Genomic DNA, 141,725 nt, shown 5'->3' with positions numbered 1-141,725 from the left:
TCCATGTTTCTCTCAAATCGGTAAACACATCCTCCATCAAGGATGGTAAAGAAATAAGCAAATAAAGGGCCAAAGCTCTGAATGGAGATTTCCCCAAAGACATGCAAACGGCCGAAAAGGTTGCAAAGAGGTGCTGAGCATCATGGGCTGTCGGGGAAATAATGCAAATGAAGACACAGGAAACGCCAGTGTGCACCCACCAGCTGGCCCCGTGACAAGACAGGCTGAAATGGGGGTGGCGGGGGGCGAGGGGGGTCGGAACCCACAGGCACTGATGCTGCTGCGGCTGGAAATGGGGCAGGCGCCGTGGGAGGGAGCCTGGGTGGCCTCGAAGGTTTCTGCCTGGAGCGACTGGGGGGCCGGCCGTTTGCTTGTAGGTGCGTGTTCTGAGCAATGGGACCATAGGGCCACGTATGGGCCTGCGTGTAGGCATATCTGTGACGCAGAAAGCGGACACCACCCACAGGACCCCCACGATGAAGAGGGAGACAAAAGCAGGTGTGTCCACCCAGAAGGGTATTTTCGGTAGTAAAGCGGCCACAGCCCGGCGGGCATGGCGGACTGCACGCTCAGTGAGAGAAGCCAGTCCCAGGTGCCACTGTGAAGTGCCCCAAACAGGCAAACCCAGAGAGACAGAGAGCGGACTCGTGGCTGCCGGGGCCGGGCGGGGCGGGTGGGAGGGACGGGCAGGGCCTGCCAGTGGGCACAGGTCTGCGGCCGGGTCCAAAAAGCTACCCCAGCGGGCCCACGGAACTGGGGCTCCGCAAGCCGGGGATAAGGCATGGGGTTGGGTCCTCCGAATGAGCTGTGAGCCCAGTGCCCGCCTCTCTGCGGGGTGTCCGGTGTGCTTCCTCCTATCCAGATGCGCCCACGGGAAGGTGACGGCAGCCCCTCCAGAGAACGGAGTGCGTGTTCGCGACACAGCACGCACCGCCACCACGTGTGACGCCGGTCAACGGTTCCTGTCCTCTCGCGCCCTATTCATGCCGACTAGAAACTGGTAGCCTGTTTTCACGGCCCACTAGGGCACTTGACGCCTCTGTTTGAAAACTGTCCCATCTTGTCGGCTACCCCCTTTGCCTTAAAATATCCCTTTCCCTTGGCCAGGTGACTCAGATTCTGTGCACCAAAAGGCTGTGGGTTCGAATCCCAGTCAGGGCACCTGCCCTTAGATTGCAGGTTCGATCCCCGGTTGGGGCGCCTGCAGGAGGCAACCAATGCTGTTGGTCTCTCACATCAGCGTTTCTCTCTCTGTCTCTCTCCCTTCCTCTCTCTCTAAAATCAATACACAGACCCTTGGGTGAGGACAGAAAAACCCCATCCCTTCCCTGTGCTCTGGCCCCTGAAATACAGCCTGCCCTCAAGTTCTCGTCAAATTTTTACCTTCTCAGAAAATACTTACACTTGTAGCCGTAGAGCTGAAATAAACCTCTGACCTCTTTCTCTTTTTTCCCGACAAGCTGACCAGTGGGTTCAGAAAGGTTGCGTTCCTGGCACGGCTGGTTATCGTCCTGGGGATCGAACCCAGGCCTCCTGATGCGGGTTTCCCCGTTAGAGCTCTGTCACCTCACGGCCTGAGTGACTGCACTCTCCGGTCACCGGTGTCGAGATTGGTGAGATGTCGAGGAAGACTTCTGTGCAGGTAAGGTCCCGGGTCCCTGGAAGACCCTCGAAGGGCAGGGATGTACGTGTGCTTGGTGACCAAGATGCTCCAGTTGCTGGAAGATCTGTTCTTTCCTGCAGCGCCGTGGAGTTTCTATTGGGGTGAAAACGCATCACATACGAAGCTCCGTCTCAGCCATTTTTCCGTTCACAGTTCAGTACGGGCGCATCGATGCGTAAACATGACCACGAGGCGTCCACAAACTCTCTTCGTTTTGCAACAGAGACTCTGTCCCCCGCAACACTACCTGCCCCTCCCCTCGGTCCCTGGCACCTGCCACTGTCCTTTCTGTCTCCAGCCCAGACTGCATTTTCAGACAGTTTTCTATCTTGAGGCTGCCCAGCCGTGGACGGGAGGGGACAGGCAGAACCTGGGCCAGCTCTGTGGAGATGTGCACAGTGTTCTAATTTTAAACAGCACCCCGAGCTCAGCAGGTGGCCCAAGAGCAAACCAATGGCCTCTGAAGCAGCTTGTGGAATTATGGGAACTGTTACCCCAAGCAAGAGGAGCTGGTGTGGAAGGCAGGCGCGGCCAGGCGACCCACACTCTGACCACCCACGCTGCGTCTGTGCAGACAGCCGGGACACTCACGTGACCGGCAGCGGTCAAGACGGAGCCGCTGGTATGCGGCGGATAATCTCGGGCTCCCGGGAATCCACTCCCCGCAGGCAGACAAGGACAAACAGCGCCTCTGACATCCACCACCGGGGAGCCCCTCGGTAACCCTGGAGGCAGAGCTCCGCACCCCTCAGCTCTCCACGTGCTTTTCTAGGAGCCTGTGACATTTATTTCCTGACCTCAGGGTCACATCTCATAAAGGCAAAATTGCCCCAACCCAGCACCTTCTAAACCATCCGCTTCCTTCACGTAAGTCACCCTTGGGACAACAGTTGTCGTGTGTGGGGCTGCAGGGGGCGCTAGTGCTCGCCTTCGTCCCCTCCCGTTGGCCCCGAATGAGACCAAGTCTTTGCCATCACTCCCTTCATCCCTGCTGTGAATGGAGGCGATGCGGATAATTCACAGGCGTCTCTCCACGAGCCAGAGAGCCGAGGCCGACAGCAGGAGCGACGTGAGAAGAGGCAGCAACAGCATCATCAACGGCCCTTGGATCGAGCGCACAGTCAGGCACCAATGAGTGGCCGGCGGTGTCTCCCCGCCAAGGACCAGGGGAAACATTCAAGGAGAAGGGAGCCGGGCACCTCCTCCATTTGGATGAAACCCCGGATGTGGCAAGGTCACAGAAGCAACCCCACTGCTCTTTAGGGGTGTCTTGGGGTGTGAACTCCCAGAGAATGCACTAAGCGTTCTGTGCCATGTGTACGAGACAGCCTTGCGTTTGGAGTGAGACACGGGTTCAAGTTCGGGCACCGGCTCTCACCAGCTGTGTGCGACCCTCGAGTGAGGTGTAAACTCTCTGGGCCTGTGTTTAGTTTGGCTAAATGGGTGTAGCCACGCCAGCTCTCCTCGCCGGCTTGCGAGGAAGAAAACTTTGCATGCACAGGAGGTGTGAGCAATTTGGGGGGGCACCCTTACATGTGTGGGGAGGGTAAGTCAGCGTGTGCACCACCTTGTCAGGAGGAAGGGGCGTGGTCTAAATCCACGGGCCTCCATGTCAGACTTGACGATGACACCGTAGAAAATACAGGTTTCTGAGCCCAAGCCCCGGCGGTCTCTGAGTCAGCAGAGGCAGGCCGTGGCCCTGGATCTGTAGTTAGAAAGTGCCATCGAAGACTGAGTGCACCGCTGGTCAATGTCAGGGTGAGGTCAGGCTGAGCCGGAACCAAAAGTAAGTCCTTCTCCGTCCAGATTCCAGTCCGAAGAGCCTGCCCGGGGAGAGCCCGAGAGGACGTGAGGGTCCTGGCTGCTGGCTGGCTCCTCTGGATTTAAATACCTGAGATGATGGAGTGGGGCTGAGCCTTGAAGGGCTCATGAACTTCGTCTGCCAGTGAGGCGCACAGATCTTCAGCCCTGGCCGGTGTGGCTCAGTGGGTCAGGCGTCGTCCCACAGAGTGAAAGGTCACCGTTTCAATTCCCGGTGTGGGCTCATGCCTGGGTTTCAGGTTCGGTCCCTCGTCAGGGCGTACAGAAGGCACCCGATCAATGTTTCTCTCTGATACCAACATCTCTCTCCCTCTCTTTCTCTCTCCCCTCTTTCTAAAAATAAATAAATAAAATCTCTGAAAAAATAAAAGCTCTCCAGGGCCCAGGGGGTCAAATGGGAGAAAAGAGGAGGGACTAGACATTAAGATAAACATAATAGTACGGGAGAAACAAATGCAGGACTTTGTAGTCAGATGTAGGGGACGAGTGGGGACTTGCCCCGTCCCTTCCATGGTGTCTGGTCCCTGGTGCTAAGATTCCCAGGGCACTCATCTGGGGACAGGATCACTTAGGCTGTCCCAAGGAAAACGCACTGGGATGCTGGGAGGCAGGTAACGTGCTCTTCATGGCCACCGTTAAGTCATGATTAGTGGAAGAGCAATCGTCAGCCAAGTGCGGGCACGTCAGTCCCGTGTTCACACTGCGGACTCACCACACTGAGCGAAAGGCGCGGGCTCCGTGACCCGTCGCCGGTCATCGGCACTAAACTGCGAGAGACTCTCTGCTCTGCTCGGCGCTCTGGAGGTTCAAATGTGAATCCTACACATTCACACCCATGAAATGTTCGAGGAGACCCATGGTCCCCCCGTCCTGTCCGCAACACCCCAAACTCAGAATTGTCTGGGGTGTTACCGAGGCATTTCTTACCCACTGAGCCGCAGGCTCCCTTGTCTGACTGCCTATTCCGCATCACTGTTGAGATGCTGCCTATTCCGCATCACTGTTTAGATGCTGCCTATTCCGCATCACTGTTGAGATGCTGCCTATTCCGCATCACTGTTTAGATGCTGCCTATTCCGCATCACTGTTGAGATGCTGCCTATTCCGCATCACTGTTGAGATGCTGCCTATTCCGCATCACTGTTGAGATGCTGCCTATTCCGCATCACTGTTGAGATGCTGCCTATTCCGCATCACTGTTGAGATGCTGCCTATTCCGCATCACTGTTGAGATGCTGCCTATTCCGCATCACTGTTGAGATGCTGCCTATTCCGCATCACTGTTTAGATGCTGCCTATTCCGCATCACTGTTTAGATGCTGCCTATTCCGCATCACTGTTTAGATGCTGCCTATTCCGCATCACTGTTTAGATGCTGCCTATTCCGCATCACTGTTGAGATGCTGCCTATTCCGCATCACTGTTTAGATGCTGCCTATTCCGCATCCATGTTGAGATGCCCAGGAGGCGTCACTATATTAACATACCCCTAAACAAAAACTTGTTTTCATTCCTCCCCCAATGGGCTCCACCTTCGGTCTCTCCCCTATTGGTGGCAGGGACTTTGCCTTTTGAATGGTCCAGCCCCCAGATCTCGGAGTCCTTCTGGACCCCCTTCTCACCTCTGACATTAGCAAACTCTAGTGGATTCACCCTCGAAATGCGTCAGAGTCTGTCTTCCTCTGCGGCCGCCACCCTGGTCCCGGTCGGCATCATCCGCACTCGGGTGTCACAGAGGCTTCCTCGCTTCTCTCTCCAGACAGAGGAGCCAGCGTCCTTTCTGTAAAAGGTACATCACACACACTGATCACCTGCTCGCTCTCCTCTGCTGGTTTCCATTTCACTGGGAGTAAAAGCCAGATCCTTAGACTGTCCCTGTCCCTGTGTCTGTCCCCACCCCCCCCGTCCCCGTGTCCTCGTTTACCCCTTTCCTTTACCTCCCCGACTACACCCCTGTCGGCTGCACTGACCTCACCATTCTCCCAGCATGCTCGCTGGCCTCCTGCCTCAGGGCCTTTGCACACCCTGTTCCCGGTGCCTCGAGTCTCGTCCCCAGAGAACGGCGTGACGAGCTTCCTCATCTGCTCAAGTTTTTGTTCAAATCTTGCTGCCATGGTGAGGCCATTTCAACCTGCAGCTCTCCACACATACCCACGATGCCTCCTACTCTATTACTTCCGAGGCTGCTCTCACCTTCCAGCATTCTAGGCAATGCACATGTTTATTAAGTGTGCTGTTCATCATTGTCTGCTCCCTGGTAGAGCGGAAGCGCCACGAAGCCTTTCTGTCCGGCTCGCTCCTTGAGCGATGCTGGGCACCTGGAACAGGGCCTGGTGCAGGGGACAAGCGGCATAAACCACCACAGAATACTCTTCTGGTGAGCAAATACACTGCCTGAGAGCTTCCTTTCACTAGACGGGACAGGCGACTTACCTGATCCTGGCCACAACCCTTCGGGAAGGCAACATTGTTACCCCCGATTCACCAGCAATGCAACATTATCGGCTTTGCAGATGGTGGGCAGGAGTCGAGACCCCAGAAATCTGGGTGGGCTCCCGGAAGCTGCAAAAGGCAAGACAATGGATTCTCCCCTTGGGCCACTCAAAGGGCCATGAGTTAGTCCAGGGGGACCCATGTCAGACATCTGACTGGTGGAACTGTGAGATAACAAGTTGTGTTATTCAAGCCACTCGGGGTGCGTTGTTATAGCAACAATGGAAACGCACTCTGGACACCAACATCCCCATGACGTCTGCCCATCAGCCCTGGATCACCTCTGGGGTCACCGGGAGACCTACTTCTCTCTCCCCCAGAACAGGCTGTCAGCTGCTTGAAGACACACTTCAAGTCCATTGTCATTCACTGGAAATATGGACGGCTCCCCCCCAAGGATCTGGTGAGTGAGCCCACCTCATAGTCAGGCCAGGCTGGTGGCAGCCGGGGTCCAGCAACCACATGGGGCGTTCAGCCAGCATCACAACAAAGGGAGAGAACAGGGTGGGGGGCGGCGAACAGGCCCCAGAGGGTAGATTCTGTGGTCCATCTATCAATCTGGCCTCAAAGGACAGGCTACAAAAGTGAGGGCCAGAGCTCAACCGGACTTTCTCCGGGAACCTAGTAGCCGACCCGTCTGCATCGGAGGGTCTGTGATTTGACTTCAGGCCAGACCGAGGCAGACCTGGAGGAAACTGGCCTGGCTGAACCCATTTGCCCGAAGAGAAGAACGGCGAGGGCTGTGTTTTGCTTTTTAAAGGCTCCGCATGCGGATGGCTTTGAGGGAAGAACCCAGTCGAGAGGGACGGCTTCCCTCTGTCCATCTGTCAGAGCTCACCGAGCTCCTGGCAGCCTTTTGGGGGCCTCCGGGCCTGGGCTGGGTTCACTCGGCCCCATCCCGTTTAAAAATGTTTGATTTGATTGCAAAGCAAAATGCTTTTGAAAAGCTGGGCTATTATCCCTGAAATACAAAAATTAAAAAAATTTGAAAAGCACCTTTGAAGTCAGCTACCCAAATGAAACCTGTGACATCAGGGCGATGGCAGATAAGCGGGGGGCAGAACAAGGCGGCATTGACGGCCGGGCGGGCCGGGCCCCGCCACGCTTCGGGCCCCACTCACGTGGGCCCAAGATGAAAGACGCCCCGGGCAGCTCGCCTGACCCCTGGGTCCCCCTTATCTCCACTTGAGTGCACAGCGTTGCGCCTCGAACAAACCCTCACTGTCTGCCTGGTGCAGGTGAGTGTCAGCAGAAGCAGAGCTCGGGCGGCCTGGCCCAGGCCTGGGAATGCCACGCATAGCTCAGGGGCCAGCCGAGGGCTCGCCCCGATCAAGCCCCGTCTTTATTCCGCCCCTCTCCCAGATGCCAGGGACAGGGCAGCAAGTGCAAATCGAGGACAGCTCAGGGTGCCCGGGGCGTGAGTGGTGACAGACACACAGCTCCCTCTCTCGCCGGTAGGGCGGACCCGGACCACCAGCCCCTGCTGCCTCGCTGCTGCCCCTGTGTGTCCCCTGGAAGCTGCTGAAGCCGAGCGGCTATGTGACGTTCCGTGCACACCCAGCGAAGTTCTGCCTTCCCCGAGGGTGCACCAGCTAGCTGCTGAGAACGTGCACCCCGGCAGGCTGTCGGTCAGGCTCTCGGACGGACCCAGGGTCCTCAGGGTCGCTGGGAGGGGGCCCCGCCTGTCTGTTTCAGGGGATGGCATTTCCGACACGTGCCCAGCACTGCTGCGCCGCCGGGCCGGGGCCCACACCCCGAGGACCAGCGGTTCCCCCCAGCGTTATACAAGACGCCCGTGGGCAGGCATCGTCAGGAGGGGTGGGGTGTGCGGTTCAGGAAGGAAACTGGGAAACTGGCCGAGGAACGCTCTCCTCGGGCAGAAGGCGCAGAAGACAGACTGAGAGACAGAGCCCCACGCGCTGGGGCGAGGACATGTGACAGTGAGGACAGTCACAGGGGTGAGGACGTGGGGTCTGTGGACCACCACAGCGTGAGGTGGGCCTGAATGAGCGTGGGGGGCCAGGCCCCGAAGTGCCCAGCGAACACCCGAAAGACCTGCTCCCCCCAAAGCTCCAAGTCCCAAAGCCCTTCCAAGCCCCTGTGCCCACCTGTGTCACCTGCTTCTCTCTCTGCTTGGGGACAGATGTCCCCCCCACGAGAGGGAGAAGAGTTGACTGGTCTTTGGTCTGGCTCGAGGGCCACTGAAGTCCTGTCGTCTGTGCTGCCCCACCCTACCCCTCAGGACTGACATCACAACCCCATAGCAGGGTCCCAGTAGGTTAGGGGAGATCAGGGCCCACTGTCTCCGGAGGCCACAGTCAAGAGGCACGGGCGTCCCCCAGGAGCTCCGTGGGCACTGTGGCCGCTTCCACAGGCCAAAGGGCTGGCGCTGGAGAAGGTGAGCCCCCCAGGACACTGCACCCTGTAGGCCCGCTCAGCTGGGACACCCCAGCTCGTGAGAGATGGGAGGGCCCGCTTCTTCAGAGCAAGGGCTGCCTCAGCGCCCCGCAAGCAATCTATGGGATGGGGCCACATATGTGAGGAGAAAACTTCCAACAGCCAGAGACCACAGCAGCGGCCCCGCTCAGTCCAGTTCAACTTTCTTTTGTCGCTGAGGATTCCATGGGGTGTCTTCTTTAACCTCCGATGGCCGCCCCACCCCCGCCGCTGCAGCCTGAGTGTGCCCATGGGTGGGCTGCCCTGGGACTCGGAATGAAGGGGACTTGGGGGTTACAGGGCCGCAGGCGATTTTCCCCATCCGTCACTTTGCGCCCATTCGCCAGGGGGACGGACCCCAGCCCCGCACGGCTGCGGCTGTGGCTGGGTTCCAGGTCACCGCTGTGCCCCGGGGAATTTAGGAGCTGCTTTGATTCCGCAGGTGAATGGCTCCACTTGTTTCCCTCGCAGATGTCGGGTTGAAGTCCCTTCCCTGTGATTATGATTTTCTCTGGTCAAAGGAGAGTAACCTGAGAAAGCGGGTCCAGGAATGAAGGCAGGGCGGCCGCCCCGGGATGAATTTTTGAACTCTCCAACGGCATTTCTGACTCCGAGATCCACAAACTGACCTTATTATTAAGTGTAATTACCGGCCCCGGGCACCAGCGACGGGGCCCCTACAGAGGACCCCAGCTTGCTGCCGTAAGGGACCCCGGGGGGGGACCACAGGCCAAGGTGGCTCCAAATCTTCAAAGGAAGCCTTGATTGGACCCTAAAGAGTGGTTAACATCCACCATCGAGCCTTAGAAGCTGCATGAACCCAGGCCTCCTGGAAAAACACGAAGGCATGTTCCATGCAGCCTATATTTTCCGATATCAATTTGGAACCTAATGAAAGCTTCCCCCCACCACCCCCCACAAAAGGCCTGCATCGGCACCTATGTGTTAATTCAGTGATGCTCTCAGGAGGGAGGAGGGTGCTGGTTTCCAGATTTCGGACGAGAGGCACCAGTCAGAGGAACGGCCAGCAAGAGGCCGCTCTTGCTCACAAGGTAGTGGTGAAAAGCACGCACGTTTCTGCATCTCACACCCCCTCTCACTGCAGGACGCCCCGCAGACTGTCCCGTCGAAGTGTTCAGGGAAGACAGGGCGACCTTGCAACAGCAGGGACGAGAAATGTATAAGGAGCCAGGGGAACGTGGCCTGGACCGGAAGTAAGGCCTTCCCTTCAAGACGAGTATTTTCCCGTAAATGTGGTGAGGCTATTAGAGTTGACTTCACAACATATCCGTGCCCCATTCCAGACAATCTTCCGAAAACGGGTGCTCCGGGAAGGTTGGCTACCTCCGTCCTGGAGCTGGCCTGTGTACCCCAGGGGATCGGGACGCCAGCTTGGGGACCATGGCCGGCAGGTTCAGGTTGGTCTGCAGCCACGAAGGGCCCACGGGCTCTGGCTCTGGGGTGGGAGGGGGCAGGAATTAAACTGGGCGGGTTGGCCACAGCCCCAGGCCCCCACTCTGGCTAGTAAATCACCCCGCAGGCTGGTCTCGCCGCTCAGCCCCCAATCTTCCGGTCACCCCGGCTCTCTGTGGCCCCCCCCCCCACACCACCCAGAGCCCTCCCGGTCCCGTGGGTGAAGAAGCGGCACCTCTTGCAGCCTCAGTGAGCTCATCTGCAAAACATCCGCACTCGGACCACCGGCCTCTCAGGTCCCTTTCAGTTCTTACCTTTCATGACCTGTGACCTGTGTCCTTATGACGCAGCCGAACATAAAAACAAGGCAAGGGGATCGATATGTGTGGATTTCTCTTCTTCTGGACGAATGTGTGTGTTCGGTGTTGCCTGGACGGTTTCTAAGCCACCTGCTCTATCGCTCAGGAAAAAATATATAAGGTGCTGTAGAATCGTTAGGGGTTTTTTGTAAACTTAAAAGTAATTAATTATTCATTAAAATTATGCAAAAGTAAAAATTCATCTGCTCAGAAAATAGTTCGGTGGGCTCTCAAAGAGTGAAACGCAGAATTACCACAGGACACAGCGATTCCACTCCTCTCCGTGTGTCCCAAAGAACGGAGAGCAGACGCCTAGAAGAGATCCTCGCACACGAGGATCGTAGAAGCAAAGTTCACAAGCGCCAGGCGTTGGAGCCGCCTGCACGCCTGACGACGGGTGAGTGGACGACCCGCATCTGGGGCAGGCACTCCACGGAACATGACTGTGCCCTGAAAAGGGTGTGGAGTACAGATGCCGACCACAGTGTGGACGAGCCCCGAACACATCCCACTCAGCGGAAGAAGCCGGTCACTCGAGGTCCCATACTGAGGAGTCCACTTCCAGGAAATGTCCAGAAGAGAGCGCCCTAGCGGCAGAAAGCAGACCGGTGGCAGTCAGGGGAGGGGTGGGCGGGGGTGCTGATGAGAACTCACGGCTAAGTAAACACAGGATTTCGGGGCATTGGTATAAATATTTTAGAACTAGCCGGAGGTGGAAGTTATACAACAATGTAACTGCACCGAATGCCACCAAACTGTGCAGTTTAAGGTCATCGAGTCTGTTGTGTGAATTTTCCCCTCAGGAACAAGTAAGTCAGTGGCTCCTCGCCCTGGTCCCGTGAAGTGCCCGCCAGCTGGTGGCTACCGTGCACAGGGAGAGAAGCTTGCCCTCGCTGCCGAACGTTCTACCGCTGATTTACACAACCTGTCGGGTCTGATGCCACTGCGGGGGGGGGGGGGGGCAGGGGAGGAGGACTGGGGAGAGCTGGGTCCCACTCCCTTTGGTCCCTGCCCTTCTCCAGGGACATCCAGACACCATCATTGTCTGTCCTCCGTCACCCTAGAGCAAACAGTGCCTCAGGCCAGCACTTCCAGCCACGTGCCAGCAGAGGGCACTCACGCACCCCAGAAAACCAACACCGGGAAGTCGGCTGAACTACGAGAGGCCCCTGGAAATCAAACACTCCCGGGAGTCTTCCGTGGGAGCCCTCCCCATGCTCCCTTGTGGAACGAGACGTCACTGGGGGAATTTTCCTTCTCGGTACCATTGGATCCCAGCCCGATGTGAGGGTGGTGAGCATGTATGACATCCGTCAGAGAGAGAGGGGCATGCTGGGCAGGACGGGGACTTGCTGCTGTGTGCACACTCAGGTCCGGGCCCTGGCAGTGAGGTGACCGCCGACCGCCCAGCAGTGAGAGGGAGCGCAGCATCCACAACACTTTGCTGGAAGAACAGCACCGGGCGGGGGAGCGGAACCCAAGGGCGGCTCGGAGACGCAGGGTGGCAGCAGAGGCTCCGACACGACCATCCGTAAACTATACATTTTAAAAACAGGCACTTCCCAGGAAAACGCACATAGTACTCACACGCAAAACCGCGTCCTTTAAGAACGTGAGGTATAATTCTCAAGACGGAACCTACTAGTTACCACACAAATAGAGCGCGTAACCCTGATCTTTGACTGCCATCGAGGTTTTCTTGCATCTAGAGAAGAAAAGGATCCTGAGATTTGGGTTGGAATTGTGCTGAATCTATGGATCAGTTTAGGGTGTGGGGGGAAGATTGTCATCTTATCAATTTGATTCTTCCAATCTACAAAGCTGGATTCTCTTTCCATTCATTTAGGTTTCTTTGATTTTTTTCATCAGTGTTATTGGTACACAGCTCCTGTACATACTTGTTAGATTTATAACCATGTCTTTCCTTTCGGGGTGTTTTTGTAAATGGTATCGCTTTTAAATCTCTGATTCCAGTGTTCACTGCTGGTATGCAGAGATACAATGAATGTGTGTATGTTGACCTAAAACACACACACACACACACACACTCACATACAATCTAATGAATGACCTCAGCGCCTGCTGGAGGTCAAAGGCATGACCTTCATGCGGTGGGGGAAGCTCGGTTCTCACAGGGGCAAAGCCCGGGCCGAGGGCTGACCATGGCACTTTCCAGTTCTGCGACTTACACGCACACGGGAATGTGATTCCACCAGGAGAAAGAAAGAAATTCTGCCCATTTGCAACAACATGGGCAGATGCGGAGGGCGTCACTCTAAGTGACACTAGCCAGACAGAAAAGGACAAATCCAGTGGAGCATCCGCGTATGTGGAACCAAAAAGAAAAAAGCCCGACTTTTGGAAACAGCTGGGAAAGCGGTGGGGGGTCCTGGGGAAAGAGAGAGCGTCGGCGAAAGGTGCCGGCTGTCGGCTCGGAGAGGAGCGAGGTCTCAGGAGCGGCCGAGAACACCGTGTGTCCGTCTGACGTTCGCAGGGCGGCAGAACTTACACGTCCGCACAGAAATAAAAGGAAAGTGAGTGAGGGGGCGGGTGTGTCACGGACTAGATGAGGAACCCTTTCACAAAGACAAAAAACCAGGGTTTTCGTGACGACTGACAACACACAGACAACCTCATTGTCCCAAGACAGCTCATGCACGAACGTGTGAAGTGTGTGCATGTCAAACATGTCACACGTGTAAACACACGTGAGCTCCTACCAGCACTTCCACGTGACCCAGCATCACCAGTTCACCGTCGCCCTTCCCTTCCCACATGTGGAACTCCCTCCGGGACCATGAGGGACCCCCAAACGCTCACTCACTCTCCCAGACCTACACGCCCACACCGCCGTTTCCAGATTGCTAACCCGTTCTAGGGAAGACGGGCCTGACGCGCAGAGCCCAGGACTCAGCCCTAGTTCTCCCGACTTCAGATCGAGGCGCGAGCACGCTGTGGTCAGGAGGTGCGTGGATGGGTTTTATGTCCTCCGTCGGCCGATGAGGTTTCTCGTATGAAACACACATCCAAGTGTTTCTGCTTGTGTTTCATTGTATGGCCTCTCTCCGTCCGTAGTGATTTGAGTTGACTGAGTAGTAAAACATCAACATGATTCCAACAGTTAAATGTGCACAAAACATATTTTTAAAACCTCGTTACTCCTGACCCCCAATTGCTTCACTCTATTCCCGCCACCCCTTGTAAATAACCAGTCTTGCTAGTTTGGGGGTCACCCTTCCTATATTTTTTGGCAAAGAGAAGTAGATGCAGGTGCTGATATACTTCTTTACAATAGTCAATGTCGAGATTCTTCGTGGCTTATCGGAAGGCGTCTCTGTACCCACCACTGACTCCGCCCGATCACGCTGCCTCTGCCACCGACCTGCAGTGGCCAGTAGGGGTCAGCAGGGGACACCGAGCCGGCCTCCAACAGCGAAGTGGTTGCTGCAAGTTCACGGCGGTCTGAACCCACATCCATCAGCTGGCTGCTAATCCTTCTTGACAGACATCCCAGAAGAAACTTGAAGTGTTAACTAGTTCCAGACTTTAACGAGGGTGAAAGCCAAGTTTGTGTTTAGGAGGCTGGCCGTAGAACTGCGCTATTTCCACCTTGACTGACCGAGAGAAGTCATCAGGAACGTGGCCGGACTCAGTTGCCCGTGTGTTCCTCCCCGACCCCATGCCCGGAAGAAACGCTTCTGCTTCTAAGGTTTCTTCCCCACAAGTCTGTGCCCAGGGGACCCAAGAGCCTCAAGCCCCAAGCCCTTCTTAAGATGCATTTGATACACCACCCCGTGCAGGTGACAATAGCGGGTCTGTCTGCCCACCTGTCTGTGGGGCCTCTCAGCCCCGCAGGTGAGGAAAACGGACGGTGGCCCTGCCTGGGTGCACCTGGCTCACCTGAGCAGAGTCAAGAATGTGAACAATTCAAGTATTCTGCAGCCCAGCAATCAGCTGTGGGGACTGGGAGATGCTGGGGGCATGTCCCTCCTTTGTTTCGACGGCTTTTCTTGGCAGAAGGACGTGGTGCATGTGGACGGCAGGTGAAGAGCCTCAGGTGGCTGCCCGGGCTCAGGCGAGCAGGCTGCAGCCAAGGAGGCGGCCTCAGCAGCTCTGGACAGCCCAGGGCAGCAAGAGCTACCTGGGCCTCGGGACCCCCAGCTCGGCCAGATGTGCAGGGAGCCACGCTCTCCTGTGCACCCCCAACCCTCCATGTGCCCCCTCAACTCCATCTCACCTGCCTGTTTCAACATGCACAGCCGGGAAGTGTAAAGGGATGCGTCCCCTTGGGGCAAAGAAAAGGCAGAGTCTCCCCGTCTCCGACCCCCACTCAAGGCCCCTCTGGCTGACAGCCGGGCGGTCCGTGACTAGGGCTTGGGAAGAAAGTGTTGAAGGATTGTAACATATATGCTGGCACAACAGCGTCCCACGCCTGGGGCCCTGTCCCAGAATCTGGGGTTTGGAAGGGCCCCAGAGGTCAGCAGGCTTGTCCCCAGTGCCCAGCAATCCCTCGGCCTCACCTCTGACCAGTGGCCACTCGGCCACTCTCTCTGAACACCTCCACTGGTATGGAGCGCCACCGGAGACCAGCAGGCTCCTACTTGTCCCTGAAGACCCTGGTCAAATGTCATCTGCTCTGTGACGCTTCTACCTCATCCCCGCATCTGATCACTCACTCCAGGACGTGTGGCTCCGCCCTCCAGCAGCCTGCACCGCACGGCAGCTTATCTGCTTCCGCTTCCATCGCAGCAACGCATCGTATCTCCCTGTCTCTCCACCCTGTCTCTGAGCTTGTCAGGGGAGCGAGCAGACACACCGTCTGACTTTGTCCCCCCAACTGTTACTTTAACACCGACACCGGCGGTGCTCCAGTAACTGCTGTTGAAGATGCAAAGAGCCCGTTCTCCTAGGAAAGCTCATTCCAGAGGCAAAGAGCTGTAACTGTTATCGGAAATCCCACGTTTGTGTTGAGTGTCTCCTTGCCCGCATTTCCTGCGCCGTGGTCTTTACCCTGCCCCTGGCGAAGGAAGGCAACCCAGGAAACTAGTGTATGACTTCAACAGTCAGAAAAGGGAAGGCCTGCGTTTTTCCTTCTCCGTCAGCGTTGGCCAGGGGCACACTCACCCAAAGTCTTTACGGGAAGGGGGCTAGCGGGGTGCCGGAGAATCTTGGTTATGAATTTGGGGTTTAGGTCTAACAGACCCAAGCACACCTTCCGGTTCCAGCAGGTATCCCTCTGCAGGGGGCCCTCATCCGTGAAATGCAGAACTCAGCAGACGAAGTGAGGGACCTCATGGAGAGCTGCCTGTCCAGGTGTCCGGGGCCTCGGGGGGGCCGGCGAACACTGGGACTTATCCCGGTTAAGCCCCCAACAGGCTAGAGAGGAAGGCGGCCTTCCCACTCCGGTCTCAGAGACGTCAGGCCCTCGTCCCCAAGGGGTCCCAGGTTCTCACCTGGGTCCACCTGACAGGAGGGGGCCCCCGCTCGTGAGCCCGCACACCCACTGAGATCTGTACAGACGCCGCCAGCGTGACCACTGGCTGGCTGGGCCCAGAGAACCCAACCCAAACTAGAACGTTTCTCCCCCGCTTTTGTTTGTAACGGCCCCCAAGGAGGCGTGTGGCGTCACAGAGAGACAGAGCGGTGGGTGTGTTTAGGGCCCTGAAAGGAAGGGAATTGAGGCCCAGGGGTGTTCAGTGTCGTGTTGTTTCAGGGCTGGAACTAGATCCGTCCAGCCTGCTTCTGCCTCCCCCACCTAGTCAAGGCCTCACCACATCCTTCCTCGTGTGACGTGTGACGTGTGACGTGTGATGTGTGCCAGTGTACCCGCCGTACACCATCACCTCCCCTGGGCTCCTGCCCCCCAGGCAGAGCGCGGAGGGTCCGATTGCTTCCAGGGCACGTGCCCAAGCCTGTCGCCGTCTCTGCGGCCTCTCCACATTTCCTTTTTATCTTCAATCTCTGAGCCCGGGAAGGGGCAGGTTCACACCAGGAGCGGTTCTTGGACTCAGAGAGAAAGAGCAGGCACCTGCTCGTGGGCAGTGGCGGTGAGGTAAGAGGGGAAGGCAGAGGCTGCCTCCCCCGGTCATCCCTCCCGTCGGGGTCACGGGCACTGGGCCAGCCGGCCAGGGCGAGGGGGAGAAGAGATGAAATCTTCACTTCCAACGGGCCCAGGGACGGAGCTGCTTGGAAAAATGCGATGCTGGTGGAGATAAGGCGGACAGAGAGGAGTCCATAAAATGAGCAGCTTGCTGTGGAAACGGGGGAATGCTCTGCTGTCTGCCAGTTGCTCTTCACACACTCACACACTCACCCCACACACTCGCACACACTCACACACTCATGCCTCACTCACACTCGTAGACTCACACTCACACACACACTCGCAGACTCACACTCATACACTCACACACTCACACAAACACTCTCACACTCACATGCACACACACTCACATACACATTCGCACACACACTCACACACTCACACTCAGCAGATGCTGCTGTCATAACGGCAGGTCCTGACTCAGTGCTCAAGCGTCGTTCTCGTGCTGAGTTCAGCTGAGCACTCTGGTCTGAAGTACTTCCCTACCCACCCCTTCCCCCCACCCCCGGCTCTTGCTGTCACTTCCCCCCAATGTGAAACCACGTGGCCACGAAGGTGGGGAGGTGGGTTGGACAGAACCAGAGAGAAGGAGATGAAACCTGTTGACAGTGAGCAGAAAATTCCCTGGACGGGAAATCGCGGGACTCACGCTTTATTTCCTCAGCTCCCAAAATCCAGTGACCCTCAGACAATTGCTCCACCTGTCTAGGTCTCACCTGTCCCGGTCTCACCTGCCTCGACCTTAAAAAGAGGGTGACGGTAAAACCGAATGCAGGAGGGTTTCCGTCCAGGGGACGATGTCCTGGGTCCCAGTCCCGTAGAGCATTTTTATATCTATTTTTATTCTTTTTAAGAGCTTTATTGAGGTGTGACTGGCATGCAGTAACATGCACATATTTAAAGAAAACACGTTGATGTGTTGACACACGTGAACATGCATGACACCAACAGCGCCATGAAGCGTGTGGCCACACCTGACGCCCCCGTGGTCTCCTCTTCCCCTCGTGGTCCCTCCCTCCCGTCACTGGACGTTCGTTTGCCTTTTCTAGAACTTTACGTAAAGGAGCCACACAGCAGGCGCTCACTCTCGGCTGCACACGGTTTGTTCATTCAGTGAAGACCATTTCCCCAACCCCACCAGCTCCGGAGTCTTGTCGCCGAGGGGAACGGAGACCGCCGAGAGGGAACACACTGCCTTCAAGGGAGAAAGTTCCAGAAGCAGGAGGCAGGACGTCCTCTGAATGTACAAACTCCACTCTGTGCATCTTTCCAAAGGGGCGAGGGGTCCCCCTAGGTCATCCCCTTTCAGACACCCTGGAAGTACAACAGCCTGGCCAGCTGTGCCGTGAAGAATTAGGGGAACGGGGCCCCCACTTTTCTTCCCGCTGCTTCCAGGACCAGCTGCACCGTGACCGCCTTCCTGCAGCGGGGGACCTCCCGGGAGCCCAGCCTCAGAGGGGCCCACTGCGTTCCGGCCAACGATCTCCTGAGCAGAGAGCCCAGGGGCCAGTGCTGGCCCTTCCAGCTCCTTGCAGGACGGCCACACTTCTTCCAAAGCAACTCAGGGAGGGACGCTTCCCACGGCTGCCTCCCTCTTGGTTCAGGGGCCACCCGAGCCCCGTCTCGTGAGCTGGACTTGTGAGGTGGGCCCCTGGGTGGCGCTGGAAGGAAATAAATGAACGAGCAATAAAACTTGCTCCAGAACGCTGCTGGAGGCTGCCAGCGAGGACCCCCAGTGTCCACCGTGAGCTGTTCCTTTGAGTTCAAACGGGGAAGGTCCATTTTTAAAAACGCAGTTGTGATACGGACGCGCATACGTGAGACCGTTGTCTTAGCGCCCATCCCAACGCCAGGCCCGTGGGCGGCGCACACGCCCTTATACGGGCAAGAAGAGAGCCCACGCGTCGGGGTGGTGGAGGGGGCGATGCGGCCACAGCCCCGGGAATGCCTGGTGCCCCAGAGGCGGGCAGAGGGAAGAAGGACCTGCCCCTGGAGCCTTCAGGACAACTCCCCACCAGCACCTTGGTTTTGCACCCCGCGCTCCAGAACCATGAGGGGACGTGTTCTTGTTTGAAGCCACCAAGTTCATGGCCACTAGTTTTGGTGCCAGAAAACAGATGTCACCCGTTAGAATTAGGGTCCTGTACTGGCTTCTGCTACATTCCTGGACCTCAGAACCCCCGGGCCTGGGACACTGGCTTGTCACAGGGAGAAGGAGCACTGCGCAGGGTTGCTGAAGGGGAGTGTGACCTGGTGGGGCAGACGGTGGTGGGGGGTCACACCTGAATACCACAGGGACAGGAGGGGGTGGGCACCGGGGTGAGTGGGGTGGAGGGGGGCAGAGCCCAGCCCTCAAGGGCCCAGCAGCAGCCCTGCAGCCTACACTTGATGAACCCGGAGTTACAGGTCACTGCAGCCTGCAGCCCAAGGCTCACAGGACCGGGCTCCTTCCCAGTGAGGACTCTGGCTACCCCGGAGGAGCCGCCCATCCAGCTGGGTGTCCAGGGCGCTGGCACGGGCTGAGCAGCCACCTTTCTCAGCAGGGCAAGCCGGGGCAGCCACCTGACTTGTGCTCGAGGGCCAGTCCCCGGCCGCTGGCTTCCGATGAAGAAGTCGCAGGCAGCCCAAGGCTGGTTTGGAAGACAGCTGGCCTGTGACTTGTCACGCAGAGAGGGCCCCAGGGACGGAGGAGAAGTGTCGGGGCTGGGGGGCTGGCCCGCGTCCCTTTCCTGGCTGGTTTGATGGCTGTGATGAAGCAGCTTCCTTGGGAAGCGCCTCAGGGACACGGGGGAAGAAAGCTTCCTTTGGGGTTTCCCAAACCCTCGGCTTTCATGCTTGTTTTCACTCAGTCACTGCCTTTCTCCTGGCCCCCGCACGGAGCCCGCCCCCTACCTGCCCCAGGTAACCGGAGCCCCCAGGCGCACAAAGCCCCACTGTGCCGCAGAGATGCTATCGGGGGCCCGGCCTGCTCCCCGTGGTGAGACAGCGGCCGAGCCAGGGTGGCCGGCCCAGGGCTGAAACAGGACTCCCCTGCTGCCAACGGAGGACAGAGTGGCCTTTGTGAGGGACAAATCATTTCTGGCTCAGCCCTTATTAACATTGAAGTCGCCGGAGCGTTATTTTCTTGCCTGACGTCCAGCACCAAGTCCTGTCCGGGCTCTGGGGGCCACGGCTCGACCCCAGAGGTGACATTGGGCTTCAGTCCTTGGGGCCGGCAGGACACTGTGTGAGTTAGGACACATAACACAGACACGCCTCGGGGCGGAGCCGTGGGCCTCGATGGGCAGCCTGACAGGGCAGGGGAGCCCAGGAGAGGCTTGGTCATTGGCGCAAACTGATTTGCGGAGATACTGAGTCATAATAACAAGTGATCACTGAGCATATACCACGCGCCACACAGGGGCGGCTTCGCAAACCGCGGTTGGCGCGGGGCCTGGAGTGGAGTGGAAGGGGAACCCCGTGCCGGTTCAGGGTTGGGTTTCATTTCCAATGAGCTTTTGGCCACCATTCCCGTTTGAGTCGGAACGGAACCTCCTGTGACAAGGATTCTGGGCGGTCGCTTCCATCCTGTGAGTGACCAAAACCCCGGCCTCCATACCACCCGTGATGGAAGACCCACCGTCTCCTCACACTGGTGCTGCACCTTCCGCTGGTTTACGAGTCCTGCTTGTCACTTTGAGTCACTTAGGACTCTAGTAAATGTCCTCTTGGCTGAAAGTCACTACTTAGGACACTTGGAACGTGTCATTCTTCATCAATGTCCAGTACGGACAGCACCTCCTCAGCCAATCCGGCTTCGCGTGCCCCAGACCTCGGCAGCCCAGAGGGTACACGGGACCCGTGGCCGGAGCACAGGGGCAGGTGGTCTGAGGGTGGGCACAGGAAGTGCTCATGGCTCAGGGAATCCTGAGGACCGCAAAGAGCTGCGCCCTCAGCCCCTTCCTGGCCCGGGCAGCCGCCCGCGGGAGTCCCCGGGGTGGATGTTCGGCAGGTGGCCAGCTCAAGAGCGGAGCAAACTTTTCCTCCCCTGTCGGGGGGCAGAGTGTGACAGGCTCCCTCCCTGAGGCACCTCTTCAGGAATCATGGGCACTGTTTGCCGGAGTCACTGACCCCCGACCTGGAAGGGTTTGCAGAGGTGGTTGGACTCCGGGAAGGGGCCCTTGTGCAGGTAGGGACAGCTGTCCTCCAACACGGGCCTCCCGATGCTCGGCACACCGCCACGTGGAGTGGCAGGTGGCTCTGAGAGGTGTGCCCGTCCCAGGTCAGCCAGCCCTGGGCCGCTCTGAGCGGAAGCTAGGGCCCTGCCCGTGGTGGGAGCCCAGGGACTGACGGGGAGAAAGGACAGATCCTGAGTCAGAAGACAGTAGTGCCCGAGGTCAGCCTTCTTTCACCCCTCACAGGCATCTCTAAGGCCCGGGATGTGGCCCATGAAGCAACGATTCTTCTGGAAAAGCGTGTAACCCGTGCGTGAATAAGGCCCCGCTCTCCTGGGCAGCAGGCAGATGCAGGGCGGGATCTTCCTATTCGGGGGGATGGGGAGGTCTCTTCACTCACCCCTACTTGTCCCCTGCGATCCAAAATTCCACAATTAGACATGCATTCCTTGGGCTTAGTATTTCCTTCCCTGTTGAGATGCCAGCACCCCCGGCAGCCTGGGCTTTGAGCTGCTTCCATCATTGACACTTCACGTTACTAACCTCAGGAGCTTCTCTCCCTGAGTCAGGGCAGCTGGGAGGACTCTGAAGAGGATGTCAAGCCCCAAAGTCACTGTCACCTCCTTCTCAGTTTTTCCAAGTGACCTGTCCCTGCCCCGAGTGGTACCCACATTAAATATTAGCAGTCCTGTCATGCGCTCCATCAGGGATACCTCCTTAGTTTTTTCTTGCCCCGAGTTTTCTGCCTGTCTCGGTCATGGGCGTTCTTTAACGTCATGGGGGTGGGGAATGCGGACGATAAAGGGGACAAAGGCTTCGAAGTCAGAGGTCTGGCTTCTCATCCGGCTTCTCCTGCTCAGCAGCTGTGTGACTTCGGACAAGGCACTAGTCTTAACTGTCCTGCTTTGGAACATGGGGGCGGTGGGTTAGACCGGCCCAGAAGCCATGGGGTTGGGGAAGAGCAAACCCTTTCTCTCGCCCCAGGGCCTCTGTCGGGGCCTGACCTGCACGCCCGGGGAACTGGCGGGCCTCGCTCAGCCACTCCGACTGGAGACCGTGCCCCTCCCCCGGGGCGCAGTCTGACTGTTTTTTGTTTTCCCCGGTGTTAACCTTTCTCTTATGACGGTGTTCTGATTCGGCTGCCATGAGTCTGCAGCAGGGCAGCCTGTCCCTGAAACACAGACGCTCCTACCGATCCATTTGAGTGGAAATCCCCCCATGCTCCCGAAACAAGGGGATCCGCCAGCTGCACCCAAACCTCCAGGTGCGTGCTAAACCGGCAGGCCCCGGGCCGGTCCCCGACCTCTGGGAATGCGGCCTGGACCCCGATGTTTGCCTAACCGAAGCCCGAGAGCCACCGTCCGACCGCTAAGCTCAGCACCTGCTATTGCAATGGAGCAGGAGAGAGTCCTGTCAGCCCCGGTGCCTGGGCACGCAGCGAGACCTTTTTGCCACCCGCCAGTGACACCCGAGGAGGTGGCTGCCTGGATGCTCATGGCTGGTTCTCGTTAGACACAGAGAAAGCCCAAGTTCAATGCTCTGGGCTCAGCGCTCTCTCCTCTGCAACACGTTGTCCTGAGGCAGGTTAGTAGGAAGCTAGGAAAATTCTGCGGTGAGTAGATGGGGAAACTGAGTCAGGTGGCTGAACAGGCAGCCGAGCAATTTACAACCAGCTAATAAATTGCAAGGTCTTATCTTCCCTAACCAAGGACACTTGGGAGCAAACGGTTTACTCATTCCAGACCACACTGGGGCAGACCCTCCTCAGGCCCAGGCCCTCTCCAGTGACATTCCTTAAAGCTGAAAGTGACCAGAGAATGACCCCAACCCAACCTCATACGCTCATTTTGATGAATCGGCATATCAAAGGACACACCTGAATAGGTGATGAATATTCTGATTGAGACCCTGCCTTCAAATCCTGGCCTTCGGAAACAGATAAAAAAACGTCAGGAAAAGGACCCAGTGCGCGTCTCCCTTGAGTACACTAGCGCCTCCCCCAGCCTTCCTTTCCTCAGGCGTGTACCTCTGCTCTCTGTCTCCTAAAGTTCTCTAAGGTTCTCACGAGACTTGCAGCCTGGGGAGCAGTGGGCGGCGGCACGCGTCCTTGGCTCACCCCCGAACCCGTCTCCTTCTGCCTCTGTATCCTGTTCCCCGAGTCCACGCAGCCCAGCCTCGGCTAGCGCCTGTCACTGTGATCTCGCCTCTTCTATCTCAAGCCCTTCCTTTGTTTCACTGTCTGCAGCTTTACTAAACGTGCTCTCAAAGTCACCTGGGCCCCTGTTGTGAAGTCTTCCTGGGCACAGTCAGGAACCACACATCCCAGACCGTGCCAGAGCAGACCCGCCTGGGACCCGGTCCCTTTCTGGAAACAGGCTGACCCTCCAACTGCCCTTGATGCTTCTGAACAAAGAACCCACGAGAGTCCCAGAGTCTGCAGGTAGAAATTACAGTGTGTGTGTGTGTGTGTGTGTGTGTGTGTGAGAGAGAGAGAGACAGAGACAGAGACAGAGACACAGAGAGAGATCTCCCTCTTCCTGCCTGTGTCCACCCCGTTTTCTCTTATTTTCAAATTCACCACAGAAGCTAGATGCCTGATATGTTCTTTTCAAATTCCTGAAAATACGGCTTCAGTTGAGTGTAATCATAATTAAATTCCATTACGGGGCAGGAATGCAGATGAGGACTGACATGGTTCCTTAGCCCCGAGATCTGATCTATATGTCCATTTAAGCATCTCATGTGCTTCCTTATGGTTGGAAACTGCTATATCGAGTTTCATGCTCCTACTTGATAAAAGATTTTTGGACCCAGGTCGTCCTTTAAAAACATTTGCTATTATCTGGCAGAGAAATTAATTTAATGATGCCCCAGGAAGAGTGAAGTAAAAAGAACAGGGGGGCTGAATGTCACAGGACTTAGGGGTCCAGCCCCAAGAATGCGCTGGGGAACCAACCCTGAGTAAGTCACCATCCCCCTGGGCCTCCGTTTCCTCACTGGAAAAATCAGGTAGAAGAAAACGCAGGTGTTTCGTGCACGGCGTTCTGGCGAGCACAGGACAGACACACATTCTTATAATAAAGGCGACGAAGATTCAGAAGCAGAGAATCCTGTCTGACGTGTCCCATCCCAGCCTCCCCACGCCCATGGCACTGGCCATTCAAGAATTCATTAGGCACCTACTCTGTGCCAAGCACTGTTCTGGGAGCTGGGGAGTCAGCAGGGAGCAAGACGTAGAAATGCCTTCCCTTTGGAACTGACACCTTAGTGGCGGAGACACCACAAAGAAGATAAAAAATTAACATAGACAGCTTAGGGGGCGATGGGAAGGATTACGGAATACAGGAACTCGGGGAAGAGGGCTGGGCAGGAAAGAGATGTGTGTGACCGCTACCCTCTGCGAGTGAATCTTATTAACATCTGTGGGCCTGAGGTTCTGCAGACACATAACCTGGGCGAGGCCACCCTGGAGGGTGTGCCAGGCGTGTCTCCTTTTACAGTCACCTGCTCTGCACAGGCACATTGAGGCGAGTGGGGAGGGACAGTGGGGCTTCAGCACCACGACGGGTCATGTGCTCAGGTGGCTCCCCCAACGTCACATAGAGTGTCGTTCTGTCCACCTGCCCCGAGGTGGCCTCGAGGTACGCCAGGTGCCGTCAGGAGACACCAAGGCAGAGACCATCGCCTCGCCTGATGGCGCCAAATGTCTCGCTGGATGAAACAATGGGAAAGACAATTCTGGGTCCTCGTGTGCAGCCAGTCGGTCCCAGTGGACAACAGAGAAGCGTGATGTTGGCCACCCAGTGGCCGTCCTGCCCCTCATGGCTGCTATCCCTCCACCATCGTCTGGGCCTCAAGCTCTCACGACAGTGCCCGTGTTGGTGAAACACTAGTATATTTGTACGAGACAGGTTTATGCACACGCTGCTGCTAGGTGGCCTCTAAACCGTGGGCCGTGTGGCAGTGGCCACAGCAGAGGAGACCACGTGGGCGTGAACCAGCAGGATGGACCAGGTTCTGTGTTTTCCACAGGGTCACAGTCCACCAGCCCACCTGTGCTGTACCCCAGACTCCTCACACGTACTGTACACGGAGACTGACGCGTGCCCGGCAGTGCCAGAGTCCAGAGGTCAGGAAGGATCCTTGGCATGCGGGACAGTGCCGCCACCTGAGAGTCCAGCTGGCTTGTGAACTAGGGCGGCATGTGGGAGGGTGTCGCTGATGGCGGCGGTGGCAGGGAGGGCGGCATGTGTGAGCACCTGGAGCAGGGGCCGTGCTGGGCGCTGCGTCCCCGTCATGGCAGCAGGGAGGGGTCTGTGCGGATCCCAGCCGCCTACCAGATGGGGTGGGGGCGGGGCACTCGCACATGTCCATCAAGTGGGGCCCAGAGGCCCAGGGCACGGGATACGGGAATGAGCAGGTAGGGTCGGCGCCCATCAGAAAGGGAGACGCTAATACGAACCCAGCTTGAGGCCACGCTCAAATCAGCTGGTGCCCAACTGCTTGCGGCTGCAGATACCACTGGCCTGTGAGCCGGCAAGGGAGGCAAGAACCGCCTTGACTTTGCTTTAGTTTCAAACCAAAGTCCACTAGTGGGAACAACACAGATGTATCAACAACACGCTCAGAGCTTCCCACAGAGCCCTACGAGGCAGCATCAGAATGATGGGTGGAAAGAAAATATTCCTGCCTTCTCGCCCGGGCGAGTTGTGTCCCCGGCACGGTGACCGAGTTACGGGCAGGTGGGTCTGACACTGTCTGTTGACACCTCTGCACACCCTCACATCCTCTCGGCCTAATCACTTGGTCGACTTTGCACAGATAGGGTGGACAGGCCCTCGTCCCAGACCCTCCCCCACATCCCCATCTCTGCTGACCCTGAGCCTTGGGACCCCTCAGACACCCACCTGGAGCCCGAACCTGCACAACCAATGGCAGACAGGAGCTCCAGGGTGCACGCTGCCCCTCACTCCCCACGTGGGAGGTCTGCAGATGCCCTTTCCAGCTCCTCGGACTGCCGGGGACGGGCAGCTGCCCCCTGCCCAGGTGCCCAGCTTGGTCCCCCAGCTCCGCTCCCCCTACACCCGACTCCTGCTCTCCTTGCCCCTTCTCCGTGGATAAACCTGTGACTCAGCTCTCCTTCCGGGAACCCAAGGTGAGACATGAACTACCTGGCGTGTAGTGTCCTTGTGTCCAGCCTACCTCTTAGGACGGGACACACGAGGTGGGAGCCTGAGAAACTTTCCTGGTGAAAAGTCAAAAGGAGCAGGTTTTTTCTCGGTTCCTTGACCCCAGCCTGAACTCATAAACTTTGGACAAAATGCAGCACACTCGCCACAGTTTGGAAGAGAGAAAACGTCGAAGGTGGTTGATCCGGTTAACCGGGATTTACATTGTGTCAGTGGGCATGAGAAACGCCGTGTTTGGGGTATGCCGATCGGCAAACGTGTGTTCAGAGCTGCGGCACCAACACCACTGAGAACAGGAAGTTACTTCCACCACCAACCGTGGCTGGAAACCTGACGTCACTCGTCTAAGGAAGTCTACAAATGACCTACGGGTTTCCTACTGAACTTTACGTTAACTTGTTTTCCTCGTGGCTTCTGAGCTCTACATATTTCATATTTAATAACTACTTTTGGGAGGGTCTTTCAGCTTCCCTGCACTATTTAAAGGGCCTTATGTGGGTTCACAGCTCTGAGGTGGGTACTGTTATTATTACCCATTCTACAGATAAGGAAGCTGAGGCCCAGAGACAGCACGTACCTTCCTAAAAGCCACACAGCCCAGTGATGCTGTAGAATGGAGCTGGACTCAGACCCAGCAGGGGTTGACTCCAAAGCTCATGCTCTTAACCCAGCCAGCCCACAGTGCCCCCCACTGACGCCCTATCACATTCAGCTAGAAAAGTGGGAGATTGTGCAAAACGCTGGTGAACTGGGAGTGTGCCAAACACCGAGGAAGAGCCCAGAGCCCTGCTACAGATGGGGCAGTGCGACGCCTAATTATTTAGTTATTTGAATGAAAGTGAGAAACAACCCTGCGTTCTGCTGGGGACCCGGATGCGATGGACCTCCCACTGAGTTCATGGGTATCCGTTTGCCTTCATTTTATTTCCTGTTGATTGAAACGATCAATCAGCTGCCTGGGGCTTTATTGATACCGATCAGTTCATTTTATAATGCGCTAACTAGACTTCCGGTCGAGATGGCAGCACAGGCAGACACGTCTGCCTCTTTGCACAGCCACGACAAAATTACAACTAAAATGTAGAACAACCATTGCTCAGAACCGACAGAAATCGAGTTGGATGGAAGTCTGACAGCTACGGAATTAAAGGAACCACATCCCTCCAGACTGGTAGGAGGGGCACAGATGTGGAACAAGCTGGTGCCACATCCATGTGTGGTGGATAAAAACTCGGGAGGGACATCTTGGGAGCAAGGAGTCTGAGCCTCACACCAGGCCCCCCAGCCCAGGGTTCCAGTGCCAGGAAGATAAGTCCCTCCAACTTCTGACTGCAAAAACCAGCAGGGACTGAGTCATTGGAAGAAACTTCTGGAGCCCCATCAGTTCCTCTTAAAGAACCCACACATGGACTCACCTACTCAGACTCATTCCCTCTGAACTCCAGCACCGGGGTGGCAGCTTGAAGGGCACCAGTGGCATGCAAGGAGGAACTGGGGTGTCTGGCATCAAGGCGAGCAGAGGCCATTGTCCCTTTTCTGGGCCCTCCCCACACAGAGCTGACAGACTGGTGTCATATCTAAGATTCCATCAACCTGGCTAACACTGTTTGGAGATCCCCAAAGACTCCGCCCCACCCAATTTAGGGGCCCACCCAGCGGCTTCTCCATGTGAATGGCTGGTCTTGGCTCACCCTTCACAACGTCCTAAATCCTCTCAAACAAGCAGCAGGGTCTCAGTGAGCCCCAGGCCCGGAACTAGCAGCCTAGATTCACAGCTTGGCCTCACCTGGAAATTTCCAAGCCCAGCACAAGTAGCAGCCACCTCAGATTGCTTCATAGCTCAGGCAGGACGATCCTGAGCAAAATACAGGTGGAGGCTGACCTTGGCCTGCACCACTGAGGAAGCCCCAGGGCCAGCGCCCCCTGTGCACAGCTACAGACCTTATTGGAGCTCCACCACCCTGCCCCTGCACAGCTGATCCTCCAGGGAGGGAGGAGGTTGGTGGTCAGGGGTCACGGCCAGTCCCTGCAGCGCACTGGCCTGGGTAAATCCTTCCCATTGACCTGCCAAAGCAACCAAGGCTCAACTACAAGAGGAGGGTGTCCTCAGCCCACACGAAGGGCACACCTCAAGTACCCGGCTTGGGTGATGGGGAGGCTGTGCCGCTGGACCTACAGGACACCTACTGGATTAGGCCACTCTACCAAGACAGAGTCAAAGTATCTCTATCTGATACACAGAAAAACACAGGGAGGCTGCCAAAACAAGGAGACAAAGAAACACGGCCCAAATGAAAGAACAGACCAAAACTCCAGAAAAAGCTAAGCGAAATGGAGTTAAGCAATCCATCAGATGCAGAGCTCAAAACACTGGTTATAAGGATGCTCGAGGAACTCAGTGAGGATGTCAGCAGCATAAAAATGACCCAGTCAGAATGAAGGATAAACTAATTGAAAAAAAGACAAATTTAGGGGAAACAACAGTAGAGTGGATGAAGCCGAGAACCCAATCAATGACTTGGAATATAAGGAAGTGAAAAACAACCAATCAGAACAACAAGAAAAAAGAATCCAAAAAAATGAGTATAGTATAAGCAGCCTCTGGGGCAACTTCAAGAGGTCCAACATTCACCTCATAGGGGTGCCAGAAGGAAAAGAGAAAGAGCAAGAAATTGGAACACTATTTGAAGGAATAACGGTAGAAAATTTCCCTAATTTGGTGAAGGAAATAGACACGCAAGTCCAGGAAGCACAGAGAGTCCCAAACAACATGGATGCAAAGAGGCCCAAGCCAAGACACATCCTAATTAAAATGCCAAAGGTTAAAGAGATGGGAGGGTGGGCGTGGGAGAGTGAGCGAGAGGTGAGGGGAGTGAGAAGTACAAACGGGTAGTCACAGAATGGCCACGGCGATGCGAAGTGCGGTACAGGAAATGGAGCAGCCAAAGGACTCACACTCACGACCTGTGGACGTGAACAAGGGGGGGCACTGCCTGAGGGAGTGGGGGTGCTGGGTGGAGAGGGGCAAAGGGGGGAAATTCAGGACAACCGTAATAGCATAATCCATAAAATACAATTAAAAAATTAAAATAATAAAAATAAATAACTAAAATATTAAAAAATAAAGTAAAATGCACTAGCTGGTGTAAGTCCATTTGTGAGTGCTCCTAACCGGCCTGTGGGCATTGTCACCAGCTATGGGGCTCGGGTAGGACGCAGAACTTGCCTCAGCCCCTTGTCTCAGCGGCTCCAGGATGATTACTTGGCGGCAGGAGCTGCCACGAATGGAGAAGAGAGCCCGCCAGCTTATGCCTGAATCACATTAATCTAACCACATGCTTCCATTCGGGAATTAGTTATTTTCCGCTTTGAAAACCAATGGCCTCTAGAGAATAGGTTTCCTGAGGCGACGGTGCTCTGCTTCCGCACCGAAACTGCCGCCACCTGAGACCAGGCACCTGTGGGCTGGTCAACGCTCAGACCCCGAGCATGCGGGAAGCCCACCTCTCACCTACGTGTGACGGTAGGAGAAAGGCCCGTCGAGGAAGCGAACAGTAATGGAGGAACCGGAGGCCTCGCGCTCTCTGGGTGGGAATGTGAGTGAGTGAGTCGGTGCGGCCGATACGGAAGACGTTAGGGGTTTCCTTAAAAAATTAAAACCAAAATTACCATGTGACCCAACCATCCCACCTCTGGGTGTTTATCCAAAAACATTGAAATCATGATCTCGGAGAGGGGTCCATGTTCACGGCACCACCATTCCTAACGGCCGAGACGTGGAAACGCCCGAGCATCCATCGACCGATGGAGGGGCAAAGAACAGGTGCTACACGCGTATAACGGAACGTCATTCTGCCTCAAAGGACAAGGAAATTCTAGCCTGCGGGACGGCGTGCAGGAACCCGGAAGACGTCATGCGAAGTGGAATAAGCCAGTTACAGAAGGACCACACCACACTTCCACGAGAAAGCTAAAGTAACCCCACGTGCAGAGCCAGAAGACCGGGCGGTGGGGGCCGGGGGCGCGGAGGGGCAGGTGGGTAGAGGTTTGGCGCCATGCAGCCTCAGTCACACCAGGTGGCCAAGCAGAGGCCTGCCGTGCAGCACAGCGCCCCCAGCTGACCCCCCGGCGCTGCTCACCTAACCTTTCGTTAGGAGGGAAGACCACAAGTTCATTGCTTTTACACTGTGTAGTTAAACACGAGCAGATTTGTGTATTAGTTTAGCTATTAAAGCGGTCAGAAAATAAAACTTTCTGCTCGTCCACAGAACTGAGTGCAAACTGAGACCTGGGAGAAGCTATTCGACACGTACTGTGCATTCACACAGGCTTGTATCTGGGGCGGGGCGGGGCGGGGGTCAGCACTCTTCGAGTCACTTCAAAACGATGCAGCCCACGGACCCAGAGGGGGCCCGGGAGTCTCACAGAAGACAAGGCGTGGCACGCGAAAGGCACGTCCGAGCACATCGGCGATGTCCGAGGACGGCACGTTAAAACCACGACCCTTTTCTCTACTGGCTGGTGGAACAGGAAGGAGCTCTCTGCTCGAGACCGGTGTCTGCTGTGGGACGGGAGAGGCCCGTCGGAAAATAGATTTCTATGAGCGAAGCAGCAGCTCCATGAGCCTACGCCCTCCAGGTTCCGACATCTTTGTTTCTGCAGAGGTAATCAAACACCCTGCCGTGTGCACGCTCACACGCACCCACACACACCCGCACAGACTCACTGACTGTGCCATGTGGCGGCAACCCCAGGAGGGGCCCTCACGTCACGGCTGCACCCCTGGAGCGTGTGGGATGTCCTGGGGCTGTGCGTGGGCGTGGACCTAAAGACGTCTGTGGGTGACACAAGTGTTCCAGAAAACAATGCTGCCCTCTTTTTTGAAAAAAAACTATCCTTCCTAGGCAGGGCGTGTTGTAATGCATTCAACTTAATTCTTTTCCATTATGTTAAGATGCTGGTCCGGCAGTGAGCCACTGTCCACAGTTTGCACACCGCCCTTGCACACGCACACCAAGAAACGTGCAAAAATGTTCACGGCGGCGTGGCTTCACCATAACCCCAAACCAGAAAACAGCTGAGTGCCCACCAAGAGAAAGGCTACAAACATGGGGCCGCAGCCATGGAGAGGAACAAGCTGTGGCCACAGGAGAGGACGGCGGAGGCACAGGGAGACAAACGTCGGGGGAAGTCTCAGGAGAAGGCTGGGGCAGCCGAGCACTGCAGCGTCGGTGCGGAACTGTTTCGGAGCAACTGTGAATCCTGCCCTGTGTGTGACCTGTTTAACGCCAAGCCTACTGGCCTCAACTAATTCACGTCCCCAGGAGGGGACAAAATAGAGAGAGCTCTGCGTACACAGTTGCAGGTGACGAGGAACGAAGGTCCCCAGGTGGAACTCCCGGGGGGTCCCCTGCCCACACGGAGGACTTGGCAGGTCAGTCCCTTGAGAGGGACGGCCTCCGTCTCCTGTGATACCCTCAGCACCTACACACGGGCACTTAGCTCACTAAACAGGGGAGGGGAGGGGAGGGAGGGGACACAGGGCGCACGCTGTGTCCTGGGCGTTAGTATATTTAGGGCCTGAACTCGCTACTGTGCAGCCTGCAGAGATGAGTGTTCCCAGACTGTCCTGGGATCCCAGCTTCACAACCTCAGGCCAGGCCGTGAAGTGTGGGAATCGTTTTCTCGGCCCCATCGAAGGTGAAGGGTCAAGGGCAGCCAGGCTGGGAAAGTGGCCGTCACCTATTAGAGCTTTGTGCAAATGCTCCTGGGTCCCCCTGCGCGTTGGCCCCGAGGTCTCAGACCTCCCTATAAACATGTTTCTGGATCGTTTGTCTCCGGAGGCCTCCGGGGCCGTCACCCCCTGCCCGCCCCGGCCTGCTGGCTGCTGTCTGAACCCCTTGAATGGCAGGCAGTCTTCCTGCCAATCAAAGATAAGGATGCAGAACAGGTGTTGACAAGGAACATCACCGGCCTCACGGGAGCAGGCAGGGCCCGGGCTGCTGAGTGAGTGTGAGGAGGATGGTGATGGGGCGAAGACACCTGCGCCCCTCGGGGGCATGGCCAGGTCACCAACGGGCTGAGGTCAAGAAATGGAGCGGGCCCTGGGGGCCGAGGGCGGGCTGGAATGTGAACGGCCCTCACCTCAGGAGAAAGGCCTTCACCTGGGCTCACGGGGTCGCCCCTCCCCCCTCCCCCAGTCTAAAAGGACCGAGGTCCAGGAACACCTAGCAGCCACCAGGAGTTCCTAGGGGACCCAGAGACACAGACAATCATCCGTGTGGCTCCAGTCTGTCCACCGGTTTCAGAACTGGGCAGCCCTCCCTGTGCCACACCTGCAGGGGAAGCCCACCTGAGAGCGAACAGGCAGCCCCTGGGCAGAGTTGAGGCTGGGACACCAGCCCGGCCACCACCCTCCCCCAGCCAGCCAGCACCTGTCCCAGGTGGTCAGCATGTGGGCGTCAGACCCAAAGAGCCAGGCGTTGGGACACGGCTGAGAGGCTTCAAGGATCAATGGGACCCAGGCTGCCAGGTGGACGGCATCAGCGACAACAGCTGGTGCCACAAGTCCTAGGAAGCACTGGCCACACCGCAGGGCCACAGAGACAGCGGTCAGTGGCTAATCAGTAAAAATAGCCGGACAGAAGGGCCATGCATGCCATCGGGTGCCAGGACCCTGCTCCCGACCTCCCGTGTCCCCAGACCAGCGCCCGCCCGCTCAGAGACACAGCTCAGGTGTCTTCTGCGCACGAACCTCAGCCTCCCGGAGCAGATGGAAGTCTGCCCTTGCTTCTTTCCCAGGCCGCTGGACGCCGACTCCCGATACAGTGCCTGTTGTTCGGCAGCTGCAACGTCTGTGCTTGCTTCTCTCTCGACTGAGAGCTGTGCCTGTCGGGCTCCTCGCCACACCGGTGGGGGGCGTGGCACCAGACACGTGTGTGGTGCTTGGGCCGCCCTGGGTGAGGGGCACACGAGCGGCCCGCCCAGGGACACCCATCTCTCCCGGAGACCCACCAGGTCTCCCTGCTGGCTTCAGGTCGGAATGAAATACCTGCTTCCCCATCTTTATGGGAGCAAAGCCCAGGTGTCGACCTCTTGGACATTTCATTAACTTAGCAAACGTTTTCCCCTTGCCTGTTGCGTGCCAGGCACTGTGCAGGAACTGGAGACTCTATCTGTCTGGGAATGCCCGGTCACCTTTCGGTTCGCCTGGACTCTGCCTCCCACGGTGACGGCACCCGGGGCCCGATCCCCTCCCTCAGTCAGCACATCGCCCTGATCCCGGGTCACACACAGGCCGAGCAGAAAGCGATTACCTAATGAGTTACAGGGGTACGGACAGCTACCTGAGGGCAGGAAATGCAGAAAATATTTCGTGCAGCCTGCTGGTCCACTCTACCCCACCCGATTCAATGACAGTTGTCTGTGATCCCTCCTCCATAGTGCGGCACTCACCTGACCAAGCCCTTGCTCTCTGGTTCTCAGTATTTTCTCTGTGGCAGGTGTCGGGGTAAGCGGAGGTAGAAAGCAGAAAAGAGATGATGCCAGAGAGGTAGAGGACTCACCCTAAGGAGCCCCGGACCAGCACACGCAGCCAAATGCTAGTGAGTTCCAGCTGCAATTCGGCCGTTCGATCCGAAGCGTTGAGGAGAACCACGAATCCCCCGCTGCCCCCTCCTTCCCTGCGGGAGAGTCGTTCTGAGCCCCCGTTCTCCAGAGATCCAATGCTGTTGACGCCCCCGCACGTGGCTGCTGGGTCCTTAAAATGTGACTGGCGGGATGTGTTGAACAAAAAGTCGGCGATATATTGGGTTTATAAAATACATTCTTTTTTAAAAAATATTTTATTTATTTATTTTTAGACAGAGGGGACGGGAGGGAGAAAGAGAGGGAGAGAAACATCAATGTGAGGTTGCCTCTCATGCGCCCCCTACTGGGGACCTGGCCGGCAACCCAGGCATGTGCTCTGACTAGAAATCGAACCAGCGACCCTTTGGTTCTCAGGCGGGCACTCAATCCACTGAGCCACACCAGCCAGGATGATATAAAATATATTCTTAAAATTAATGGGGTGCATTGCTTCTGGCGTGCCCACCGTGGCTGATGGACGATTTAAAATGGCAGAAGTGGTCTGCCTCGGTCCACCTTCTGGGGCCAGGTCTGCAGGGGCCTGGTCCCCATGGCGTCCCCGCTCCGTCCTGGTGGCTCTCTTGGCCAGAACCCCTTCCCGTAACTCCCAGCCACGTCTCTGCCTGCCTTTGCGGAGCGAGGTCATTGTCGGGAGATCACTCAGAGCAGCCTGGCCTCTCCCGATAGCATCGCGGGAACTCCCCGCCTGAAAGGCGGTCTGCCAGCAAATCTCAGGCCGTTGGGTGAGATCTAATGACAAAGAGGGATTGTTGATGGAACGTCCCCGTCCCTGCAGGAAGGTCAAGCCCCAATCCATCCTTTCTCCTCCACTCACCCACCTGCACCCGAGACCTTCATGCTCCCTGCGAATTCATCTCCGAGCCCTGCAGCTGCCTGCCCTGCGGGGGTCCTGGGCAGCCCCTCAGGACCGGCGGGCACCGAGCAGCCTCCACCAGACTCCCTGAGCCGTTTGACTGGCTGGGCTGAATCCCGGGCATAGGCCTGAGGCCCCACAAGGGCGGGGTCAGACCCCATTCCACGCTCTGTGTTTGCGGTTGTCAGAGGGATCCCGCTGGACAGACGCCCTGACAGGGCAGGGTTTACCCAGCATTCCCTGTTTTTAAAGACACCGCCGTGGGCCCAGTTCCTCGGGCCCAAAAGGTCTTTAACACCCCCTCTCTCTCCTTCCCTGTCCCAGCCAGTGACCAAGTCCTGTGACTTCTGCCACCAAACGGCACCCCGAATTAGCCCCCCTTCCCCCAGCCCTATCTACGTACGCCAGGCTGCGACTCTGCAGCCCGAGGGCCCACAGGGAGGGCCACCTGATTGCAGGCAGCCACTCGCCTTGCGCTTGTACAGCTCATTCCAACCGGCAGGCACGCATCCTAACCCCTCTTAGTCCTGAGAGGGGACGGAGACCCGGGGGCGGGGGGACGTGGGGCAGGAAGGGGTGGAAGGATGAAGCGAGCTCATCTGCGTCCACACTGGTTTCCCCGTCTCGGTAAAGAACCAAAGCCATTTCTGTCCATGCCGTGTCCGTTCCTCCACGGGCCAGTGTCGGAGTGCAAAGTGGGAAGTTTAGTCCATCACCCCAGGGGTTTCACCATCTGACTATCAGGGGTGTGGGGGGCAGCGCCCTGACTCGCTGGGGTCTCTCTCTACTCAGGCATGTGTATACGAGTGTATGTAACGTATGTAACGCTGGCTGTATTTTGTGTATCTGGGTGTCTTATGTGGATTGTTACATTGTCAGATGCTGTGTTAAATAAATACACTAAAAGTATTTCACAATGTGCCTTCTCTCCTTACCAACCTTTAGGCTTTGTGAGCGGGGCAGCTGCGTCTCTATCTCACTTGCACTCGTAGCCGCCCCCCCGCAGCCGTCCCTATGCACCCCCCCCACCACGTTCCAGCCACTACGCCGTCGCCCCAGACGGGGTGATCTGCTCACACTCTAAGGCTTTCTTCCTTCTGGCCTGTCCTTCCCACCTGTGTGCTGGCATTCTCACCTCTCGAAGCTCTGCTTCAATGTCACCTCCACCAGGATGCCACCTCCCCCTCCACTTGGCCTCTGCAAACTCCGAGTGCATGCACCTCCATTAAAGCCCGGCCCCCCCACCCGCCCGCCTGCTGACAAGCCTCTTCTCACCAGCTGGACTCGTTCTCTCTGGAAGAAGGCCGATATTTCCAGAATGTAGGGTGGCCGGAAAACACCCACCACTAAAACCTTATTTTATTTCATCATGGGGGAATTCAAGGACGAAGAGTAAGGCCTCGGGGACACACGGTCTCGATCAGGATTAAAAGCAAGATAAGCTTCTCCCCAGATTCTAACAGGGCTCCTGGCTGGATTCGAGGGAGAGGGAGGAAGGGGCCCGAACGGGCTTCCCTGAGATGCTGCCGGAACACTGGAGACACGCGGCAGGTGTCCCGACCAGGGGGGCGATGGGCACACGGGGAGACAGTGTTGACTGTGGCAGTGGGCACCTCGGGGTGATGGCAGGACCCACCCAATGGCCCTTCCTCTGAGGCCCCGCCACTTGGCCGTTTTCTGAGACCCACGGGCCACAGGCTGAAGAGCGAAACCAGCTGGGTGGGGAGAGGACGGAAGCCAGACGGGAGGCCACCGCTGAGAAAACAGAGGGACGTTTCTGACAAAGCCGGTCTCCAACTGAAACGCAGGCTCACTCCTCTGGCCCGGAGACTGGCCCAGAGTTAGTTCTTCAGAGGCTTCTCTGGACTGTTGAGCAGATGAATGAACAAACCATTCACCTAGATTCGTCACACGAACTGCTGACGGTGGGCCTGTGGGTATTTAACGCTGGCGTTTTAGGGGAACAAAAAGAAACGTTACCGCCTTCGCTTCCCAAGTTTGCAGCTGATGGGCGAGCATTACACAGGAACCAGCCATATGGAATTGTGTGGGGGTTTTTCCCTTAAATCAGCTTTACCAGTAAATCTAATTAAGGGATGAAGCTGAGATCTGCAGCCACAGCCAGGGTGCCTAACGCAAGCCCCGTGGATGGCACTGTCCCCCAACTGCCCCTCGGTCCCCAGAACCTTCCTCACAGCTGGACCAAGACCCCCTGAGGCCGGGGCCAGGCCCAGCAGGCCTGGCTCCTCCCCCCAACCATCCAGCCAGCCAGCCCTCCTCCTCCAGAAGGGAGCTGGGGTGCGTAGGGAGGCTGGGCGTGTTTCTCCAGTGGAAACCCCCTCACGGAAACCTGAGGCCAGGGGAGTGGCCGCTCTCTCTGGCCTCTGTTGATAGCCTGTTCTGGCCAGGATGTGGGATTGGTGATAAATCAGCTCCACTCGGCCCTCCCCCGCAAGGCCCTAATCCACTCCTAATCCCACGACAGGGGTCCTCCCCTGCCTGAGGCAACGGGGTGGGCCTGAGGCTTTAAAGGGACCGTTTCTGTCCCGGCTCATACTTCAGAACAGGAGCGGCCTCCTGTGAGCGCCCTTCCCACCTCCCGGTTCTGTTTTCTCCCCGCAAAGTGGCAGACGGCTGGAGGAAGCCTTCTTCCCATCATAGGAGACGAGAAGAACATTTGGTTCTAACTCCCATCTCGCCTGGGTCCCTGACACACCGGTGACCATTGTCAGATTTTGTCCAAATGACAGCTTGGACCCAGAATGAAGAGACAATTCCTGGCCAGCCAGGGGCATGAGACTTCTGGTCCAGCCTCCTCCTAATGTGTGTGCGTCTATGCGTGTCTACAGAGTTTGTGCACATGTATGTCAAGGATGTGTGTACACGTGTGTACATTGATGAACAACAGGATATTTAAAGTTGTCCCAGCGGCTCGGCGCAGGGTATGTAGGAAACAGCGTACAGACCGCGGAACATCGTCCCTCGGGGCGCTGGTGCCTGACCCCACAGGGGTCGGGGGTGCCCAAGCACAGATGGGGACGTTTAGAGAAGTCTGTTGAGGGGAGGTGGACAAACAAGCCACCCTGGCCCCTTTCTCTGCGGGAGGAGAGGACCCAGCTCTAGTGTCTGTGGTCTCAGACCACCCGTGGATTCCAAAGTGACCAGGTGACCCTCCTACCTGCTGTTGGTCTCGCCTCTATCCACTCCCACTACCGAGCAGCACACTGCTTGGGTTTTCCACCCTGCATCTTCGTAGCAGGAGGGAAAAGGGGGGCTTAGATTTCTCTCCAACCGGGTTTGGCTTGGTGTATCCGGATTTGATTGGACTGGGCATCAAAGAAACAACACAACGGTAACTGTAAAGAACACGTTTATTTCTCTCTCAGACATTGTGTTCGCACACAGATAGTTCAGGGCTAGCCCGACAGCTCGGCTCTCAGAAATCCGCAGGGACCCGGGCTCCTTCTACCTGGTTTCACCGTGTGCAGCCTCCACTCACAAGCTCACCTCACGACCTCAGATAGTTGCTCCAGCTCCAGCCATCATATCTACATTCCAGCCAGGAAGGAAAAGGGGGGGATCCAGGAAAGGAGGAAGGGGCAGGGACCTCCAACATGCCGTAGACACTTTGGCTCTCTCACTGGTCGGGACTTGGTCCAATGAGCACACTTAGCTGCCCTGGACTTTGAGGAATGTAGGCTTTATTTCAAGTAACCTTGTGCTGGCCCAAACCAGAGGGTGTTGTTATAAAAGGAGAATAGATTAAGGAGACCGGCCAGCAGCAAATCACTGGTGACCCACTCCTGTCACCAACAGCGTTGGGCAATGCTCCACTCCCACCAGAAGGCTCTCTACGCACTTGCCCGTGCCTGGTGCCCTCTCCTCTGCACTTTGCCCAGCCTGGTCCTTTGCTTGGGAGTGGCCTCCCTGCTCTCTGCCCACCTCTGACGTCTCAGCTCATGCCCCTCCATCTTGGCGAAGCCCATCCTGCCCTCCTCCCGGTGGCCGCGCTCTCTGCCGATGCCTGAGTGTCTACGCCAGCACGCAGGTCCAGTTCACGGGCATGTGTTCACTTCCATCCAGACCGTAAGCTCCTCGCAGGCAGGGAAGGTGGAGTGACTTCTCCGTGCCCCTCACAGCAGTACCTGGGCGTGCGTGAGCTCCTAGACGTCTATGCACTGGCCACTTCGAAGTCGGGGGTAGGGGGGACAGGCAGGAGGCCGAGCGCCAGCACAAATGAAGGAGGAGCTCACCTCTGCGACTTGGCACCTGCTTTCTCGGAGCGACAGGTTTCTCGTCTACAATATGAAGGACGACACACCTGCCCCGTCGGATCCAGAGGGTTGTTGCAGGGACCTCACACACTGACACACAGACACTCACTCACACACTCACTCCCACTGTCCAGTCTCGGCCCCGCGACCCTGATGACAAAACACCTGTGTCCCCTGGTCCCCGCCCACTGTGGGGCAGCGTCTCTATTCAGTCCACCCACACGGTTCCTGCGACCTTCGCCATGGGGACTTTCCGAGGAGGCCTGCGGGCCCCACAGCGGCTGCCCCACGTCCATTGACCAGGCGGGTGGGCTTTCTCGGTGGCTCCCAGAAATTACTAACTAGAACACAAATGCCACCTGACATCGCCTCTGGCCTGGCAGAGCGCGAGGGGGACAAGCCACTGGAGCCAAGGCTACTGTGACTGGTGATGTCCCCAGGAGGGAGGCCCGGCCTGCCCCGTCCCTCTCAGAGGACCTCCCCATTAGACCCTTCTGGGTTCTCAGGCTCCAGACACATTAGCTGCCTATCTGGGCACCACGTGGGGGTGGGGGCACCTGTCCCTAGGGCACAGTGGCGGCTGGGTTGTCTTTGCTCAGCGGGGAGGAAGGAGCCAGGAGGAGGACCCCCGGCCCCACCTGCACCCTGTGCCTCCGTCCCCAGAAATAGACCCTCGGGACAGGGGTCTGGGCCCTCTTTATGAAAAGTACACACAGCACGGACCTCAGGCTTCCGGGCCACACACACGCCGAGGCCCGTCTCCGTCTCTTTATTTTTCATTTTTACAACCGTTTGAAACTGTGGAAACCGTTCTTAGAGGGCAGGGTACGCACAGGCTGTGGCTCGCCGCCCTGGTCTGGAACACCACGGCCCCTCCTCCACCCCTCAGCCACAGCCTCTGCTCCCGAAAGGACTTGGCATCCCCCCCAGTGGCCCAGGCTTCGCTGCCGGGGCCTCGAGGGCAGCAGCCCTCCAGCTGTGCGGCCAGCTCTGCCAAGTGACCGGTCCGGTTGTGTTCAAACACACCTCAGATGCCCGGCTCAGCCCTGCTCCCGAGTCCTGGGGGCAAACGAGGCCTCGGCGCCCCCTAGTGAGGTAGTGTGTACTCTGGGCCTCACCCCCCCACCTGCCAACGGTGACACTCAGGAGCGGACCTGGCGTGCCTGGCGCCGCCAGCAACCACGTGTCGGAGTTTAAAAGAAAGCCGAAGCGTCTGTAGGCTTGATGCTTTCTGGGAGCATAATCGAGGATTGTTCTGGCCCTCAGGCTCCGTGCTTCGACCCCGACGAGGGTGAAAGCCCACGAGAGCACCCTGCCGGCCCCCCGCCCTCGGTGACACCCCAGGTGGAGCAGTCCCCTCCACCCTGCCGACAAGTCTCTTCCAACTCAAAATAAAGTTTATAAAAGTAAATCATCTCATTTTATAACTTAAGTGCATCCAGCATTTCCTTAAATATAGCTCACACTGAAAATAAAGTTACTTTGCTGTACAGCGGCTGTCATAATTAGGAATAGACTTTGATGATAAAGTAAGAAAGGTTACACTCACACACACATCTACCTGCCTGTCTGTCTGTCTGTCTGTCTGTGGGCCATCCGCACGAAGAGACGTACGCACCGCTGGACCAGAGCTTCCCCCGAGTGGCGGGAAGGTGTTCGGGGTCTCTAGGTATCTAGTCTGCGTGACAGTGCCCACGTTACACGCCCCCGTCCTCCGTGATAAGCAACCTGCACACCTAACACTAAGACTCTCATTAGAGACATCACACTATGTGATCGGTTACGTAGCCAGTCTTTGGAAATGCCGACCTACCCCAGAGCATCACACAACAGCACCCCAACAAGACGCACCCCCCCGCCCCGCCCACCTCTTCCCGGCTTCCCCGTCCCCAAGCCAGCCGACCCCTCCTGTCCTCGGCATTCCAGTCGGGGTCTAGCCACCGCGCTCTCGGGGAGGGCTCAAGAGGTGAAGTACGAATTCTGCATGGAGTACAGGTGGTCAATGGGGTTCCCCACTCGGGACTGCAGGGGCCCGGCTTCTGAGGTTGCTAGGAAACAGTCACCCAGGTTACTGAGGGAGGTGTCGTCACTATCCAGGTCGTGGAAAAGGGGCTCGGCACCTGAAACGGAGATGAAACATGGGCGTGAGGGTCTGCAAGCAGGGACACACCTCAGTGCCGGGGGCCTTGGTGGCATCCAGCAAAGGTGGCCTGAGCGTGTCCCCAAGGTGAGGACTTCTGGTGGGGGTGGGGGCACACGGAACAGGCGGCAGGCACAAAGTCCCTGGCCAGAGAGGGCTCTGGTCTCCGCAGGGGCTTGTGTCTGAAGGGCCAACAACTGAGAACATGGCAGAGTAGGTGGCGGACCGTTGAGACTGTGGGTAGGGGTTGGGGCCACTGGGCAGACGGGGTCCGCAAAGGAGGCGGGCAAGGAAGCAAGTGCGGGCTCTGTGAGCAGGTGCCGGCACCGTCCTGTGACCTCAGGTGTGCTCAGGTGCACCATGTACCTCGGCTTCCCCAAACCCATCCTGCAGCCAGGAGGGAGGGGAGGCACCCACCCTTGACTCCCCAGCACCCCTGACAGAGGACCCGCTGGGGAACACAGGTGTGTGCCCTTCACCTCCACTTCAGGGACAGGGGACAGGTGGAAACTGCAGGTTATTCAGCTTGTTGTGTGGCTTTAAATAATTCCTTTCACTAAAGGATTCCTCATGGGGACCTTCATGTCACAAGACCCCTGGGACTCTGAACATTTAAAATCTTGCAAAAAAAAAAAACCAAAAGTCATCTGTCCTGTTTACCCACAGCTGTGAGACATGTCCCCAAGGGCAGCAAGCGTCCACACAGGAACGCGCGATCGGGGCATCTGCGAGGCCCTGCCAGGGGGGCAGTTCTCCCCCGGGCCTCGCTGCCAGCCCCGCAGGGGGAGACAGGGCTCGCCGGGCAACAAAGGGGGTTTGTCAATAAAGCAGCTGTCTGACCCTGACCCAGTCCGTGGGCCGAGGCCTTTGTCTCGGGTACCCGTGTTGCGCAGCCTTGCCGAATGGGTAAGGCGTTACTCAGAGCTCTCGGAGTTCTTCGGGGCGGATCTCACGGAGCAGGCAAAGGCACGTTCCGTATAACATGGGGCGCCCTGCACTTGGCCCTGAGGTTGAACTTCGGCTGCCCGCTGAAGATGTTACCCACCCTGCCAGGGTGCCAGGCCCCTGCCTGCTGGCAGATGGAGGGGCTCAGCTCCCCATGCTGTCGGGGGCTGGGTGTGGGGAGGGGGCCTTTTCACTTCACCAGTCAGTGTGGCTTCAGGAAGCCTGTGACAGCCCCTCGCTAATGTCCCTAACAGTCCTATTAGAGCACCCTTTTCTGGGCCTTTGTACCTGCCCTCCCATAAAAGCTCGCTGGGCCGGGCCGTCTGCCTAGCCGGTGCTGACCGCGCACCTGTCTGAAAGGAAAGACGGGGATTCAGCCCCAGCAGGCAGGCCGGCAGCGGGAGCACAGCCTCCCTCCCGCTTCAAACTAATGCAGATGTGGCTTCGGAAAGGAGAGTGAGAGCGGACACACCCCCAGTGGACCCGTGGGGCGGAGGCAGGTGGCACTGCAGCATTGCGTGGGCACTCCCGGAGCCCCTGGGAACTGGCCGGGGCATTTGGGGGAGAAGGAGAGACCCACGCCAGTGAGTTGGGAGAGGTCTCGGCGGGCCAGCGGGGCGGCAGGACCACCTGGGAGACGGGGGAGGGCAGGTGAACTTGGGATGTACCATTAAAACAAAGGTGAGCATCACCGAGGGTCACCCTGGAGGGTGGTGACTGTTTTTGCTGCATGGCCGCTGCCAGGCCGTTTCACTCGCTGGGTCTCGTCCCCTCATTGACAGACCAACGGGGATGCGGCGACAGCATGGGCACCGGCCCAGGCCCCGCCGTGGTGTCTTACCGTAGGGGTGCATGTGGTCCCCAGGCATCTGGGGCGGGGTGAGGCCCTGCCGGAAGGGGTCCGCACCGTAGACTCCCTGCTCGATGGCCAGCAGCTGCTGCGGGGTGGGCAGGGCCGTGTAGGGGTTCATGATGGCCTCCAGCCCCGTGCCGCCACCGCCGCCGCCGTTCGCCTGAGCTGCGGGACAGAGGAGGAGGCAGGTCACTCTCCACGCGTGGCCCAGCGCCCCAGGCGGCCCGCGTGCAGGTGACGACCGGAGAACCCGTTTCTGTTTCGGGAGCGAACGGCCCTTCCAGGGAATCTGCTGGGTGGATGGCTGAGTTCTTCGAACTTCCTTGAGGACTCCCACACCTGTCCTGCCCTCCCTCCCCTCCCGTTACACCTCCTCGGGTAACAACGATGGTGGGGTGAGTTCACGTGGCCCCGTGGAACTGCCCATCAGAGAGCGGCGTCTCAGGCCCAGCTCGGAGCCCTCCCCGCCTGGGACCCGGGTCCGCCTGGCAGAGCCTGTCGCAACCCCTCCGCTCGCCTCAGGGGCGGGCGGGCGATGGAAGCGACGGGCCAGCAGGAGAGAGAGCAGCAGACAGGTCGTTTACTCTTGTTATTTTCACCATTTTACAATATTTCGGCAAGGGCTCAGTCACAGCGGCGTCTTCTAGGGAGCTGATTTGCCCAGAGGACGGGGCAGGATGAGGCACTGCTGGAGGTCCTGACACTGTCCCCTGACACTGCAGGGCCTGGGCCACCCCGCCCCCGAAGGCAGCTCCAGCCCTGCCTGCAGCGGGTGTCTGCGGCGCGTCACAGCTCCTGGGGCTTCGTTCCCGGCAGCAGGTCCCCATCCCGCCCGAGTGGCGTGCTCAGAGGTGGGCAGCAGAGGCGCCTCACTTACCGGAGCTCAGCCTCTGGCTGCTCTGCTGGTCCTGCTGCTGCTGCTGCCGCCGCGCCAGCTTCTTCATCTGTGAGGAGGGGAGCACAGGTTAGACGGGGGGGGCCCCGCCACGGGCTCAGGCCACACGTGCAGGCAGAGGGGTCACATCCCCAGCAGTGGCTCCCGAGGGACCCACGCCCGGAGTTCCGTGTGTCATGCCTCTGCCACCACCATGGAAGGATAGCCGGCTGGGCGGCAACGGTGTCCCGCGGGAGCGGGGATCTCCTCTCCGCAGACAAAGGCAGTTTCACACGAGGCACGAGTCTGGGGAGGGACCTGCAGCCCGTCACAGGGATTCCTGGTGACGGGTGTGATTTGGGGTGAGCCCAGAGGCTGTGCCCACGCTCCCCCTGCCCACTGGCTCCTGTGTCTGAGCATCACCCGGAGAGTCAGGCCTCTGGGTTTGGAGCTTGTCTCCCAAAGGCCACGGGAGCACCTCCTACTTCCTGGAAGGGGCCTTGTAACCCAGGGGGTTTCAAACTGGGTTCCGCGGAATGCTAGGGCGCCGCAAGATGTCGCTACGCACTCTGAGGGCATGGGAACCAGCAGGTTCAAGAAATTCTGTACTGCGAGGTTTCTCAGGGCACCGAGTGTGCTCCGTGCTCCACGGGCCGCAGTTCCCCGCAGAGCTCCTGACCCACGAAACCCTCTCCCGGAAGGGATCACGGAAGACACACCAACAGCCGTGTTCTGAGGACTTCAGTCAGGGACACGCTCCTGGAAACGAGCGTGACCAAATTGGGAGCTGGTCTATTGTCACCCGCCAAAGGTCCGGCCCTGAGCAGTAGGCCACCGGACACATGTGTGGTGAGGTGTAAGGTGAAGCCCGTGGCAGGGGACGGCAGGTGACAAGGTGGAGGATTGGCCCTCCCCTGGGGGGTGGGGAGATGTGGCCCCAGGGGAGGTGTGCACGGGGCCTCGGTGCTGTCACAGGACTGTCACGCGTGTTTGGAATTTTAAAAGAACTTTGGGATCTGGGTTAACCTGACGTGACTTGAAGAACTTGCTTTTACCAGAAGGCCCAGAAAAGACACTTATTCGTCACGTGGCTGGCCAGGTTCACAGTCACGGCCACTGGGAAAATAAAAGCCGTTTCACCAAAGCCACACGGCGCTGTGACGGAAGGGACTGCTGGTAACAGAATTTCTGAACCAGGAGAACTCTCTGCCGTGACAACTCCGGTGAGAGTGCCTGTCAGCACGCACGACGTTCTCCCGCTCGCGTTTCAGGGACCCGGCCACCCAGACGGGGACGGGAGTGAGTGGCGGATCCTACCTTCGCTCGCTGGTTCTGGAACCACACCTGGACCACGCGGACGCTCAGCCCCGTCTCCGCAGCCAGCGTCTCCCTCACCTTGAGAAACACGGACCGTTAGACCCGGTGGTGTCTCGGGGTCTGGGCAGAGTCCCCTGTCCCCAGAGCATGGGATGCCCCAGGCCGCTTCTCGGGTCCCACGCGCAGGAAAACCCCAACACGAGAACATCACAGCAGTCAGGAGGGGAGAGGGCCCTCCGCCAGGCAAACAGACAGGGGGTAGCTGTCACGTAGACGCCAACTCCAGGAGGTGGGCTGGCGTCCCTCGCTCTGGCAATCAGGCCTTCGGATGGCTCCCAGACATCGGCAAACCCGCTGTGCGCTAGCCAAACACCAGGCATGTGCGTGATCCCCTCCGGAGAAGTCGGGGTGAAGGTCAGGGGGCAAAACCACAGGGGTCCCCTCTACTCCCTTCTCTCGGTTGCTTCATCGACCTCAGTCGGGGACCCCCAATGAAGAGATGTGTTCAAACACTCACCCTCCTGCGGACACATGGCGAGCAGTCGAGAAATGGCGGATACTTAAATAGACGCAGCTACCTGGGGCCGAGACGGCTAATCGTCCTCCCGTACCTCTCCTCCCCTTCCCCTGTCAGCCGTCGAATCCCCAGGCTTCAGCGGGGCACATGGTCACCCAGGCAGACCCCCTTCCCAGCCCCCTGCAGGAGGCTCAGTCGTGGAATTAAATTTGGGCCAAACCACAGGGATGAAAATGATTCAGAGTCCTGGGTTTGCCCCTAAAGAGGCGGCTGCCTGCCTATTCTTCCTCTTTCTCCGCCTCGGTGGCTGCGAGCGGTAGTGACAACGAAGCCAGCCCCGGCCCACGCGACGGACAACAGAGGGGCCCCAGCGGTCCAGGCCTGTCAGCTCTGGGCCAGGACACACAACAGAAATAAGCCCACAGCATCAAACCGCCGTATTTATTTTCCCGTGTAAATTCACAGGAGCCGGGTCTGCAGCAGCCCCGAGTGGGGAACAACCCGCACCCCCAGTGACGGGCGGACGAACGAACCAGACGCAGCCCTCGCCGATGGCGGGAGGCCGCTCACCAGCCAAACGAAGGAAATAAATGCCACGTGGGCGAGTCCCCAGGTCACCGCCCCAAGAGGGACAAATGGGACCAAACTCGAGGGCACACCACAAGCCGCCGCTGCGTGACTGTCACAGTCCACCCGAGGGGCGCCGGCTGTCGTCCCCACGGCTCTCCAGAGATGGCAACGTGAGCATGCGGCCCTCGGGGTGGGGACGCTGCGCGAAGCTCGGGGAGGTTGTTCTGGACCCCTGGCCATGGCCTCAGGCCCCTGGAGTGTCCGCCAGGCTCAAGGCCCTCCGTGCACAATGAGCAGCCTCCCAGCACCCTGACCCCAGGGGGCCGTGGACACCCCAGGAGCCGAGTGACCCTGCAGAAGGGCCCGGGCCCCCCTGCCCCCACCCCCACCCCGCACCTTTCTGCACGGCTTGGACGACACCTCGAACGAGGCCTTGAACGCCCTCCTCTGCTGGGTGGTCAGGATGGTCCTGGGGCGCTTGGGGCGCTTGTGGTCCTTGCCGTCCTCCGCGCCGCCCTTCGCTGCCCCGTGGGCAGCCTTGCAGAGGCTTTCGTCGTCGTCGCTTTTGCCTGAAACAAGCAGAGAGCACGGTGCCACGCCCTTCAGCCAGTGCCGGGCACTGAGCGACCATGTAACAGGCGTGCAGCCGCCTTGTGTATCCACGAGGACACAGCTGCTCGTCTGGGAACGTGGGGCGTCCAGTCTGAGCATGAAGGGACCTAACCTCTGCGTCCCTGAGGGCGTGACGCCTTCAGTGTGACGGAGGCGAGCCGAGGCCTCCACGCAGCTCTGCCCTCGTTATACGTACGGCCCAGGTAAGTCACGTCCCATGCCGAGCCCACATGCTGAGCCTCAGTTTCCTCATCTGCACCCTGGTGACAGTAACAGCCACCCAGCGGCCAGCACAGGAGTAAGTGCCACGTGCAAAGCTCAGGGCTTCGTGCCATGAGCAGAGAGTAGAGCCACATGTCGCGGTGCACAGGAGGCCCCTGATGGCGGCTGTGGGGTGGATGTTTCTCCTTCTGCCCCCCTTCCCACCCCAAACACAAGTGAAAACCCCAACAGAGTAAAGAAGACCCTCGTGACAAGGGGGGGCTGTTCTCCCGGGGTCATTCGGTGCGCGGACTGCTGCCATACCTCGGTAGGAGAGCGTTTTAGGACCTTTCTGGAAGGACCTTTTCAGAATGGCAAGGAAAAAAATAAGCATGGAAAACCGCAGGGACGTAAGGGGACCCACAAGAGGAGAGACCGTAGACGCCACCGACTCACAGACGCACCCTTTCTGCGCCCCGCACCCCACTGCCCAGGGAGCCCTGAGCACCGTCCTCGTTGAGGACAATGTTCTCTCCACTGGCGGGCTCCTCGGGTCAAATGGCCACGCCTGTCATACCAGGGATGCCTTCGGTGACAGGTCTGTGACAAAGGGCCTGACACCCCACCGAATGACCCTGCTGGGCAGGGGCTACACGGGGCTGCATGTGGGACAGGCAGGGGGTCATCCAAAGTGTACAGTGGGTTTCATGTGCAACTGTCTGCGTCCCAAAACCTCACGCCTTGTCCCAGCTCCGTCCCCGGCATCTCCAGAGCCGGCCGGTCCTCCCAGTCCCACCTCCCATGGCCTGACGTGGGCGCACATGGGCCACTAGCAAGGGTCGAAGTCTAAAGGAACGCCAGACTCCAGGCCGGGGCTCGTCGGCGAGAACAGCACCCGGACGGAAAGCAACGTGGTGTGGCGTCTGCAGCCACGGGCTTTGGAGTCCCACAAACTCAGCTTTACTTCCGGAACGGCCCGTGATCACCTGTGATTGCGAGCGAATTCTCAGGACCCCGCATTCTCACTGGGGGCAGTATCGGCGTTGCTGGCATTGGATGACATGTGTAATGGGTCTGGCACCGTGGGAATGTGGGAGGTGCTTCGTATGTAAATCGCCACCACCCTCATCATCACCATCATCACTTCCACGTAAAAGAAGTAATAACGAAGTTCCTCCTGCCCCGAGACACGTCTTCTGTTCCTCACGGTGGCCTGTGTCTGAGTTCAGACTTTTCCCTCCCTGCCCCGCCCCCCCCGCCGAAGGTGACCCTGGGCAACGCTGGGGGCTGCTTCGCGGGATGGGAGTGTGTGTGTGGGGGGCTTGCTTGTGAGAAGGAAGAGAAAGAGAGGCAAGGGGGGGGTCAGAGATGCTTCCAGAAGGGAGATGCCATGGAGAGTCTGCTCAGAGCCCAGGGGCAGGATGGTCGAGCCCCTGCCCTCAGCTTGCCTGGGAGAGGTACTCACTCCCCAAGATGGAACTCGGGTGGGGGGACCCCTGTCCTAGGCTGGCCATTGCTGTGCCTTCTTGAGGGTGCAGAGAGGCCACAGGTGGCTAGCTGCTCAGGCATTGTCTCACCTGCCCTACGAAGACAAAGGTGATGACAAAGGTGATGACATTTGTTCTCAGGGTGGGGAGGGACAGGAGGAGGGGCACTACCCTAGACCCCTGCTGACCCCTGCTGACCCCTGGTCCCTTCTCCCGGGCAGCGCCACTCATCGTGGGCATGGAGGGCCAATGGCTGGAGGACTTGGCGTTGGCTCCCACAGCCGGTAAGACATTGAACACAAGATGCCTCCGGCCCCACAGCCCCCACTGGAATGCAGGGGTCCTGGCCGATCTGAGCGAGCGAGAGGCTAGCTGTGGCACGACCCAGCTGCTGAGGGGAAGGCAGGCCACCGGTTGCTACCGCCTGGCATCCGTCCACTGTGCCGGACACGTCACAGACGTAGCGGTGCCCTCTGACTGCCCCGAGGAATGTCCGGGCTGCATGGGATGTCCCCCAGGCTCTGGCCTCCTCCCTGTCTGACTCCGATGCTCACTTTTCCAGGAAAATGGCCCGTCTCTAAAACATGCACAAATCCCTCTGCCCACTACGAGGAAAGTCCACAAAGAGCTGGAGATTCCCCGGGAACCAGCAGGCACACAGGCGAGACGAGCAAGGGGAGCCTCCAAAGGGCAGGGGTGGGCAGGGAGGGAGGGGCGGCCCCTCTCAGGTGGGAGGCAGCCCAGCCCAGCGATCCCCCGTAATTTCAGCGGGCACCCTCAGCGGAGACGAAAGCCCCCCTTATGTCTCCCACTACACACGTCAGCGTCCCCGGAGGCCATTTGGATGTAGACGCAGCCTCCCTCTGACTCCTCAGGGGGACGTGCAGGGATACCATCTGGAAGGAAATGAATTTGCTCGGCGCAAACTTGGAAACACGGCTCCCAGGGCTTTTCTTTCCCCCTTTGGTGCAAAAAAAAAAAAACCCCAAAAAACCAAAACCCTGGATTGGCTCGGGGCTGTTGCTCCCCCTGCCCGGGCCTCCCACCCACTCATGACATAAACAACCACACATGAAAGGCCCAGACATGGTTTATGGCCGACAGGGGCCGAGCTACCTGTGGGGCCCCGCAGATTCATGTCAGGTGGCTGGAAGAATCCCAGCGGCCCATAAACAGGGCCAGAGAGATCTGAGCTTGGCCCGGGAGGCGCGGGCGAGGGAGAGGCAGGAGCAGGCCTCCCACGCTTCCCCGTGAGGAGCCCGGAAACGTCCTTCGGGCCGGGGGAGTAGAGGAAGGGGCCAGGGCTCCTGCGGGGGCCGGGAGGGGATCGCTCGGAGTCGGGGCGTGCAGGCAGCTGTTCCGGCCCCTGCCCTGCACCGTGGCGCGGAGTCCGCTCTCCCAGACACGGCGGGCAGCCCCACTCCGAGCGGGATCCTGGGACACGCACAACAAGCCAAATCCGAGGTTGGGGGCTCGGCGCTCTGTCTCACCAAAGCCCATCCCAGCCGCCCAGCAGGTCACCGGGCGTGGGGGCTGATGCCCACGGTCACACGCTGTCTCCGGTTTACATTACTAAGGTCCGAGTGTGCTTGCTCCCATCGCTGACCCCAGTGGATCAAACACCGAGTCTCCCTGGAAGAGTCCAATTTCGCTGCACACACTACGCATTCAGGAGGATACACTTACTTGAGAAAATAAAATTGTTTCTAGGCAGGGATGGGAGCCCGAGAGTTAATTACTTCGCCACATTGAAAAAGACCCAGACGACACTCCTGCAGGTGACTCGGAGTGGGGGGCGGGGGAGTTGGCGGACATGCTGAGTGCTCTCACTGCGGAAGAGAACCCTCCCTGGGCAAGTTCAGTGCGGACTCCGCCGGCACAGAGACGTGGCCTGGGCAGATGACCGGGGCTGACCGGACTGCCCATGCCCTGAGCAGAGACACCCCACAGGGCCCCTGCCAGTGTGCACGGGCCAGCCAGGCCGACACCCAGCCGGGTCGGCACCTTGCACTTTGGACCACTCCGCAGAGCAGGGGAAACTGAGAGCGGACGCCCAGCCCGTCCTTGCCCCCACCACGGTCACCAGCTGTGTGACCTAAGGCAAATGGCCTGACCTCTCTGTGCTCTACTCCCCGAGTTGTAAAACCAGGGGTAGAAAGACCTGCCAAGCTCCCCTGACAGGACGGTCGGCACTCAGTCGTGGGAACAGGTAAAAGCACTTTGAAAAATGTTGTGAAACACCATTAAAATGTAAGCTATTTTAAACGTTTTTATTGTGCCTCCTGTAAACATTGTTACTCGGAACCCGAGACCGTGGTCCTCTCCATCGTGAGGCATCTGGAGCTGTGGCTCTCGAATGAGCGGTGACTCAGCGTCACACGGGGGACAGGGGCTGGGAGGCTGATGGCCCGCCCCTCCCAGTGCTGCTGACGCAGCGGGTCTGGGCCAGATCTGGGACCTCCCCTCCCTGCCAGTGTCCCAGGGGAGGCCGATGCTGCCGGGTCGGGGACCACACTCTGAGAACTGACAAGACGCCTTCCGCTGGTCGAACTTACTTTTCTTTGAGGACAACTGACCAAATAAGAACCAACTAGACCATTTAAGAACGTCCACAGTGAGAGTGATAAGCAGAGATTTAACACCCAGTGACGCAATGCAGAAATCTCTGGTTCGGGACACTACTTTAGACACAGGCACTGGGAAGGTGGCTTTGGAAGGTGACGTGAGAAGGTGTCATTGCAAGTCAAGTGAAGAGCTCAGGGCAGAATGTCCCCGCAAAGGGGCAGGAACGTGCTGGGTGTGCCCAGCCACGAGGGCCGGCGAAGAGGAGAGACGGGGAGGAGGCAGGCGCCAGGCCACGGCAGGGCACACGGCTGGGGCAGGAGCTTCCGGTCTGTTCCTGGGAAGCCAAAGCTGGTCAGTGGCAGAGACTGGACCAGAACCCTGTCCCTGTCCCCTCCCCCCCAGTTCAGGGCTTTCTTCTACACTTTGCTCCCCGTCTAACCTAGGCCGCCGATGCCTGCTATCTCCCAATTCAAAAGAAGGCCTCCAGTGTTTCCGAACAAATGTGGATTTTTAAATTATCCATCAACCATTTTAGATGCCTCTATTTTCTTGCTCACCTGGGTCCTGGGTTGCCTAGCTTACATGTCACTCCTTGGACTCAGAGTCCGTCCCTGTGTCCCCTGTGTCCCCTGGGGGCTGCATCTGTCTGGGTTCAGCCAATGGGAGGCGTCCACAAGGGAGTCCAAGGAAAGGGAGAAAACAAGGCATTTCCGTGACCTCCCTCAGCCTTGGGTGGTCCCAGTGGCCGTGGTTGCTACTCCCCCGGGTCTCCAAGTCACACCTCAAAAGCCCTCTGAAGCTTCAGCTGCCCCCTGGTGTCCCCAAAGGTGACGTCACCTGTCAGCCTGCAGCTTCCTCTTGCAAAGTTGGGACAGGTCTCGGCCTCCTATCTGTTTGCATCTCAACAACCTCATCGGCTGTGTAACCAACTCTCGGTACTAAACGCTCTCCACTTCAAATGCCAACGGTTGGTTCTGCTTCCTGGTGGGCCTCTGCCTGGTACAGCTCTCGAGGCTGACGAGGGACTTCACAGGTGGGGCAACAACCCTTCACGCACCGGGGGAGCCTCTCAGACGCCCCGTCTCCCTCCCCATGCCGAAGCCTGAGTGAGCTCCCAGCCCCTCTCACTTCCTCCCTCACTTCGCAGAACCACCTTTGTGAGGCTCTTCCAGAGCGGCGGGTAGGTGATGAGGCACAGCGGCTCTTTGTCCCAGGGCTCACACTTCAGGGGCCAGTCCCTGGAAACAGTACGCAGGTTCTACGCACCGTCAGCACCACGGCCAGATCCCCAGAGCCACAGAGCAGCAGTAGAGGCCAGGAAGGACATTAAAGGGAGTCCCTTGCGGGGACTGGAGAGAGGATGGCACAGCTGCTTATTTGTGCTCGTGGAGCCTGACTTCCACGCGATGCGTCTCCAATAGCTGCCCTGCTGGGTCCCAGACAGACAGGTCCGGCCACAGGCTGCAACCTGAGAGCGGTCACAACGGAAATGACCTCCGCAACCGGTCCTGGGAATCAGCTACCACGTTCATCAGAGTCCAGCTGCCCTTCCTTGCAAAACATGTGACTGTTTTATGGGCCACCGAGAAACAAAATGTGACCAGTTAAAGTCTCTCATTTCCATTCCTCTTGTCCGACCTCAGAGGAGAACCGGGAAGTGCCAGTCGCAGTCCGACCAGCCTGTTGAAGGCAAAGCCAGGTCTGCATGGGCCTCCCTCCCCCCCAGCACGGAGCAGGCCTGCAGCAGGGTGCTGTCCAGTGCAGAGGAAGGCGTGGTGGAGACTGGACCCACTCTGCACTTTGTTCCGAGCGGGAGCGTCTGCCCTGGGGGAGGGGCAGGCATCTGCAGAAACGAGGAGTTTCTCCAGCTGTAGTTCACTCTTGACCCAGAAGGTAAGCACAATTCGGAGCGAGCGGACTGCCCCAGCTCCGTGAGCCTGAACGAAGTCTTGGAGAAAGTGCTAGAGCCAAGGTCACCTTCCCTTTGGCACGTTCCCCTTCTCAGGGATTGTGTCTGGCGTCCTCTGTCCCTCCTTCAAGCACCCGAATTCCCTCTCGTCACAGCCCAGCTGCTGGGAAGGCCACACCAGCTGCGGCTCCTTGTGTGACTGTCAAGCAGCCGAAAGCACAAGCCTCCCCACCATGGCCAAGGGCACCGGTGAGCCAGGAAGACGCCCTTGAGTGCTGCCACTCCTTGCGTCCTCGCTGTCCCCGCCAGACTGCGACAGGTGTCCCGAGGACCGGCGCCAAGTCTAACAACACGCTTCCTTTGCTGAGCACCTACTTTGTCCCCAGCACTGCGGCGAGCACTTTGCATGTCCGCCTGCACGAGCCTCACAGCAGCTCCTTTCACAAGGTAAGAAAGGGGGACCCCCAAGGCTCCCCCACAGCCACCAGCCACCAGACGGAAGAACTGGGGGGTAAATCCAAGTATCCAACCCTGCCGTCTTTCTTAAAAAAATGTACTGACTGAGTCATGAACGCCGTTCTCATCGGTTTCTCTCTTCTCCACAACCTTTCAGCCACTCAGCGCTCGGCGTCAATTTATCCACAGGTAATAAATTCCCCGACAGACTCGAGGGCGTCCACGTCCGTCTAGGTGACAGACGCAGCGGCATTTTTATCCTTCGCACGCCCTGGCTGAGCCACCAGAGGCTGCTCACAGAATTTGGGCACTGGTGCTGTCTGAATGGACATCACTGGAGGTGATGGGGACCGTGGGGACCTGCGGAAAGCCTGTGTCATTTGCACACCCTCGGATCAGCGCTGAACGAGATGCCCGAGCCCCCTCCGCCTCCTACGTGCCCTCCTGTTCACTCACAAAACGTGCGCGGACAGCAGACTGCGCCGGACGGGGCAGGGTGGAGGCCCCACGGGGTCGTCGGGTTCCTCTAGAATGAAGAAGAAACTTGGGGATCAGTGTATCACGCTTCAGAGCTCGATCAGTGTCTGCGTCCCCACATGCGCCGGTGGGACCGGAGCGGCCCACAGCTGTCCCAGGACTGGCGTGTCTGTAGACCGTGGTCACTAGACAGTGCAGGCGTCCACCCCTCACGCGTGAGGTCCCGCCATCGTGATGTGAATCTGATGTCCGCACCGTGCCCTCACCTCCGGCCTACCCTCCCTGCTCCTCCATTCAAAGGGCAAACTTAACACCACAGCCGTGCGCACAAACCTCGGGTCCAACTGCCCATCACCATCGGCACATACCCAAGCAAGATGCACAAAGCCCTTCCCATTGGGCATCAATCCTGCCACTCCCCAGAACCAGGACCCCAGTTTCCCTGAGGGACCCGCCCTCACAGCCCCTCACCCACGCCGGGCTTCTGCAACTCTGCTCACGGGAAGCTGTGTCCTTTCCCCTAACAACACACTCGTGTGCCTCTCGCCATCTGAAATGACCTCCCTGTCCAGACTCAGTGACGATGTCACATCCACTGTGAAGCATTTTCCAAACAGCCCCGCATCCCTCTGCCCCCCAAGGAGAATTACTGCCCCACCACCCTGTCTCCATGACCTTAGCGCCGTGTCTGGCTACAGTAACTCGCACGCATGTTATGGCTACAGTAACATGCACGCGTGCTACATTTTACTGGAATTGCTTTGTCACAGGCCTTTCTTATCCACGGAGGAACCTGAGCGCCTACAACACACAAGTTATCTCCCTGCGTCTGGTGATCACCGGTATCTGCCCCAGCGTGTGACAGACAGAGAGGCCCTCGAAATGTTTGCTGAACTGGCCTCAATTTAATTTAGCGTCACTCAGAGAGCAAGGAATAAACACACGGCCGTGGACTTAGCGAGAGCCGGTGTCTCTGAAGTCTTCCCTTCCAAGGCCAAAGTGAAAACTGAAGTAATTACGCGCAGTAGATAATTCCTACAAGACGGAAAGCCATTTGCATTTGAATGAACTGGTGAGGATTTTCTGCTTGTTGATGTTTCTGGAATTTTTTTCAGATAATGGCTTCCATTCTTTGATTCTTTTCGCGGTGTGGAGGGTAAGCCGGAAAGTTAATCTGTCAATCACTCCCCCATCTGAAACCAGGCCACTTTCAACCGGCTCCGAGGAGAAAAAGGCCATAGAAACCGCCTGCTTCGGACGCTGCGGTGTGGAGTTCAAGGGCCTGCCGGTGGGCAGACCCCACTTCTAACCCGCTCCTGGACAAGGCGGAGGCGGGAGGTTGCTTTTCTGCTATTTAGACAACCTCTCCTCCGCTGCCATGTATTCACGCCCCTCATATCCACATGGTAGGGGCGCGAAGGAGAGGAGTGGGCGGCCTTATCTGGAGCAGAGCGTGCACCGCCCGTCTGGGAAGCGAAACCCCGGCCAGGACGCAGGTGCCCCGGACCCAAAAGAAGAGCTGCGTTCAGATGGCGTGTCTGTGCGCCTGTCCCTTTCAGAGCATGCGCAGAGGTGGGAACGTGGCGACGAGGAGGAAGATGAGCTCAGTACACACTCATCCCCAGCACCTGCTTTCAAAAACCCTCCTCCCCAAGCCCAGCCCCAAGGCGGGGCTCCGCCAGAAGCCAGCAGGCGGATTTATGTGGCATTACTTTAATTAACTCTGCAGCCGCACAGGGGACACAAGGTGGGCCCTAATCCCTCCGCTTGACGTCACTTGGGAACGGGACCGGCGAAAAAGACGGCTGGGGACAGGACGACCCCGGCGCGACCCGGGCCCTGCGCCCGGGGGAATTAGGGGAAGGAGAAATGTTAGTACACTTTTAATTGGAAACCAAGTCCCTCTTTCAGAGAGGCTTGTTTATTCAGGACCCGCATTAGAACTCAGGGGAGGCTTTAATTGAAGGGCCGGCTTTGGAGATTATGGCGAACATATGGCCCCAACGCCGGGCTCTTTATCTGCATTTTCTCATAAAACTGCCGTCCGTGTGTGTTTTCTGCGCTCGTCCTCTTCCATTTCTAAAGGCCTTTGAAGAGCAGGCAGAATGTGCGGGGGATGCGCGCTCCGCTCCAGTGCCGAGTGGGCGTCCAGTGCCTGGCGCGCCCCGCCCCCACCCCCTCGCGCGCCCCGCCCCCACTGTGCGCGCCCATGACACCCACCACCTCGCGCACCCCCCGCCCTCACCGTGCGCGCCCATGGCACCTAGTGCCTCACCCCCACCACCCGCACTGTGCGCGCCCATGGCACCTACCACCTCACGCGCCCCCACACCCACTTGCACGCGAGGCACCCACCGCTTCGCACGTCCCGCACGCCCCACACCCACCGCTGGGCACGCCTGACCTGGCCCAGAGGCTCCCGCAGACTTGATGGCACAGGGCGCCCCATTGGCTGCGCCCTGAGAGGGAAGTGAGCGTGAGGAAGAAAAGAAACGGGACTGCAGACTGCCGAGCTGGGGTGTAATTGGCAGGCAAAGGCGGAAGGCAGTTGTCAAGGTAACCAGAGATGAAGTCCCACTGCCACCTTCCTTTCCTCTAAGGGCAAGAGAGGCAGCTGCTTTGTGCTTGGTTGGGGCCAAGGCCGGGTGCAGAAGGGAAACAGAAACCCAAGTGTCTTGAGACAAATTCCCATTTCTCTCCTCAATCGATCGATCAATCAATCACCGTCTCTGTGTCCATCCTTGCAGACTCCCGCACCCATCACCCCCTCGCTCTCCCCCACCCCCACCAGAGTCTCAAACCTACAGCGGCCAGGTAAAGCTAGAGCAGCCACGTTTGAATTTCCAAGGACCAACAAGAGTTACATCGCGTGACACGCACACAAAAATGTTCATCGTTGTTTATTGGAAATTCAAATTTAACAGGATTTTTGCCGGCTGAACTTCACCACCCTGCTGACTCTCAGAAAAAGGCGGTCCTTTATCTTACTCCCAGAGCCTTCCTGGTTCAGCGCCAAAGCTGTGCGGCTGCGAAGAACAGCGGGCGAGGGGCCCCATCTCTGTCCCGGGAGCCCCACCTGCTGCTGGAGCGATGGCTGTCAGCCCTGGCTGCCCACAAGACCCGCGAGGCGCATTCCGCAGGGGTCCCGAGTCTTTCTCTGAAGACAGAAGTAGAGCAAGTTTAAGGGCGTCTACTTTGAAGAGTAGCCCTCGTGTGGGTGTGTAATCTTGTTGACCTCCGTGTGAGGTTGCTGACTGTCTCCTTCCACAGGAATATCAGGTTCACGAGCGCAGAATTCTCACCCGGCACCCGTGACAGCCCTGCCACTCGGTGAGGGCTCGATAAGGCTCGCTGGTCAGGCAAGCCTCATACACTTGGGCGTGTCCTCCCCCCCCCCGCCCCCCGCCCCCAACCCAGTCCTCGCGCAAGGCGGCTGCCCTAGGAAGGACGGAGGCTGGGCTGGCTCCCACTGTTTCCCCACGCTTGCGGGTTCCTGAGACGGCGACCTGTATGCTCACCTGGAACGCCAGCTTGGCCCACCGACCCCGCTGAGTGCACGCACGCGCCGCGGACACGCACCTCCAACCCCGCCCAGGGTCACCAGGAAAACAAGCGTGCCTCGGGCTCTCCGCATGGAAACCTGGGTTGGGGCCCCTAAGAATTCAACGGTTCTTAACCTACCTGGTGTTCCACTCGTGTCTGCATCACAGGACACCCAAGTACGCAGAGGAAGCCATGAGCTGGCTGCCACCGTGCCCTCCTGAACTGGACTGTGGGGTCATCCCAGGTCCCTGACACAGGACCCAGAGCATTATGGGAGGAGATTCTTCCCCTTGCCCGGCGGACAACCTCCAGCACCTCCAGAGCCGCTGTGGAGCCTGTCGGAGGGAGCCCTAAACACTGACGGGCTTGGCTGGAACATCTCAGCAAGAACAATGGTGTCCCCCTGTGCCTCCTCCACCACCGTTACCACACGGTGAGTCTCCCATCACTGAGCTCAGGGGCTAAAGGCTGAGGTCTCAGGCTGGCTCTGCAGGGCCAGAGTTCACTCCTCATGGTCCCTGCGGTCCGACTGAGCAGTCCTGCCACCACACCCAGACAGGACACACACACCCGAGGGCGCGTCTCCGGAGAGTGGGGTTCACACGGATGGTGGGCGCCGCAGCTCAGCCTGCGGAGGAGAAGCCCCGCTCTGCACGGATTAACCGCACTGTTGTATTCGCTTCATCAACCAGGGCTGCAGGCAGTGTGGCCGACTCTGCTCGCCTGGACAGAAAAGGTCGACCGGTGTTTCCTGCCACCGCCGCATACGCCCCAGGAGCGACACAGGCAAAAACAAAACCGAACCCCAAAACCAGGGACGGTACGTTGCACGCACTTTGGAAGTGCTTTGAAAGTACGTCCATGTTCACACACACGCCGAAGCCTTGGGTCCCTCGGAGCCTCACAGGAGGTGCCCGAGAGAAGCCCGGGGACAGTGACAGATTATTGAGGAGGAACCGATGGTAAAGCAGGGGGTGAACTGGTGCGGGATCGGCAAGGGAGCGTAAGTGCGGTTCAAATCACCTCGCTTCCGCTGCTTTAATTATCCGTGAGAAGAGACTTTACTGGGCTCCTGAGGTGTGAAGCCCAGCTGGGTACCGGGAGCGCGGGCACCCCCGCCGGGAGGGCACCCCTACTGGGCACCCGGACCACAGTGGGAAGGCTAGGCGAATAGACGCAGCCCTGCCGCCGGACCACCCGAGTGCGGATTCCGGCTCTTTCCGTGCCCAGCTGGAGGACCTAAAGCAAATGGCTCGTTAGTTGGCGCCGGTCTCCCTGACCTGTAGGCTGGGACTCATCCCGACACCGCCCTCACCTTCAGCTCGATGGGAAGGTCAAGTGTGAGCACGCGTGTTAAGTGCGGCAGGCAACCAGTTGTGCGGAGTCGCGGTTGCACGGCTGTTGACACTGTTCTCGCCATGCGAAACTCACCATGGCTGACCGCCCACGTGACCGACTCTCTTCCCTTACAGCCACTGTGTGCAAGAGGCGTGAATGCACACGGCCACCCTCCTGCGTCACCGACCTCGGAGCAACGGCCCGCGCTTTCGGGGCGGCTCACAGCAGCGCCACGAACTGTGACCCACATCGAAGTTAAATGACAGTCCCGAGAAAAGAGACAACGCCTTGTCTGAAGCTGTGCTCCGCCTGTCCCATTTCAGGCACCGAAGGCAAACTGTCCCCAAGTACCCGGCACCGAGAGGACAGGGTATCAGGTGTCCTGACTCTGTAATTGGCAGAATTAAGTTCTTACTCTGGCTTATCCCTGGCTCGAGTATCCTGTGTCCCTGTCTCTCCCTCCATCCCAGGAAGACAAAACAAAGACACCAGCAGACGGGGGTTCGAAGCAGGAGAGAAGAGCTCCGCCTCGGACAGAGGGCAACACAAGACTCTGGTCGCCGGCATCAGGGCCTGGACGTGAACGGGAGACCGAGGTTGGTTCCGAGAACACCCCGGAAGGCTCAGGCTGTTACAGCCACCTCTTGCTGACAACCCAGAGGCGCCAGATGGATAGATCCGGAAACACCCGCCGGACAGACCTCTGTGCCACTCGCGACATAAACACGCGTGCCCTTCACGTCTCTGTGACAACGCCAAGGACCGGAGACACCTAACAGTCGTCGTGTGTCGGCTCTGCGCAGGCGCCCACCCCCAGGCCCGGGGGTGGGGGGGCAGTGGTGTCTTCTGTGTCTTCGATTTATTTCTCGGCACCTGACGATGTGGTGAGGGACCATGGGGAAGACTGCGACACGTTACTGATTGCTGGAAGGTTGAGGAACGTATGCCAATTCCAGAGCCCGGGGCCGGGTCCGTATCAATGGAGGGCGAAGGCAGGACTCAATCAGTAAATAGAGCAGAGACTGCCAGCACGAGGGGTAAGCGGAGAGTCAACCTAAGTGTTGGAAGTTTTACGTCACACACATACACATACATGTGTATAGTAGGGACTGATAAAGAATACCGGTTACTGCCCTGGCTGGTGAGGCTCAGTGGATTGAGCGCCAGCCTGCAAACCAAAGGGTCACCAGTTCAATTCCCAGTCAGGGCACACGCCTGGGTTGCAGGCCAGGTCCCCAGTAGGGGGCGCATGGGAGGCAACCAAACTGTGATGTTTCTCTCCCTCTCTTCCTCCCTTCCCCCTGTCTAAAAATAAATAAATAAAATCCTTAAATATATATATATAAATAAAAACTTGCTACTGAACTGCAGCTAAAATTCTCTGGAAAATGGTGTTATAGAGAAGAATCTTAAAAACTGCTTTAAGGGAAAATGTAAAATATCATTTAAATGTATTTTTAACAACTATAGTATATACCAGGATATTTTAATACCTACTCAAGGACTTTTTTTTAAATTAGAAAATGGATCTCCCCTTTGTTTCTTAAAGACTAACAAGACCGACGTCCAGGCTGTGCCTGACTTCCGTTCATCTCAAAGTGGGCCCCCCACTGCCCCGGCACAAGGAGGAGGCTTCGAGGTGTTTTCCTCACCCTTTTTCATGGCCACTAAAAGCCAGCACTGAGCGCCAGAGCGCGGCACAGTGCAGGCGTCTGGCAGAGCGAGGCTAACGGGCAACTGCCAGGTTCTAGGTCCTTCCAGGACTCACAGACTAATGTTGCAGGAAAGGCGTGCAGTCCACTCCCAAAGCAACACATTCGGGGTGGGAGACGCACCGCCAACCCTCGGCTGGACGGGCTCTGCAGACCCGCACCCCCCCGCCCCCCCGGGAGACCTGTGTTCCAGAGCACGTTCCGTTCAGGAACGAGGAGACACTCGGGCATTCGGAGGAGCTCAAGTCTAAAGCACTCCGAGCCCCCATCTCCAAGTCTCCGAGGGAAGAGTGGCTAAGTTCCACACGCCTTCCCGCCCCTGCTTGAAATTTCCAAGAAGAAGGGGCTGCAGGACCCTTTCCGCTGGGTCTCTGCACAGGCCTTCCGGGGACAGCGCTAGCAATGAGTGGAGATGGGGGGCCTCCTCTGAGACACACAGGTGCGACCCACCCTCCTCCAGTTCCCGGACCCCAGCCACCCACAACGACAGGCCCGCTCTCTGTACCACCCTGAGGTGCCCTTGGGCTGGCTGTCCAGAGCCTCTAAGAAAGATGAGTAAAGAAGATGAGAAGTGTTTGAAGTGGTACATCTTTGGTGACAGAGCTCACGAGCCGGGACTCCCTAGAGGGACACGCACCCCCTGCCCAGCAGGTAAAAGTCACAGCTGCTGTCATCTGCTGGGTATCAGCCCTGTCCCAGGTCCTCACACATGACCTCTTCATGGTGTCACAGGAACCCACAGGGGAGGCATGTCACCCACTTTTTACTGCTTGAGAAGTGGAGTCCTGGGGGAGGGACGTCAGCTTCCCCTGGTCGCGGCTTGTGAGTGGAAGGCAAGACCCCAACTCCAACCCGCCGAACCAGAGACCTCGAGCCCTGGGCACCGCCACACGAGAACGAGACCCTCCCCCATACCTCCTGCGGACTTTGCCTTTTCTGTCTTGCATTTTAAAAATCCATGACAGCGAACTGACAAGATAATCCCACCGGTACAGCAGGCATTTTCCAGGACGTGCGAGGCCACGCGGCCTCTCTCTGTTCTGATTTATTGGAGAACGAGAAGAGTTCCGAGATAGGTTGACGGAAATACTTCTGCAATGAATAAAAAACTCAGCCCCCCGGCGGGGGAGGGAATGAAAGCCGGTGTCTAAGCACCAGGGCGAGGGGCTGACCCGCAGGGGAGGGAGGGGGGAGTATTTCACAATGACAGTGACAGAAGAGCCACCCAGCTTCCGGAGCAGCCATCTCGCTGCCCTGAAGAAAGTCAGGTGGACAGAGGGCTGGCCACTTCTGGGGGCAGCGACCTTCATTCTGGCCACAGGCAGAGACTCACACGGCGGGCCAGGCCCCGTGGTAGCGCCAGGCACCACAGACCCGGAGGACAGAGCGGCCCCCGGGCACCCAGACGACCTCGCCAGGGAACGGAGGCCTGGATCGCTGCAGCGAAAAGCCTCCTCTGCAGAAAGGGACCCTCACAGCGGGGACTTCACAGCCCCGCTTCCTCTGGGGAGTTCCTTCTGCAGCAGCGGGGCTTCCGGAGCAGACCGCCTTCCTGTGTGGGCACCCGGACTCTGAGCAGACAAAGGAGGGGGTGCCGGCCCAGCTACTCTCGGACATGGGTCGGACCAAGGAGCAGCTGGTGCGCTAAGAGGGTGAAATGGCTTCAGCCTTGGGGACGGTAACAGGCGAGGAATAAATTCTGGGTGCAATGTAACGCACACGCTCTTCTTCGGGTAAGAAAGCCTGCCAGTGGCAGGTAAACCCCCAGAAAAGCAAGCAAAATCAGGTCGATCCCGTGGTGGAACACACAAAAAGGAAAGAATACCTAAAAGACGTCGTCCGAGGGAGGGGCAACAATGAGATTCCGTCCAGACGCGCCTAATGATTTCAGAACGGAAGGTTGGGGAGGGAAGCAACTTAACATAAACACCACATAAAACAAAACGCAACCTGGGACCCTACCTCGGACCCTGGGATGGATGAAGACATCAGCGGGGAGTCTCTCCCCGTGGAGTAAAGCCGACCGTTCAGTGACGAGTGCGGGACTGACGTTAGCGTTATAGTTTACACGGGACACTATCACAATGGACGTGTAACTGTGAAGTGGTAACAACATCGGGGGCGAGGGGGGCAGGCAGAGGGGACGTGGGAGCTTCTCTCCTACCTCGAAATTGCTCTGTCATTGTAAAGCCTTATTTTGAAATAAAAAACGTTTTTAAAAATCGCTGCCCAAGGCATTCTCAGATAACCTCTGATGTTTAAAACCAATGCGCAGGTAAGAGGGGTCGATCGCTAAGAAACACGATATGGACCAGGCAGGAGCCGCGGGGGCCCCCAAGATCTGACCCCCACTGACGGGTCAAAAAGCTCTTGGAATCACAGACGCCACCGACAGATGACAAGCAGTGAAGATCACATGTGCTAGCTCAGGCTACGTATGGAAGATCTCAGTCCCCTCTGGGTGGTACATTCTGAAGAGACTGCGGCAGCTTTACAGACAGGGCGGGCAGCCTGTGCTAAGGGGTGGCGGGAAGGAGGGGCGGAGGGAGCAGATGCAGGGAGCTCGTGGATCCCTCCCGGCTCAAAGGGCTGCCACGCGTCGGGGAGGCTGACTGATTCCGTGAGTTCCTGAGAGCAGAACCAAGGTCAAGGTTGAGGTCGCCCATGGAGACAGACCAGGGGGCCCCATGATCCACTCAGACAGGCCACACCCAGAAAGGGAGGTCCGGCGCTGCCCAGGGCCAGAGAGGACGTGGTGGGCATCAGGACTGGACAACTTCCGCAGTGGTGCCAGTGACAGGGGCTGTGAGTGTTGGGGGCCGGTCCCGGAGGCCCTGGGCACCGAGAGGCCTGACAAATGCAATGACGGTGATCTGATTCTGGCTCCAGGGTCCTGTCTCTGAGCAGCTTCTTCAAGGCCACCAGCACAGCAGGGACAGGGACCAAAGGAGTCTCTGGCCACACCAGGAAAGAGACCGGCCGCTGGGCACCTCCTGAGTTTGCTGTCCCATCGGGCTGTGAACGTGTCAGGTGCTCTGGGAAGTGGGGACTCCAGCACCCGAGACGGAAGCCGGAGGTCCCCGACCCAGTCTGTCCTCCGCCAGCTGTAGTTGCATTAATGACAAGCAGGTTCTGGTCCCACAGAGAGCCAGTCTGTGCCCTTGTCAGAATCGGCCCTAATCTCCCTGGAACCAAGGTCGGTCCCCTCACCCGTCCATGGGTCTGTGCCTGGGGGGTGCCGCTCACCGGCCCCTCTGCCCTCTTTATACGACGCTGCGCACACTGAACTATTTCAGCTCTTTGTCATTTAGCGAGCTGTTCCCTCTCCTCAAGATTCTCTCTAGCTTGTCAGTGACCCCCAAAACTCATCATTTAAAGTGAGGCCAAACACCCGAATGTGCTGTGAGCAACCCCCCAAAATAAGGGAACTGCTGTCCTGCATTAGGGACGTCATGGTTCTATTAATGTGCCACCCCCTTTGGTTCCTTTGGTTGGCTTTGAGGTCACCTGAACCCCAGGTGACATCCCGCCCCTACAGGCCCCCTTCCAGCGAATGACCGTGGCACTTCAGAACCCAGGGGTTAGGTTCCCTCCTGCCGATGTTGGCGGGCTGTCAAGCTCTTTGGGAACTCCAGGTGTCCCTGCTGCCACTCTGCCAGGTCTGTGTCATCTACAAACCGTGAGGACACCTACATCCTGCGTCTTCATCCAAGGTGCTGACCAAAACATTAAAGAGGACAGGCCGACCCATCGTCCACTCCACAAACATTCGTCAAGCCCCCCCACAGGTGAAGCACCCAGGACACGGGCGAGAGGAGAAACTGTATTTGTGTCGGGACAGCCCCAACCTGTTTCTCTGAACCCCCACGATCAGCTGGCCTCTCTGACCACACATAGTGGGCATCAGGGGGTCCTTACTGACCACATCCTCTCTTCCCGCTGAGCCTCGCTAAGGGAACAAAGGTATGAGCAACCTGTCTGTGGGTTCGTGAGGCGGGCTCTGGCCCACGGTGCATTTTATGTCGCGAGACGGGCAAGATCAGTATCGTGGGCCGTGAGAGCACTTCAGACCACACATCTGAACCTGCGTGAGACGTCAGTGCCATTCCACTTAGAGCGAGGGCGGGTTTAGAGTCGATGGGGACCTCGGGTGTCTTCCGGAACCGCCCTCCCCTCCCACCTGGGCAGGAGTAGTGTCCACCGGTGGGCTCCAGCCTTTGAGGGGCTCTGCTCTGATCGCCAGGACGACTTTCTGACGCCCCCCCGTGTGGGGTCTGATCGCTCTCCTGCACCGTTCTACCTGCAGTGTGAGCCCTCGGTGACTCCGTTACTACCTGAGTAAACGGGTTCTGACTCTGCTTTCTGAAATTGGGGGGAAGAAGAATAGGTCTGACCCCACCACGGGAAGGCAACACCTAGGTGCTCCTTTAGTCCTTAGTTTTCTAGCCTAAATATCTATAATCACGTCACCGGATGTCCTTTGGAGACTTCCCTGCCCCCACACCATTCCTGTCATTCATGTCATGACTCCGCCCCTGGCGCAGAGCGAGCCCCTCCCACATGGCCGCTGAACGAATGTGTGAGTGAATGGACCGGGGAGCTACCGATGGTCAGTATTGTATTGGCCTCAAAAGGACGTGCCCAGGGCTGAAAGGGGGCCTGTGGTCACCCCCTTGCTCTGAAAATCCTACTTCTCTTAACGCCACTTGGACCCAGCCTTTTCTTTTTGTCTAAGTGCACGGGGGCGGGGCAGGGGGGCGTGGCAATACACAGACGCCCCACAGTGAGTGAGTTTGCAGCCATGAAAATTGCAGTTGGGGTCACTCAGTGAGCGAGCCCCACATGCCTGTGTGCCAGGAAAGACCAGACCCCGGCCTTTGTCTCCACGGGAGAAAGGAGAGCGTCCCTCTGGGTGTGTGTCCACGGCTGTGCTGATTGCCGTAGCATCCGAGCCCTCGGGGCATGCAGAGGCTTTGCAGTATTCCGGGGGGAGGCCCCAGTGGGGACACTCAGCAAGATACCCACAGGGAAAGTCGGGGGCCGGGTGGCCCTCTTACTCCAAGTGGAGCTTGGTTTAGGTGAGGGAGCGAGGCTGAGCAGTCAGAGACAGCGCAGACTGACCGCGGACCACTCTTACCCCTCCCTCGAAGAGCACCCTGCTCCCGCACCGGCAGGACCCACAGGGGGCTTCCCTCTTCTGGACGTTATGTTCAAACTTTTAAGTTGCTTTAGCAGACACAGAAGGAGCAGAGGCTTGACGTGAGCGTGTAGGGCTGGGCATGCCTTCTGAGCACTGGCTGCTCCCGGGGAAAGAGCCCTCCCTGGACCCCGGAGGGATGCCCTCGGGGTGGACGTGAGGTGGGACCATAGCCTGGGGCCTGGCCCAGCAGCCTGCAGGTGACAGGAGACCGTCAGCCTGTAGTAGAGTCACTCTGCCAAGCCAGAGGCTGAGAGTGTGTGTGTCGATGGTTGTTTGATGGTTGTTTGCCATGCGATTTGGGTCCTTTGTTACACAGCACATCATGGCCGTGCTGACTGATACGAGATCACTCCCGCCTTCCAAAGGAAGTCCCCGGAAAGCACAGAGATGCCGTCCGTGGAGCCAGGCCACCCTGGACAAGGCCCTGGGGACCATCACTCCTCCACGGTCCCCACCCCGCACCCCCACCCACCACGCAGCACTCACCCGAGTCGGACGCCGCCGGGCTCACCAGGCTGAGCAGCTCCCGCTCCTTCTCATAGTCCCCTTTGCAGAGCAGCTGGCCCTCCTTCAGGACGAACTCGTCCCCCTTCTGGAGCTGCCGCTCGCACACGCAGCAGCAGAAGCAGCCCAGGTGGTACACGCTCTTCTGGGCCCGCATCACAAACTCGTTCGGGGCGATGGCCTCGAAGCAGCCCCCGCATTTGACAGCAAACAGCCTGGGGGTGGGGACAAAGCAGGGAGGGTCTGTGACAGAACTCCGGCTGCGGCCCAGGCCTCCCCTCGAGCCAACGGCAGAAGGAACTCCAAGAACCAGGCCATGAAGGTGTGGCGGGGAAGGCCTATAAATGCCAAAACAAAGAATTGGTTCTTTCATCCTCACCCGAGGGTGTGTTTATTGATTTGAGAGAGAGAGAGAGAAACATCGACCAGTCGCCTCTTGCACTTGCTCTGACCGTTGGGAACGAACCCACAACCTTTCAGTGCCAACACTCCAACCCACTGAGCCACCCGGCCGGAGCAAATTGCTTTCTTTTTCAAAGCAGTAGCAGAAGAGGAGAAGGAAAATCTCTCTGTGTCTGTCCCCACAAGACAGAGGGGTCAAAGGGCGTGGAAAGGTCACCCGGCGTGAGGGACGGGGCACGGCGAGGGGGGCAGGTTGCCAGAGTGAGGACACACCCCTCCTCCTCCTACAGACAGCCTGGGCCACCCCGGGTGTGTGCAGGTGGCCGCTGCCACCCCGCTCAACGGGCCCCGCCGGGCGGGAGCTGAGACAGCAGGGACTGCCGACAGCAGGGAGCGCCACAGCGGCCTACGTGTGGCCAACCCCGTCGCAAAGCCTCGCCCACACGTTCAGGCGCTCATTCCCTCTTTCCGTCCACCCCAAGAGCTCGTTCGTTCCTCCGCTCCTGTGTCCTTTCTCACTCACCCCTTCACTGGTCAGGAGCGTCCTCCACACGCGACACCACGCACTCCGCGTGGTCACGGCACATGGTCGCCATGCACACCCACACCCACACTGAGAGTCTGTCCCATGTCCCACTGTGATTGTGGGCGCAGAATGGCACCCAGCAGAGTCCCCAACGCTGTGGGGCTCCCCTGCTGGTGAGAGAGACCGCAGACAGACAGACAGACAGACAGTGTCCATGCAGAGACGTCCCCATGGGAGATGAAATACAAGGACGATGCAGCCATGTCCAGTGAGCACAGGACAGAATGGCCGGTCTGTGAGGACACCTGCTCGCTCAGACGCTGCGCAGGGTACAACCCCGGGTCCTCACCTGTGCAGTGTGCTCATCTCGGAAGCTTCCTGGGACAACGGGGGCGTTTGGGGCAGGAGGCAAGAGGGGGTGAGGGGGATCCTAAGGTGCCACAACACGTGTTGTTGCGGGAAGAGAGGGCCCCTCAGGCCCTGGAGGGAAGAAAGCCACCTCTGTGCCCCCTCCCAGGGCAGGCCAGCCTGCAGGGGAGCCCACACAGCCCGGGGCCACCACCCCACCAATGCCCTGGCCCCGGGAGCACCTGGCCCACCTTCGCTCTTCCTCTCACCTGCAGGACGGGGGTGAGGTTGGCGGGCAGTCCCCCCGGGGGCTGGCGTGGCTCTTTCACCACTGACAAGGCATGTGACCACCCCAAACACAGAGCCCCAGGTCCCTGGCTGGACCCCAGGACACACCGCACCTGTACCCCAGCCCCTGCCCCTGTGCCGGGTGCACTGCACCGGGCGGAGAATCCACCGTTTCATCACTGTTTGCCAACCTGAGCAAACCAGTCAAGCTCTTCCAGGGGCCAGGCAAAGGCCCTCTGTCCCCAGCCCTCCTCCACGTCCCCTTCCCGGGAAGGAAGCGTCCCAGGGAGTCAACAAATGCTGGGAATCGGCACCACAGGTGGTAACATCTGTGCTTGGTAACTTCCACCCTCAGAGTCTGCTCTTCTTTCCCCTCCTCTTCTGCATGGACCTCACTCCAGAAATCTCCCCCAGCCGGAGAAGAGAGGGTCAGCGTGGGCTTGGGAGCGGCTGGAGGAAGAGGCGGGAGCTATATGGGTTCAAACCCCGAGCCCATCATGGCCGGGGGGCGGGGGGGGGGGAATAAGGACCACCGGGACGGAGGGGCAGCCCTGTTTCTCCCCTCTCTCCATCCGCACCCCTCTGGGTGAAGACCAGGCCACGCCGGCCCCTGCCTGGCCTCTCGTTACCCTCACTGACCCCCGAGCAGCTCAAGGAGGAAGGCGCTCACTGCTGGCTCCTGTGTGCCAGGCACATGCACAGCTGTATGGGCCCCGCGGTGCCCCCAGCTGCCGACGACACGCCTCCCACAAGTGGTTTCCTCTAAAGCTCAGATGGGCAGAGAAAAGTATTTGTTGAGGGGGTGGAGGGATGGAGCAAATAGGAAAAAGGACTCACGGACACGGACAACAGTGTGGTGACTGCTGGGGGTGGGGAGGTATAAGGGGACTAAATGGTAATGGGGGAAAAAGTACAATAAAGATTAAATTTTTAAAAACCAAAAAAAAAAAAAAAAAAAAACGTCCAGGTCACAATTTAAACACAGCCTGTCTCTTCCCGATGCCCCGGACAGCAACCCCCATGACTCTGTCCCCCTCCGCGTGTTAACTCGACCTCCCTTGGTACGTGGCAGCACCCTGGAAAGCAAGGCCAGGTTTCCAGAAACGTCCAGCTTGGCTAGGCATCCCTAACAAATCTCGATGTCCCCCCAACATCAGTTCTTCCAAAAACTCCCTCCTCTTGGCGCTGGATCCCCGCACCTGTGCAAGGGGGTGGTGGCCGGTGGCCGTGCGCACGAACCCAGGGCAGGGCCAGGGTAAAGGTGACACCTCGGGCTCCCGTGTGCAGAAGGGAAGGACCCAGAGCCCCACCACGGAGGGACCCCTCCCCCTCAGAGTCTACGGTTCTCTCCTTTCTCTGCTTCCTGCCCCGCCCCCCCCTGCCCTTTCTGCTCCCCCACCAGGCAGAGGAGGACTGGCAGCTGGACATCCCACCCAGAGTCTGCTCACTTCTCTCCCTGTGCAGCCAGGAGCTGAGAGACACAGAGACATCCACCCTCTGGCTCTGGGGGGAGCCCCACCTCCATGCAGCCCAGCCCTGGGCCTCCACGCAGCCCGGGGGGCTCACAGCCCAGCCCTGGACCTGCCGCAGCCACGGCGGACTCAGACGTGAACGGCCGTCATGATGCCCACACGCCTGGATTCCTGAGGACTCGATCAGACCAGGAGTCTCGTGGCCCCTGGCACAGCCTGATGTTTAGTCATTTTTATGGACCCCACCTCTGCCTTCCGGCACTTGTGGGTGAGACTGGATTCGTTTTTTATTTTCACTTATTTATTTATTTATTTTGCCCCAAAGTTGGTTCTCTGTGCATAAGAGATCCCTGAGCTGTTTCTATGCTAAGAACACATGTCTTCCTCAGCGGTGAGAGGCCTGCTGACCCCTCCGGCTCGGACACCGAGAAACTTCCTCTGTGAGGGGCTGAGCAGGACGGGACAGAGAGGCGAGAGGCAGGCTCTGGGGCTGCCAGGCAGGAGCGCCCCTCAGACAAGTGGGCCCTTCCCCCTGGGGCCAACGCCACCTCAGGGCCGGCTCCCAGCCTCTCCACCTGCACCAGGCACCCTGGAGGATGGCCAGGGAGAAAAGGAAGGCCACCCGACTCGGGGCCAGAGCACAGGATGTGAGGTAGGAAGACCTGGGCTCCCCGGTCCGTCCTCCCAACCAGGGGCCCCACCCGGGGCCAGAGTGACATCAAGAACTGAGAGCCCCGAGGGGCAAATGTCCACTCCCTGGGTGTCCTCGCTCCACACCTTTCATCCAGAGACGCCCACTCTGCCAGCACCCGGTGCCCAGACCCTGTTTCGGCACAACACAGCCTCACTAGGTGATTCTCCAAACAGAACCTCCCCAGAACTGCACCCTTCCAAGACGCATCCCCGTACACACAACACAGCGAAGGCCCAGGGGCGTCTGTGCAAACACACGCACACAGCACACACGAGCTGAACGCCCTCCCCTCCCCATGTAGCTACCTCCTGCTTGGAAATATGTTTCCACAAAGAATTTGTTCAGTGAGTGAGTGAGGGAGTGATTTCTAGAGAAGACTTCCTTTGAAGAAGGCGTTTTGCTCCTAAGCATCTTTGAAACCCCCCGGGCTGGCCACCTGCTCAGTTCACTCCACTTTTGTGCCTGGTGCTTTTCTCTCTGAGCAATGGGGACGGGATGTCTCAGGGCAGCGCTGGAGGCTGACACCCGAGGGAGTCCTAGGGCGCGAGGCTCAGGTGAGTGGGGAGGGGCTCAGACCTGGGGGACCACCGCTCCCCCTCCCCCGAGCTATAGGAATGCAGGGGACGCCAAGCGAGACACCGTGCGGACACCTGGATATCGCCGCCCGTGAGCGGTTGGGGCGCAGCCGCTCCACCGTTCTGAGTATCGGGGTCCCTGTCACTAGAACGTGGCTCAGCCCCCACGTCATTTTACTTCAAGGGAAAGAAGCTTCCGGAAGATGGAAAAAGGGAATCAGTCTTCATCGAATGCGCAGGTGGAGCCAGGCACGTGGCGTTTCCGCATCGCCGGCCTCCCTAATGTCGTGGGTGAGAGCAGATGGAAGGAGTGTGTGACCTCGAAGAGAACCCCGTTCCGTTTCAGCTCCGTCTTGTGCAGGACGGGAGGCTCGGAGGGCCGGCTCGCAGGGTCCTCCTTCCCTTTCTCTCCTGCCCTGTCTGGCACTGTGTTCTCGGGAGAAATAGAAAGACGCAGCAGCTGAGACGGCCGCCTCAGCTCATGAGAGGTTTCTGGACCAGCCCCTGGCTCTGCGGGAGGTCCTGAGACCCTCTGGCCACATGGAGGTGACAGGTAGGAACCAAGCTGATCCCTCAGGGCTCCCAGCTGCCGGGCCCCCAAGTACCCAAAGGGACCCCTGAGAGAGGCCTGTCCTCTGTGTCTGGGAGACACTCTGCCCCCCAACACCACCATGCAGGGGTGCCCTCTGCCTCCAAAAAGGTGGGGAAACGAGGCATCTCTCACTGTTTCCAGTTCACACAGACGTGCAGGCCGGCAGGGCTGCACCCAGGAAGACCCAGGGACGCTCGCTCGAGGGCCAGGGAGACACGGAGTCACGGAAAGAGTAGGACAGGGGGCAGCACGGTGCGATCAAGTGATCTGAAAGCCTGGTCCCCTCTCCGCCACTTGGCTCTGTGACCGTGGTCAGGCGACGGGGGCGTGCGTCCACTCGTCAGCACACTAGTAACAGGGGCAGAACTGAGCTCATAGGGCCCCAGTAAGGAGCAGCTGGACTAATGCGTTAAGACCACCCAGTGCAGGGCTCAGCATGTGGTGAACCCTCAGGAAAACGTACCCAACACAACGGTGATGCGATGCTGGTGGAGGCAGCAGTCACCAAAGCTGCATACGACGTCCGGGAGAGAAATTAGTGAGAAAACTAAAGACTATGAGTTATAAGGTCCGAGACCGGGAGAATCCAGAGTAGCTGGAGGAGCCGGGAGAGAGAGGGACTGGGGTGGGTCGTTGAGGACCAAGGGCATGAACAATGGAACAATGGCAGAGGCCAGCTTCTCAGCCACGCTGGCCGTGGACTTGGGGACCAGACCTGACAACGTCAGGGAGGCGGGGTCCCGCCTGCGGCAATGACCTCAGGCTCGGGTTGGCGTGCCCACCCACGCGGGATTCACCTGGGTTTACCCAACTCGCCGTTCTAGCCCCGCCCCACCCCGCCCTGCCCGTCAAAGTCCGAGCCAAGAGCGTGGTGTTACCGAGCCTTCGTTTGCTTGTCAGTGTTGACACGACTGCCTGCTCCCCCCATGAACCCCCAGGCGGCCTGCAGTCTCCACCACCACCTGCCCCACTGTCCTCTAGACTGGGCGACACCGCGTCCTCCCCGTATCCGCCCTCTGGGCTGAGGACACCGCCTCCCACACGCAGGAACACATGGCCGCCTCTTGCACCCCAGACCAGGGCTCTGAGACCCGTGAGAACGGAGCAGAAACAGAAGGGGAGCCCCCTTCCTAACACCCCAGAAGGCTCCTGAACCAAGGGCAAGCCTGCTAACACTGAGACCTTCCTTAACCTTGACCCAGAGCCCTGAAGACCTCCAAGGCGGCCTCTCAAAGCCTCCATGTGGCGTGGAAGGAGGAAACACAAAACAAACACGCAAAAAAGGCCACCTTGAGGCCAACCAGTTTCATCCCAACCAAATACAAGGTCAGAGCCGCTGGCAGCCTCGGACAGAAAGCGACTGCAGACCAGACGCCTCTGCACCCACGCTGCGAGAACTTGCTTCCATCGGGGAGTTTCTAAGCCCCTGGGTTTAGCAACCTGGGAGAGAGGGGGTCTCTGTGGAGCTCCTTAGCAAGGCCAGGCAGCGGGCCCCTCAGTCTCCACCCTCTCCACCAGGGGGCAGCGCGGCAGCACTCATTAAGGCCACGTTGACTGGGAAACAGGTCACCTAGGCCCGAGACAGGCGTTGGCCATCAGCCAAGCCTGTCTGTCGGGGACTCTGCCGCCGGGAGCCTGGGAGACCGTGTGGCCCACGGAAGGGCACATTCAAAAGTATTGGGAACCAAAAGCATGGCTTGTGGCCTTAGAAGTAGTGACATGAGCAACCTTGTCAGCTGGCTCCAGGTCTCTGTCCTTGAGGCTGAGCCAACAGCCCACAATGGGCATGGGAGCCCGTGGGCCCGGGGCGGTGGGAAAGTCTGGGGGACAATAGACGTGGCAGGATCTTCTATAGGAGATCGTCTCAAGGCTCCGCGGCAGGGAGAAAATGGAAAACAATAGGTGGCTGGCAGGGCCGGTCCGCGGCTCCGTGTCCCTGGGGGTCCCGGGGGCGGCGAGGAGGGCTGACAAAGGGACGAAGATGCTGAAGTGGGGTGTGGGCGCAGCCCAGAGGCACATCGCCAAGACGCACAGGACAACTCGCTCGGTTCCTCATTCCATGCATACACCACCGGCCACGGGCAGCTTTCAGCTCGGAAGGGTGGCTGAGTCCCTCCCTCATTCCCACACAGCACTCACTGGTCGAGGGTCAGCCAGGCAGAGTAGGGCCAGCACGGTCTTTGAGTCTGACGGGACCTGGGTTCGAGTCTCGTTCCACCTTTGAGAGTGCAGGCCAGCTGGCATGCCCCAAAGCCTCTGCTTCTCTGTCTATGTGGTCGAGACCACCCGACGAGACGTTGCAGAGACTGAATAAGGTGACTCCTTGGAAGGAGCTGGCACATTCTCGCGGCAATCGACTGAACACATCTGCCCACGCAAACACTGGTATGAGATTGTGGATAGCAAGACGGAGCCCAAACAGACCTTCACGCGTATCTCGTGCCTCTGACCCTCCTTGTTATGACAAATGCAGTCAAATTCCAACAAGCCTTTCACGGGGGAGACGAGACCAACGGGCAAGCAAGGAAGAAAGGACAAATACTTGACAGGAGACAGAAGGTGCATGGCATCCAGGCAACTGTGGCTCTGGTCTCCTCAGCCCAAGGTCAATGTTGACATAGCCGATGAGTGTCGACCGGCACCCAGGTCACTGCCTACCACCCAGCATCTGTGCAGGAAGTCGGCAATGGGCTCGAGCTGGGCAGAGCCCACAGCGGCTATTTGGTCAATACTGATGGCATCGGGCAAACATTCGGACGGACCCCTTCCCCGAACCCCCACAGGCTGCAGATGCCCGCTGCTTCCAGGCTGTGGGCTGGCTCCGAGGCATCTGTCTCCTTGTCCTGCTTCCCGAACTGTCAGGCCCCCCAAAAGATCAGGCGGCCTCTCCCCTCATTTTATAACTGGAAAGAAACCAATGCCCGCAAAGGCACAGGGACCCAGCCCAGCCCACAGAGAATGTCAAGGCCACTGAGAGCTTGGGGTTCAGTCCATTGTCAAGAAAGAGAACAGGTGACACATGGCCCAGGGGAGGACAGAAATGTGTCCCTGGGTGTCTGGGCGGCACAGCTGAGTGAGTGGACGGGGCGGGGGTGGGGAGCAGACGGCGAGTCCCTCTGGCTCTCTGTGTCCCCTCCCCCTCCTCTATGTGGCCCAAACTGGGAGAGCTGTCTAGGAGGCGGGCCGCGAGCGAAAGACCGCGGCGAAAGCAGGGGTCGCCACGACCCCAGCCAAGGTGGCACGGCTTTGACTACAGTCTTCCCAAATTGTCAGGCAGACAAGCAGACATGGCAAGAAGCACAAAGCAGGCCCACGGAAAACGTATGTCTCCTTTTTAGGGAGTTAAAGGTTTGGTTTCCTTTGAAAATGTCAGTTTTCCTTTCCCTTCATCCTCATTAGCCTCCTGGGACGCTCTTAAACATACCCAGCACACAACAGCGCCGGGGAGGAGGTATTTTTAGCTGATATTCTGGGCACAGATTCCTATTGTTCCGCGATTTTTGGCTTGGCTGGATGGCACGTGGCCAAGACAATGTATACACTGACAAAGAATGCGTGTTTCCTGGCTCTGTGTGTGTGTGTGTGTGTGTGTGTGTGAGAGAGAGAGAGAGAGAGAGAGAGAGAGAGAGAGGAGGAAGACAGGGGCATTATGGATGATGCTTCAATGGGAAGATTCTCAGCGCTCAGCAGGGGGCGACACCGAGCTCTCCAGGAATCCTGTTTGCTTCTGTTTCTACCATTGTACTCCACCTTCGGGGTGGGGGGGCAGGGGGAAGCCATGTGTCACAACCAGAGAGCTCCTCATAGAACCAACTGACACCAGCGGCACAGCGTTAGGAAGTGGACATGTTCCGGAGACCACTGACCATGTGCCCGGTCAGCTGGGCTGCCGGCAGTCCGCACACGGCCGTGTCCAAAACCCTGGGGGCCGCTGCTCTTCTCCCTTCTCCTCGCATGCAGCAGTGGGCACAGCAGGTGAATCATCACAATAAATAGTTATTTACTAACAATAGTTAGTAAATAAATAATAAGGCAAGAACAAGCTCTGGCCCTGGCCAGGGGACTCAGCTGGGTGGAGGATTGTCCCACACACCAGCAGCTTGCAGGGTCGATCCCTAGTCAGGGCGCAGACGGGAGGCAGATGCCAATGTTTCCCTCTCTCCTGAGAATCCGTCAAACACATCTTCAGGTGAGGATTAAAATAAAAAAAGGATAAACTCTGTGTTTCACATATTCACAACTGGAAAGCTACTTTCGTCAGCTCCTATACGTACAACGCCTGCTCGTGGGGACACCCAGTTGTCCAGGGACAAGAAAAGGAAAACGGGGACTGATAATCCGAGTGAAGATCCCCCGTTGTGGGAGGCGGGAAAGCCGGAGGGCGTGGCCGTGTGGGGCTTGCCCTTCCCATGTGCGGGGTAGGCAGCCTCTCTGCATGCTCTGAGTTCCCAGAACACCTTTAGTGCAAAGATCTCAAAGCCTGTGTGAGCTTGTAAAACATCTCAGCTCTGAAGTGGGCGGTGGGCGGTGGGTGGCAGGTGGTGGGCGGCAGCGGGGGCAGATGCTGCTTACTGAATCCACTAGCCTCATCACACAGGACAAAACTGGTGTGCCAGCAGGGAGTGGCCCTCTGCACATTTCCCAAATCCAGCAAAAAAAGCCAGGTGCCCTGACCCACCCGCACAGCCTCTTTCCCCTGAGACCACACCACCTTCCTTTCAAGTCAGCGTCCAGGCTCCCTGGGGCCCCCTAAAGCTTTCAGCGGAGTCTGACCCAGAGGAAGCGAGACAGTGCTTAGCTCTTGTTCTCCTTATTTTTACTCTTCATTTTTTTTAACCCTTGTTACCCCTCAACACTCTCCCCAGGCATTATGCACTAAAAGACACCACACCCATTCACGTGGCTGCTATAAAAAGAAACCTGGCGAGGAGGTGGAGAAATTGGAACCCATGCACCCTACTGGCTGCAAAAGGCACAGCTGATACAGAAAACTGTACAACATTACCTCAGAGAAATTAAAAATAGGACCACCCACGTGATCCAGCAACTCTACACCCAGGTAGGTACCCGAAATAATCGACAGCAAGGACTCAAAGAGATGTCGGCACTCTCCCGCTCACAGTGGCACTACTTACAACAGCCGTGAGGCGAAGGCCACAGGGGAATGGGTAAACCAGACCAGGTGCATACTCCTAGAATGTACCGTGATGGGATGTCACCCGGGCTCACAAAGGAAGGAAATGCGGACACGTGCTAAACACACTGAGGGCATCATGTTCAGTGAACTAAAGCCGCCACAGAAGGACAGGTACCGTATGTCCCGCTTCTAGGAGATAATTTGAAGTTCATAGAGGCAGAAAGTGGAGTGGCGGGTGCCGGGGGTTGGGGGAGGTGGGAATGGGGAGCTATTGTTTAATGGGGGTGGGGCTTCCACTTTGCAAGATGCGAAATGTTCTGGGGATGGATGGATCCCAGCACAGAGTGCCACGGAACGGCGCACTTAACAGAGGTGGAGGTGGTCCATTTTATGTTACATGCATGTTACCACAATTTTTAAAAATTAAAAAGCAATAAGATTTTTAAACTGGAAGACCCAATGAGCTTTCACATTCTACCTCCTGTAACTAAAATCCCAGCGAGTATGCTCCCACTTAAAAAAATCTCCTCTGTCCAGACTCCCTTGCAGCTAGGAGCGACCGCACCAGGTAATGCAGGGCACGGGGGTGGGAGGGGCATGTTTCCGAGAAGCCATTGTTCTCTTTATGACGCGGACAGGCTCCGCTGGCCCGTCCGTCCGCTCTTCACCTCTTCCTTTATTTCTGTGCCCGGAATTAAAACGCGACACCTGGAGACAAATCAGCCATCTCGGCACTGCGAGAATGCAAGCCACCTGCTAAGGGTGCGGAGCAGGAGCAATGGAGCCTGGGTCCTTGAAAACTTGCCTCAACAGTTGCACGCTCCCTGGACGTCCTACCTCTTCACTCTCTTTGAGCCGGAAAAATAACAGCTTCGTTAATTGACCCACTGTGGTCAGGGTGTAGCTACACGAAGCCCAGTGTCACAGGAAGGACCCCCCTTTCCTTTCAAGGTCAGGTGTGTCCCGAGCTCCTCTCAGGGCACCTCCTCCACGTGGGCACTAGCCGTCTCACTTCATGCTCACTCCGAAGCTGCATCGCATGTGTGTGTTAACATCTTTACCTATAGATGTGGCTTATTTTCCGCACGTTGGGGAAAAACTATCCTCCTCTTGATCCTACCTCCTCACTGACTTGATAGCCTGTGTAGAAAGATTCGGAAATAAATTATTTATGTGTTCTCTCTCCAGTTCCTCTGCTTCGGCTCCCCAAGGCCAATCCCACCAGACACTTGTCTCACTCTTCCCACCAAAACCGTCTTGTGACCGTTGATAATGACGTCCATGTCACCCGGTCATCGTCATACTGAGCCCGGCAGTGGACCTGGCATTGTGCTCACTTAGCTCTCAGGACCCCTCACGCTCCTACCTCACTCGTCACTTCTCCTTGGTCTCCTTGCTAGTCCCCTCATCTCCCCAAACCTGGAATGTCTCTTCCTCTTTCCTAACACTCATCACCCTTGGTGACTTTCTCCAGGCTCATGACTTTAAATTACGCTCAATGACTTTGAATGTCTATCTCCACCCCAGATGTCTCTCCTAAACCCACCCCCCTACTCAATATCGTCACCTGGATTTCTAATCAAAATATCCCACGTAACTCAGCCAAAACAGAATTCCTGATCTCACGCCACACACCTGACCCCGACCCCAATCTGCTCCAACCAGTGGCTGCCATTTCTCTGCTGATGGATGGTGCCCACCGTTCCCTGTCCCTCGAGACGAACATTTCAGCATTGTCCCAGCTGCTGTCTCCGAACACTTCCTGTGCAAACTGTCAACAAGCCTCGTCTGCCCCATCGTCACAGGATGACCGAACCCGCCGCTCACCACCTCCACCTACTTCCCCCACCTCTTCCCCGGATCCTCAACAGCCTCCTGATGGACTGGCTCCTTCCCACCTCCTGACATGCTCATTTTCAACACCGAAGCCAGGGTGACCCCACCAAGACCTGAATTAAATCACGGCACTCATCAGCCACCCATTTTACAGGTGAGAAAAACAGAGGCGCACGGAGGTTGAAGTAATTTGTTCAGCTTTACACGGCCAGTAACTGGAGACACCGAGGTTCAAACCAAGTCCGTTAAGGCCCAAACCCATAAAGCTCTGTTACGTCGCTGCCTGACGTAGCCCAGAGAACCGTCCTAATCAAATTGCAGGTTCTCCGTGACCACAACACCCCATCATCACCATTCCCAACTGAAGCTCCGAATACGGCAGGACTGGGTGAGAGAGGTTGTCCACTATACCGAAATGTTTCCCCTAGAAAGGAAAGGCCAGACGTTGCCCCCCAACTTCTAGAATGACAGACTGACTCTTGAGACCAAGGACAAAGGCTGGGTCTAACCCAGGGGAGCATCAGCCTTGGGACTCGGGTGGAGGCAAGCACGTGGGGACTGGGGGGAGGAGACGGGGCCCGGCAGGGATGGTGGCAGCGAGCAGCGCCAGCCAGCAGGCCCCCCCCACCCCCCCGGCCCCGACCGCAACATTCACGTGCAAGTCTGGGAAGGAATTTTCATCTTGGACGCCTTTCAGAGGGCTCTGCTTCCCGCATCCAGCTCTGTTCAGGGGATTAGAGAGCGGGGACAGGCGGGAGGAGCTACAGAACCGCAAGAATCTCCGAGAAACAGGATTCCCGGCTGGGAATCTCAGCGACAAGTTGCGTGTGCAGATGGGAGCAGACGCCTCCCCAGGGACCCTCTCCATCGGCACTGCCCAGCAGAGCTCTGTGAGGGACATGCCCTCCAGCTGCGCGCCCAGTACGTACGGTCCCCGCGAGCCAGTTTTACCTGCTCCTGGAGAGAATTGAGATGTTTGAAGGTGAGACAGAAACAGCAGCGTGAAGGCCCTGTGCCTTCTTAGAGACGGTCCCGCCCCACCCCCAGCACCTGGCCAGGCCCCAAATCTTCACCGGTCTTCGAGGGGCAGCTCGAGCCTCCTACCCCTGTTGGTCCTACTGCCCACCCGGTTCTCTCTGGGGCTCATAGGGCTCACGGGCACCAAGGGCACCGAGACCACAGGAGACAGGGAGCCCCCAGGTGGGGCGGTCAAGGAGGTATCCTCTAAGGGAACAAAGTGAGAACGTCCACTACGAAGTGGACGCCGAGCAGGCTGAGCCATGGGGCCCGACGGGCCACACAGAGACTCTGGAGTGGGCCCAGCAGGTGGGAGGGAGACCGGCATGCCTGCTACCTGCCACCTGCCCTGCCCGGAGGAGCGTCAGGAGGTAACGCAGGAAGTGCGTGTGGTTCCTGCCAGATGGGAGCCCGTCCTGAGCCGGGTGGAGGAGGCTTGCTCAGTTGCCTTTGGCCGCCCCTGCATAGGCAATGAGGGGTCCTGGCACATCTCTGAGCTGAGGCACAACTTAGGGCAGCACACGGGGGAGACGCAGAAGGAGCCCGGACAGTCGTGGACCACCGAGGTCCCACGCACCCCTCACTCCCAGCTTCCCAGGAGGCGCTCCTCCCTGCCCAGCATCCCAGTGACCACTGCCTTCCTGGCAGGGCAGGGCAATGCAGCAGAGTGCCCGTCACAGGACATGTCACGATTTACCTCGGCCAGTCGCCCATCTCTCTCCCCTTTGAACCAGTGACCAGCCTGGGTGGGCATGAGGCCCTGTGATGGCCAAAAGATGCAGGGGAAGGCTGCCGGGGGGCTTCTGAGGAAGAGGCAACTCCACGAGGAAGAAGCAAACAGGGAGAAAGCCACAGCCCGGTCGCAGAGCCCGTCCCAGAGGGCAGCGGCCATCTGGTAGGCACAGGCTGACCAGCAGGACGGTGGGGCTGATGCCCTGGCGGGGAGGGCAGGCAGGGATCGGGAGAGAGGCCGGATCTCTCAGGACGAAGCTCAACTGCCAAAGCGACGCAGCGGCAGGTACCCCCCAGCTGCTGGCTAGGTGAAAGTCACACTCCTATTGGCGGAAACCTGTTCACAGCTTGCTGCCCCACAGCTACTGAGTCACGGCGTTCCCCTGGGCTGGGGTCACAGAGCTGACCCCGTCCCCTATTGCAACGGCCATCACTGCACGTGGCTTCCACAGGCCATGTGGAATCACAGGGTACCAAGGGCAGTGGCCAAACTCAGAGGCGAGAGTCACCGAGGCCACACAGGCTGCTGAGCCCTACCCACACTTCCCTGCTGCTAGGCAGGTAGAAGCACCTGGGAGGAAGGGGACAGATGGACATGCGGAGCCAGAGGGAGGGCTTGGGCCCTGGCTGACCCCGCCGCAGGCCACCGAGGGCAGTGGCGGCACTGAGAACGGAGTGGGAAGACCCCACCCCCACCCCACCCCCGCGAGGCCCAGGGCGTGACGAGCCGGGCTCTTCCTTGCCAGAGCCTCACGGCCTATCCTGCCGTACGGACGCAAAAACAAATTCCACCACATGTTAACGTTAATTGCAAACATTCGCCGCTGAAGAGAGCCCCATTTTTCAAGAGCCCACGGAGATCTGGTTACACCGGTGGCTGAAGCACCGACTGGCCCCGTTTGCTCATTGGAAGCAGCCGGGCCAACGTGAGGGTGTCACCAGGCTGTGGGAAGGACTGTCGTTGCTCCTCCCGACCCTGTCACCCGGTCCCTCCCCACGTCCCCCAGGCCCACACCAATGGCACACCCAGGTCCGAGAGCCTGCGCCCCTCCATCAACAGGGACAAAAACCACAGGGCAGGGGGGAGGGGAAAGACGGGCCACGGGGGCGGGCGCACTGCGGGGAGGCTGCGATGCACCGGGAAGCCCGCTGGCCCCGTTCCACGGTCCGGTCAGGGCTGAAGTCAGAGGCACAGAGAAACCGAAAAGCCCCCCAGAGGCCCGGAGCAGGCAGGCTGGTTCGCACGGGGTCTCTGAGCGGTAGTTATTGATGGTGTGGTTAAGAAGGGGCCAGCGAGGGCGAACCGGGGCTGACAGGGCCCTGGGCTCGCAGCGCAGCCTGGGGAGGTCCCCGAACAGCGGGAGGGGCTGGGAAGGAGGCAGGACTTAGATCTCCCGTGAACATTCTTCTACGGGCCACAGACAGGCCTGTGCTAGCACCCCCACCCCGGCGGCATGGGGAGGAAACGGCGGGACTTTCTGCGGCCCAGCCACCCGCTGCGCCCACATCCCCGCTGGTCCCTGGGAGGCATTCTGAGGCTTGCAGTTGCACCAGCCCAGCTAGAGCTGCAGGCCACAAGCACCATGGGCCGTGAGGACAGGGCAGCTCCCGCACTGACCCGTGGGCCAGTTCTCACAGGCAGGGTCAGAGAGAGCTCTGAGCCGGCCGGGGCAGCAGGGCTGTGTGAAACCATCCCCATCAGGCAGTGACCTGCCAAGTCTTAGGGGCTCGTTCCCAGGCCTTTCCACAGGGGGGGACAGTGTGGAAAGTCTGCAGAGTAGAGGCTGTGGGCCAGCTTCATGGGGGCCCCAACAGCCCCCCTAACAGCAGGTCCGCAGACCTGAGCCACTCTGAGTCTACACGAGGCCCATTCTTCCGAGAGATACAAACAAGCAATCGACTCGAAGTGGAGAAACCAGCCGATCAGGGGTCCCACAGAGCCCGGACACGGCCCCCACCTTCCTGTACAGGCTCCATTACGTCAACATTTCCCCATCCCAACTCTCTAGTCCCTTCTGACACGAACGTGGCCCTCACCGCACGTCGGGACCCATGGTTACGTGATGTCTAGTCTGCAATAAACAAGTGTCTGTTAAGCGCTCGCACACTGAGCCACTCCAGGGGCAGGCACCAGACCGTCCCCGCCAGAGAAGTCTCACAGGTTCGGAACGCACGTGCGAGAGAAGGGAAGCGACAAGTTAAGGGAGGGGTCCTTGGTGAGGGTGCAAGGGGACCTTCCATGGCGTGCCAGCCCCAAACTGGCACTGCAGGGGCAGCCCACGGGACCACGGGAGACGCCGCAGGACAGCACCCAAGGACAACAAGACACATGGCAGGCTCGCCGAAGCCCCCGGGCACTGGGTGATGTCATCGGTTCCTCACAAATGCCCCGAGTCAGACTCAATCAGCACCCCGACTTCACAGATTAGGACACTGGGGAGGTCAGGTGGCCGGGGAACCTCATCCTAGTCTGAGGGTGACATGTCCGTAGCAGGTCCTAGACCAGGCGCCCCCGCCTGGGTACAGGAGTGACTCTATCTTCTCTCCCTTCCAGGCCCAGCTCAGGCCTTCCTGCCACCCTGCGTCCCCTCCACCGGGGCCCACCCACACACGCATTTGCATTCAGCTCTGTGTTCGAAGAGCACTTGATACGTCGGCTTTGGTGAATGTCACTGAACTTATAAACACGGGCTTCGACGTGTCCCTCTCGTTACATTGTGTCCCGAGAGGGACAGCATTCACTCTGTGTCCCCAGCAAAGAGCACACTCAGTCCCTCATGGGCAGCAAGTACTAAGAACTGCTGGTCAGCCCTGGCTGGTGTGGCTCAGTGGATTGAGTGCCAGCCTGCGAAGAACCAGAGGGTCTCCGGTTCGATTCCCAGCCAGGGTACATGCCTGGGTTTCGGGCCAGGTCCCCAGTGGGGGGCGTGCAAGAGGCAACCACACATTGAAGTTTCTCTCCTTCTCTTTCTCCCTCCCGTCCCCTCTCTAAAAGTAAATAAATAAAATCATTAAAAAAAAAAAGAAAAAAGAACTGCTGGTCGGACTGAAGTCAACTGACTTGACTTGAACTGAAATAATCTGGGGTTGGGTTGCAGCACCCACGTCAGGGCTGACTGCTGAGTCTAAAGAGTGATGCACAACCACGCCGCCCTCAGCCAACCCACCTTCCCGGAGCTGGACCCGGGGGGCAGGGCAGGAGGAGCCCTGGCTGCAGAAATCAGGAGAGGCAGCGGGCTGATGGACAGGCTGATGGATGGCCGCTACCCCGTAAAGAACAGTGGGACGCAGTCTCCAGCCACAGCCTCGGGGCTGCTGAGCCCCTGGGAACCTCATGGCTGTGTTGCCATGGAGGTCACGGGGTAACGCGCCGTGGAGGTGAACAGGGAAGGCGCCTGGAGGCGAAACGCTGGCAGGGCCCAGGGAAGAGTGCGTTGCTTACCCTCTCTCAGCCTCGGTTTCCCCGAGTGCAGCGTGAAGACAGTAACGCTTGTTTCGTGATGTGTCGTTGGGAAGAAGAAGTGCAGTAGCCGGTGGAGAGGACAGTGGAGAGCATAGTAGGCCCTCAGTCATCAACGACACGTCCATTCCCTGACCTGTCTGTAGGGCTACACGTTCTCACAGTTTCATCTAGCCAGAGTTTGTGGTTTTGGTCCTGTTTGGACATTTAATTTAACTACGCTAGACCAGAACTTGTAGGAACTCCAGGGTCAAAAGTGGAACATACCCCACAGTTTCCCTTCAGTGGGGCTCCTCGCTGATCAGGCACTCCAGGCTGACGTCTGAAAGTGCCCTCCCCAGCTCCCCGCTGAGCCCTGGGCTGCGCCTCTGCCCAGCACCATGGTCCCCACCGGTCCCCACCGTCACAGCCGACTCCGCTGTCGGTGCACAAACAGCAGTTACTCATTAGCAGGTGTGACCAATGCTCCCCACACACCCGAGTCTGGGCTCTGTCACGGTGCCCCCACTCATTAGCATCTGCAAGAAGAACCCCAATAAAAATTCCAGAGGAGGCACATGCATCCTGATGGGGGCGACAGAGGTCTCCTCACCTCCAGGTGACTTTGAGGGACCTCGCACCACCTTCCCCTCCGCCCTGCCAGCCCCTCCTCACACCCTGACCCCCTGCCCCATGACCAGCGCCTTTCCATAGCAAGTCCAGGCACTGGATGCCCTGCGTCGTCCTCCAAGGAAAAGACAGGGGCTATGCTCCCGGGATGGGGGCTGGGGGGTGCAAAGGGAAAGACCTGGAGGAGCTGGGCTCCCACCCCTCTGGTTTCTAGAGCATTCCTGGTGCTGTGTGTGCATGTGTGTGCGTGTGTGTGTCCACCCCCCCTGAGTTTGAACACCAGCCAACTCTGAGAACAAGAGCAGACTGGGCCAGGCAAGGAGATAACCACAGCCGTGTTGGGACCGACGCTGAGGTTTCACAAAGGCAGCCGGAGCGTGAGTGATGGGACGCTCAGCAGAGGGCTGGGGGCGGCGGGGGGGAGGGGCGGGGCATGAGAGAAGCTGGGGAGGATGCAGGGAAAGCCAGAGGGGCGCCCCTGAGAGCCGGGCCGCCACACAGCCCTGAGAACGCACACGGTCTGACTCTGCGTGCACCAAGCAGATGCCTGGGCGCGCCCGCCCCTGCCCATCAACAGGTCCCAGTCGCTGACACAGCCCCTCCTGCTCTGCTAACAGGAGCCTGCTGGGACTTTAAAATCAGGCTCTTGCCCATGAAGAGCTCTCTCAGCATGAAAGGATTGCAGCCAGACAGACGGCCCTGCCCCGGAGAGTTGCCCCTCCATACTCACCCCACAGCCGTGGGCAAGGCCCTACCTACACGGGCAGCGCCCCAGGCTCCCAGCAGGCATTGGTCCACAGGACTCGGGGACACCTTATGAGCGTGAACAGCCCCCCAACCTTATGCTCTGACCAGGGTGATCGCAGCTCCTGACCACCCTGTCCTGACGGGGCCACCGAATCATCTCGGACAACGTCATTCTGCACACCACACAGCATTTGTAAGGGAAAGCGACACTTCTATTAACGTGTGGCTGACGGCGCTCTCCCTTGGCTGGAATAAATCCCTCAGCTCTTCAGAGAGTTGCTGGGAGAAAGAACGTCGTCGGGAAGTGGGGAGGGAGGATGAGGTTGGGGAGATAATAGTGCCCATGCCGTAGTTCATGCGCTGGTGGGTGGCGGCATGGGTGCTGGAAGCTGGACTAGGGAGCAAGAGGGCGGCGGCTCTGGGGACTAGGACGTGACTGCTGGGGACAGGAACAGAGGCCCGGGAAGGGCCCCGTGTGGGCTCCTCGGGAAAAGCCACAGGTGGGGAAGTGCGGCAGGATGGCAGGGGCTGGTGGAGCGCAGGGCGAGTGGGGAGGGGGAGGGGACACTGGCAGCTGCAGGGGCCGGGGTCAGAGACTCTGTGGGTGGCACGTCCACTCGATGAAGTTGTCTTGACATCTGCCGGCCTCTCTGCTCTCAGCCAGGGCTCACGACCAGGAGCGCCGGCTTCGGGAGGCCAGCTCTGCCAAGTCGTCCGCAGGGCGACTTCCGGGGCATTCTGGGGCTGCACCAGCATCCAGGACACCGCCCAGGGGCCACAGACACGGCCACAGCCCTGGGGCAGCATCGTCTACTGCGGCTTCCTCCTCACGCCCCCTCTCCCACGGGGGTGCGTGCTCCTGTCAGAAGTGGCTGGGCCCCGGGGTGTCACTGCCCCACGGAAAGCCCATCCTCCTGTGTCCCCGAGGCCTCTCTGGGCCCTGGAACGCCCTGCTCCATCCACTGGGGCCACCAGCAGGCCAGATCTTCTGTTGGGGACACCACCTCCACCCCTGGGTACCTGGCAGGACTGAAATGGCTCCTGCCAGTGGGGAAGAGGAAGGGGGTCTGGGCAAGAATCCAGCTTCTACCAACTGAAGGCATGAAGGCCCTGGCCTGGGGACTCAGTCAGTTGGAACGTCATCCCGTAGGCTGAAAGGTTGCAGGTTCGATCCCTGGTCAGGGCACACGCCTAGGTCGTAGGTTCAATTCCCGGTCAGGGCACATACAGGAGGCAACGGATTGATATTGATGTTTCTCACATCGATACTTCTCTCTCTCTCCTTCCCTCCCTCCCTCTCTCTCTAAAATCAATACAACATCCTTACGCGAGGATAAAAGAATAAATAAATAAAGTGGGGTTTGCTCCAGGTCTGTGAACCCCAGAGAGTGCTGGCTGACGGGGTTTCTGGGCGTAACTAAGAGCCGGTGATGTCAGTGAGCCCCCACCAGTCCTCTCAGGGGGCTGACACGCCGCAGCTGACGTGGCCCTTACACAGGGACGCAGGCTGTGCGCACCCTCCGACGGGTAAACCGAGGCACAGACACTGAGTGACAGGCCAGGGTCACAGGCTCAGCAGGGGCGGGGCTGGAGGCACACCCAGGCCACCACCATGATCTCCACAGGTCCGTGATCTCGTCGAGCCTTGTACCAACATCTGACACACGGCCGTGACCCGCTCACATTTGTGCCCGAGGACCTAGAACAGGCCTGGGCCTGGAGACCCTCAGCAGCTACTCTGTGAAGGAAGGACCGGTGCCGGCGATGCAGGGTCTCCCTCCAGCAGCCTGCTCTTCCCTGTGGGATGGCCTGTCCCCCCTTCCTCCTCCCAGCACCCCCAGAATGCCGCGTCCCTTGCCAAACCCCGGCTGCGGCCGTCTGTCTGCTGCTCTCAGCTGTCTCCTCCCTGCTCGCCCCTCTCCCCACCTCGCTGACTCCATGAACCCAGGCGCCCACACTGCCCGCTTCAGGACCAGCTCCCAGCCTGCCTGGCGGGGGACGGGAGGGGCAGCCCTGGACAGCAGAATCCATACACAGGCACGGTCACGACACTAGAGAGGCCGGGTGTGGGCTGAGGGCAACGGGGCAGCCTCAGAGCTTCAGCTCAGTATCTGGTGCTCCGGGCAGCAGCCCAGGCCTAGGGCAGCCCCGTGAGATGAGCCACAGGGATGCTCACCCCGGAGGGCACCAGCAAGGAGCCACCGAATCCGAGGGGCCCCTGTGGGCACTGGGCGGGCCCCACAGCAGAATCGGAGGCAGCTCACTGTGGGGGCGAACTCACCAAATGTGTCCAAGGGAGGCAGAGTCACCCTCCCCTGACAGCGACCAAGGGGCCTGCGAGAAACCGCGGTGGAGCCTCCTCGCAGGGCAAGCGCCAGCCCCCAGCCTGTCCCAGCCGGCCCTGCGTGACCGGCTCAGCGCCTGCCCTGCCACCAGGCCCACAGCTGTCCCTCCCACCGGGAACCTGCGGGACCATCTGAGAGATTCACCCCATCACCCCGCCCTCCTCCCCGGTGTCTGTCTGGCGTCTGTTCTCTCAGAGCCAGAAGCTCAGCTCTCACGTGCCTCGGTTTCCCCTTTGGTGACCCGGTCGGTGCCGCCTGTGCAGGACAGCGTCCGTCAAATGAGCATATCTATCTAACACCCTCCAAAAGCGGCCCACGGCAAACGGACCCTACCAACAGCAGTAATAAAAATAATGTGGGCTGTTCCTTCCGACAAGCGGCCACAGCTCGGTCCCAGGCAGCAGCCTCCCAACACGTCCATGCCCACAGGGGCCGCCCCGAAGACTCCCGTGCAGATCTGGGGGGAGGGCCAAGCAGGCCGTCTGCATGACCCCTTTCCATCCCGAGGCCCCCTCTCCCCGGGGCGGGCAAGTGCTCGTTTTACTGCCTGGCAACCAGACTGGGACTAAGCTTGCTAAAATATGAGTGTTTTTTTGGCTGGAGTAGCAGAGAGCCCGCAGCCCTACGGAGAGAGAAAAATTGAACCCACCAGGCTGTGGCTCCAGACAGGGGGAGAATTAGGGTTCACACAGAGCGGGCTGGACCACGGCATTCTTCAGATAATGCCGAACAAACCCCCGAACAAAGGCGGCCGACCTAGCGGCGTGTTCGGAAAGTGTGTTCTCAGCAGATTCGGGCGCACCGGGGCCCCGCGCGGCTCCGCAGCCCGGGTCCCACCCGAAGCGCCCCGTTTTTCCGCGCTGCTCCCTTGTCTGGATTCCTGCGGATCCTGCCAATCAGAATTCCTCCCCTCAGGCTCAGGGGCACTTGGCAACCAGGCAAGTGGTGGCACTTTTAAGTGGGATCCCAGCCCTGACAAACTGCAGCCCCCCGCGCCGAAGTGCCATCGTCCCATGCCAGTCCTCAGGGGACGCGGGGCTGAATTTAAAGACAAAGGGTGTGGGGTTCTGGGTCCTCCTGTGTGGCCCCCCCATCCCGCCCCCCGCCCCAAACAACACACTTCTCGTATCACTCGGTGGTGCTGTGCTAGACGGCTTGGTACCCAGATCCTGGAAGTTCAAACTTGAGGTTACTGGGGGGGCGGCTAGGCCATCGGCACTGTTATATTTAAAACACCGTTAGCACTATTGTGCTTGTGCTTCTAGGAAGCCAGCCTGGTCGCCAGGAAGGGGTGCCCCGGCGGTTCTGTCTGTCTGTCTATCACAGGACAGACGGAGTTTGGCAGAAACAGCTGAGGTCTGGCAGCCGACTTCCGTATCTGAGGTCAAGCACAAATCTTCTCCAACTTCGTTGTTGGTGGACACAGATTGCATTCCTGTTCACCCCCGGGGTGGCCCACTTACCCTCACCCGGACCCCCCGGACGGTCTGCCTATCGTCATAATGCTTGGCACCGAGCCAAGACCAGGGTCCGCACGCAGACTCCATCTGCAAGGTTAAGGAGGCCCCTCGGCACGCCAGGACGTGGCCCCGGGGGCTAGGGCCCCCCAACCCCGCCCCCCCACTCAGGCTGTGACTCAGGGAGACAGCTTTGTGAGGGACCATAACCCAGAACTCCCAAAGCCTCTTGGGGTGACTGGGGTGGAAGGAAGAAAACATTTGTCATGCCGCCGAGAAAACAGATGCAGAGATGCAAGGTATCCAGCTTTCTGGAGGAAACTCACAGATTCTCGTGTGGGGCTGCCCAGAGCCTGCATCTCCACTGCAACGTCGCAGCGGGGAAGGCACGCCCAAGCCCACACCGCAGGCTGGGGTGTGGAGTTACACGCTAGCGGTGCACGGGGCGGGGGGTCTGACAGGTTTGAGCAGGGGGCCCAGGGAAGATGCAGAACAGGGAGGGTGAGAAGGGAGCCCAGCTCCGTCCCAGGAGACAGAAGACGCCCCAGGATTGCCCGAGGGATCTCCAGGCTGACCGCGGACAGAGCAGAAAGCAGGCTTTTTGAAGGATGCTGCAGTGGGCAGGGGGACTGCCAAGGACTGTCCACGCAGCCACACGCACCCGCAGGTAACAGGGTCCCTCGTGCGTGTGCATGTGTGTGCAGAGCTGCCGTGCACTGCCCCCTGAAAAGGAAGCTCAATTACCCAGGCACCCACAGCTGTTGCCTGAGGAGAGCCAAGGTGCCGCGGTCTCTCCGCCTGAGAAATGGGTGACAGAAGACGAGGAGCCGACCTCGCCACACTCTGGCGCAGAGGAAGCGCGCCACATGGGGAAGAACGTGGTCGCTGCCGTAGCCACACGCCCCCAGTGTCATTCGCACAGAGGACAGACGGGCTCCCGAATCCAAGTGCCTGTGGACCGGGCAGCAGGCTCTGCAGCCCGGAGGCAGGGCCCACAAGGAAACAACGGGATTCTCGTCTCCACTTCACAGCGCGGGCCCGTCGCGCACCTGGAAGGCGTCCAGGGCGGCGCATTCTGTGGGAACTCTGGCCCCTCCTCCCCCACAGGGCTGGGGAGCGTGGCTGCCAGGGGTGTGTCTCATCTATAGAATGAGACGGTCCCCGAGACCACACTTCCCGCCTGCCGGTCCTGAACCCTGACTCTGTAGGTCTGCTGGTCCCTTCCCACAACACCCACAAAGTCAGAGACTGTTCTGGAAGGAACCGGGGCGGCTCTGCTGGCCTTTTCCAGCGTGAGAGCCGCTCTGTGTCTTGGAGCTGCCTGGAAGCACAACGCACCTGCCCAGGAGGTGAGAGAAGGTTTAAATCTCCACGGGGAATGCACGCATATGGGCTTCCTCGCGGGGGATTAGCGTGGAGCCCGTGAGGACCAGCTGTCCCAGTCTCCACCGGGAGCAAACGGAAGGGGCCGGGCTCAGGCTAGAAGCAGGGAACCGCTCCAGCCAGGATGGTTACCAGGAGGAGCGGCGTAAGCTTCTTTTCCAAACGCCTCATCAACCTGATGAGCCCTTGTCTCTCCAAGGGGGCTCGGCTGTCTGGGCTGGTGGGGGGGTGGCGGAAGGAAGGGCAGCGGGTCCGAGATATCCCACTTGTGCCAGCCAGGTGACCTGGCCCCTTGGAGTGGGTCAGAGTGTGGACTAGCTAATTAGGAAAATGGCAGCCCTCTCCTTGGCCAGGAAAGAAAACACGGGTATTCATCCAGACTCGAAGGCTGAAATCTAAGAGGAGGCAGGACCCCCAGCCGTCGCTGCAGAGGTGGGGGGAGCTGGCAGGTGGGCAGGACTCTGGGGTCCAGAGCCTGGGCTGACTCCTGCGTCCACCGCTCTCACACTCTCTGTGATGGTGGACAAAGGACTTCACGTCCATAACCTGGATTTGCTCCCCTGTGAACGGGGCTCAATCCTTCCAACCCTGGGGGCTCCCGGCTCAGAGTCCTGCTCACTCACACGGAAGCACCTGCGTGTGCACACTCGGCGAGTGTGAACGTCCTTCTCCCCAGCAGGCCTCGGAGGCCGCCTGGTGCATCGAGCGGGGCAGGGGCTGCGTGCCAGGTCCCCGCCTCACTTCACGACAGACCCTCAGCCGTCAGAGTCGCCCCGGCCTGGACCACAAAGCGCACAGCGGCAGGAACCGGCGTCTGAGGGGTCCACACTTGGCTTTGCCCGGATCAAGTTACCGGGAACCTCTCCGTGCCTCAGTTTCCCCCAATTCAGTGCAGATGGAACATGAGCCTCCAGGGTGAAGGGGAGAGTGGCCGTTATGCACCAAGCACTAAAAGGGGCACTTCCCGTACTTTCTTGAGAATCCGGCAGGGTCATCACCGTTGAGTCACTTTACAAACGGGGAAATGGAGGTTTAGAAAAGCGCATCGCCTGGGACCAGCCAGATCACGCGAGGCACCGGGACTCCAATTCAACCTACCTGGCTGGGAGGTCGAGCCCTTTTAAAGATTTTATTTATTTATTTTTAGACAGAGGGGAAGGGAGGGAGAAAGAGAGGAAGAGAAACATCCACGTGTGGTTGCCTCTTGTGCACCCCCTCCTGGGGACCTGGCCCACAACCCAGGCACGTGCCCTGACTGGGAATCGAACTGGCGACCCTTTGTTTCACAGGCTGGCGCTCAGCCCCATTGAGCCACTCTAGCCAAGGCCTTTTCCATTTTTTCATTCCTCAAAGAGGTGTTCTGAGCATTTGCAAGATTGGGTCTAGAAATAATTAGAGCAAAGTCACCCGATAAAGGACGTCTGGTGCCGGAAGGACCAAGAATCCGTAAGCGCTGCGGCATCCCAGGCGTACCCACCTGAAGCTCCCCATCACCCCACCCGTCCTACCACCCGGCCAGGTGGAAAGTGATGTCAGGGCGAGGGCGACAGGAAAGATAAGTCGAGGCCGCCCGTCGTGTTTGTTGGGTGATAGGAAGCACAGGGGCTTCCAGAAAGTCCGCCTGAGCGGCCCACCTCACCAAACCCTGGAGACGGCTCTGGGGCAGAACACGATCAATGACTACGAATCCTCTCCACACACCAGAGTCCACGCCTCCGAGGGGCTCCGAGCCCCGTGGAGCGGAGCCTTCAAGAAAGAAGCCCAAGTCCAGGAAGCAACTTGCCGGAAAGGCGGTGGTGATGAGATGTGGCTGAGACTGGCCCTCAGAGGGTCGCACCTGAGAAAGTCCATGGTTGCCTGGCGGGCCGGAGCCCAGCGCGCTCCAGCTGCACACCCGGGAAGGGTGAAGGCAGCCCCTCCACCCAGGCCTCCCACCCGCACGCTCCAGGATCTCCAGAACTGTTTCATCCACCTCCCATGAGGGCCCCCCCCCCGCAGGCGTCATCCGCAGGTGTAACACGAGTCTTGCTGACAAGTACAGAGTCAAATGATTTCCTGACAAATCTATACAAAGTCAATGAGGGGGAAGCTACCTGTGTTCCAAAAAAATAGAAAAGAAAAAGCCCACTAACCAATGACGATGACAATAAACGGCCTAACTGCTGTGTTCCTCCGCAATCGCTGTCACGACAGAGTCCTGAGCTGCAGACCACGGCCCGGGAGGGACCCCCCCACCACTGAGCAAACCCAGGCCTGCCCGGCCGGAGCACAACCCCCTGCCCGGGGCCTTGCTCGGCTGGAGAGCCGTGGAGACAGACCGAGTTATTCATTAACTCCCGGTATGAAAACCTGACTAATAAAACTGAAGTGTGTTAAACACATCCAGATGAGCAGCTTAAATCACCCGCAAGTCACTCGGCTGGAAACTGCCGTCATTTCTCCCGGAACAAATGCGGCGAGCCCCGCATTATTGAATGGAGATAAGGAAATTTATGGCCACCCCAGGGCAGGGTGGGGCACAGGGGAAGAGTTGACATGAGTTGGGGCACAGGTAGGGGCCCCCCAGTCTCTCCCAGCCCTGCCATTCCAAAGCACGTGCAGAGACGAGGGGCAGAAAGGCATCTGGAGATCAGAGGGTCCTGCGCCTGTGACCGGCAATGGGAGCCGCGCCTTCGCCCCTTTGCAACAGCCACTTAGCTCTGATTCCTCCCCAGGGGCCGACGTGTGAGGGACAGCAGGCAGCTGTCCCCTCCGCCGTAGCTGCCACCGGGAACTTCAGGGCAGCGTGAGGCCGCCCTCGGAAAGGGCCCCCGGGGCCGAGCCTGCGGGCAGCCAAGCCGTGGTTACAGATTCCAGCTCTGGGGGGACCCGTGTCTCCTAGGTGACAGCTGCGGACGGTGTGTTCTTTATTACAACAGAAAATGAGTGTTCTCCAGGGACTGTTCAAACAGCTGTACGAGGCACAGTGTGTGTGTGTGTGTGTGTGTGTGTGTGTGTGTGTGTGTGTGTCCGGCACTCACACACACACTCCGGCGGCAGCGACCATCATGCCCGGCTCTTCCAGTGCCCTCTCCAGCCACATAAAGCGCACAGTGGCTGACAGAGGTCCCCGCAGCTGGGCTGCACGGAGCCGTGCTGGTGTGACTGCGTCGCAGGCCAGCAGTCTCAGGACTAATTAAAACACAGGAAGTGATCCCATCCTCACATTTCCTTTAGAGTGAGCGCCATAAAAATCGCTAGGTGACACCCGATGGGCAGAGCATGTTACTGGAGCCAGCAGCTGGGCCGAGCGGGCAGAGCAAACAGAAGTCTGGCCCCCAGCGGAGAGTCTTAAAAAACATCCACACCACACACTCTGGCCTCCTCACCTGCGCCTTCACCTAGTCCTTCGTGGTCCTGTCGGGGGTGGTGGCCAGGTGTCCATCTGGAGCTGGGAGCAAGGTGGGTATTGCCGATACACCGTAAGAACCACCCACCCAAGCCCTGGCTGGGTGGCTCAGTTGGTTGGAGCGTCATCCTGTACACCGTGCACCAAGAGGTTGCGGTCCGATCCCCAGCTGGGGCGCGTACAGGAGGCAGCCAACCGATGTTTCTCTCTCACACTGCTGTTTCTTTCTCTCTCCCTCCCTCTCTCTTAACAATCGATAAACATACCCGCGGGTGAGGATCAAAAAAATAAGTACACCGACCCAAAGTCACCCAAATGCGCACTCGGCTCCTCCCCTCTGGTTGGTGACGAACCGTGGAAGCCAGCAGCCCTGCCGCGCCCACCAGCACAGGGGGACCCAGAGGCAGCTCTCGTGTGCCGAGAGCACGCCAGCGCCTGCCTGGGCCCCTTGTCACCCAAGCCTGGCCACAGCGTCAGATGCAAAGTGTCCTGGAACTGCAAGTCCCACCTACCACTCCCCTCGCACGCGTATGAGGTGATTCGACGTATAAAAGCACTCGCGGCCCCGGTGTCCAGGACCTCAGGACGGGGCCTGAGTGTGTGGGACAGTCACAGGCAAAGTCACCTGTCAGGGCGGGGCCTGAGCTGCAGAGCGCAGAATCACCAGGTGAGCGTCAGGGGCGCAGAGGGGCCGCCCCGTCGCAGGGACGAGACTGCTCCTCTGGAGGAAGGAGGCAGCGCCCGCCCGCCTGCTCAGGGGCTGCTGTGGGGCCGCATTTGACAGGGGCACTTAGCAAACTCTGCAGTCTTCCTGGGGGTCCGCCAGCATCCCCCCTGGCCGCCCCTTAACACGGTATCACGAGCTTGGTGCCTTAGAGCCCCAGAATTTACCCTCTCGCAGCTCTGGGAGCCAGTCCTGAACAGCGGGACAGGACAGCACACTGACTGGGCTCCCAGGCAGAATACTTCTTTAGCCAGAAGAGGTGGGTGGGAAACAGTCGCACCCCTGAGAGAACGGATTAATCCAAACTCGGTTTCTCTCGGCACCAAGGAAGGTACAGGCAGGGCCACCCCCCTTCCGGAGGCTCTGGGGGGCAACTCTGCTCCTCCTCCAGCCTCTGGTGGCTGCTGATGGCCCTGAGCTTGTGGCCTCGTCACTCCGTCACTGCCTCTGTCTTCACATCACGTGTGTATGTGCGCGTCCCCCTCTGCCTCTCTCTTCCAAGGACCCTTCCGTGGCATTCAGAGCCGCCTGGATAATCCCAGTGGTCTCCCCGTCTCAGACCCGTCACGTAATCACATCTTCCAAATACGGCCACGTTTACCGGTTGCAGGGACTGGGGCCCGGGGTCTTAGGGGGACAGTCTCAGCCCAACACTGAGCTGAGAGCTGAGGACACAGCTGACGAAAGACTCTATTGTTGCCCAAACGTGTGGGGAGTTGCAGACTTGGACAAGGCACTGGGGCCCTGGTCCTTCGAGTGTGGCCCCTCGACCAGCAGCATCGCCCGGGAACTTATTCCTGCCCCTTCCCCCGCTCCCCCCCTTAGGAATCAGAACCTCAGGGGCAAGACCCAGCGGTCACCAGTCTCCGTTTCAGGGACGGTTTTAACGAGGTGATTCTCACGCATGTGAATGTTCGCCAACCGCTGGACCAGAGGGGGTGGTGTTCCCTTATTCCAGCCCTCTCTCCTCAGTATTTCTATTAAATCAACCCCCAGCTTCTGCTTAAACCCCTCCACTCTGCACACCTGCCCTTCCATGACCCCCAGTGGGAATGGGGTGTAAGGACGGTCATTCGCCACCCTGCAAACTGCAGACCTCCCTGATGCTCTCCACCTTCCGGGTCACCCAGCACCTAGGGACGGCTGCCAGCCGCTGCCCCCCAGCACCGTCCTGGGCACTGAGGACACCACACACAGATGCGGGCTTTCCGGCGTGACCGTCAGAACGCAGAAAAGACCTTAGGTGTGTAGAGTAGCAGCTCTGTCCCTGATTTAGGGGAGAAGAAGGGGTTCCGGGCATGTCTGGCCTCACTCTACGTATGTTCTGGGCCCCTCTCTCATCTAGAAAATGGGGTGAGTGAAGTGGGCGACGACAAATCACCCGTGACGCTCCGTGTGGCCAAGAGGCCACCTGAATGCAAGACGATGCAAACGCAGGCTGTAAAGGATCCCTACAAACACGCACAGAAGGGAAAATAAAAGACAGCGGGGGAGGCTGGAGTCCTCGCAGTCCACAGGCACTGACCCTGGACAGTGGACGGCAGCCGATTGCAGTCTCTTCCTTGTGATTCCGGATGTCCTGTAACAAACACGCAGGCCCTTTATAGTCGGGCAGAATTCTATTTTAAAGAGAAGTAGCCTACTGGCCTCACCTTAACGAGCTAGAAGTTTCCTTTCTCCCCACCCCCCCGGCTCCCCGGATATAAGCCCCCGGCCCTGCCAGGGATGAGGGCACCCGTGTCAAAGTCACCTGACAAATCACAAGCCAATCCCTGGGGAGCAGCACATCCCACAGACATGTGTGAAGGAGGAGGGAGCAAACCCATAACCGGAAAGGATGCTGCTCTTCAAGGGGAGGCCCCTCCTGGTGCTCAGGAGGAAACCAGCCCCTGAGGCCTGTGGACGGAGCAGGGGGCAGGAGGACATGAGGAGCGTGGGCGCCCGTCGCTGGTAGGGGCAAAGGGAGCGGGTGGGCTGGAGCGTGGGCGCCCGTCTGGACGCCGTCCTGAACATCGGGAGAAGACGGCACATTTACTTCACTCCCATTCAAAAATTTCTTTGCCCAGAAAAGGTGGGTGGGAAAGAGTCGTAACTTTAGAGAACGGATTAAAGATCCAAGTAAGCAATCCCACTCGAAATCCCTGCAGAAACGGACCTCAGTTGCTTGTCAGTTCTTTTAAGTCACTTAAGAACACACAGAGACACATATTTATAAGGGACACACACCTGTAAGGCGTGGCCCCTCTCTTTACTCATAAATTAACGCCAGAATGTCTCTCCGATCTGTAGAGACTGGTTGAAACAGCTATATGGCCCCGTTGCCAGCCAACGTGCACGGTTTCCGTCTGAACCAGACTCGATCCCATCCTAGCACAGCCGTCCCTCCACCTCTGTGCGGGATTCGGAACGCCCGTGGACACCAAAACCGAGGGGGCTCCAATTCCTCATGGAAAATGGGGAGGGTTGGCACGCAACCGACGCTCATCACCTCCTCTACTTTCGGGGGGGGGGGGGGGGGTCCAAGCTTTCAGCATCTCTGGGCCACGCCGGAGGAAGAAGAGTTGTCTTGGGCCACAGTAAATACACTGTGATATGTGACCACCAAAAAAATCTCATCCTGTTTTCACCAAATTTAGGACTTTGCTCTGGGCCGCATTCCCAGCCGTCCCGGGCCACGTGTGGCCTACGGGCCGCAGGCTGGACGCCCCTGCTTCACATCACCTCTAGACCGTGTACAATGCCCAGTGCAAGGCTGGGTAAAGGGTGGCTCAGCTGCAATGTTTGGGAAATCATGACGAGAAAAGGGAATCTGCACATGTTCAGAGCAGACGCAACCACGGGGGCCTCGCTACGCAGCCCAGGTCAGCAACAACGCAATGGGCTTTTCACGCATTTTTGATGCGTGGTTGGCTGAATCCACGGATACGGGGGGCCGGCTGCACCGCTGAAAAGCCCACCCTAGAGCCCCCAGCCCAAGCTTAGCCTGCAGAACCCCTCACCCTGCCCTCACAGGCCACCCCGACCAAATCCGGTGCCCGGCCCCCTGCTGGGGCCCCGCCAGTCTGGGAGAACTCTGCCCTGTGTGGCTAACACGGGTCCCCTGGGCTGAATGCTGCTTCCCAGCCTCCCCTATCCAAGTCTGTCTGTCCTCAGACGCTTTTCTAAAGATGGGGTGAAACCCCAAGTGTCAGACATGTGTTGGGGGGAGCCCCTGGCAGAAGCTTCTGGGCCGGCTGGGTACGCCCCTGGCTGGTGAGACGAGAGCAGATGTACGCAGAGGACCTCTGTCACTTGGAGACTGAAAGGGCCTGGAGGCTGCAAGGCCAGTGTGGTCCAGTCAGGGGGACGGGCCGGCTGGACCGGCGGGTGCTGTCAGGGGTCCGAGGAGGAATTCAGCACCATGGGTGGAAGGTTCTAGATGGAGGTCAGCATGCCCGGGCCTTGCAGGCCAGGCCTAGAACCGCACAGTCGGGAGGCCTGGCTGCAAGGGTCCACTACCGACATAGGCTCACGGGAGAAATGACCTTCCAAGTGCCATTCTGGACTTTGGCGGTGACCTCTGGCCAGGACTGAGGTGGCCGGTCCTGCCATCTGAGATCACCTCGCGTCACGACATCCCAAGAGAAACTGAGGCAACACATTCAGTCATGGATTTCCATGACACCCACCGCCCCTGATATGGGAGGGTCCAGGGCCCACAGAGGGGACAGTCACCTTTGGAAGCAGCCAAAATTACCCATAATCCTAAGTGTCACCAATGACCGTACATGATGCTGGGCAGCCACTGACAGTGACAGAAGGAGTGGCCTCTTCCTTCTGGTGACAAGAACAGCCTGAAGCCACCCTCACAGCACTGCCGAGGGGCATTTTCCTTTCGCTCCTTCTGTGCACGGAAACCGTGGGCTCCCAGAGGCTGACCAGCTTGTCCAAGGGCGGTATCTTCCGACCCGTGACGTCAACCCAGCCAGGGTCCTTCTGCCTATCTCGGCCCCGCACGTAGCCCTGTGACACCTGCTCGCTGGGGAGAACATGACAACGAATGTGAATTTACACCCTGACGGGGAGACGGGTGTTTCAGAGCGAAAGGAAGAGGCGAGAACCCTTGTTCATGGAAATGAGGTCGCCGAGGGCAGCTGGACGAGGTGTCTGCTACCCGGAGAGCTCTAGCTGTGGGGCGGCCTGGAGGCCAGGCCGGGAGGCCAGCTCAGTCCCCCGACTCCCCCCTAGCCGCCAGCTATGGAGCCATGTTCCACACCACTGAGAGCCCTTAATGCCGCAGGATGGACGGTATTCTCTCCCTGAAAGATATCATCATTGAATAAAAGGGGAGGGAGGCCAGAGAAAGGGCATCAAAGCCTAAACAAATAACATCAGCGCGAAATCTTTAATGAATGGCTCATCCGCTGCGATTGACCGAAATCCACCAGGTTTAGCGGGAGATGCCTTAAACCCAGTTCATACGGCAACTCAGCCATGAGGAAAAGTCAACACGGAGTTAATCTCCGTTTAATAATTCAGTTTCAGGATGTTAAAACATTTCTCTCGGAGCTTCTGCAGGTAGAACCAATAACGGCACCATCGAAAAACACACTGGGGAAAAAAAAATAAAAGGAAGGTTTTTTTTGGAACTATACTATTAACAACTTCTGAGAGGTGGCGGTTAGCTGTTCTTGAGTCCCGATGTCGTCTCCCAATCCTTCCTCCCCCGAGACGTCCTCTAGGCCTGGTGCTGACCCAGCATGACTGTGGGTCATTGGTTCAGTCACCCAAGACTGGACGCGCAAAGCCCTTCTGCAGGACAAGGGCCACTGGTTGGCAGACTCTCCTGGAACCCTTGGGAAGAGTGAGACACAACGGTGACTCTGAGTCACCAGAAGACTTGCTGAGCCACCCACGGGAGGGACGGAGCAGGCCAGCACCCTGGCGATCCAATCTTTGGAGCCCATGCGATAGTTAGCCGACATGCCCAGCTCTCGTCCGATCATTCTGAGCTCAGAGCTGACCGCGTGCTCACAGCCTGCGGCCAGGCACAGGTCTGCCCACCTAACTTTCCCCTTGACCTTCTGGAAACGGCTTTCTCGTCACTAATGTCGCCTGGCATGGGGACAGCTCGAAGGGCCTTCTCAACAGAGCTCCCCAAACACACAAGAAAGCTCCCAGGTCCCTCTTCTCCATTAGCAGCTTGAGCTGGCCCGGGACAAGCCCTCGGCTCCTTCTCCCAAACCTCCCTCATCTCCAACTGCAGAGAAAGGCCCCATCAGCCCTTCTCACAAGCGTGCTGCTTCACGCACACACTGGACAGGAGGACCCACGTCAACGTTCACAGCCCACCACCACGCAGCCCGCTTCTCCCTGAGTCCCCTCTCCCCAGCCCCACAACAGCTCCCTGGAGGCCACGGTGCCTGCAGCCCGCACAGAAGAGAAATTAAAAGCAAATTGGCGTCACCTTTGCTGAGTGCCGGAGCTCAGTTCTAATTTGCATTTTATTTGCACAGCACTAATATTGTAGAAATGCCCATAACTCTCCCCCTCCCACCACCTGCCCGTTCCTCCGAGCCCCGGAATCGGCCCCAGGCAGCCCTCGGACCAGGAAAACTGTAGGGACTGAGCATCCCGTCAGCTCAACCCAAGAAGCTCTCGGGTGGCGTCCAAGGGCGAGAGAGTTGGAGGGGTAGAAGCTTCTGATCAAGAATGAATTACAGCCCAGATTTCTGTTTCCCTTACATATGGGGTCAGACTAAGACGCTCCTTGTTGCCCACTGTGTGAACAGGCGTGGATCCCACAGAAACCACCAGCTCTCAGGAGTGGCTTAACACAATCCCAGACCTGGTGAGAAGCTGGGGGACAGCCATCTGTGGGGACGGCCATCTGTGGGCACCGCTGAGGGTCCGTGTTAATATCCTTCACCCTTTCGAGGGACTTCTCTGTGGCTCTGTTTCTCCTGGGCGCTCCACCCACCTGCCTACGTCCCACCTGGCGCCCGTGTGGCCGAAGACCGCCACGCCAGACCACACACTTGCAGGCGTGCGCGGCAGGCTGTGAGACCTGCTGTTTACTTAAAACTCACCCACAGGGGACAGGAGCGGGGAGCCCACTGGCTCGTATCTGCTAACTGCTCTCTGCTTACTCACCCCCCGCCCCAAGTCCCTCCTCCCTGTGAACACAGACGAGCAGCTTGCAAGCCGATGGAATTCACGTTAAAAAAAAAAAAAAAAAAAAAAGGTGAGAACCCTTTGCTAAATATGGTCCTCCCGTGTCAAAAATGACAACCAGCTTCCAAGACCGGACCTAAGAAGGAAAGAAAACCGGGGGCAGAAGCAGTGGGAGAGGGAAGACAGAAGGGACCCAGCAACAAAGGACAGACTCAGCCGCCTTTTTCCTTTGTTCTCCACGGGGGCCCGTGGCTCACCCGGGAGAGCCACCTCCTGTCTCAAGGTCGCAGAAAGCTGATGTACAAAGGGGTCTATGAATGTCCTTCATCTTCTCCTGCAGTGGAGGCGAAACACCAAGGTCCACCTTTGCTCAGCCACAGTGAAGTGACTTCTCCAAGGCCGTGCAGACAGCCCATCAACTGGCAGAGGCAACAGGAAACCAGCCACTCCCAACGCGAGGGAGCTCAGACCAGCCATGCTATGCAGACCTGGCTCCCCCCCAACCCCCCAGTGACCCCGACGGACAGGTTCTGTGTTCTCACGCTCTGTTGTACTCATCCAAAGCACCCACGTCCGACGGCTTTGGGTCTCGCCTGGGTATACAAAGGTGAACAGCAGGATGTCACTGAGCTTCCGGCAAAGCTGTTTTTACAAAATGCCCACTAAGGCACCTGAGGGCTAGGATGGACACTCACCCCGTGAGTCCTCCTCCTTCGGGAAAAGGGACCACCCATGGGTGAGCACCCCCGCCCCCCAGAGAGGCTGCTTTCCCCGGCGCCCAGGGAGCTCCGAACCAAGCGCCCCATGCTCCCCTGAGGGGCTCCTCCGAGCCTGGGCTTTCGGGACGGCGCTTGCTCCACACCGCCCCTTCGCTCCTCGCTCTCATTCCTCGATTCCCATTTCAATCATCCTGTCGTACCCCGGTGGTCTCAGTCCAGCGGCTCTAATGAATACCCCAGACTGAGGGGCTTGCCTGGCAAACATTTATTTCCTACAGTCCCGGAGGCCGGGGTCCTGGTGAGGGCCTGCTGCCTGATTCACCACAGCAACTCTTTGCTGGGTCCTCCTGTGACAGAGAGGGGGTGCTCAGGTCCCTTCCTACAAGGACACTAACCCTATCGTGGGGTCCCCAACCTCATAACCTCATCCAACCCTAACTACCGTATTTTGCCGTGTATAATGCATACATTTTTGCTCAAATCTTTGAGGGAAAAATAAGGATATTTGTTATACACCACAAAATATGGTACCTCCCAAAATAGGGTATCTCCAAATGCCACCACACTGGGGGGTAGGGGTCCACAAGGGGACTCGGGGGACACAGACATCCAGTCCACAGCATCTGTTGTCACTGTGAGTGGCCTCAGACCTCCTTTGGAAGGCCGGAGTACACACAACAACGAGGCTCGTTTCCAGCTCTGCGGAGGTGATGGGTGGATTTCATGCATTTCGGCTGGGACAAGGGAAGGGGTTGAGAGGACAGAGACTACACTCTGTGGGTGCCAAGGTTATGACACCAGACAGACAGACAGACAGACAGCTCCCGGTGGCCCCAGATGTGAAGGCGGACCTGGGACACGCTCCCTTCCCACGGCCCCTGATGGTCCTGCCACCTCATCCATGAAAGCCAGAACTCCTCCATGGCCACAGGGGGCACCTGACTTCCTCCCGGCATGCCGGGGCTATGGACGCTTTGTGCTGGGCTGACCCTGTGGGGAGCTGGCCTTGCGCTCCCATGGGTGCTCTGCGTTGCTCATGGATCCTTGACAAAATTTACAAAAGCACAGGACAGACTCGAGGGAGCGTACTCCTCAGCAGGAAGGGTGGCCGTGTGACCACAAGCTGCGGGCCGCCTGGGGTGGTGCCGGTCTCAGCCGTGGCTTCAGCAGCCCAATGACTTATTCCCCCAGACCACGCCCAGGCCTCCCTCCCCTCGGACCACCAGCCCTCCAGGTCCAAGGTGGCAGAGGGTGGGCAGCAGGCAGGTAGGGACGGGGATGGGAGGGGCCGGGGTAGGACCAAGAAGGAAGCCACTTCCCCCTCCAGATTCTGGGACGCTCTGCCTCACAATTATCTACGTAGCTCTGCTCTGAGCTACGGAACTCAGGGCGGATTTCAAGGCAGCAGCCATAGAGCGGGAAGCCACGCACGTCTCCTCCACGGGACGCTGTCTGGTGCGAGGGCGGGACTCTCCCCAGTCAGATGTCGTCATTCTCTTAAAATGCAGCACTTACCTTTGCCCCCTCCCAGGTGTGCAGACCCTGGAGGGGGGCGGAGGTCATGGGCAGATGCTGCGACCCCTCTGGGCTGAGGCAAGGTCAGGATGGAGGCGAGTATTTACAAATGGGGGTCACTCTGGGCCTCAGTTTCCCCATCTGCAGAATGGGAACAGTGATGGCACCCACCTCACAGGAGACAGCTGGCGGTTTGGCCACCACCGCATGACCTGCCACCCTAAGCAGGACTCCTGTTCCAGGCCCCAGTGGAAGCTGTGTGCCCCCCTGCCCCTCCCCCAACCAAGCAGCACCCAGCAGGAACTGGTCAGCAAGAGAGGGGCTCGGCCCGGATTGGCCAGGGTCCACCTGCGCAGGACCCGGACGCCACGTCTGCGCGTACAGGCAAAGCTAATGGGAACTCCCCGAGGCTTCGTGCGGGGGAACCAGGCCACGCAGGCCAGGAGGGCCAGACTTGCCTCCTCCTTCCAGAAACGACAGAGAAACAAATGGCAGGAAATGCATTCTGCTGACGCACAGGAAGCCGTGCCAGCCCCGGCTCTGGAAACCCAGAGAGTGCGGGAGGGCCGCAGAGGGGGAGCAAGAGACGAAGGGCGTGAGAGAGGGGTTCCAACGTGCGTGTAAAAATCCCTCTCCGCTCCACCGTGGGCCGCACAGCTCTGCGCGTCCAAACCCAGCCAGACCCGGTTCCAGAAAGGCTCAGACCTTAGAGATTCCTGCGATCCAGAAGACGGACTGCCAGTCCACAAGAATTCTGGATCGCCAAAGTGCCAGATAGAAATGAAAAAGGAGGAGCGGTGGCTTGGCGAGCCCAAGACCAGAGTGCAACTTGAGACAGGCGTTAGCCCCAAATGTGCCCAAGCCACAGATAAAGTAAAGAAGACCAGCGGGACCTTCACGCCCCCACCCCCCACCCCCGCCAGGTCCTAGTCTCCCGGAAGGAATTTGGGGCGCGCAGTATGCACACATGGGATAAAAATGCTGTCGGGTGCCAGCCACCTCTCCTGGAACACCCAGACCGCCGCCACGGCCTTCCCCTGAGTCTGCCGCCGCCCCCGCACTCTGCTCACCTCCGGGGACCCCCACCCACGGGAGCAGGATGGAGAAGGAGCTCAACGAGTCGGGAGCACTCGATGTCCCATAAACATGGTCTCTGAGCACAGCACATGGCAACTTGTTAAAAAAATGGTGAAGGCCACCAACCGCGGTTACGAATGCTACTCCCCGTCGTCCTCGGTCCCTCCCATGAAGGTCGGGATGCAGAACCAGTTCCAGGTGTTGAGCAGCCAGAGAAGGACGTTGGGAACCTACAGTCAGCGCCCAAGAACCAGATGCCCGGGAGGAGAGCCGAGAACGCCCAGCATGCCCAGTCCACAAGCCACGTGGCCACATCACTTCTGCTCTCACCCAGGGTCCCCAGCAGCAAAGGCAGCGTGAGAGGGGCAGCAGGGAGCAGGTGAAATAGCGACGCAGGTCACGAGTTTGGGCATGTGTGAGCGCGGTGGTTCTGGGTGGCTGCCCTGCGTCTGGTCAGAACTGAAGAAAACCCAACTTCCCTCCACGGTCGCGCACCAGGAAAGACACTGAACCACTTCGATGTGGTTTGTAAAGACTGTACTGAGCACCTACGGGTGTGGCTCCCACTTCCTCCAATGCTGTGTCTCAGTCCTCCCAGTTCCACAAAGCCGTCACTGGCACTCCCATGTGACAGGTAAGACCGTCAAGGCCGAGGACGATTAAGAGACTCGATCACAATCACGTGGCTCATCAGTGGCGCTGTGGGCGTGAAAGACGATGCCACTGCCTGTCCACAGTGTGAAGGCAGCATCCACGCCCATAGACGCCCTCTGGCCACCTCGGCCTTGGAACTCACCAGAGACACCACACGTTAGTTCTGCAGGGGGACACATCCCGGAAGTACCTCCCGGTCAGCCGAGGGGACCGGATGCTGCCCCCACCCCTGCTCCCTCCCCTGCTCTGTGGACGTGGCTGTTATTAGAGATGATGCCCAGAGAGGCTCCCGCCGGTCCCCTCTGGAAAGAGGAGCCGCCCGCGGAAAGCCCCCCTTTCCATCCTGAGTGAAGACATTCCTTGGACAACCGGAGGGGAGCCCCTCCCCGCCTGCCACCATGGGGAGCCATTTGGAAGTGATTACCGCTGAGGTGCCCTGACAGCCTGAGTGATGCGCAGGGCCTGCTCCCGACTCCTGACACGGCCCGCCGCTGCGCGGCCCCGCCCCCAGCCCTTGGCACCAGCCTCTGCACCGAGCCCGAGTCCCCCGCGGGTGCCGATTTCCAAGGGTTGTGTTCTGATACGTGGGATCAACTTTAATAACAAAAACCTGGCAGGGAAGGTACCTCTGTCTAGCAAGAGCCCCCAGTGGCAAAACCAAGGGCGTCCTGGGTGGAGGGGGGACTGGGGGGGGCGCTGCAGGGCAGGCTGTCAGCTCATTTGTTACGTCTCACCGAAGAGGCAGGGGCACCTGCGGCCCCCCAGGCCTCCGCCGCCCACAGCAGCAGCCACTGTCTGCACCAGGGCCGCCCCCCCTCTTCCCGGAGGATCCCTCCCCCCCTGCCTCCACTAGCCCAGCTCTAGCCCATCCTTCCTGCTCAGACTCTAGGGGTCACATGCACCCCCTGCTCGGCTCTCAGCAGCTCCCCCAGAGAGGAGCCCCCAGCCAGTGGGGACCTGATACGGCTCAGAAAGACCCAGGAGCCACCTCTGCAGAGTCCCCGCGTGGGCGAGCCCAGACAGAAGGACGCGTCCACCCTGCCGCCTCCGTGACAGGAAACAGACATGAGAAAAGCACTCCTCACCTGCCCGGCACGGTCCCTTCCTCAATACTCTGTCATCTCTCCATCGGGCAGGCCACCAAAGCCTCGGGAGGACAGGATGCTGCCCAACACTCTACTGCCCGTAAGGGGCAGTCCTCGTGGGAAGCCAGGGTGGTGACCCACAGCGACTGCTGTCTGACCCATGTCTCAGGGCGTGGGGCATCCGGACTCTCGTCCCTTCCTTGAAGGCAGAGACACCTGACACCCTGCCTCCCATTCGTCCTGGCTTCACGCAGGATAAACCCGAGTTCTTCCTCAGGGCCCGGTGACTCTGGCACTTGCTAGCAACCCAGGCTTGGGCTCTTCCCACCTTCCTAACTTTGGTTGTTGTTGTTTTTGTTTTGTTTTGTTTTGCTTAATCCTCACCCAAGGACATAGTTCCATTGATTTTAGAGAGAGAGGAAGGAGGGGAGAGAGAGAGAGAAACACCGACTGATTGCCTCTCGCACGCACCCCAACCGAGGACTGAACCTACGCCGCGGCACGTGCCCTGACCGGGAATCGAACCCGCAACCTTCGCTGCACGGAAGACACTCCAACCAGCTGAGCCACTCGGCCAGGGCACCACGTGCGCAACTGTCTTACTGGATGGACTGATTCGGCAGAGGTAACGGAATCCCCAAAACTAAGCATTTCCGTCAACAGGGTCTGCATTTTTTTTTTCTTTCCCAGGGCCCTTTCCCCTTCCCGGGAAAGCCTGGCTGGGACCAGAGTGGTCAGAACAAACCGCATCCACTCAGCTGAGTTCTCCCAACTTCGGGCACGCAGGCCGGGAGGGACACACGCCTTGTCGGAGGTTCATAATCACATGACAAGCGAGGTCCCGGGTGTGAAAACAGTCTTGGGCACCGTCACCTTCGGAGCACACTCCCAGCCTCACAGGGGTTCATGCGACAACGCCCCCCCCCCAAAGTAGATTCTGGAACCACAGGACGTCCCCACGGCCAGGAGTGCCCGCCCTCGGAACCCCAGGCAAGGTGACTGACAGGCGTGGGGATGTAGGAAGTCTGCTGGCCTTGGGTCCCTGCCCAGACAGGCCTGGAGACAGGACACCGGACGCCCCAGACTCTGGAACCAGCACCCCAGAGGAAGGGCGGCCAGCTGGGTCAGACAAGATCTATCTGTGGGCCCTGCACTGAGGGAAGGAGAGAAGGGCATGCCACCCGCAGGAACCCTTCATCTCCGGGCTCCCCGCGCTCGCTCTCCGCACACGGGCTTCGGGCTCCTCGAAGGAGTCCGGGACACAGTTGCTGTGAGGCCCGGGTCCCCTCGGGGCTTCTCAGAGGGCACCGGGCCGTGCAGGCCAACCCTGAGGGCTGAGCGCTCCCCAAAGCCTCCACTCTCAACTCACAGCCCCCAGGGCACCCGGGACCCCCGGTGCCATGGCAGCCATTCGCGCAGGCAGCCCCACCGCACCGCCGGAACGAGAGGTGGCTCTGTTACGCCCCCTCATCCCCAGTCAGCCCGACAAGCGCTCCCGGCTTCTGCTGTTGGGGCACACATGTCCCTCGTGTCCCGAGTGCCCAGCCTCCCTGTCAGCGGTCTTCACACAGAGCACCGGCGCGTCCCCCTTCCTGCCATTCTATGTGCTGCGAGGTCGAGAGCCGGGCCGTGGGGACAGAGAAGACACACTGCTGTTCGTCAGGCTATGCGGAACAACAGCCCGCGCGACACGGGCTGGAAGGGCGGCCGCTTCCGCGCCCGGTCCAGCTCTGCCCCACGCTGGCCGTTGTCCCGAGAAAGATCTCCCCGAGTTCCCGCCTCTGCCTTTGCACATACACCACAGGTGTGCTTTATGACTGGTTGAAGACATTTGATGGTAAATTCCTTGACTCTCTTCCCATCAACCGCTGGGGCTCTGTCCCCTCACCGCGAATCTGGGCGGGCACCAGGACGGTGGAAGGGACTGATGTCGCGCTGTGCTAGTTTTGGGGTCCCACATTTTAAGAGGGACAGCTCATACTTTCTGTCTCCTGGAAACCAGCCACCATGATGTGAGGAAGCCCAAGCAGCCCGAGTACGGCCGACAGGGACAGGGACCGAGACCCCCCGCCACAGCCCCAGCTGAGCTCCCAGGTGAGAGCCAGGGCCAACTTCCCAGCCACAGGGGTGAGCCACCTTGGAGGCAGATCATCCGTCCCCAGCTGATGGCCTCAGAAGCAACCTGCCACCCTGGCGGAGCCCTTCCCAACAACTGATCCTCAGTGGAAGACCTGGCTGCTGTGGTTCAGGCCTCTGCCTTTGGGGACGCTCGATGTGGCCAGAAATAATGGGAACATAGGTTCAGACTTCGGGTGGAGAACAGGGAACTGAACCAAAACCAGAGGGAATCTCTCCTGCTCCGTAGCTCATGCAAAGGGGCTACACACCAGGAAAAATAATGCTCTAGAAGGTCCCCTAAAGAAGCATCATTCTGGTCAGCGACCTTATAGCCCATCACTGGCACTGACTCTGGGTGACAACACAGGTCACACTCCCAGGAAGCCACCCTGCTCCCAGCCCGAGGGCGGCACGCACACCCTGCCCCTAGAAGGCCACCCCCTCCTCTCCGTCCCCATGCGTCCTGATGTCTTCCCTTCGAGCAAGTCAGACACAGCGGCACAACACCGGCCTCACGTCACCAGCCGTTTAGAAGGGACGGACCAACTTCAGACTTGGTCACACTCATGCCCTCTCCTGTGGCTGGGGCGGGGTTGGACGCTGAGTTTTAAAAGGTGCTATTTACAAAGGTGTGGGAGGGGCCTGAAGAAGCCCCAAAGGATGGCACAGTATCCCAGGGCGGGGGACGTCTTCGGGCAGCTGTCCCGTCTGAGGAGACAGGGTAGGGAGCCACCACTGCGGAAAGGGCAGCCGACAGCAGCTAAGGCTTTCAGGGCAAGTTCAGAGCCCACAGATGGGGACCGCGCAGGGAAGGAGCCAGGGAGGGACCCGAACCCCCAGCCCTGCTCCCCTTCTGCCCGAGGCTCACCCACAGTGAGGACCCTGGACAAGCTGTCTTCAGAGAACCCCTGTAGAGCAGCCCAGCCTCCCAGAGGATCCCTCGTGGCCCTGTCCCAGCTGCCCTCGAAAACCAGGATGGGACGGGGTGGCTGAGGGGACAGAGGCAGCGAGTGGAGGAGCCAGAACCAGGGGCCAGCCCTGGCCCTGCAGAGCAGGGAGCCCACAGCAAACAGAGAGCAGATTCAGTGTCCATCTGAGAGGTGACAGGCACCTCCGCAAAATGACACCTGCTGGTGAAGCAACTGCGGGGAGTGAGGGGCAGTCACCAAGGGCGGGGGGAGGTTCTGATCTGAGCCTCAGAACAGCTAGCTTGTCCCTGGGAGGCCAAGGCAGGGCGCATGGCAAAGGGCCTCTAGCAGCCCAGCGACCCGGGGTGCTCCGAGAGGCTCGGGAGCCCTAGTTCCGTGCTGTTTTGTGGGGAGCACGGGCGGGTCTGCGGGGGCATTTCCGTGCATCCTCCCCTTCTGGTCTGCAGCTCTGACGGGAGGCAGGAGCAGTGACGGCGTGTTAGGGAGCAGGCCACCCCCTTGTCCCGCTGGTCCCTACGACGCTGTCTACCCGCCTATTTCTTCCAGTTTTTCCTCTACCTTCTAGAAACTGTATTTTCCTCCAATGCCTTTGCTCTTCTCTGCCTCTCATTCTGAGCACTCAATCCCTTTTCCTCAAGTCTCTGCTTGAAAAGAGAGCACAAATGTCCCTGGTTTCCGACCAGACTTCTGGGAGCACCTTCCTCTACGCCACACCACGTCTTGCTCTCTCCTGTAGCCCGGCACGTGGCATCGAGCTCCCTGCAACATGACAATTACTAGACCAGCTAAGGGCACAGCCCACGGGTGACGGTCAGGGGCACCCACTTCACACCAGTTACAGGTGCACAGGTCGCAGGCAGATGCCCCTGGTGGGTTATCATCAGCCCCTGTGCTGTCCCCCCGCCCCAGGTGAAGTGGCCGATCATACACCCACACGGGAAAGGCCACCCTGGCCTTCCACTGCCTGACCCTCGTGACAAGTCCAACAAGACACGTCCATCAGCTAATCCTGCCTCTTAGCCCTGTTTTCTTCCTCTTTCCTTCTGTTTTCCACCCTCCCCGGTCAGGGACACCTGGTAAGCCACAGCCTTTCTGCTGATGAAGGCCATGTCACCAGAGGCCACCTCCTCCACTCCTGACTGTCCCCCCTGCTTTGAGCTGGCTCCACCCACCCTCCCTGAGCTCCCCAACGTCCATACTAGCCAAGGAACATGCAGGAAGCCCCCACTTCCTCTTGTCTCCTCCCCCCAACTCCAACCTTGGTCGAAGCCCCTGGGACATTGGCTTCCTGGGACAGGAAACCCCAACCACAGGCTGCGCTTTGAAGTGTGCGCTAACGGCGTAATTGGCATTATGGGGGAGGTCAGAGTAAATTGCTTGTAGCCAAGGAGCCAGCAGAGAGAAAATTGTCCAAGTCATCTTGCATTTGGTCCTTAATCCAACCCAGTAAAACTAAATCCTTGTCACCTGACTCCGTGCTGGTCCAGCACAGTCCCGCGCTCAGGCAGCCCAGGGGTCCGGCCCTCCTGCTGGCAGAGGCCCTTGGCCGAACCTCAAAGCCAAGGTGGAGGTGGGGAAGGCTCTAGAGAGTCCCATGCACGCCTGACCCCCTCCTGACACACTCCTGACACGTGCGAGGCCCAGACACCCTGCCGTCACCTGGAGACCTCGCCTCCCGCAGCTGAGAGGCGACCTCGCCAGGTGTTGCCGGCAGCATGGCTCCAGGGGCATCTGCCCAGCAGCCCCCACTTTAGGCCCACCCAGGGTTCTGGGCACTGCGGTCCTGAAGGCCCCAAGGACCTGCTCTCCACAGATGGCCGCGGACGCTGTCCTGGGAGGCAGGTGGCCGCAGCCTGGTGCGGACCTACTGGCCGTCCCTGCAGCAGAGCGTCAGGGTGGGAGTCCGGCCACCAGAGAACAGACACTCCTCGTCCACTCGGGGGTGATGTGGTGGCCGGTACCCACCACCCCCACAACACACAGGGAGCCCTCACCCAGCTCCTTGTTCTGTTCATCCAGAGCCACTCTGAACTGTGGAATCTGCTCCGATGGGGAAGGACAAGAGATGCAACCCCAAATACTTCCCGTTCTAAATGCCAACACCCCCCCGAAATCAGCGGGCACACACACTCCCACCCTTGCCACCAGGAGAGGCCGGGGAATGACGCCCTGAGTTTGCCCAGAGGGGAAAGCTGGAGGGGGGGCAGCAGTGGGGATGAGCCTACCCATGAGAGGGACCCCTCTCTTAGGACTAAAATCATCGGCTTCCGAACACGGTGGTGGACTTGGAGTTTCCTTCTTGACATGAAAGAACTAGAAACAATCAGGACACAGAGAACGCCCGCACCCCAAGGCACCCCGGGGTCACAGGGGTGCTGGGTCACCATCTGGGGAAACACGGAGTTGTTGGGGGCCCACGGGGCCCAGGGTCTCCCTGAAGTGCGAGCGAGGAAACACGCAGGATCCGGTCCCGCCGAGTGGGGCTCCCCGCCCAGATCTCTGCAAACTATTATCTGGGTTGGTTCCCTCGGTGCATTACAGGGGATTTAAAACACATCACCTCCAGCTGAAGTGGGTTCTGGTAAATTTCCTGAGCGCTCTTGCGGACTTCACGTCATCCTCCGGGTTCAAGGTCAACACCACGTTAATGACCCGCCGTTTATCCGCCGGGGCATTCGCTCCCCGGCAACCTGCTTTATTTATGCGGCAGAAATGAAGGAAGCAATTAATAGTTGCCACAAAAGCAGCGTGATGGAGGGGGCTCTTCCCAGTAAAACTGCAAAGTGAGACACTTCTCTTCGCTCAGGGCCGAGAGGATAAGCAAAGCAGACTGGGGGTGCCCTGAACCCACACTCCACGTCCTCCCTCCCCTGGCTGGGAGGTGGCCGTGGCTTTCTGCCCTCTCCTCTTTGTCCCCCTGTCTCTCCTTCCTTGCGAAGCATCTTCCCTGTTGCTAACCGCTGTCTAGGTGCTGCCTGTTCGACATCCTGCTCGCCTGACGGGCCTGTTCGAGCAGAGGTGATTTAATAACAGCCCCATAAAGGTCAGGGCGAGAGAGCAGTTTACTCATTAACCACAAGAAGAACAAAGCGTCCAATCGCAGAACGAGCGATGAGAACAGGAGCGTTTTCGGGGTCCCGCTGCCAGGCGCCCTCCCAGGCGGCGGGTGCACAGAAAGGCGGAGTGACTTACTCAGGCCAGCTCCGAGGGTGGGAAGGGAAGTCCGAACTCAGAAAAACAGCCGCCTCCCCCGTCAGAGCATGGGCTTGGGCGTTATGCCGCCTCCCTTGTCCAGGGGTCCGAGCCCTTTGCCTCCACGCCAGGCAGCGGCTGCTGGCCTCCGACCCCACCATGTGCTCCGGCCCTGCTCCCAACCCACCTCTGCCCTCAGGGCTGCCCAGCCCTTTAATGAGAAGGAACTGGAAGCCCCTAGAGGAGAGCACACTCAGCCACTGGGGCTCTCTGGCCTTTTTCCTGTTGGCTCTGCCAGCTTCTTCCCGCTGGAATGGGCTGGGGAGGCTGGGCTGCACCTTGCTCTGGGCCATGAGAATGCAGGCCCCAGGGGGTTAAGGGTGGAAAGGAGGAGCTGCAGGGAGGTGGGGGGCCGAGGAGCCAGAGAAGGAACACAGAGAGCTGATGGCATCGGGGAGCCCCCCTCCATCCCTACTGCCCACCCAGACGTCTGCAGCGTGGAAAAAACAGGCCCTTCCGTTTAACCGTCCACACAGGTTCACTGGGCTTTGTTCTTGGAAGTTGGATGGAACGCTGCTGAGATCTCTCTCTCTCTCCCCCTCTCTCTCTCTCTTTCTCTCTCTCACACACACACACCAGTGCCCACCAGCCTCTTAGTAGGAAATGAACCTATCACTAATGTGATAAAAAAATATATATATTACCCTTAAACCTACAGCCAATGTCATACTTAAAAAATCCAAAGGCATCCATTTCTCCTTAAAATCCAGGGAGAAGATAAAAAGGACCCCTGTTACTTCCACTATTTAAATACTGAAGAGGAGTCCTGTCTAAAAAAAAAAAAAAAAAAAAAACAGATAAAACAGACACATAGACACGTGACTGCTGGAAAGAATGGGATACAAACAGTCACTATTTGAAAACAAATAAAACCCAGAGAGCCACAAAAACCTAAGATTAATAGGTTCCGTAAAATAGAAGACACAAGACCATGTGTAGAAAATTGATAGTTTTTCTATGAGGTTAGCAACAAACAAAATTTAGGGTAGATAGAGGAACATTAGTCACCACAGCAAAAAAACCATGCAATACCTAGGGATATCCTTATAAGGAATACGTGGAACCATGAGGATGAAAATGCAGCTTCACTGGGAGATACGAAGGTTTGAATAAATGCAGAGAGATATTTACAGCAGCTTTATCCGTAATCGTGGAAACATGGAAGCAAGCGGGGTGGCTCTTGGTCAGTGAGCAGACAGACCAACTGGGGGCCATCCACAGGATGCCAGAAAGAAATGGGGTCTCAGCCACGAAGAGGCACGGCGGAGAGCGCGCTGCTATGACCAAGTGGCGGAAACCAACCTGAAGAGCCTCTGTTCTGGGTGATTCCGCTTCTGTGACGTTCTGGGTGAAGCGAGACCACGGAGGCAGCAAAAGACCAGTGGCTGCCAGAGGTTCTCGGGCAGAGGCAGGAACGGGCACGACGGGGAAGGTTTTCGGGTATGATGTTATCGTGCCGGGACACGTCATCACACATCTGTCCGAACCCACAGAACGTACAACCCAGAGGGGACCCTGTGCAGACCACCGACTCGGGGGACAACGTCTCTGGAAAGGAACTCAGAAACGTCTGTTTCAAAAACAAACAACCAACCAAAAAAGCCTGCCTTCTTGTTTATTGCTTCTCCTTGAAAAAGTTGCATTTCCTCAGTGAGGTAACTTAATATCCCTGACATCCTAACATCAAAACACAGACACCGTATTTTGTGTATATAATGCACACCCACGTTTTTGTGCGCATTATATATGGGATTATAGACCCATGGTATGTAATCATTATACCCATGTATAATGTGCATCCTTATTTTTCCCAAAAAAATTGGGGCAAAAAAAGTGCACATTATATACAGCAAAATACGGTAATATACACTCTACCCTGAAGGGCCAGCAGAAACCACACTGTGATATCTGCTTATGCACAAGGGACTCCACCTGGAAAATAGTAGACATGCAGGACAGGGGTTTTGAACCAGTGGGTAGACCAGGTTGGTTTTACGGCTATAACTAGTCAGAACAGGTCAAGTCCAGGAAGGACTAGAGAGAGCAGTCAGAAGACGTGGGCACGGTCAGCAGGAGTCAGGCAGAGAAGGCAGTCAGAGTAACAGGCCCCTTTCTATGCACCTGAATGCTCACCAATCAAGGCCCAGGCCTGCCCCAGCCAAGCACGGTTTCCAAACAGACATTCGCTGATATCTGAGCCTGCCTAGGCCTCTTTCAAGGTGAAAGCCAGAAAGACAGAAACACAGAGAGAAAGGAGGGAGAGAGGGAGGAAAGGAGGGAGGACAGAAAGAAAGAGAAAGAAAGAAACCTCAAGAACCTTAAAAAATGTTAATACGTTTTGTGCTATAATCCTTCCCTCCAGTAATCTAAGAATGTAATCCAAGACGTAATAAAATGTGTATTATCAGGGCAGCCACCTGAGTGTTAATTACAACAACGTAAATGGTTAAACAAATCAGGCTATAATTAAGTTTCATCACAAATAAAACCATACATACTTTATTTTTTTTAATTTTTAAAAGATTTTATTTATTTATTTAGAGACGGGGAGGAGAGGGAGAAAGAGAGGGAACACCAACGTGAGAGAAGTATCGATCGGTTGCCCCTCGTGCACCACAACCAGGGAGCTGGTCCGGCAGCCCAGACACGTGCCCTGACCAGGAATCGAACCAGAGACCTTTCCATCCGCAGGCTGACGCCCAACCAACTGAGCCACCCCGGGCAGCGCACAACTGTATGTATTTTCAAACACTAATACAGAAAAATGTTCACAACCTAAGGTCAATGAAAATAGTTCTGAGAATAAATAAACTATAAATAGACAAAAGGCAATCACACGGGCAGACAGACATAAACACACCTGAATAAAGGGGAAATATCCAGAAAGACACCGGAACACAAAGGGGGTAATCTGTGAGCAGGGGCATCTGGGTAACTTCCATTGTCTTTATATTTTAACACCTTCCAAGTGTTTTCCGATAAGCACGTAAGTACTCCACAACTCAGTATCTCTGGCCATTACAGCGTCCTAACACTCGGCCACGGACACCCCTTGTTTTAAAGTTAATAAAACAGATAACTGGACTTCATCAAAATTAAAAGCTGTTGTGCATCAAGACAGGATCAAGAAAATGAAAAGACAACCTACAGAACGGGAGAAAATACCGGCCAATCGTGTAACTGATAAAGGTCCATACTGCCCAAGAAAATATAAAGGCTCTTACAATTGATTCAGCCATGAAGAGGCAAAGCATACAATTAAAAAATGGACTTGAGTCCACATTTCTCCAGAGAAGACAGACCAGTGGCTCATAAGCACGTGAAAAGATCCTCAACCTGATCCCTGGACAGGAAAACGCACGCCCGAACCACAGTGAGATGCCTCCTCACACCTGCGGGTTTGGCTGCACCTGAAAGAAGCTGGAGGACACCAAGCGTGGGCGAGGAGGCGAAGAAATCGGCCCCTTCGCACGTGGCTGCTGGGAAGGCAGCAGGCTATGGCTGCGGAACACCAGTTTCGTGCTATGCCCATCACATGGGAACAGTTTCCTAGTTCTAACTCCGTTCCCTCAAATGCCATTCCCTGCACCTGGAATTCCTCCCCAACTCCTCCACGGAGAGAGGGGTGGGGGTGATCGTCTCAGAATCAAGAGGCCCAGGGTCTGACCCCTGTCCACTGCTCACTAGTTGTCTCTCCTTGAGTACCCCAACTTCTCCAAGCCACCTTGCCTTAGAGGTAAAATGGGAAGTAGTCAGAATTCAATCAATAAGTATCCATATTAAAATTCTAGTCTGCTCCAGGGTAGTAGTGACACCAGCCCAGTCTGCCACAGAGGGCAGTGACGATGACAAACCACGTAAAATATATGACAACATGTTGTGGACTGCACAGCCTCAAACCACGTGAGGTGAGAAGACCGTTGCTCCAGCATCCCTAACCTGTGGGGCTTCCCCCGCTCAGATGTGGCCTGTGCCTCGGGTCTCACCACCTGGACAGCTGGGACCTGCTACACGTAGCAACTGTCTCATTCCACTTCAACAGATTTATTTTAAAATAAAAACTTTGCATCAGTACCATGACCACATTGTCTCGATATTATCATCTTTTGATACATGTTAGAAGTATAGACACTGCTGTCGCAATGTAAGATGTGCACCTAAGAGTGGGGCGTCACCACCTGCACTGCACCTGGCCGCCCACCTGGGCCTGCCTCATGCCCTCCCAAATCAAAGCTTGCCTCCACTAGGAAGCCTTCCTGGATTTCCTCAGCAGCCCACTTGGGAGACCCCTTTGCTTCTTCAGGACAGTCCTGGGATGTTGAATTGACCCTCCACCACTCGGCACTTGTTGGTTTCACTGCCTCAAGGAGCTTCAAACTCCTGCACAAAACCCCGCAAGGCCAAAGTCTCGTCTCATCCCCTGCCATGGGCCCAACTGCAGCGCAGCAAACGTCTGCTGAGTGGGTAAAAGTTCACGGAACAGCAGGCGCCCACGGCATGCTCGTAGTTGTCCCTTCTAAAGGTGGAGAGATTCACCGGGGGCCTTTCCTCACCGATCCTGGGGCCCCATCAGCACACGATTCAGATGCCAATCAACTAGAAGGATGCTCTGTTAACATCAGACTCCGGCCTGGGGGCACAGAGCCTGCGTTCAGTGGGTCTGGGGGAATGAGTGCTGGAAATAACCGGAGACTACTTGGAAGGCGCTGCCTTCTCGAACAGACCAGATGCCCTGCCCCCGAGGGTGACAGACAGGAGCATGGCAACCAGTGTGGGAGGATGAAGGCCACCTGAGGCAGACCGGTGGACCTCACAGCTCAGCCCAGGGCTGCAGACTGAGCCTCTTCTGACCGGGCCAAGGGAGGCTCTCCCCCGAAGAGGGCCCACCTCTCTGCTCTCCTAATCAGAAGTCAATCCCTATGGTCCTGGAGGGCCTTGGCGCAGCCACCATGCAGTGTGGCCCCGAGTCTCAGAGCCCTGAGGACAGAAGCCGCCCGTGAGAGGACTGATTGGACAAGTCAGACTCAGAGCGATCCCTGTGTCAATGTTGACCCAGCAGCTCTCCGCCCTCCGGCTCCAGGGGGAGATGGGAAAGCCCGGCCGGCAGGGAAGCTGCGGAGCCGGGGATCCCCGGGGTCATAGAGCGAAGGTAAGTGTTACTAACGGTGACGACGGTCCCTGACCTTCAGGTGTGCGGCCCTTTGCGGTCCCCTGCAAACCTTTACTCTGGCCCTGTCCGAGACACAACGTGCGTGAGCCCTTTTCACACAAAAAAACGGAGGTCCATGCGTCTTAACCTGGGTTTTCTGCCCCCAAATCCAATGCCCTTCTGATGGCAAAGTCAGCTCTGTAGGCCAGTTTCCTTCTTGGTATCGAACCACAGCAGCAAGCAAATAAATGTTTCATAGAAGGATTTCAGAATATCTTCTAGGCCACCATCACATAAAGGACTCGCTCTAAGTTCAGAAGCAGCATCAGAAAACCTGCTATGTGGGGGTGAGCTGACCGTCTCTCCACACCGGGTCCCCCTCCTCAGCCCCAGGCAGCCACCAACCTTCGTCTCTGAGAGCCTCCAAGTGACTGCACAGCCTCAGGATGAACCCAAGGAGACCAGGGCGACCTAATCCATGTTCCCAAAACCACGAGGTGAGCCTCACAACCCTGAACCCCCACCCCGCCCCGGGAGCCTGCCCCTCCCTCAGGATTCTCATCCTAAGTTCTGGGCCTGGCCTCCCCAGACCGGCGCAGTCTGGTCTTCCTCTGCCTGGACGGTCTGGGCCTCTCTGTACCCGCGAGTAACTTCAGGGACGGACTCGAATCTCCAACGAACCCGTTCTGTCTTTTTTTTGCCTTGTTTCCTCTTTTGCACTGTGCAGCAAGGGTGAGGAGAGGAGGGCAGAGGTGCTTCCTTCTCACACTGTTCAGTTGAGACCTCTATTTTCAAATCCCCACGTTCTGCCCTGGCTGGTGTGGCTCAGTGGACTGGTCGGGGCACGAGCCTGGGTTGCGGACCAGGTCCCCAGCTGGGGGGGCGTGTGAAACTGATTGTGGGGGAGAGAAACTGATTGTTTCTCTCGCACATCAATGTTTCTCTCCCTCTCTTTCTCCCTCCTTTCCCCTCTCTCTAGAAAGAAATCGAATCTTTTTAGAATAAAATAAGACACACACGTTCTTCCCGACACTGCCTCCCCCAAGCTTTGTGGGCGCCCCCAGACGAGGGTTCTTTGTGATAGTCTCACCGTCCGAAGCGTCCTCCTCTCTCCGTTAATTACCACTTCTTGCCTGCGCGGTTGATTTCAATAAAGTCTCTCTAATTACTTCGAATATCACTGCTGCCCCCAGCCCCCCGCCTCCCTCACCCCCCTTCCTGCCGGAGAGCCCGAGACTCAGGAACTCAGCCCCGGCAGCAAGCCTCGGGCAGACGCTGCCACGGGCAAGGACTTCTCCAAGTTAATAAGCCGGAGAGTTAATAAACCAGGCCGCCCCCAGTTAATAAACCCGGAACACGTAATGATGACTGTTTTTACTATTATTAAAATACAGCCACTATTATTGTTGTCCTGCCGGGCCCCGTCCCAGCTGTCCTGAGACGCCCCTCCCCACCTGCCTCCCCGCCCTCCGGTGGCAGCAATATTGAGAGTGATCCCACGGGGCCCTCGGCGAGGCCCCGGTGGAAGAAGCAATATTGGAGCTCGTGCAGCCCCGGGTCCCTGCAGGCTCAGCTCTGCCCTTTTATATTACATAGTCTTCAGTCAGATCCACCACCACCTCCCCGGTCTTTCCAATAGGCTGCAAGGGGCTGCAGGGAGGGAGGAGGGAGCCGCAGATGAGCTGGGCAGGAGGGCATTTGGTCTTGGACACGCCTGAGCTGTCTGGGTCCGATTTCCACAGCTCCACAGCTTCTGAGGCTCGGGACTGCCCGAGCCCTCTGGGCACGGCCTGGCACTCCCGGGACCAGCGGGGAAGAGCTGCGAGCCGAGCTGGGGCGGCGGGAACCATAGTGCCCCCTGGACTCCTCCTGCTCCCTGTCCTGGAGGGACAGCTCCACCCAGGGGGCAGGGGACCTGCAGAACTGGTTGGGGTCTGGAACACATGGGGAAGGCAGTCCTGGACAGCAGAGCAGGTCCAGCCAGCCACCTGGGCCAGCGTCCCATTTTGTGGATGAAGACACAGAGGCCCCGCTGAGTCATGTGAGAGGGCCGGTGAGTTCAGAGGGCACCGGCCCTCGGCCTCTGGGTCTTCCCGCACAGCCATGCAGTGCCTCTTCCCCGCCGCCCTGGTTTCCTGTGAGATCAAATCTCCAAATCCTGACTCAACTGTTTTCTCTCAAACCAGCTCAGCTCCCTGCGGCTCCTCTCTCCGTTACCAGCGATGCGGAGCTGGAGAAACCCTAGGACGCCCCCTCTCTCAACAACTCTGCCGGCTTCGAATGTCCTTGCCCAGCAGCTGGACACTCGGATCTAGAGATGGGAGTAGCAGTAGGCTTGGGATCAAAAGTCACAGTCTAGGGGTGCCGCTGGATCTCATTGGTGGGAGACGGCAGGCAACAGAGAGGTAAGGAGAGGACCATGGGAAAGACCACAGAGGGGCCAGCAGGAGGACAACGAAGCATCCCCAAGGAGGGAAGAGACCTCACTCTACCCTTCACACCACCCAGAACCACCCCAAGCCCAGGCCGTGTTCCAATGGGCAGCTGCCACAGCTGGGATACTGGAAAGAGCCCCAGGTCACCTTGGCCTCACCAGGGTCAAGGCTGACTTCAGAGAAGGAGCCACTGGACGTCATGCTGGCCTCTGGGTGGCTCACACGGGTCCACCGGAGGCGAGGGCCAGCTGTGCAGAGTCCCGGAGCCAAAGCTGAACTCCAAAGCCACCAGAAAAGACACCAGACCTGGGCAGCCATCCTCTGGTGCTGCGGCTCCACCCTGAGGGGTCCCCTCCCCACTGAGAGGCTCCAGTCCCTGCACCCACCTCCAGCAAGGAAACTGGCTGAACCACTGGAGCCCCAGGGTCTGGAGACACCACCTCCCACCTCGCTCTCAGCCCCAAGCCAGGCCCTTTTCAACAAGGTAGCCCCTGCCAGCAGGAGCCTTTGGAAGGAGTCAAGTGTAATTAAAGACTGTGAAAGCAGCATTGTCTCAGCAGTAAATCCTTCTCACTAAGAGCCTTTCCCGGGAATTCTCAAAGGTGGGGGGCCCCCAGCGCTGCCCAGCCACCACAGCTACTGACAGAGCCCAACAAGGAGCTTTAATGGGAAAATATTTCCCTCTGACGGGAGGCCTGGATGCCACACGGCCTCATTCACTCCGGGGTCGGGACCCGGGGAGATAGGGAGCCAGGAGCACGGAAGAAGAGAGGAGGCGGAGAACAGGACACAGGCCGGGGGGGAAGGAAAACTCATTAGCCTGAGCCCCACGCTGGGCCCTTGTCCGCCTTGTTCTCATGATTTCACACGGAAAGTGGTGTGTTTGAGCGGCGGCCACTGGGCCGAGGACCCGCGCCTGCGGTTAGCGCTGCGGACAGAGGACTCACTGCTCAGGACGCCAGAGCCAGAGCCGGCCGCAGCCCATCGGCGTGGGGCTGAGGCCGGGCGCAGACAGGTGCACGTTTCTCATTCTCCCGGGGCGCGGAGACACGGTGTGGCGCTGAGTGCGCACGGCTGGCACACGGGTACCAGGGAGCCCAACACAGCCCTCAGGTCGGAAGGCGAGGCCCCGTGACACCTCTGCGGAGCTCCCGCCCAGCTGCACGTCTGTCCCGGCACCTGGCCAGACCCCCAGCCCAGGCCGAGACAGATGGGTCCCCCGGCAGGGCCACCGGCAGGGCTGGTACGCCTGTGCCCACGGTGGCCAGCGTCCCGCCAGAGCCATTGCTGTGCGGACGAGCCCCGGGAAGTGGCCGGGCAGCGGGACTCCCAGAGAGAAGGAAGGCAGACCTCCATTTCCCAGGGGCCTCTGGGTTTCCTGCTGAACAGCACAGGCGGACAGGTGCCCCACCCCCTCCCTCACTGGGGACTCCTGTTCTGTCCCAAACCCACGTGGAGAGAACAGGAGTTCCCGAGGCCGTCCCAGCTCACGCTGCAGTGGTCAGGAAGAAAGCAGCGATGGGTTGTTCTGGGGCAGAAATCCCAAAACACAGAGGGGCACACACAACCTTGTCTCGGTGTGTCGGGGCACACTGGCCGCCCGGTGAGAGCACCCTGGACTGAGGATGGGGGCCTCCCCCAGGCCTCTGCAGAAGTGTGAGAGCTGAGGCACCTAGCTTCATCTCTAGGCAAGGCTGGGCCTCTCTGTCCCCCAACCATGTCAAGGACTGGACACGGCTGCCGCTCAGTAAAGGGCAGCTGACCAGCAGGCCATGGGCTGGAAGGCCACCTCGCTCACTGAGTAAAGGAAGTGAGACTGAGAAGCCCCCTGGGCAAGAGAACAGCAACATCGCAGAAGGCAGCCAGTCCCCGCAAGTCAAAATACCCCCCCAAAGCCTGACAGGTGTGGGGGTGCAGAAAGGCAAAACCACAGAGGAAACACACATTTTGGCGGAGTCAGGCAGGGGCTGTTAGGAGTGGAATCTGTCAGGCTGACGTCCACACCACCTCTCAAAAAAAGCAAGTCCCACGGACACATAAAATAACTTACAAAGAGTCACACCAAGTAATCAAAATGTTACTGAGAAGCAAGGGCTACCTCGAAGACAGACATATTGCTTGTGTGTGCATGTGTGTGTGGTGTGGTGTGTGTGCAGCCCAGCTGGGGACCAGCGACCCAGCGCTGGCTCTGCCACCAATCAGCTATGTGACTTCTACGTGTGCAAAATGACACGAGGCGCTCACAATCGTGTTACCACCACCTAACACCACGCAATGACCCTGCCAGAAGTGAGCCTAAGTGCACTTGCGTCATCCTCACCACGACCTCGGAGGGGAGGTCGCATCACGCCCAGCGCACAGCAGAACGACGGGAGGCCCAGGACGCAGGAGCCAGCAAGGGGCTGAGTCGGGACCGGAAACAAGGTCCCTCTGCCAGCAGTCCCCGAGCAGCAGGCTGGCCTTCCCGCAGACAACTAGGAACTCCCAACGAGACATGAATGACAACCAGGTGAAGACCCCAACAATGACCAAGAGTGGGCAGACATGAGAGGGGAGTCAGCACATGGCAGAAAGGACTAGAAATGGGTGATTGTCCTGCTTTTACAGTTTTTGCGCAAACAGAGTAACTAGGAAACACAGGTGGAAAAAACACAGTCTTATTGGCTGGAAGGACCAGAGGACAGACTTTAAAATGAGAGCAGGAACCTGGGAACACCCAGAGAGAAGGAGCCCCAATGCCACAGGTGAGCCCTGGCCCCTGTGCCACATGGGGGCTGGGTGGGCTCCAGCAGACCCACTAAGGATCAGGGAAGTGAATGGAGTCACCAGCTCTCTCCCACCACAGAGAAGAGAGAATCACAGTTCGAGTTCAGCCAAGTTCACTTGCTACTGGAAATTTCTTAAAATACAAGTATTCCTTGAAAAAAAACATGAGAATCCAGGTTGTCTACAATAGATCACATCTAGAATACAATCAGAACTCCTTAACATGACCCATTTGCGAGAGAAAAGGGGATCAGCAGAGGGCACCCTGCGAAGTCACCCAGATATTGGAGTGAGCTGACCGAAATGTTAAAGCAGCTCTGGTACCTGCGCTCAAAGATGTAAAGGAAAGCATGCTCAAAAGGAGTGAAAAGATAGGACGTGCCACCGGAGACGTTCAGACTGTGAAACGGGATCCGAGGGAGACTGAGAGGCAGCCGGGTCGGATGCAACTACCCCCGATGATGGAAAAGTCACATCTCCGCTGCCCAGGGCGGGGCCACCTGCCACACATGGCCACCAGGTGCGTACAGTGTGACTACTGCACCTGAAGGCCCGGATGTCGAATTGTTTCCAGTTTTAATTCCAGTTTAAATGGTCGCGTGTGGCTAGTGGCTACTCCGTACTCCAGCACTGAAAAATACAGTATCTAAAATAAAAATAAATTAAAAATAAAATAAAATATTCGCTGGGCTGGCGTAACAGCAGCTCAGAGATGACAAAGGACTGATGACCTCACATATACAATAAATCAACAGAAATTGTCCAATCAGAAGAACAGAGGGGAAACAGGCTGAACTCAGCAAAAGAAAGAAAGAAAGAAAAAACAAAGGAGGGACCAAGTAGGTGTAAATATCCCGAGTTCTTACGTGTCATACGCAGGGGCACCATATTAATTCAGTTACACATGCACATGTAATCCTGGGGGCCACCGCTAAAACAATCCAGGACCTACGAGATACAGTCCAAAAGCCGTAACATATTCAATTCTAAAAAAACTTTCCACTTAGCCAAAAAAAGGCCTAGAAGGAAAAATGGAGAACAGAAAACAGCGCATTCATAGAAAGAAAAAATAAAACTAGCAAAAAAATGGCAAAATGGTAGTCTGAAATGCAAGTGTATCAATGATTACATTAAATGTTAATGGACCAAACACTTCAATTAAAAGAAAGAGGTTGTCAGATGGATTAAAAAGAAGAATAAGTCTGCTGGTGTGGCTCAGATGATTGAGTGATGGCCTGTGAACCAAAGGGTCGCCGGTTCAATTCCCACTCAGGGCACATGCCTGGGTTGCAGGCCAAGTCCCCAGTAGGGGGCATGCAAAAGGCAACCACACACTGATGCTTCTCTCCCTCTCTTTTCCCCTCTGTCTAAAAATAAATAAATAAAATCTTGAAGAAGAAGAAGAAAGCAAGACTCAGCTATGTGCTGTCCACAGGATCTGTACTTTAAAAATAAGGGGTAGAAATCAGGCAACCCACCTCCTGATTTCAATGCTTATGCTACCCGTGAAGTACCTTCCCTCTCCAAAATCTAGCAATTCCACCTGTATGCATGTATATGCGTACATGCACAAACACATGTGTAACATGTACACGTTGTTTATGCTCAGGGTACAGTTATGGTGACTGGTGGTCAGATCCAGGTATGCTCACCCACTCAGGGGTGGTGGGGCCAGTTTACCAAGTTGACGCGTCCGCAGATGCTGACTCAGCTTCTCCAGCAGGGTTCACCGGGCACCAATGACCAGGTTATGTCATTGCATCCTGGTGAGTGACTTCGACCTCCCTGCTCGGCACCAGGACAGTCCCAGAACCTCCCGAATTTGCTTTCTCCTGGAAGATGCTGGCGGGGCCTCCCCACACAGCCCGGGGACCAGGGCAGGCAGCAGCTCCCAGGTTTGCCGCCCAGACAAGGATGCGGGGACACAGAGCACACGCCACTGGCCTTGACATTGGAAAGCCTGAGCCTGGTTCCCGTCCACGCCACTAAGGGGCTATATGACATGGGGCCCAGCACGCAGCCCCTTCGAGCCACGATTTCCTCACTGGGAGAGGCTGTGGGCGGCCACCTAACGCAGCCTCTGTCCTCACCCGCTCTCCAGGCTACACTCTCGTTGAGGCTCTGAGCGCCCACAGCCAGTGATGGTGTGGCGGCTCCAGAGCAAATGTTAGAAGGATCCAGAGAAATTGAACGTGATTTTTTAACACGTTTTATTGATTGATTTTAGACAGAGAGAAGAAGAGGGGGGAGAGAGAGACGTCGAGAAAGAGAGACAGCAATTTGTTGCTCCACTTATTTATATTCATTGGTTGATTCTTTTTTTAATAACTTTTTTAAAATTGTATTTATTTTTAAGAGAGAGGGAAAGGGAGGGGGAAAGAGAGAGAAACATTGATCGGTTGCCTCTTGCAGGCACCCCAACCAGGAGCCAAACCCGCAACCCAAGCATGTGCCCTGACTGGGAATCAAACCCACGGGTCTTTCACTTTGCAGGACGACATCCAACCAACCAAGCCACATTCGCCAGGGCCCCTGGTTGACTCTTGTACGTGACCTGACCGGGGATCGAAACCACAACCTTGGCATATCAGGGGTGATGCTCTGACCAACTGAGCTACCCGGCCAGGGCGAGAAACGATATATGATTTTCAAAAGAAAACACAGATTCTAAGACTTTGAACTCTCTCATAAAAGCTAACATACTCACACAGGGTACACACACATTAATTAGGATAATAGATACATTTGAAAATCAGCGCGCGTGCCTGCTCACTAAGTTACTGTGAGCAAACCGATAAATGAGGAGCCATTCTGTGATCTCGACTCAAGCCGTGGGCACCGTCAGAGGGAGGCGGAGCCTCGTGAAACATAACACGGGACCCACGGCGCTCGCGCCTCCGTGAAATTGAAACACGTTATTTTCTCCCGACAGCTGTAATCGAGTCGGAAGCATGCATTTCAGCCTTCGGCTGCCAACAAATGATCATAATTGTTGGCAAAGAAAGGTAAACATAAGCCTACTTAACAAATTTGCTAATTATTTTTCAGTTTAGGATTAATGTAACCAACAAGACTGGGTGCCTGCTGCTTGAGTTTATCAGTCAGCTCGCATAAACAGCAACGCTGAGTAGATCTCACCTGTTTTTCAAAGCTCCTCAGAGCAAGTATTTCTCCTCTCGATTTTTCTTTCTTGCGTCTGATGTGTGTTCTTGCTTTCCAGGGCAATCTGTCGGCTTTTACATCCTTTTAACGTATTAGCTACATCCACTGAGAATTCACACAGAAGTAGTGCTGAGGTTTAAAAGTGACGCAAGGAACAAACCACCCGTAGGAGAATAAACTTGCCCACGTGGGCATCATCCACAGTTGGCTGGCGTCGCTACACATTAGCAAATAAGTCATTAGTGTAATTAGCTGCCATCTATGGAGGATCTTTACTAGATGCTATATAAACACGCACAGTCTTTCATCCCTGTACCATATGTAAAGATACTACTTCTGCCCTTTTGAAATAAGGAGGCAGATGTCCCAGAGGTTAGCTGGCCAAGGAACAGAGCTGCGATTTGAGCCCTGTCCCTGTGGGGGGTGGGGGGGGCAGGTCTGTCTTCTGTCATCCTTTCTGATGATGTTGTCCTCTCTGTGCCAAGTGTACCTAACCCTTTCCCTTCCTTCCGGGCCACAAGCTCTTAGCCACTTTGGGATCACAGGCAGCTTCCAGGGTCTGACAAAATCTGTGGATGCCCCCAGCCACAGCCTCACCCCCACCCCACCCACTGCACTCCCCAGTCCAGACCTGCTCACCCAGAACACTCGCTGATAAGCTTGGCCTTTGAGCTTGGTCATGGCTGATTAGCACAGCTCTTCCCCTTCCTTGGTGCTGGTGAGTCCGAGGATAGGGGTTGGGTGCCCATGGAAACCAAGAGGCACTGACTCAGCTCCCTGACCACTGGTTACACCCCGACCTCCTCGGTGATGTCACATGGACATACCCTCCGTTTCTGGGGAGAGAGAGTGTGCCCTTGCATGTGTGTATGTGGTCTACCCCAAAAAGGGGCAATTCAAAGCCCACGTGTCTTGTTCCAGAAGCTGCAGGGGACTGAGCCCCTCGTGCACAATTACAACACCAAGCAAGGCCCTGGGCACGCAGCTCTCTGCTAGCTCCTCCTGCAGACGCTGTCCATTCTAACGAAGAGTGGGACTGCCGGACAGAGCCACAGCCGGCTGCAGAGCCACAGGCAGGGCAGGTCCTCCCTGTGTCTCTTCCTGGCCACGAGCTGGTTCATTCGTCAGGAATGGGAGCTCCCTGGGTTCCTGGGCTGGGACTTGGCCCAGGATGGGGGGCCTTCCCCTACTCCAGGTCAAGGGAGCCTCGAACCTGCGCTCCCCTCTGACTAAGCAGCACATCAGGGCGAAGCTGAAATCACCCCGTCCTATGGGCTGGGCCGCTGCCACATACATGTCATTAAAGTTTTAAGGGCGTTCACTGGGGAAGTTGTCTAATCCTTTAATAATTAAGTGGGGGCAGGGGCTAGGGACGAAGAGCGTTTAGCTGAGCTGATAGGAACTCCGCGTGGCTCCTGATGGCCTTCCAACTGTCCCCCCGTGGCCACGTTGCCATTTGAAAGGGTGCAGTCCGCTTGGCCTCGCTCTTTCCATTGCTGACGGGGGGCCGAGAGGTAACGCAGCGTTGAGTATCGCCATTTGTGTTGCCGCCTCCCTGCCACACCTCCCTGCTATTGAACTTGGTCCACACCAGTTGACAAGTAGAGAAATTCATTCCATGAATCAGCTGGGTGTCTGTCTGGTACCAAATAAGCCATCACTGACCTATTGTCCTCTGAGTTTACCAGCCACGGCGGCAGAGCCATTGGGGTATGGCTTCTTTGGTAACACCAGCCTCAGGCTCATTCCCTGCTAAGTGAAGAGGTCTGGCCACCTGGGACCCTGCCCCCTGTGCTCTCCCAGGATGTGACCCCGATCTGGTAGCTGTAGCCCTGACCTAGGGAAGTGCTCCCACCCACCACCCAGGGCTCCCCGCTCCCTGTCCCCGCTGTGATCCCATTCCACATCCAGGGGCTCAAGGTCAAGGCGCTGGGGCAGACGGGATCATCTCCGAGGTCAAAGAGTCTGCCCAGGCCTGAGTGGCCAAAGCAGAGGGAAAGGCGGGAGGGGAGCTCAAGGGCTCTGACCACCCACGGTTACCCACGAGGTCGCTCTAGCCTCCAGCGTAAAGGAGCACACAGAGGAGCAACCACGTGGACAAGACTGCAAAACGGAGTGACCGCCGGCCACCGTGGCCTGGTGAACGAGCAGACAGCGTCCCCACCCGGGAGCTCCACTTAGAGCTATCCTGAGCCCCACAGTGAGCAAACGCCTGTCAACTGTCGGGCACGCAGAGGGGCTGGCAGCCAAGTTCCTGGTTGAGGGGGCTGGCACACCTGTGCTTCAGCATCAGCCCCATGGGGACACCTCAGACCACGCCCTGACCCCACCGAGCTCCGCACGGACAAGGGGCAGGACCAGGAGGACGGTGGACAAGGGAGGTTGACGTGAAGATGACCTGCACCTGCAGGCTGGAGCCTCACTCTGCCACCAGGGGCCAGGTGGAGCCGGGGAAGAAGCCACGTGGGAGGCTATAGTAGCCACTTCAGGGGGAGTGACGGAGAGCTCCCTCTGCAGACCCCTGCCCTGTGGTGACTGGCCCCGGGGAAGCCACAGAGAAGCGCACGCGAGAACAGCAGGAATGGAGGGCTGGGGAAGACTGAGCAGGCACAGAGCCCGTGCTGGGGGTGTGGCTGACCCTCCCCAGGCTCCTCCTCTGTCAGGGTCACGCCCCTCCCACCCAGGGCCTCCAACCCCCTCCTTTTCCTGGCTATCCTCGCCTTGACCATCGAGGAGGCTCACAATGACCCCACCCTAAAACGTCTGCCCCTCATCTGGTCTCCACCCTTCTCCCATTACCCATCTCCTCCAAAGAGCTGGACACAAACTCCCTCGGCTCTTCAGTTCCCTTTGGCTGGATAGCCCACTAACATGCTGTCCTGTCCCCTCCATGCCTCCGATAACGTGGTTCTCAATCCGGTTACCAATGCCCAACGGCCACGTCCACTGCGTCTTCCAGAACCCTCCTGCCTGCGTCCACCCCAGCCAGTCCCAAGGCCCCCGGAAAGTTGGCCCAGCCCATCCTGGCCCTCTTCTCAGAGCACGCAGGGCCCCTTGGGCACCCTCCTCTCCCCACATTTATAGAGTACCATAACCTCCCGCTCTGTGTCCCCGGATCTGCTTTGCTACGTGTTCTCCATCACCTTCACAGCGCGGACGGCAATTTGAAATGCATGCAAAATTGCCTCCTCTGTGAGGCGGTTTCGACAACGCCAGCGTGTCATTTTCTGGTTAATTTACCCATTGCACCAACATGCCTTTGCCTAAGGCCCACTGTGCATTAAGTGCCGTACAAGACGCTAGGGATAAGGGAGGCAAAGAAAACTGAATGTTACCAAAACAGCCAGGTCCCTGTCCTCCCAGAGCTTATGATCTGGTGACACAGACAGGCAATGACCCAACAAGTAAGCATGCGTTTCAGAGGGTGACAAGCACCATGCAGACCGCAATGGGCACGGCGTAAAACAGAGCCGAGGGCCGGGGCTCTGCCCCGCAGGCCGCGCCTCTCTTAAAACGATTTTACTCGTCTTTGGAGTATCTGCTTAATCGACGTCTCTCGGCAGCCTCCCCTGGGTCGTTAACACGCCAGTGCTTCGCCTGATTCATTGTTACACGCCCGCACACACAGGAACTTCATAAGTCTGTGTGACGGCTCCATGAGCGAACAAGTGATTTAATTAGAGAACCAACTGTTTGTAAGATTCCATTGGATTCTAAGTTTGAGAATTCCATGGACAACCAGTCAAGTGCACCCCAGGTTTCCGATGTGTTACCCCAAATCTCTACTTTCATGAAACGCCCATTTACAGAGATTAAATGCAGGCGGGCATCTCCTGTCTCTGAAATCGACCACACGGAGAGAACCCAGTGCCAGTACAGGGGAGAGAAATAATATAATTCAGGAATACTCGATTTCCTTAAAAACCAAGATTCCATTGTTGCTTTTCCAGTTCAGCCTGGACAAGCAACAAGCACGAGGGAGGGGACTGTGCTGGCCACGGGCCTCCCGTGGACACAGTGGGACACTGTGTCACTGGGCCCAGGCCGTCTGAAAATATAGGCCTGTTCACCGGGCAGTGTGGAGAGGGGCAGTCCGCACAGCGGAGGGACAGCTGCGGGCGGTCCTGGCGGAAACTACGTCCAGAAGCTCAGCTCTGAGGTTTAACAGCCCTGCCGCCCAGCGGGGGCCCCCAGAGCTGAAGTCTCTGTTAGCAACGTCTGGGGGCCAGAGAAGGGGGAGCCACCCTCGAGGGACCGCAGAGACAGACGAGGACGGGACAGGACGAGAGGGGGTCAGACAAGCGGGAGACATGCACAAGCAGGTCAGGGTCCACACACAAACACGCAGGCGACCCCCAAATCCAAGAAATATCCTTTAAAACCACACCATGCTGGAGCAGCTGACCGCTCAAGTATCCAGCAGGTGGGGACTTGTTTTCCAAGAGCTGGTTCAGCGGGACAAACCGAGAATTGTGACCTCACCGGGGTGTGACACCAGAGTTGGAGCAGCAGATGGTGTGAGTTAGCGGATCCCGCGGCTGGGGATGGCCCGCGGCTCCTCCCTGCACCAGCGGCGGGGCCCGGGCAGGCCGGTCACCTCTCCGTGCGGCAGTCTCCTCCATGACAAAACTCGGGGAAATAACCGCTCCTGACTGAGGTCTAAGTTTGTCCTGAGGTCCCGTGGAGACACGACATATGACAGCTCTTGGAAAATTGTAGAGGATACACTTTTTTCAACAAAGCCTTCTACGGCATTTTCTGTGAGCCAAGCAACGCTTTACAAGTAGTAACCAAAAAGGACCCTATGGGGTTGGGGCTGTGATGATCCCCATTGTGGGGACAGGGAAGGGGCACAGACAAAGCAAGACCCTTGCCCAAGGTAGCGCAGCTGGTAAGCGAGTCCCAAGGACTTGATGCCAGACGCTGGCTCCTAGGCACATGCTCTCAAGCACGACCCTGGGTCCACACACATGGCTCCTGAGAACAGTGGGTTTTTTTAACTCACATTAAAAAACCAGCCTTGGCCGGTGTGGCTCAGTGGATTGAGCACCAGCCTGCAAACCAAAGGGTCACAGTTCGAGTCTCAGTCAGGACACTTGCCTGGGTTTCGGGCCAGGTCCCCAGTAGGGGGCGTGCGAGAGGCAACCACACATTGATGTTTCTCTCCCTCCCTTTCTCCCTGCCTTCCCCTCTCTCTAAAAATAAATAAGTAAAATCTTTTTTAAAAAACAACAACAACAGTGACGATACCCGGCTCTGCCTAGTTCTGCATGTCTGCCCAGAAGGCTTCTCACATTCATTATCTCACGCAATTCTCACAAGAACCCGATGAGGGGTTACCATTCTATTCCGCTGTATGAGTGAGGACACTGTGGCTTGGACGTCGCCGGACGTGCGTTTCAAATTATTTTTCTATGAATGGAGAGTGCAGCGCAGAGCCCCCATCACCCACATCCTCCTGTCTAACCCCCTTCCGTCGACGGACATGACTTTTGAAATGGAAGATACTGCCCTGGCCGGGTAGCTCAGTGGGTTGGAGCATTGCCCTATCACCAAAAGGTTGCAGGTTCGATCCCTGGTCAGGGTGCATACAGGAGGCAACCGATCAATGTTTCTCTCTCCTTCCCTCTCTCCCAAATCAATAAATATATCCTTGGGTGAGGATTAAAAATAACAATAATAAATAAAATATCAGGATAAAGAAAAAGAAAGAGAAATGGGAGATCTCAACCAGTAACAGAGCAGAAAGAAAACAACACTGAAATGAAACGATGAGGGCGGGAACTGCCGGCCTCACTCAATCAGCAAGCGCCCGGCCAAGGGCTGTTTGCATTCTGCCCGAAGGCACCTCCTTCGCAGGCCCACGCCTGGGCCCAGAGTTCTCTCATGTGATAGTCACTCCTTTGTGTGAACACCCTCCCAGCTGGAAGTGTCCCTGGAAGAAAACCAAACGGTCACGGACATCCCACTGTGAATTAGTTCATGACGCGCCCCCCACCAGCGGGGCGGCTCCCACGGGCGGGCTCCCGTCTGCACCCCGGGCGCTCGGAAATGTAACGGCTCACAGGAAGGGGTCAGAGCACAGGACGAGTGAGAGCCGAGGCTGACCAGGGGTCCTGAGCGTGCTTGTGGGACTACCTGCGCTGAGCAGAACCCAGCGGTGCAGGGGCTCAGAGCCCCAGGGAAGAGCAGGGAGGCCCCGGCACAGTCCAGCCAGAAACCAGCAGGAGGCTCTCCTGGAATGTTCCTGCCTCTGGGTTTCCAAAGCCCTCCTCATGGACCTGACGGTGGCATTTGTCTCTGACATGCCGGGCCGTGTCCCCGTGATGGGGGCGACTGTCACTGAGCAGATGGACGGGAGACACGCACAATAGGAAACGCCATCACGGTGTGAGGGGGGCGGGAGGGAAGTGGGGTGAGGGGAGCCAGCAGCGGGGGCGGCAGCGCTCCGTGGTCAGGTTAAAAAGGATTTGTTCCAGGGTGGAAACCAGAAAGCTGCCCCCAGGAGCTGGCCCGGGGGCAGGAAGCCTGAAAGGACCAGGGGGCGGGATGTGTGGAGAAGGCTGTTTGGGGAGGAGGCTGAAATACAGGTTAGAGCACCAGGCAAAAGGCCGTAAAACTCCACCTCTGGACTCCACCTTTGGGCCAGCAAAGCCTGGGGCACGAACAAAAACCAGGCCGCCATGTTTCTGCGGGGTCCCACACAGAAGGGTCCCCCAAACCACCCGAGTCTCGGGGCAAAAACAGATCTTCATATCCAGGCCATCGGGGCCCCCTCCCCCCATTCCTGGTTCTCCCCAGGGCCCGGGAGAGGGCCGGTAACAACCAAACTCCCGAAAACTGCGCAAGCCACACTGTCCCCTCTCCACTGCCTGCGCCCTTGTCTGGGCCCCATCCTGTCCCCAAAGACATCAACCCCTTCTCGCCTGGAGCTGGGGGCCCCAAGCCCAGCTGGCAAGGTCCCCCGACAACGACGCGCAAGGACAGTTCACAGAGGGGACGGTTCTGGGCCGGCCGGGCCGGCCTTCATGTGCTGTGCGGTGCAGGACAACAATGTGCAGAGTGGGAATATGGTTCGGGGACAGTCCCCAGGAGCCTGGCGTTTGGTATTTAAAGGAACTTTTAAGCGCTTAAGAGGCTAATCTAGAGTCCGGGCGGAGGGGGGGGTGGTGTTTTGTTTTGTTTTGCTTTGAACAATCCTTTTAAAGGCTCCTGAGGCCTGACTGGGGGGAGCAAGGGGGTTGTGAGTGCGGGGTCACCGGCAGGGGCGGGGCGGGGGCGGGGGGGACGTGGAACGAGGATGCAGCTGCTCCAGAGAGCGCTTCTCCTCTCAGCAGCCAGGCCTGTGGCTCAAGAGGACCGTGCGTCCCAGGCAGGAGAAGCGCATGTCCAAGACGCAGCAACACGCTGGGAGCGAGGGATGGGTTGCCATCCTATCGGAAACCAGCCAGGCTCCGCACCAAAGGACCAGTCTGCTGTCCCGGTGGCACTTCTCTGACCCGCCAAAGATCACCCAGGGGCAGCACATAACCCGTATGCACCAAGATGCCAAGGAGGGACACTCAGAGACATGTGCAGGGTCCCCAAATGGTCCCCCACAGAGTCACAGCCACAGGGTCACGCAAACCTGAGAGCATCACGGAGCTGAGCCTCCCTCCAGGGCCCGGGGCACCAGCATTTTGGGCATCGAAAAGCCTCATGTGTTCCTTCCAAGAGAGAATGTCCGGGTGGACAAGCAGTCCCTGAGGACGGCCCGAGGGGACGTGACCTCTGATGCCTGCGTGAGCCAAGTAAACAGAGTTCCACTGGACACAGGGGTGCAGCGGGTGGGCAGGGGGGTGGGTGCGGGACCAGATGGGGCCAGACTCAACCGCTGCCTACACAGGCTGGGTCCACAGGAGGTCGACCGCTGTGTGTACATGAGACACAGAATTTGTCCTCGTGGTATCATTATTGATTAGTTATCGTATTGTTGGCCACAGGAACGACCGTAACGCTGCTTCTTCCCCACCCTGTGTGGCACGTGGCCCGTCCCCAGTGTGCTGGAGGCTGAGGCGTTTTTTATACAAACAGAGTCTCACTGAGCCTGTCGGGCCAGACAGTCCAACCCACGGTGGCCAGGTATCTGCCGGGCTCGTCCTTTCCATGGGGACGATGACAGAACACCTGTGTAAGAGGGTGCAGAGCCGAGGAGGCCTGGGGAGGCGGAAAAGACAGGCAACCTTCCTTTTATCCAAAAACAGGGGCCCCCCACTGGCCGCCTGCACGGTTGGAAGAGACCTCGCTCCTCCACGCGGCGTCTGCGGGGACCGGGAATCCCTCGGTCCGTGTGGCATTTTTAGTAGTCGTGACGTGACGGTGCACTAAGGCAGAGGCAGCGGCGGTTTCATTGAATTCTAGCTCAGCCGAGCGTGCCTGGCAGCCGGCGACAAGCTCTGTGGATGGCTGGACCGCCGCGGGTCCCTGCTGCCAGGCACAGCACCGAGGCAGGTTTTAGAAACCCTTGTTTGACCACTCGGACAAGGCCGTTTGCGATGGGGCCAGGTACACCCACCGGTGGGACCCCCGTGCGACCCCTTCCAGAGAGAGCGTCGTCAAACATGCCCAGTTTCCGCGGCACTCGGGGGGCGGGCTGGCGCCGGAGGAAACGTGATCCTGTCCTAAGCCGCGTTTTATTTATTTCCAGGAGTGTGAAAACAGACACACAGCAAGATTGGCACGCCGACACCTCCTTCAGCCCGCAAGCCCTAATCCTGCCCCTAACGAATGCCGGGGCCGGGCCGTTTCATTAATTTCATCGCGGGTAAAAATACAGACAGATGAGTGTGCCGGCCTGAAATAACAGTTTGGCATTTGCGAGGCGTTCTCGTCGCGTCAGCGGGATGGTGGCGTGGGCTCCTTACACGTGTGAAACAGAGACGCAAAGCCGCAGTGGTCGCTGGGGACGCGGCTGCTTCTGCTCGTGGCCCCCTGACAGAGACATCCCGGGTCGCACGCGTCCAAGACAAGAAGGGGAAAATGTAAACCCTGAGAACACCCAGCCGGGCTCTCTGTGGTCCCAGAAACCAGGCACACACACAGGCAGGGCCTCCGTCCTCCATCCTGTGATGGTATTTCCTGCAGGACCTTCTCTACACTCAGCTCCCGAGATTACCAATGGCTCCAGACCAAATCCGAAAGGCTCTGGGGGGCGACAGGCGTGATCCCCCACCTCTTAGCTCTCCTGCTCACCAAGAACTCCCTTCCAAAGATGTGAGAGGCCTTTAAAAACCCATGTGAGGGATGGGAAAAAAACAGCAGGGCATTCAAGTAGAGCTAAGAGTTCACGGGGACGGCAGAAATCATTTTTAAATCTTTCTAGGCTGGTAGGGACAGCACTTCCCCCCATAATTCATGTCCCTCGGTTGTACAACCGGGCTTAATAATCGAGTGAATGTGACTCAGTCGGGGGTCGCTAGAACTTGACAGAATTCAACGACGACGCTTTGTGTAGGCACGTCGTCCAGGAAGCTTTCGTGAATTGCCAGTACTACCACGAGGATTCTAAATCCTTGTTCATCTTCTCACTTCTGAACACTAGGGCCCCCACAATTTCTTTGGCCGTGTGTAGCAATTAGCCGATGATTTAATAAGCGGAATTGTTCCCCGTGGAGACTCTGCACCTCTTCAGCATCACCTGAACACTCCCCAGAACCCCCTCGCATGTCACTAACAGTGTTTGGGGGAATACGAAAGTAGACAGTAAGAAAAATGAAACTAGGAAGCCAGACAAACAACGACCTATCAGGGAAGCTCTTGCCACGGACCTCTGGAGACCAACAGCCACGCCTCAGCCCGGTGAGTGACAAGGGTCCCAGATGGACACGGCGTGTGAACTCACACAGGATACCAACTTTCTCGGTGTGCACCACGTATGGAAGAACCAAAAGAGCCCCACGAGCCGGCTCTAGAAGGCGATGCCCGCCTCGAAGCCCCGGAACGCCATGAATAACCACTCCTGCTATCTGCTGTTGGTGCAGAATTTTAGGTCTTTGATTCCACCAAGTCCTGCCCAGGGACCAACGCATATAACAAAGAAAGCGCCCCTGAGCGCGGACCATTTCCAATCACCCCCTAAGTAAATAAAACAAGAGGGACGTGTTCTTCTGCATGCACGCAGCCACCGCGGGGGACGGCGCTGCGTGTTCCAGGCTACGCCCCCCAGCAGCTGAGCACCGGCCTCCATTTATTGCCTGGCCGTGTTTGATTTTTACGTCCCTTCCCTTTTATTCTGCCAGGGGCGGGGCCGGCAGCACCAAGTGAAGCGAAGATGGGACAACGGCCTCTGTCACGTCATCTGCAGCCCCTCTTTGGAGGACCTGTGTGCCCACTTTTGATCTCCAAGTAACGAAAGCAGACTAACTGGCCTCCCTGCACCCACTTCCTGCAGGACCTCGATCAGAGGCAGAATCAGTTCATCACTGGTCCTAACAGAGACCATTAGCTCAGCCATTCTCCCCGAGGAGCTGCCAATCAGCAGGTCCAAAAAAGGATGCTACAGAGGATGCCCTGAGAGTGGTGTGGGCCGAGACCCCGTCAGCCCTTCTCTTCACAATCGGTCTGATCCAAAAGCAAGGTGCGGGGGGCCCGGGGGGCGGGCCGTGGCCCGGCCCTCAAGGAAAGGTTTCCTGAGGGTTGCTGTCATGTGGGGAGTGACGAGGTGAGGACAGCAGCCATCCGACCCCAGACTGCCCCCACGCCGTCCACAGCAACCAAAGGGACGATGATAAAGCTCCCACATGAGGGGGGCGGGCCCTGCCGGACACACCGAGCCGCCAGGCACGAGAAAGACACAGCATCAGCTTGATTGAACGGCGGGACCCCTTCCAGCAGGCTTCTCCCTCTGCTCTAACACCACATTCCTGATCCTCAGCAGCCTCTTCCGTCTCTGACTTGAGTCCAACTGCACTATCTGTTGGGGACAAACTTAGGGAAAACTCCCAGCGATCAGATCACAGGACTCAGTTAAACAGGGACCAGCAGTCCTATAAACGGAAGCCCCGCCGGCTGGAAAATACTGTGGTTGCGGGCTTTCAGGAATGTGGAAGACAGTTGCGCCCCGCTTCCTAAACGCCCCCACCTCCAGCACCCTCCTGCAATCCTGTAAACGTATCATCCCACCTGACCGGCCGTTTTTCTTGGACGACAGGTCGCGAACAATACAAGTCACGTCCACTTCCTCATTTCTGGACCTTCATAAATCAGCGTCCCCCACTCCAGCCTTAAATGCTTATTTGTTTTGGATGAGCAGAAGATTCATTTCTCCTCGGGGTGCCATAGCGCAGGACAGGAATATTCAACCAGACATCCTGAGGCTGTCACATGGGTGTCTGTGTGCCTACGATGCCTCTCTTGTCAATCCCAAGGTTTTTTTTAATTAGACAAACTCAGGGCTTGACAGTGAGAAGGTGTCGCCACGAGTTGGTAGAGCAGACATTCCACTTTGGAACCGGCTGCCTGACACGGTGAACAGGCAGCTAATAATTCAAATGCAAAACCGCCCCACAGCCAGACCCACACATACGAACGGCCGACACAAAGATGATACACTTGCCTCGTTCCCGCGGTGTTTCTGCCCTGCCCTGACCAAGGCACATTAGCTATCCGCTCTTCCATTTGCATGCACCGAAGCAGCATTTGAATTTCATGGATTTTGGAGAGGCCACGAATGAGTTCCTTTGGAAACAAGCGTTCCACAATCTACCGCCATCACCGGCAGACCGCCCGGCACTCTGTCAGGTTCTCCTCTCCACGTGCCTGCGCTGGGCCTCACATTTTAACCGGATCCCACGAGGAAGGCGAACTCGTGTTCAAAAACCTACTTGTTAACGAGGAAATGTGCTCTGTTTCACGAGTGTTATCTGAAATTGGACTGTGTCCCTCGAGGGGGCAGATACCTGGCCACTCCGGATAGCCTCCATCCCATTCCAAGCCCTCCACTCTAAGTGGAGGGGCTTTTGGGAAATGCTTGCTGGCCAGGATCACGTGGAGGGGGCAGTGCTGGGCCGCACGCCCCCTGAAGGCAGGCTGGGCCCCTTCCTCTGCACTCTCCCATCGCCCAGCCCGCGCCTGGCCTGCAGAAGCAGCTCCAGCCAATAACAAAGAATGAAGGAGTTTGTCCTGAGCCCAGTTTTAAAACAAAGAAACAAACAAGCGCCTCCTTTCTCTCTCTCCCCACCATGCAAACTCATACCACAGACAGGGTCCAATCTAGTCAAACCCCGTTCTGTTGGAAGAAGTGGGGGATTGGGATGGGAGATTGAGGAGGAGGGAGAAAAGAAATAAAAATAATCTAAAACCAAAAAACAAATGGGCTGCACAGAGAATGTGCCACGAGCTACAGAGTCCATGCCACCCCGTTTTGGACATCTGCGTTTCCGAAATCTTTTCTGAAATTAAAACGGAAGCCCTCCCCACACCGTCACCACCTCTCCCAGCGGCGAGGAGCGGAGCAGCTCGCTCACACGCCTCTCTAAAATCCTCCCGGTTCTGGCCAACAGCTGCGAAGTTGATCCCTGCAATGTTCCCTCAGCAGAAACAGCTTTGTCGGGGGAGAAGTGACCCTAAGTGGGCTAATCAGCCCCGACGGCCATCCGGAGGGGCTGAAGTGGCAGGGGGATTGTTGTGGGAAGGACCTCGAAACAACTGTTTCTTCTCTTGACACAGCCCGGCTTCCTTAGAGGGTCGGCTGGCAGGACAGCTGTGTTGACCCTGCAGCCTTTTCAGAGTTGCAATTTTTTTTGTTGTTGTTGCTGTTAACAAACAGAACAGAAATCCACAACCCAAATCCCGTCCTAAGCTCCAGTCCTCGTGAACTGGCTAGTGCTCTGCCCAAAGGGGGTGGACATCTCGGTGGTCATCTGCATGCAGCAAGATAAAGACTGCGTCTGCACAGTCCCCAAACCTCCCCACGCAAGCGAGAGGGGCAGAAAGTGAGCAATCAACCGAACGCTTGATTCCACGGCGGAACTAGGGGCCGTGTGGGCAAAACAGGCTGAATTACCTAAACACTGCACCGTTCACCGGGACGCGGTGGCAATAGACAGGCAACCAAGAACGGACAGATACAGGCCTCTCTGTTTTCTTTTCCACGTTCGCCACAACCACCGCGCTGGGAAGTGGGGGTGTGCGTTCGCTTTGTATTGCTCTGGATTGCCCAGCTCGTCCGAGATCAAGCATGTGTTTTATTTTTAATGCTGAAAATGTAGTTATCATTTCAAAACAAATCACAGAACGCCCGGCACGCTATGCAGATGGAGTTAAGTGCCAGTATATTCCGGCAAAGCAGCACTGAGTGGCAGAAAGAATATGTCGCCTGTGGTCACGGGTCTAAGAGCTCTGACACGGCTTAGCCGCCGCAAACAGGGCAACTCGGAGAAGGATACATGTGTTCGTTTTTTTCCTCAGTGCCTTTGTTACCTGGAGACTTCTGCACACCCCCCGTCATTGTGTGGCTTTAATAACATGGCGAAAACGGCCTGGCACGCACACTGGCCCTCCCTTGATTATCGGCACCTTCACCAGTGACAAATGCGGGACTGTCCCTCGGGCTCCTGCGCCCGCTGGGTCACACAGCCCGGTCCCAGTGCACAAAGAGCAGAGGCCTCCCTCTCAGCCACTCTGTGGCCCTTCCGTATTCCCTGCGGCTCTGCTAAGTCGCTGTCCCCATTAATTAGCCATTTTGCCAAGGAGAGCAGTCCCCTCTCCTTAGCTCCTCGAAGCCACTCCCGCCAACTGGGGACAACTAGGAAACCCTAACCCACTTCCCGGCCTCACGGAAGCTTTAGGCATCAAACAAGTCCAGATTCGAAGTAATCCACTTTCTGAATTACCTGCCTCCTAATTCTCCTCCAAACACACCGGGGGGCGCTCACGTCAGCAGGAGGGAATTACCCCCCTGCTTCGGGCACCCAAACGCACACTCCAGGGATCTCCGGAGAGGCGCCCCTGGAGCGATGGAGCAGGGCTGCGTCCGCCGCCGGCCGGCCCTGGGCCCCAGGGGTTTGTAGAAACGGGGAAGGGAGGGTCAGAGTACACGGAGAGAAACGACAAACGGGGTGTGCGCCCTGAGCTCAGAGGGGCGGCAGCGCCATTTCTGAGCTATTTCGGGACCCCAGCAGACAAGCCAGATGGAGAAAAGCGCGCAGGGAACGGCGGCCTTGGGGTCCACCATACAGCCTCACCGCTGCACCTCCGCGGGGGGCAGGGCGCGGGGAGGGGCACGGACACGTGGGTAAGGTGGGCTGGGAACCAGCGAGGAGACAGGGGCTACTGCCGCCCCGCAGGGCACCCCAGGGAAGGGGGGATGGAGAGAACAAGCTTGACAGACACCCCAAGTCAGAGTAGGGACCCCAGGGGACTGAAAACTGGGCAAGGAGATTACAGAGGGAGCCCTCGTACGCGGCTGTCCGCGGGGCCGGCAGTGGCAGTGGGCAGGGCATTTCTCTGCCTCCCCAGGAGGGCTCCAGTTGGGGGCAAGGACGCCATGCGCCTCTGGGCATTCGGGTGCGTCCGCACCTCCCAGAACCGACGCGCGTCAGGGCGCCGCCGGCGATTGCCCGCCCGGGGCTCCGAGCGCCGGGCCGCGCGGACACTTACTTCTCGTAGTCACACTTGCAGTAGAGCTTCTTGTCCCGGTAGAAGCAGGTGGTCTCCAAGGGCTCTTTGCAGGAGGCGCACCGCACGCACTGCTCGTGCCAGAAGCTGTCGTTGAGCCGCAGCAGAAACCTGTCCGAGATGACCCGCTGACAGCCCTCGCAGACAGACTTGGGGCTCACCGCTCTGCCTGCAGCGGCGACAGAGGTCCGCGGGTGAGCCGCGCTGGCCACATCCCGCCGCCGCGCCCGCCGCGCTCCCAGCGCTCACACCGCGGACGCCCCGCGTCCCCACCAGTCGACAATGCCCGGCCGATCCGGGCGCCGACGTTTGGAGACGGACTAAAAATCAAACCAATCGGCGCTTCTAACACACAGGGAAGGTTCGAATTCCATCAGAGAAAGGAGAGGAAATCTATAAGTAGCCTTTAAGTAACAAACCTGCCCGGGTGTGGGCGCCGCCTGCAAAATCAGACTAACAACAAATCTGCTCTCCCGCGTCTGTCACAGTCAGGAAATCACGCACTGTGCTTGTCTCTGCTGGCTCTTACCAAAACGGAGTGTGCAAAAAGAATTTTGTGTGCGTTTGTCTTTTGCTAAAAACGAAGTTCTGAGTTTTTTCTTTTTATTTCTTTGAGGGAAGACTTTAATTTTTTTTTTCTTTGCTTTCTAAAAAGTCCCATGCATACAGAAAAATGCCATCTCGCCTCAGGCAAACTCAGGGTGTTCAAACCAATGAACCCCCATTTGCTGAGTCTCAGCTGCAAATTGCAGATGGGTTTTCCATAATTAAGAGGCATCAAAATAAAGAGAAGAAAAAAACGGAGGGGAGAATCGGGCGCAAAGACACCCTGCGCCTGTCTGGCCAGGACTCCGGGCAGCTTACGGCTCAGCAGCCGCGGGGAGAGCGACACCGACCCCAGACCGACTCGGCAAACAGGGCGCTCCTCCAGGCCCTACCCCTTTGGACTCCTGTTTTGCCCCTTTGCGGGATGAGGTGCTTTTTTTTTGGGGGGGGGGACGCTTGGTCACCTTTGTTGGCACACTTCACAGCTATTTAACGGAGGCCTTGCCCCCGGGGAACAGTAGCCTTGAGCGTGGTGTCTCAAAGGGCCTGTCTCTCCCCTGCTTCGCGGTTACACTCCCTCGGGGGACTGGCCACCAGCTCCCGAGGGTGGCGGTCACCGACGTGGGGCACAGGCAGGGAGGCTAAGAAGAGCAGCAACCTGCTTCTCAGGTGGACGTTCTCTACTCTCTGCCCCGTCTCCTGGTGGGGACGTGCCCCGCGGAGCCCAGGACGAACCCCGATGCCCGCTTCAAGCGGAGGTGCGCGCGCGCGCCCGGCACCAAGACGCTGCCAGCCGGGGCCCCTCGCTCCTCCCAGGCGGAGTAGTCGGGGAGTTTCCAGAAGGGCGGCTGGAAGGAGGGAACGCCGCGCTCGCGATTGAGGGTCAACTGGGGGGTCGGGGGCCTTCTCTCCACACGGTTTCTCCCTCCGAACTGTCTCCTCGCCGCCTTCACCCCGCTCTAGCGGTTCCGGTGATGCCGAGAGGCCACAGTAAAGGACAAAACGAAAACCCCTCCCATTAAAACAATCGAAACACCCGCTCCCCAAACTTGAAAGGTGCCAAGGGCGGGCCGGGTGCGGTGCGGTCCTGGCCGAGCTCCGGGGCCCCGAGCGCGCGCTCCGACATTCTGTCGAGGCCCTGGGCGCGTTGCTCCCCAGCGGTCGCTGCGAAGAGGCTGGAGAGGCGGAGGACCTCGGGCCCCAGCTCCGGCTCCAGTTAATTAAAGCCTAGGCGAGGGCCCCGCCGCGCAGGCTAATCCCCGCGCTGTGCTGCCCACCGGCCCGGAAAAGCCCCTCGGCTGAGACCAAGCCTGGGGTCGGTGGACGCGAGAAGCCTCCTCGACGCTCGCCTCTAGGCCGCGGAAGGCAGGGAGGCATTTGAGGGCTGTCGATCAGCTCCTTGATTAAAAATCCCGCCTTGGGTGTTTTTAATCACTTGCAAATCGGTCGCCTGCGAGCCAGCCTGCCCAGCCCTCACGGCTTTGGGGAATTCGATGGCCCGCGCAGGAGGCCTGTCGGCCGCTCTGTTTGGGGCAGGAGGGACCGAGGGACTGGCGGACAGACGGGGTCTCAGCTGAGTGCAGGATGCGGGGCGCCAGCTCCCCTGTTGCCCAGCGCGTCCCAGCGAACTGGGCTCCAGATCTGGAGCTGGCGGAGAGCCGGGGCGCCGGGGGCGTGTGGCCGGAGGACTCACCCAGCAGCGAGGAGAAGGAGGCCGAGGTCTCGATGGCGCTTTGGAAGTTTTCCTCCATCTTCAGCCCGTCCAGCATGTTCGCGCCGGGCGGCGAGGACCTGCGGAGGAGAGGAAACGACGCTTCTGGCGTCGTGCCCTCCGGGACGCGGCCGCCGCACTCCTGGGAAAGGCTGGAGGGAGTGGCCAGGGTGACCAGAATGAGCCGCAGGGTAGAGGCCAGCCCAGAGGAACGTGGGGTGGGCGGAGAGACGAGTCACGGAGAGCCGCTCCAACTGATCTGACTTCACTCGAAGTCAGCGCGTTGTGTACTGAGGCCTCCGCCCCCCAACTGCGCTTCCCCTTCCCTGCCCCCACCTCCCCACCCTGTCCCAGCCCAGGGCTCCCGTGCTGGCCCGACTCCGCCCAACTTCCACCGCGGAGGGCCCTGGGGACGTCCCCTCCTGAACCCAGCTCCTGG

General features: G+C 58.0%; 1 protein-coding gene across 1 annotated transcript; it reads right to left on the bottom strand.

The window, feature by feature from the left end:
- Positions 1–40,322: 40,322 nt before the first annotated feature.
- Positions 40,323–141,496, bottom strand: LMX1A (LIM homeobox transcription factor 1 alpha). The gene is made up of 8 exons (XM_053915640.1): positions 141,269–141,496; positions 139,012–139,198; positions 65,611–65,843; positions 46,021–46,193; positions 44,538–44,615; positions 43,224–43,290; positions 42,335–42,511; positions 40,323–40,528 (listed from the first exon to the last, which is right to left on the bottom strand). The coding sequence occupies exons 1-8, from the start codon at positions 141,342–141,344 to the stop codon at positions 40,368–40,370; spliced, it is 1,152 nt and encodes a 383-aa protein (XP_053771615.1). The 5' UTR covers positions 141,345–141,496; the 3' UTR covers positions 40,323–40,367.
- Positions 141,497–141,725: the final 229 nt, after the last annotated feature.

This window comes from Desmodus rotundus, chromosome 12, assembly GCF_022682495.2.
Source record: "Desmodus rotundus isolate HL8 chromosome 12, HLdesRot8A.1, whole genome shotgun sequence".
Lineage (NCBI taxonomy): Eukaryota > Metazoa > Chordata > Mammalia > Chiroptera > Phyllostomidae > Desmodus > Desmodus rotundus.
The sequence above is the reverse complement of the archived record's forward strand: the minus strand, read 5'-3'. Positions and strand labels throughout refer to the sequence as shown.

Coding starts and splice junctions, on each gene's coding strand:
- LMX1A (XM_053915640.1), bottom strand. CDS start 141,344: ATGCTGGACGGGCTGAAGATGGAGGAAAACTTCCAAAGCGCCATCGAG. Junction 44,616..46,020: donor CGTCCAAGCCGTGCAGAAAG/GTGCGGGGTGGG, acceptor GTGTTTCTCAAG/GTGAGGGAGACGCTGGCTGC. Junction 40,529..42,334: donor GGACCACATGCACCCCTACG/GTAAGACACCAC, acceptor TCTCCGTTTCAG/GTGCCGAGCCCCTTTTCCAC.